The sequence below is a fragment of the Aegilops tauschii genome, chromosome 5 (assembly GCF_002575655.3).
Source record: "Aegilops tauschii subsp. strangulata cultivar AL8/78 chromosome 5, Aet v6.0, whole genome shotgun sequence".
Lineage (NCBI taxonomy): Eukaryota > Viridiplantae > Streptophyta > Magnoliopsida > Poales > Poaceae > Aegilops > Aegilops tauschii.
Window position 1 is genome coordinate 456,754,949 of NC_053039.3, and position 144,179 is coordinate 456,899,127.

The following is a 144,179-nucleotide window of genomic DNA, read 5'->3' on the forward strand; positions in this document are numbered from 1 at the left end:
AGAAAAAAATTTGAAAGCGATAAGAGGCAATGGATATCGTTTCATCCCCAAAGGTGGGACGTTCCCTACCGAAAACCATCATGCTTGTTGTGAGAAGCTCCGGTTTGTGAGAAGCATATACCCAAACCTGCCCCAAATGGGACAAAATTTGTACCACGGCATGTTGATGCCGCTCCATGATAGCATGCCAAGTTTCATGAATTTCAGACGAGTTTTGGATTTACTAGAATTTAAAAACCAGGCATCTCAATGTTTTGCCGGCAATCAACGGTGCCCTGGTGTTTGAAATTCATTCCCATTTCTTGCATGGGACCTAAGCATGCACCCAAGGACACAGATTTGATTTTTCGACCAATTTATATCCAATGGAGCATGTGCATGTAGTTCAAAATTGAATTATGCACATAAATGCATTGAAAACTCAGTTAATGCATAAAAATGTCCAAACGAAACCCGAAAAATCACAAAAATTCACACAACACTCCTGTTGTACTATGTTGACACGAGAAAAAAATTTGAAAGCAATAAGAGGCAATGGATATCGCTTCGTCCCCAAAGGTGGGACGTTCCCTACCGAAAACCATCATGCTTATTGTGAGAAGCTCCGGTTTGTGAGAAGCATATACCCAAACCTGCCCCAAATGGGACAAAATTTGTACCACAGCATGTTGATGCCGCTCCATGATAGCATGCCAAGTTTCATGAATTTCAGGCGAGTTTTTGATTACTAGAATTTAAAAACCAGCATCTCAATGTTTTGCCGGCAATCAACAGTGCCATGGTGTTTGAAATTCATTCTCATTTCTTGCATGGGACCTAAGCATGCACCCAAGGACACAGATTTGATTTTTCAACCAATTTATATCCACTTGAGCATGTGCATGTAGTTCAAATTTGAATTTTGCACATAAATGCATTGAAAACTCAGTTAATGCATAAAAATGTCCAAACGAACCCCAAAAAATCACAAAAATTCACACAACACTCCTGTTGTTCTATGTTGACACGAGAAATTTTTTTGAAAGCAATAAGAGGCAATGGATATCGTTTCGTCCCCAAAGGTGGGACGTTCCCTACCGAAAACCATCATGCTTGTTGTGAGAAGCTCCGGTTTGTGAGAAGCATATACCCAAACCTGCGCCAAATGGGAGAAAATTTATACCACGGCATGTTGATGTCGCTCCATGATAACATGCCCAGTTTCATGAATTTCAGACGAGTTTTGGATTTACTAGAATTTAAAAACCAGGCATCTCAATGTTTTGCCGGCAATCAACGGTACCCTGGTGTTTGAAATTCATTCCCATTTCTTGCATGGGACCTAAGCATGCACCCAAGGGCACAGATTTGATTTTTCGACCAATTTATATGCACTGGAGCATGTGCATGTAGTTCAAATTTGAATTATGCACATAAATGCATTGAAAACTCAGTTAATGCATAAAAATGTCCAAATGAACCCTGAAAAATCATAAAAATTCACACAACACTCCAGTTGTTCTATGTTGACACGAGAAAAATTTGAAAGCAATAAGAGGCAATGGTATCGTTTCGTCCCCAAAGGTGGGACGTTCCCTACCGAAAACCATCATGCTTGTTGTGAGAAGCTCCGGTTTGTGAGAAGCATATACCCAAACCTGTCCCAAATGGGACAAAAAATTTACAACGACATGTTGATGCCGCTCCATGATAGCATGCCAAGTTTCATGAATTTCAGATGAGTTTTTGATTTACTAGAATTTAAAAACCAGGCATCTCAATGTTTTGCCGGCAATCAATGGTGCCCTGGTGTTTGAAATTCATTACCATTTCTTGCATGGGACCTAAGCATGCACCCAAGGACACAGATTTGATTTTTTGACCAATTTATATGCACTGGAGCATGTGCATGTAGTTCAAATTTGAATTATGCACATAAATGCATTGAAAACTCAGTTAATGCATAAAAATGTCCGAACGAACCCCGAAAAATCACAAAAATTCACACAACACTCCTGTTGTTCTACGTTGACACGAGAAAAAATTTGAAAGCAATAAGAGGCAATGGATATCATTTCGTCCCCAAAGGTGGGACGTTCCCTACCGAAAACCATCATGCTTGTTGTGAGAAGCTCCGGTTTGTGGGAAGCATATACCCAAACCTGCCCCAAATGGGAGAAATTTTTTACCACGGCATGTTGATGCCGCTCCATGATAGCATGCCAAGTTTCATGAATTTCAGACGAGTTTTTGATTTACTAGAATTTAAAAACCAGGCATCTCAATGTCTTGCCGGCAATCAACGGTGCTCTGGTGTTTGAAATTCATTCCCATTTCTTGCGTGGGACCTAAGCATGCACCCAAGGACACAGATTTGATTTTTCGACCAATTTATATGCACTGGAGCATGTGCATGTAGTTCAAATTTGAATTATGCACATAAATGCATTGAAAACTCAGTTAATGCATAAAATTGTCCAAACGAACCCCGAAAAAATCACACAACACTCCTGTTGTTCTATATTGACACGAGAGAAAATTTGAAAGCAATAAGAGGCAATGGATCTCGGTTCATCCCCAAAGGTGGGGCGTTCCCTACCGAAAACCATCATGCTTGTTGTGAGAAGCTCCTGTTTGTGAGAAGCATATACCCAAACCTGCCCCAAATGGGACAAAAAATTTACCACGACATGTTGATGCCGCTCCATGATAGCATGCCAAGTTTCATGAATTTCAGACGAGTTTTTGATTTACTAGAATTTAAAAACCAGGCATCTCAATGTTTTGCCGGCAATCAACGGTGCCCTGGTGTTTGAAATTCATTCCCATTTCTTGCATGGGACCTAAGCATGCACCCAGGGACACAGACTTGATTTTTTGACCAATTTATATGCACTGGAGCATGTGCATGTAGTTCAAATTTGAATTATTCACATAAATGCATTGAAAACTCAGTTAATGCATAAAAATGTCCGAACAAACCCCGAAAAATCACAAAAATTCACACAACACTCCTGTTGTTCTATGTTGACACGAGAAAAAAATTTGAAAGCAATAAGATGCAATGGATATCATTTCGTCCCCAAAGGTAGGACGTTCCCTACCGAAAACCATCATGCTTGTTGTGAGAAGCTCCGGTTTGTGAGAAGCATATACCCAAACCTGCCCCAAATGGGAGAAATTTTTTACCACGACATGTTGATGCCGCTCCATGATAGCATGCCAGGTTTCATGAATTTCAGACGAGTTTTTGATTTACTAGAATTTAAAACCAGGCATCTCAATGTTTTGCCGGCAATCAACGGTGCTCTGGTGTTTGAAATTCATTCCCATTTCTTGCATGGGACCTAAGCATGCACCCAAGGACACAGTTTGATTTTTCGACCAATTTATATGCACTGGAGCATGTGCATGTAGTTCAAATTTGAATTATGCACATAAATGCATTGAAAACTCAGTTAATGCATAAAATTGTCCAAACGAACCCCGAAAAATCACAAAAAATCACACAACACTCCTGTTGTTCTATGTTGACACGAGAAAAAATTTGAAAGCAATAAGAGGCAATGGATATTGTTTCGTCACCAAAGGTGGGACGTTCCCTACTGAAAACCATCATGCTTGTTGTGAGAAGCTCCGGTTTGTGAGAAGCATATACCCAAACCTGCCCCAAATGGGAGAAAAATTTTACCACGGCATGTTGATGCCGCTCCATGATAGCATGCCAAGTTTCATGAATTTCAGACGAGTTTTTGATTTACTAGAATTTAAAAACCAAGCATCTCAATGTTTTGCCGGCAATCAACGGTGCCCTGGTGTTTGAAATTCATTCCCATTTATTGCATGGGACCTAAGCATGCACCCAAGGACACAGATTTGATTTTTTGACCAATTTATATGCACTGGAGTATGTGCATGTAGTTCAAATTTGAATTGTTCACCTGAAATGGCTAGAAATCCAATTTAATGTATTAAATGTTCAAATGAACCCTGAATAATTCCAATCCGTTTACGACACACATATAGTTGCATGTTCACTCCAAATAAAAGGTCTAGCAATTCAAACACCGTCCATTGCCGCTGTGACCCTATTATGTAATTCAAATCAAGATGAAAAATCAAGTAGATCGCACACAGTTTATTATCAGCAACCGTGTGAGATGCAGCACAAAATATCCTGGAGCACCATCGGTGTATAGTACGCTTATGGCTTACACGAGAAGGTGCGTCGGCTACAGTCCACAGCCGGCGTCTCAAGCACACTAGCTCGCTCCACAAATATCATTTCACTGTTCAATCGTCGCCGGTGAAAGATGGGCACGTGGACCCGCGTCGTGAGGGCAACTTCGGTGGCCCACTCCGGCGAGAGCGCGGCCGCAGCCGCCATGCGCGTGCTAACAAGGTGCATGAGCGTGGCTGCAATCTGCGACCTATGGAGGCCGCCCACGACCATGTCGAGGCCGCCCACGCCCAGCTCCTGGCGGTCACCGCGCAAATCAAATGAAGATTCTCCGACAACGGTCGGCAACCCACGGCCGAAGAGCTGGCAATCGCCGAGAGCGTTCGAGCAGCTGTCCGTTTCTCCGCCGCATACCTTGCGACGACGGAGCCCGTCCAAGCCCAGATCGCGTCCGCCCACGCCCAGCTCGTGGCGGCCTTTTCCAAAGAGATGGCGGACGCGGATGGCGAGATGCTTGCCGAGTATGGTGCGATGGATGCCATGGAGCCCCTTCCCCAAGAGACCGTCGGGCGCGAGCTGGACATGGAGGCGGCGGCGGAGATCGACGAGCACCAGCCGTAGTAGTACTCTTTGTTTTGTTTAATTAAGAGCGCCGGTCTTTAATTTGTTAGAGTAATGTTTAGGTCAGCTAGCTCTGTTTAATTGCTGAACTTGCTCGATTAAGAAGTGTGGGTGTGTTGTAGTCTCCTTTGTGTACCCAAATTATGCAATGACGTGGATGACCACTGTAACCATGGAATATTCGAACCAAAACTTTTGACGTTCAAACTCATCACACACGGGTTAGCTATCTGAATCGTTTGTGATGTCCACATATCGTACACATTTCTGAATAAGGGACCGTGTCTGATGACACTTTGCATGCCAGTTTTTTCGCTGAAGTAATTCCAAATTTTTGGCTTCCGCGGAAATATCTAACTCCCCACCCCCTCCCCCCTACCAAAAGCCACATTTCCCCTCTTTCTGCCTTCCTTTCCAAGTTCAAACCTTCACTCCTTGCTTGCAGTGCCGCCTCCTCGTCGGCGACCCTCCTTCACGCTGCTCGGCCTCCTCTATCCAGGTAGGTAATCCACACCCGACCCCCATCCTCCTCCTCCTTCCACATCCCACATGCCCCGACTGCCGGCGCGAGCGCGACACCTTCCACCCAAATCACCGACCCCTCCACCAAATAAGCGTCGGCCTAAGCCATGGTGCACGCAGTATAGCCAGGACCTCAAGGAGCATTTGGCAGTGGAGAAGCAAATCACGGCCGCACGCGCGGATGAGGTCGTGATGGCTGCCATTCGTGCCGACCCCCAGATCTTGAAGGAGCACCTTGCCATTTGCTAGCTACGCCAGATAAGCATGCTCGATTTACCCGCTGCGTGTGCTGCTCCTGCCTTTCCTTCACAAATTCTAGTGAATTGTGCTATCTAATTTTACCATGCAATCTGTTGCTCTAGTGTATATGTTCTATATGTCGTGCAGTGTGGTGCTCACTTATTAACTGTTTTGTTAATTAGTTGTCTCTTCAGTTAACTGTTTGGTTCAATTCTGCAAATGTGATGTTCAATTCTTCAGGCTGCAATTTTGTGTTGTCTTCCGTGTGAGAAATAAATCAAATTTATCTTTACAAAATTGTGGGTGCATTCTGTTATTGTATACCATGTGAGGAATAAATTGAATTTGGCTGTAGTAAATACATGAGAAACAAATACAATTGCTACAATTGGCTGTAGTTAACTGTTTGGTTAAGTGTCTGATCTTCTATTAGGAGTATGTTATATTGTGCAATGTGGTGCTCAGTTAATGTTTGGTTCATTTTTTGTGGTGTTTAGTTAACTGCTTGGTTCAATTCTGCAATGCAATGTCCAATTGTCGTGGGTAGAATTTTGTATTGTTGTGCATGTGAGGAATAAATCGAATTTGGCTGCACTTAATACATGAGAAACATATACAAGTGCTATATTTCCTAGTTCTTAATCATGCTTGGTTTGGGTAAATCGGTTTTCCGTGTGTCTTGAATTAATCTGATGAATCTGCAATGTGCTTATTTTTCATCAACATATTTTACTGATAGCATGCGAACCCTTACTTAACCTGATGACTAACTACCTTATATGTGTTGCAGGGAAACAATGGGAAGCATTGAGGTTTACAATCTAGGTTAGCACGTGCATGGTCCGTTGTCTAATAGCACATTATTATGCAATTGCGGGAACCATTCTAATATTTAGGTTTTTAACAATTTGGTCTTGCACATGTAGGTCCTGCTGTCAGAGGTTTTGACCCACTGTTCGACCCTTTTGCATATGGGGAAATGAGTTGTCCATAAATATCAATCAAATCAAGAAACTCAGAAAGATTGTTAGGATAAAGAAATTAGCGACAAAAAACAACAAGATATTTGTCTGCACAATGAAGAAGACATCAGTTCACTACAAGATGGTACTAACTATTATACCTTGCCTTTTTTTATTCCTTTGCTCCATTTTCAATATAGAGAAGATATTTATGCACATCCTTGTTTTCAGGCCTTTCCAAAGCAGTTCACTGATGATTACCTCTCAAACCACCTCTATGGTCAGGAGGCGAGGAAGGTTTTCATACAACACCCACGGTTCAATATTGAAGTGTTCCTGAAGAGGACGAAGGACGGACAGTCAATCATCCACAGGCACTGGCCTAAAGTTGCAAAGACTTTCAACATGAATGAAGGCTCAATATTTGCCTTCCGCTTCAGCAGTTTTCCAGATGAGATGCATCTGTCTATATACCGTCTATGATGCTAATTTCCAAAGGTTCTACATGTTGCATGTGGAACTTGCTGCTGGTGCAGTTGTGTAATGCGGTAGCTGAGTGCTGAAGCTATATCATGTTGTACTCTGATGTATTTCAATTATGAAATTCTGCTTCCTTAATATGGAAATGAAATATATTGTGTGCTTAATATGAAATGTCAATTAGATTAATAAATGGATTATGAATAATCAGATAATTAGCCTGCTAATGGCAAATTTGCCTGCTAATTGGGTTTTGCTATTGCAAACGGTTGTTGAAATAATACCGTGGGCGATGACCTCAGGCAACGCACACAGTTTCTAGGATTAAACCGTGTTGGATCAATGAACAATCACACACGACTTTCTCTTGAAAACTGTTTGCGTTAGGCCACCTTGCGCAAACGTTTACCACGTAAAAACTGTGTGTGATGGACAACCTTTGCCACACTATTTCTTCTACGGACCGTGTGTGATACATTCAATAACACAAACGATTTAACGGGAAAAATTGTGTGTGATGTACCTGTGAACGGAAACGTTTTCCTTGGAGCGACTGTGTGGGATGTGCATACGAACGGAAACGTTTAGCGGGGACTGACTGTGTGGGATGTACTTGCGGCCGGAAACAATTTCACTGTATAATTGTATTTTTAGCTCTATTGTACGTATTTCCGTATTTGAGCGCTTGCCGGTCGCACAAGACCTCATTTTGCCGAACGTGTGTGCCAGGAGGGCATATCCCCGACGGTTTCTGGGTCGTATGGGAAGGACCCCCCTATCGCCCACACTCACTTGGAGACGGTTCCAAATGCCGTCACGGAAAGGGGTTAAAAATCGTTTGTTTAGGACCGACGCGCACCAATGTTCCTTCCAGTAGTCAGCATCTTCAGATGCATAGGCCTCTGAAATAGAACTGGGAGTGTCATCTATGAGATACACAAGAAAATCATCACCAAAGTACTTTGTAGTCCTCTGTCTCTTGCTCCTTGAAGGAACTTCATTGTTGTTCTCCACATAATTTTCAAATTGTTCCATTGAAATGGTAGGTTCAGAACTTGTAACTAAATCCTGACTCAATAAACTAGGCATCTCCTGATTTGATGAGCTCACCATATCCTTCATGGGAAAGATATCTTCAAAGAAAGTCGCATCATTCGACTCCATGATTGTACCAACATGCATGTCAGATACCTCAGATTTTACAACCAAGCATCTATAACCAATGCTATGAAAAGCATATCCTAGGAAAACACAACCCACAGTTTTTGGTCCAAGCTTGCGCTTCCTCGGAATTGGCACATTGACTTTTGCCAAACAACCCCAGGTTCGTAGGTAAGAGAGTTTTAATATTTTCTTCTCCCATTCCTCGAATGGAGTTATCTCTTCTTTGTGGGAACTCGGTTTAGGAAATGACATGCGGTCAATATCGCCTCCCCCCACCATGCCTTGGAGAGACCAGATGTGTCTAACATGGCGTTAACCAAATCAGTTAGAGTACGGTTCTTTCTTTTAGCTACCCCATTTGACTGAGATGAATAGGGAGGCGTTCTCTCATGGATTATACCATGTTTCGCACAAAAAGAATCAAATTCATTTGAGAAATACTCTCCACCACGATCGGACCTAAGCCTCTTGATCTTTCAATCAAGTTGGTTTTCCGCTTCAGCTTTATAGATCTTGAAAAAGTTCAAAGCCCCATCCTTAGATTTCAGAAGATACACATGGCAGTATCTAGTGGAGTCATCAATTAACGTCATGAAATATTTCTTTCCACCTTTTGTCAAAACACCATTCATTTCACATAGATCTGAATGTATGAGCTCTAATGGAGCAAGATTTCTTGTTTCCGCAGTCGTGCGAGACTTACGAGGTTGCTTAGCTTGCACACAAACTTGACACTTAGATCCCTTGACAGTGGTGAAACTAGGGATTAACTTCAACTTAGCTAGTCGCGACATGCAACCAAAGTTAACATGGTAGAGACGTGAACGCACACATTTGATTCACTATTATTGCAAATATGATTAACAACTTTATTGCGAACATCTGACAAGGATAAATGGAACGAACCTCCTGACTCATAGCCTTTACCAACAAAAGTTTCATACTTGGATATTACAAATTTATTCGACTCAAAGACAAGCTTGTAGCCATCTCTGCACAGAAGAGATCCGCTAACAAGATTTTTATTGACAGAGGGGACATAATGCACATTCTTCAGCCGCACGATCTTCCCCGAAGTAAACTTCAGATCGACTGTGCCAACACCACGAACAGAAGCACTTGAACCTTTTCCCATCAGCACGGTGGAAGTCCCTGTGGTCTGATAAGATGAAAACACAGAAATATCACCGCATACATGCACATTAGCACCAGTGTCAACCAACCAATCGGGAGAATGACATACTGAAAGAATAGTGGGAAATATACCATACCCAGCATCCTTCATGTCAATGTCACCAATGACAACATTAGCGGTCTTGCCGTCTTTCCCAAGATGATGCTTGTCATAACGATTAGGGCAACTAGGAGCCCAATGATTAGGATCTCCGCACACATGACAAACACCTTTCTTCTTGTCATTCTTTGTCTTGAAGTTGGTGTGTTGTACAGCCTTGTTCTTCCCATCAAACTTTGCTTTACCATCAAACTTGCCCTTGTTCTTGAACTTGTGGGGCTGGAAGTTTTTATTTTGTACCAAATTGGCACTAGATCCTCCCTCAATACCTCGAGCACGTGTGTCTTTTGCTCTCGCCTTTTCTTCCACATCAAGAGTACCAATGAGATCCGGAACAGAAAACTCCTGTCTCTTATGCTTCAGTAAGGTAGCAAAGTTCCTCCACGAGAGAGGAAGCTTAGTGATGATGCCTCCAGCAACAAAGTTTTCCGGTAACATGCAATTGAAGTGCTCAAGTTCTCTAGCAAATGACAGTATCTCGTGAGCTTGCTCAACCACGGAGCGCTCATTAGTCATCCTGTAGTCATAGAATCGTTCCATGATGTATAGCTCAGTGTCGGCATCGAAGACCCCAAACTTGGCCTCGAGTGCGTCCCACATATCTTTTCCATTATCAATTGACACATAAGCATCAACTATGTTCTCACCAAGAACACTCAAGAGAGCAGCCTTAAACAGGGTATCCATTTTCTGAAAAGCTTGTCCCTGTTGAGGATCAAGATCTCCTTCAGGTTTGCCAATAGTGGAGTCATAGCAACTCATAGTTTGAAACCATAAGATTGCTCTCACGCACCATCTCTTATAGTGCACACCCTCAAACATAGGAGGCCTCATGGATGCAAAAAAACCACTTGTGGTAAATTGCCTATAACAAGGTTTCCGGATTGTTGGAAATATGAGCAATTTATCATGTGATTTTATGAACAAAAATACTAGATAAAACATGACTATTACAACAGAGATGGAACAAGTCATGCAATCTAACAGAGAGAAGGTAAATAGCATCTGCATATATGAACTAGAATAGAACATATCTAGAACAGACACTAGAACAAGAAACTGTGGCAGGAACTCAAACAGAAAGAACACGAAGACGTACTGAGCTGCGCCAGAAGCATTAGCAATGGGGTTAACATCCTCGCTGACCATGTCATCGAAGAGGTGGTCGATGTCAGGGAAGAAGTCGTCGTTGGGGAAGTGATCGTCGACATCCGGGGTGTCCGGGATGAACTAGTCAGTAGTCGCGTAGAGCGCTCCCCAAAAATCTTATCACCCTTCTCCCATACAGGACTCGAAGAGGTGGGGTTTCGGAGGCCTACTTTCCCGACCTGCGGTGCACGCCGCAAGCCAGGATGGGAAGATCATAGCAGTAGCTCAGTGCTCAGGAACTTGGGGGCGAGAAGAAGGCGATGTTTTGATGTATCTCTCTGAAGAGGAGCGACCTCTCTTTTATAGGCATAAGAGAAGGAGGCGAACAAGCTGCGACGAGAGGTGAAGCAAAAGAGGGAGACGAAGCGAATAGTCTGCGGCTGAAGAGGTGCGTCGTTCGGATTCAATCTCCACTACAGAAAAATGTTTCAGCTCCAGCGTGACCATACGTATACCCGTCGTGCGTGGCAAAAATTTAGACATCGGCTCGGCACATTCCCGAAACCCGTGGCGCATTGTGACGAGGCGTGGCATGGCGGGCGGCGGAGGAGGAGCACGTGTGAATGTCCTATCATGGATCTAAGACTGACAGTAGAATGGGGGTAGGTATGTAGAGGCAAGATCCTAGCTATGGCGAAGTTGTACACACGAGTTTTACGAGTTCAGGCCCTTCGCGGAGGAAGTAATAGCCCTACGTCTTGGTGCCCGGAGGCGGTCGATTGGATTATGCGTGTGTGTGTGTGTGTGTTACAGGGGGTGCGAACCCGTGTGCTAGTGGAGGGGTGGCTTATATAGAGTGCGCCAGGACCCCAGCCAGCCCACGTTACAAGGAGTTCAATGTACATAAAGAGAGAGCGTTACAGGTAACGTCCGTAATAAAGTGCTATAGATGATCATTAAGTCTATGAGTAAACGCCCGACCGTTGCTGCATAGAGTGACTTTAGATCTTCTGTATGTCGAGTGGTTTCTGTTACGGTCGAGTGACAGTGATTCTTCCGAGTGGAATGTTTCTGGTCGAGTGGATGATGGTACCCTTCGAATGCTTCTGACTTTAGGGTGATGTCCTTGGGGAGGGCGTCTAGGTCAGGCCTATGACCCTACCCTAGGTACATAGCTTCATCATTAGCCCCCGAATGGTTCAGGGTTTGAGTGGAGAAGGAGTTGAAAATACTTCCGATTCAACTTTCGTGCTTCGGAAGTGTCTTGTTGGGATCGATGAATCAACACGGTGACACCAACTTCTTTTTCAGTCGCCTTGATCCATTCTTGGTTTTGTCAAGTGAACTTTTACTGAAAAGCCTCGAGCGTTGATATGGAGAAAATCTTCCGTCTGACAGGTTGCTCTGTTGCTCGCGGATCTCGCGGGATTCGAATTTTGGGAAGCGCGCGGGTCGGAGGAAGCCATAGTAATCGGGCTGGATTAGGCAGGTCTGCCTCGATTTCTGCGCCACGTATAGCGCGCGCGACTGTTGCGGGATTTGATAAGATCGCCCGGGTCCACAGGTCAGTCAGTCGGAAGCAACCTCATATAAGGCGTCGGACTGGGGTTTTTGAACAGTGTGTTCCCATTCTTCCTCTTCCTTCTACGTTTTCTCCACCGCATCCGCTCCTGCCCCGGTGTCGCTACTCTGTTCGAGCTCCGTCCACTGCGATGGGGAAGGAGAAGACGGTGGCTTTGGAGTGCGCGAAGAAGGCGTCGGCGAAGGCGAAGGGGAAGAAATCCAGCCGGGGCGGATCTTCGTCGAGGTCCGGTCTGCCGCGCGGCTGGATCCAGGGCGATTGGATCCGGTCGACGATTCGCCAGGACGACATCGATGATCTGGCCGAGGAGGGATTGATCCCCCATGGATCCGCGCAGCTTCCGGAGGGTGAGACTGAGCCCCGACCGCAGGAGGGTGAGTGCGTCCTCCTCGCCACTCACGTTGACCGCGGGTTTTCTTTGCCTCCTCATCCTTTTTTCCGAGCTTTCTTGAACTTCTTCGGAGCAAACCTTCACCACTTTTCCCCCAACACCATCGTGTATCTTGCCGCTTTCGTGTCCATGTGCGAGAATTTCTTGGGTTGTCGACTACACTGGGGTCTCTCCAAGCACATTTTCACGTGTCGCTCTCAGTCGGTCAAAAAAGCTAATCTGAGTGAGGAGAGGACAAAAGTGATCCAGATGTGTGGGGGTCTTGGGATTCAGATGAGGGGTAAGAGCTCTTTCCCAGCCATAATCCTTCCCGAGTCAGTCCGAGGGTGGCAGTCGACCTGGTTTTACTGCAAAGACCAGCCGACTCCAGGCCAGTCGACTGGACTTCCCCCCTTTTCCATGGCTCGAGTAGAGAAGCCCTCCGCCTTGAAAGTGACCCCGGGGGAGAAAGCGGAGGTGAAGGTGCTGGTTGAGCGAGTGGTCCAGCTCATCCGTGATGGCGTGACCGGCATGGATCTGTTGGAAGTCTTCCTCAGACGCCGCATTCAGCTGCTTCAAGCCCGTGACCATCCGATGTGGATGTATTCGGGCATTGACGATTCCACTCGGATCCATCCAGAAGACGTTGACGAGGATACGGTGGAGAAGTGGTTGAGGGGTATCACTGGCAACAAAGATAACCCCAGGGGGGCTAGGAGAGTCCCTCCACTCGACAACTCGTACGAAACAGACAAGGTCCAACTCTGAATTGCCGAGTGTTCTCTTGATTCATCATGTAACTGCTTGTAATCAACCAACTGACTTTTGTCTTGCTTGTTTTCTTCTAGGCCCTTACTGAGATGTATTCGATGCCCAACGGAGAGCAGGAGCAGGACCCAGAGGGGGAGGCGAGAGCGGCGAGTGGCATTCTGATGGTGAAGAGGACGAGGATAGCGACGGCCCGAGTGATGAAGAAGAGGTTGACTCACCTCCCCGTAGGGAAAGGCGATCCAAGCTCACTCATGATCAGGCAAGCGTCCGCGACAAAGCGACTGTTCAGACCGGGCAGTCGTCAAAGCGTCCTCGGACATCTTCTCCGGCGCCGACTGAAAAGGCCCCAAAGTAGTCCAAGGTAGTAACGCGGAAGACTCGGAAGGCTCTGCCCAAAATCAAAATCGACATCCCTGTTGCCTCTGCGTGAGTGTTCTGTCTTCATTTTTACCCGAGGTTCTGTGTTGTCTACTTTTTCCTTGGTCTGACCGAATGAATCTTGAGACTAGCAGTGCCGCTACCTCTGGGACTTCTGCTTACAAAAATGAGGATGAGGACATGGAAAATGCGGTCACCTCCAACCCAGGTATAACCTTCGTGATCTTGACTTTGTTTTGTCGATTGGACTGTGATATAACCAACGAGGATGAATTTTTGGTGACTGATCTTTTTACAGCTCCTCCCAACGTCATTGATCTCCTAGACGACGACGAGAACGAACCACTGAGGCCCTTGGGAAGAAGAAGCAGGAAAACGTCCACTGGCAAGACGCCTCAGTCGACGCCGGTGGCGGAACCGGTAATCCAGGAGGCCGGCGATGCCAATCGGACTTCTGTCACCTGATACGTCTCCGTCGTATCTATAATTTTTGATTGTTCCATGCCAATATTATACAACTTTCATATACTTTTGGCAAGTTTTTGTACTATTTTTGGGACTAACATATTGATCCAGTGCCCAGTGCCAGTTCCTGTTTGTTGCATGTTTTATGTTTCGCAGAAACCCCATATAAAACGGAGTCCAAACGGGGTAAAAACGGACGGAGAATATTTTTGGAATATTTGGAGAATATGGGAAGAAGAATCAACGCGAGACGGTGCCCGAGGTGGCCACGAGGCAGGGGGCACACCTGCCCCCCTGGGCGCGCCCCTGACCCTCGTGGGCCACCCGTAAGGCGGTTGCTGCTCTTCTTCGGCTGCAAGAAAGCTAATTTTCGAAGAAAAATCTGGGTGAAGGTTTCAATCCAATCGGAGTTACGGATCTCCATATATATACGAAACGGTGAAAGGGCAGAACACGGGAACGCAGAAACAGAGAGACAGATCCAATCTCGGAGGGGCTCTCGCCCCTCCCACGCCATGGAGATCATGGACCAGAGGGGAAACCCTTCTCCCATCTAGGGAGAAGGTCAAGGAAGAAGAAGGAGGAGGGGGGCTCTCTCCCCCTCGCTTTCGGTGGCGCCGGAACACCGCCGGGGGCCATCATCATCACCGTGATCTTCACCAACACCTCCGCCATCTTCACCAACATCTCCATCACCTTCCCCCCTTTATCTACAGCGGTCCACTCTCCTGCAACCCGTTGTACCCTCTACTTGAACATGGTGCTTTATGCTTCATATTATTATCCAATGATGTGTTGCCATCCTATGATGTCTGAGTAGATTTTCATTGTCCTATTGGTGGTTGATGAATTGCTATGATTGATTTAATTTTCTTGTGGTTATGTTGTTGTCCTTTGGTGCCCATCATATGAGCGCACGCGTGGATCACACCATAGGGTTAGTTGTATGTTAATAGGACTATGTATTGGAGGGCAAGAGTGACAGAAGCTTCAACCTAGCATAGAAATTGATGCATACGGGATTGAGGGGGGACCAATATATATTAATGCTATGGTTGGGTTTTACCTTAATGAACGTTAGTAGTTGCGGACGCTTGCTAATAGTTCCAATCATAAGTGCATAGAATTCCAAGTCAGGGATGACATGCTAGCAGTGGCCTCTCCCACATAAAACTTGCTATCGGTCTAGTAAAGTAGTCAATTGCTTAGGGACAATTTCGCAACTCCTACCACCACTTTTCCACACTTGCTATACTAACTTTATTGCTTCTTTATCTAAACAGCCCCTAGTTTTTACTTACGCGCTCTTTATTATCTTGCAAACCTATCCAAAAACACCCACAAAGTACTTCTAGTTTCATACTTGTTCTAGGTAAAGCGAACGTTAAGCGTGCGTAGAGTTGTATCGGTGGTCGATAGAACTTGAGGGAATACTTGTTCTACCTTTAGCTCCTCGTTGGGTTCGACACTCTTACTTATCGAAGGAGGCTACAATTGATCCCCTATACTTGTGGGTTATCAAGACCTTTTTCTGGCGCTGTTGCCGGGGAGCAATAGCGTGGGGTGAATATTCTCATGTGTGCTTGTTTGCTTTATCACCAAGTAATTTTTATTTGCTGTTCTTAGTTGTTTTCTATCTTTAGTTATGGGTAGGAAATGCAAAATACCAAAAAAAGTAGTTGTACCTACTGAACTAATGGTTGAAGAACCACTCAAAATCTATCACACTCCTGAAGCTTATTACTTAGATCATCTTCGATCCCTATGTGCTCGTGCTGAAACCCCAACTAGCTTAGTTGAGGGCAAATCTTTAGATGAGCATGCTTGTTATGTGCGACACCGCATATTTGAAAATGGGAAACTTTTACTGGGTCAAATTCATCGTTTGCAATGCTATGCTTGGAATTTATGTGAAATATATGATTTTACTTGTTGTTCTGAAAACCCTAAGAAACACCTTCCCTATCAATGTGAGTTTAGTGATAATGGAATCGTATCTTCGTATGCTAAGGGTGTTTATAATTACTATGATGTTCAACAAATTGAAGAATTTGTTGCTTTTAAGGGTGCTTATGAAATTGCTTCTTTGATTGAAAAGTATGATGCTACTCTTTACAAATCTGAAAACTTTGCCATACTTAAATATTGCTATGATAATTATGCTTCTAATGCCTATGTTGAACCATATATTGAGGACTACTCCGCTGTCCAAGAAGAGACTAATATTTTGCAGGAGTCTATGGAAGAAGAAATTGATGACATTGTGAGCTCATTGGATGGAAAAGATGAGGAGGAGAGCGAAGAACAAAAGGAGGAAGAGCGGATTAGCTACCCGTGCCCACCTTCTAATGAGAGTAACTCTTCAACTCATACATTGTTTAATTTCCCTTCGTGCTTACCGAAGGACGATTGCTATGATGACTATTATGATCCTATTGATTCTCTTGAAATATCTCTTTTTGATGATGCTTGCTATGCTTATGGCCAAGATGCCAATATGAATTATGCTTATGGAGATGAACTTGCTATAGTTCCTTATGTTAAACATGAAATTGTTGCTATTGCACCCACGCATGATAGTCCTATTATCTTTTTGAATTCTGCCGACTACACTATATCGGAGAAGTTTGCACTTATTAAGGACTATATTGATGGGTTGCCTTTTACTGCTACACATAATGATTTTGATAGATATAATACTCCCTCCTTTCCGGTTTATAAGGCTCAATTCCAAAATCTCACCAACCAAGGTAGATGGTGAGTGGTGGAAGACTTTTTGTAGTTTGCAAAAGCACCCGATTAATGCTCTTGTTTTCTCAAAAAATTATGTTTACTAATGCATTAATTGCAATGCATGCATAAAGTACATGCATTGGTCAAGTTTCTCTTAATACTTGCATGCAATGATTTAATGCACCTTGGAATCTGAACTTGTGACGGGGAACAACCAAATTGAGCCTTATAAAATGGAAAAACTAAAATTTTGAGATAAGCCCTATAAACCGGAAAGGAGGGAGTATGCATGTGCTTGCTGCTCCTACTTGCAATTATTATGAGAGAGGAACTATATCTCCACCTCTATATGTTTCCAACACAATAAAATTGCAAGAAACTGTTTATACTATGCATTGGCCTTTACTATGTGTGCATGAATTATTCTTTTATGACATGCCGATGCATAGGAAGAGAGTTAGACTTCGTCGTTGCTTGATATATGTTGCTTTGTGCTCACTACTAAATGCCAAATCATTGCTAATTAAAATGGGATATTTAAATTAGTGCCCCTGGTTCCTTAGTTGTGCTCACTTTTCCCCACGCTCCAAACTTTTGCTCACTTTTCCCCTCTTCCTTAGCTGAAACTCTCACAAATGCTCATAGCGGGCGTTTGCCGTCTTGACCGTCCATTGACCGTTAATTGCTGACGAGTGGGGCCGAGTCTTCGTCTGACTGTTGCTTGCTGACGGGTGGGACCGCAAGGAGACACGTATTGCGCAGCTTGTCTGAATCTGAAACAAATCTAGATAGGCCGCACTGCACCGCGCCGCCCCTCCCCCTCCGCCGGCGTCGTGCCGCGTCCACCACAGTTGTTTCCTCTACCCTATGCCCCTATTCAGTTCGTCGGCGACGCCGCGTCTCCGCCAGATATAGCCCACCTCCCCACCTGGGATTACATAGCGATGTTGAGTGAGGATGGCCGAAATGCAGTCGACCGTGGAGAGGATTGGGTGGAATCTGCGGCAAATAATTCATGGATTAAACCTGGGTAAGCATTGTTTCCTCTCGAATTGACGTTCTAAGTCGTATTGTAGGCCGTATTTGACTTCTGTTTGCTTGAATCGTTTGAATTTGTGCTCGATTTTACCCGGCTAACTGAAGCCTTTGTTTCCTTCAACAAAATAGGGTTGATCCCGCGCTGGCTTTCCGGCTGGCGATTAGAATGGAAACTAGTGTGCTGCGTGGTACTAAACCGCATTTGATTTCATCATTTTTCTATCCCAAAGTGGTAGAAACCAGCATATCTTTCAAAGATTTGCGAGCTGAGCTCCGAAACACCTATCCCTGGAGTGATGCCGATGCTGTTGAACTGAATTACTTCAGCAGTGACGAGCAAAGATTTCTCCCACTAACTTGCGACGATCATATGCCGTTGCTTTTTGCTGGGATTGCTGGCTGCCGATTTGGTAAACTCCAAATCGATGTGCTTCAGCCACGCGCAGAACGGGCGAAGGGGAAGGGAGTTCAGACATCATCTGTCTGTGCTAATAGCCAGCACCCCGGCACTCCTTGTAGGTCGACACCAAGTAAAGCAAGTGGTTCATGGAGCCAGAACATGCCTGCTGCCAATTCTGGTTCCGATTCAGCTGCTGCTTCTCGTGTACCTTCTGCAGTTGGTGTAGAAGAAGATGCAGAACCTGACGAGGCAGTGCCTACAAATGATGATGAAGACGAGATGATGTTTCCTGAACTGGTCGATGTAGCCAGTCAGCAAGCAGTGGATGACGAATATATGGAGGAGCCCATCAGCCAAGCTAGGTTTGATGACACTGACGATGAAGAGAAGGTGGAGAACATGGAGAGCTTAATCGAGGATGAATACGATGGTGATGACATGCCAACAATTGAGTGGAACAGGGAAAAACCTGAGCTTAGTGTAGGTACCATTTTCCAATCAATGGTGGACTGTCGGAATGCAGTGACAACATGGTGCATTATATCTGAAAACACCTATAAGATTAAAAGGAGTGAGCCAGCAAGGTTCACAGTATTTTGTCCATATCCTAGGTGTAGGTGGAAGTTGCATGCATCTCGTATGATCAAGAGCAAATATATTCAGGTAATCCAAGTTCAGTTAGTAATTTAGTTTCAGATTGTTGAGTAAGGTTTCTCAACTGTTTTTTACCCTTTTATTTTGTTTCAGATAAAGAAAAACCCACACAAGCACACATGTCCACCTGGAGGGGGAGGGGGGAAGGCCAAAACCAAGCTAGCAAAAACTAGGTGGGTGGCAGATGCTATATTGGATTGGCTGAGAGAAGAACCTGGACTTGGTCCAACAGCACTCCATGGGAAGCTTTTTGAGAAGTACAAGATAGAAATTCCTTACATGAGAATTTTCAATGCTAGGGAAAGGGCTCTTGACAGAATTAATGGTCAATGGAATGACAGTTTTCAGCTGCTTTACACTTTCAAAGCTGAAGTGGAGATGGCAAGTCCAGGGAGTGTTGTAGAGATTGACAAGCATACAGTTCCATTCAAAATAGGGAAAATAAAAGGGAAGTCATTTCAGAAGGAGTGCTTCAGAAGGGCTTTTGTTTGTTTCAAGGCTTGCTGGCAGGGGTTTCTAGATGGTTGCAGGCCCTATTTGGCTGTAGATGCTACACATTTGACTGGAAGATGGAGAGGACAGCTAGTAGCAGCTTCTGCAGTTGATGGACACAACTGGCTATTCCCAGTTGCATTTGGTGTGGTGGAGGCAGAGTCTGAGGAAAGTTGGGTCTGGTTTCTGCAGCAGTTGCGCAACATTATAGGCACACCCCCAGGTTTAGCTATACACACAGATGCTTGCAAGGGTTTAGAGAGTGCAGTGGAAATTGTATTCCCTGGAGTGGAGCATAGGGAATGTATGCGACACCTAGCGCATAATTTAAAAAAGAAGTTCAAAGGTAAAGTTTATGATGAGAACTTATGGCCAGCATCATACACATGCAGCAAAAGCAAGCATGAACACCATTTGAGAGTGTTGTATGCTCAAAATCCTCTTGTGAAGGAGTACATGGATGCACATCATGGTAAGGTGTGGTCAAGAAGCCAATTCAACGAAATCTGCAAAGTAGATTATGTGACCAGTAACCTTGCAGAATGCTTCAATTCAAAGTTCAAGTCAGTGAAAGGGCTCTTGTTGTGGCAAGCATTTGACAAGATGAGGCAAATGATCATGATAAAGATGGCTCTTCGCAAAAGAATTGCAGAAACACAATATGTTGGTCATCAAATGCTCCCATCACTGATTAAGGCATTGCACTTGAAGGCAAGAGGACTGAAGATGAAATGTATTCGATCTGGTACATATGAGGGAGAGGTTACATATACTGACACTAAAAATAGGGTATGGAGGTATCCTGTGAACTAAGTACTAGAGAATGTACTTGTAGGCAATGGCAGATCCGTGGGAAGCCATGCATACATGCCCTACATCTGATGACCGTTATCGGGGATGCAGATGGTGAAGTTGATCAATATTGCTCTGAGTATTTCTCTGTTGCCAAATTTATGTCTGCTTATGCTGACAATGTGCCTGCACTATTGGGGAAAGATCAATGGAACATAGTAGATCCAGGGTTCAAACTCCACGCTCCTGTCATTACTAGACCACCAGGAAGACCAAGGAACCAGAGGATTAGAGCAGGTGAGGAGGGTCGTCTACCAAAGAAGCGTGCTTGCAAAAAATGTGGAGTTCTGGGGCATATTGCTAGGCTTTGTACCAATGCAGTGGATGCATCATTTGGAGAGGAGGAAAGATGGACATCAGCCAATGCTGAGGAGAATGCAGCAGCGATGGAGACTGAAGATGCAGTGGAGAATGCAGCAGCAATTGAAGCAGTGGAGAATGCAGCAGCAAATGAAGCATCTTGGTATGTGTTTGCACCCTTTGTAGAATGCAGCTACCCTTTTGTTTGCATTTGTTGTCTTTTTTGCCTATGGCTTATAATTTTATTTACCAGCTCTAGGGAGAAAAGGCCAAGAGATGAAGAAGCAGAAGATTTTGAAACCATGGCCTTTGATGGTTTTGAAGCTATAAGAGAGGAAGAGGAGGGGGGTAATTTTTCCAACTGTGCCTTTAAAGATTATTGAACCCATAGATGACCGTCAAATGGTCGTCAAGTGCTCGGCGAGTGGAACTACTCCATCAACACCTCCACGGGGAAAACCCCAAGTAAAGCCCAAGATCAAAAGGAACAAGAGTCTGAAAGAAAAGAGCATCTCAACTAGGGAAACCAGGAGCAAGACGGTGAAGCCAGCTGCAAACACAAGGAGCAAGTCGAAAATTTGAATTAAGTTGTTGGGAAATGTTTGTGTTGTCAATTTGAGGGCGAGTCGATCGCTTAAAACTTGGTAGATTTGTATTAAGATGTTGGCATCTTAAAACTTGGTATATTTGAGCTACTGTGAAAACTTATCAGTTGTAATAAGGGATCCCTTGTAATAATGTTGCTTCTACTTTGGTTTCTTATTTGTGTCAGAATTCAAATTTCCATCAAAATTTGAATTTAAATCAATATTTTAATTTGGGCCAAAATTTGGATTCGAGCCAAAGTTGAAGTTGAACATTGGAGGTTCATTGCTCTGTGTGGTGTATTTGATCGAGCATTTGAAGCCCAATATTCGTAGGTGAACAGTCCGAATGAGAAATGTGCTAGAAACAAGCTCGAAAGCTAGGGTAAACAGCCCTATTTGAAATCAAGTTTTTTTTACCTTGGCTAAATGAGGCACATATATTTTTATGAACACTTGTTCCATATATATATGGTAAAAACGAAGTCTCACTATTTATTGATTAATATTCGTATTACTACATTTTTTTGAAAAAATATGCTTTTAATTCAAAACCGTGAAATAACACGTTTTAGATATGAAAATGAAAAAGTAAGTTCAGATCCTTCTTATTCACTCGAAAATGAAGCTATGGAGATTTTTGAATTTTTTGATTTTTTTTCAAACCCTAAACCCTCTCTCCCTATTATACGAACTCTGAACATGTTCATAGGTGATAGCTCATTTGTGTGAAGCCTTTTTTCATGAAAATGACCTACACCAAGTTTATATTTTTTTTCTCATAACCTTGTCACATATGACGGCTATGTGCACAAGAATTACAACATTTTGAGTTTTTTTTTGAATTTTTTAAAAACATTTGAACTTGATTTTGACAGATCACTTCAAAAAATGATTTTTCAAAAAAATGCCCCTATACCGAGTTTATATTTTTTATGGTAACTAGGTCTCATAAACGGACGAACTACGTTTGTTTTATATTTTTGCGATTTTTTCTAATTTAGTTATGGCCATTTGAAATCTGGTCAAACCCTAATAACCCCGTTGACTCGCTCATAACCCCGCAGAAATGCTCCAAACCCTAGCGTCGAACGTCCGTCGTCGGATCCTACCAAGCGCCAAAAACCACCCGTCAGATGTGGGCAGGCATGCGCGATCCGCGTGATGCATCCTGATTGGCTACTGCACTGTCCTTCTCGGGTTTTTACGATCTGCCCCACTTTACATATGAAATTGTATTTTTCGCACATGACCACCACATGTCAGTGTTAAGAGTTGGTTCAAATATTCAAACTACAAAATACAATGTGGCAAATCGTCAATATAGCTTCCCCTTCTCCTCTTCTCCACCTGACAGACAAAGGCATCGAGCAGATAGGGCAATTCCTCTGTTTCTTTCCCCATCTTCTCGTTCTTCTTCCTCTCGAGCAATTCCTCTGTTTCTTCCTCTCGGGCGATATGTCGACCTCCTCGTCAGCCCCCCGTTCCACGTGGCCGGTGTATGGTCCAGTGCCGATGACTCGATGCACTGACTGCCCACGGACTGCGCCACTGAAGCGGTTGACTTCGAAGGAGGAGAAGAATGGGAACTTTGGGCGCGAGTTCGTCAAATGCGAGAGCAAGCCGAAGGGGCAGGTTAGATCTGAGTTTTCCTCGCATCCTTTATCTCTAATTTCTCAAAAATCTATCACATTTCATTTTCAGATCGTGAAGAAATGCCACCATTTCGAGTGGATGGATGATTACATCCAGAGGCTTCAAGGGTTGGGCTTGCTGGATTCGAGGGGGAATGCAATCCGCGAGTTCAATCTGCCCCATGACAGTGCCGCTCCGGCAGCAGCAGCGCGTCCGGAATACCCGACGGTGGTAGATGTCGAACTGAAGACGGAATTGAAGAAGATGAACAAGAACTTCAAGCAGCTGATTGAGTTGAAGAAGCAATCCAATCTGATAGCTTTAGGAATACTTGCTCTAGGAATTTTTTACTTGATGGCCATCTCTCGTTAGAGATGTTTGTCTACGGTTGTTGCCACTGTTTAGCAATCCAAGTCTGTTTATCTCAAATGCAACTCTGTTTAGTGCAACTGTCGATCTCTGAATGTATGCAGTTTACTGTTAAGTTTTGACACTTTCAGTTTCGGCAGAAGACAAGTACCAGTTCAGTGATAGGATTATTTTGTTAGCAAATAACCTTGAGTGTTGGATCATACCCTAGCTCGTCAGATGACAGTAAGCAGTACTTGAGCAGCACAAGGGATATACATCAAGTTCATCTCTTCTCTCTCGCACTTGCCAAACTTTTGTCCTCGAGTTCGTCAGTTCTGCTAGAAACCTAGTTCGCGGGCCCAAAGAGAATCAAGCTGCAATAGGCCCACAAAGGATAAATGAGGCCCAGAAACAAGCGATGTTTCTTTTTTTTGTTTAGGAACGATTGCTTTGTCCTTTTTTGTTTCTGATTGCTTTTTTCATTAATTTGATTGCCCAATCTCTTCTATCTCATTGAGGATTTTTTTTGCTTTCCTTTATGGGTCCCTTCATTTTTTAGAATCAAAGTATTTGCAAACCGCAGTATTATTATGCCTAGAGAACCAATACTTCATGATTGGAAAAAGAGGTCCAACCCTCTTTTTATATACTTCAAACATAGTGTAGTTTTCTACATATTAAAGTATATAAAACTACACTTTTGACTAAAGCCAAACATCTCAAAGTATTTGATACTTCAATATTTCTGAAAACCAAAGTATTCTTGGAATACCTAAAAAATACAGAGCTCTCAAACCAAAGCCGTGTACAAATGTACAATATGTTCTTATTTTTAGAAGGCATCTATGAACACATCATTTTTAGTTAGTTTGGTTAATTTTCCCCACGCCAATTAGCCGTGTCTAAACTTGGGACAAACAAAATACAAAGGGAAATACAAACATAACAAAGCATTAATATAACACACATAAATTAACTTAGATAGTAGGGTTGCTAGGGCAACAAACATAACAAAACATTAATATAACACACATAAATAGATAGGGTTGCTAGGGCAACATAAGTTCCCAAGTTCTTACATAGCTAGGTCGGGCAACACGCACACCAAACTCACACTCACACTACATAGTAGATAGGGATAGGGTAGCTAGGGCAACACGCACACCGCCGGCTTCACCGTCTTCTTCGCCGTCGGCTTCAGTACTCCTCCTCCTCAAGGCCGTTGTCGCCGACGTAGTACGGGAGGCTGTGCATGCGGTTGCGAGCGGGGAAGACGCTCTCGAAGTCCGTGAAGATGTTATGGGTGGTGAATGCGATGAACTCGCACCCACACCAATACACCTTGCCGAGCAAGTAGTAGGCATCGAACCTGTTGGTGAAGTGGACGACGAGCCCTACCACTGGAGCATTGGCGTGGGGACGCTGCTCCACGAGGTTGAACATGGGCGGCGAGCCCAGCGGGAGGTGGTGGAAGCCCGCACGGAGGAACCCCCGTGCAAGCTCAGTGCTACCCCTCCAGCGTGAGATCGCCCACACGCGGAGCGATGCCTCGACGACGACGTTGGCGGGGTACCGCCGTTCCGGCACGGTGGGCGGCGCTTGGAACGTCGGCCCGTTGTACTGCATCTTGAAATGCTTCGCTGAGTGGAACGGCTTTGGCTTTTGGGGGAAGAAGAGAAGTGGGAGGCGCAGATGGATCTGTAGAAGAAGAGGCAATGAAGGGCAGTTTAAATAGCCAGGAGAGACGAAGTGGGTACACGCGCAAACGGCGTAGATCATGACTCAGTGCGTGCGTGAACCGATGCGATCATAAATGTGTGAACGTGAATCCATGTGAACGTGCTTTGCGTGCTCTGCGTTGGCGGCTGCCTGCCTCCCCCTTCTGCGTGCTCTGCGTTGGCGGCTGCCTGCCTCCCCCTTCTGCGTGCTCTGCGTTGGCGGCTGCCTGCCTCCCACAACTGAATCGAGCGGCACTCGTGCAGCGTGAACCGATGCCTCGACATAGACGCGAGCGTGCGTGCAGCCTGCCCCTTCTGCCACCGGCACGTATGCATGCGACGCGTGAAACGACGCTGCGGAGCGACTAAATCCACCGGCAACCGGGCGGCAAGGATCGATGCGTGTGTCTCGGCGTGCATGCATGCATTTAGGTCTAGGTCACTAGATGCGTGCGTGGCGGTGTTCGCATGCATAGCAGGCTAAATCGATGCCAAAGCCGGGCATGCATAGCAGGCTGCATCCATCGATAGAAGGCTTTTTTAATTTATTCCCAACAAACTAACGGGCCCGTCCTATGAACACAAACACGGCCCAACCAGCGAAGCCACAACCACAGTCAACAGAGTCCAACGTGGCCCCACAAGTCAGTTAACGGCCAAGACGGCAAACGTCTGTTATGAACATTTGTGAGAGTTTCAGCTAAGGGAGTGGGGAAAAGTGAGCAAAAGTTTGAAGCGTGGGGAAAACTGAGCACAACTAAGGAATTGGGGGCACAGATGGAATAAGCCCAATTAAAATTGGCTTTGATATACCTTGGGATCCGGGTGGATTCACTACTTGAGCACTATATGCCTAGCTTAATGGCTTTAAAGAAAGCGCTGCCAGGGAGACAACCCGGAAGTTTTAGAGAGTCATTTATTTCTGTTGGGTGCTTTTATATAGTTTAAAAACAAAAAAAATAAAGAGGGGAACCCGAAACTTTTCAAAAAGAAAAGCGAAAGTGAGAAAGACGAGCATTGTTGAAGTGGGAGCTAGCCTTGAACTTTGTTCATGCTCACGGAAACTTTGTGAATCTTGATTACAGAAACTTTTCAATAAAAATAATTATCCCCTTGTACAATTCCATTGTATTATAAAAATAATGTGCCAAGGTTTGCCTTTAGGATGTTTACAATGCTTGTTGGTTTGTACGGTGCAGGACAGAAACTTTGGCTGTAGTGCGCGATTTTACTTTTTTTACTGGAACGTCAAATGGTTCTGATTCTTTTTGCACTGTATTTCTATACAATTTTTTTATTTTTCCTAATTTTGGCAGAATTTTTCAAGTATCAGAAGTATGGTGAATGTTCGGATTATTACAGACTGTTCTGTTTTAGACAGATTCTGTTTTTGATGCATAGTTTGCTTGTTTTGATGAAACTATCAATTCCTATCAGTGGATTAAGCCATGGAAAAGTTATATTACAGTATCTATAATGCAAAAAAAAAATATGAATTGGTTTGCAACAGTACTTAGAGTAGTGATTTGCTTTATTATACTAACGGATCTTACCGAGTTTTCTTTTGAAGTTTTGTGTGGATGAAGTGTTCGATGATCGAGAAGGTCTCGATGTGAGAAGAAGGAAGAGAGGCAAGAGCTCAAGCTTGGGGATGCCCAAGGCACCCCAAGTAAATATTCAAGGAGACTCAAGCGTCTAAGCTTGGGGATGCCCCGGAAGGCATCCCCTCTTTCTTCAACAAGTATCGGTATGTTTTCGGATTCGTTTCATTCATGTGATATGTGCAGATCTTGGAGCGTCTTTTGCATTTAGTTTTCATTTTTATTTTATGCACCATGCTGGTATGAGATAGTCCTTGGTTGATTTATAGAATGCTCTTTGCACTTCACTTAAATCTTTTGAGTATGGCTTTATAGAATACTTCATGTGCTTCACTTATATCATTTGAAGGTTGGATTGCCTGTTTCTCTTCACATAGAAAACCGTCATTTGTAGAATGCTCTTTTGCTTCACTTATATTTGTTAGAGCATGGGCATATCTTTTGTAGAAATAATTAAACTCTCTTGCTTCACTTATATCTATTTAGAGAGTTGACAGGAATTGGTCATTCACATGGTTAGTCATAAAATCCTACATAAAAACTTGTAGATCACCGAATATGATATGTTTGATTCCTTGCAATAGTTTTGCGATATAAAGATGGTGATATTAGAGTCATGCTAGTGGGTAGTTGTGGATTAGTAGAAATACTTGTGTTGAGGTTTGTGATTCCCGTAGCATGCACGTATGGTGAACCGTTATGTGATGAAGTCGGAGCATGATTTCTTTATTGTCTTCCTTATGAGTGGCAGTCGGGGTCGAGCGATGGTCTTTTCCTACCAATCTATCCCCTAGGAGCATGCGCGTAGTACTTTGTTTCGATGACTAATAGATTTTTGCAATAAGTATGTGAGTTCTTTATGACTAATGTTGAGTCCATGGATTATACGCACTCTCACTCTTCCATCATTGCTAGCCTCTTCGGTACCGTGCATTGCCCTTTCTCACCTCGAGAGTTGGTGCAAACTTCGCCGGTGCATCCAAACCCCGTAATACGATACGCTCTATCACACATAAGCCTCCTTATATCTTCCTCAAAACAGCCACCATACCTACCTATTATGGCATTTCCATAGCCATTCCAAGATATATTGCCATGCAACTTCCATCATCATCATATACATAACTTGAGCATTCATTGTCATATTGCTTTGCATGATCGTAAGACAGCTAGCATGATGTTTTCATGGCTTGTCCGTTTTTTGATATCTTTGCTATGCTAGATCATTGCACATCCTGGTACACTGCCAGAGGCATTCATATAGAGTCATATCCTTGTTCTAGTATCGAGTTGTAATATTGAGTTGTAAGTAAATAAAAGTGTGATGATCATCATTATTAGAGCATTGCCCCAGTGAGGAAAGGATGATGGAGACTATGATTCCCCCATAAGTCGGGATGAGACTCCAGAATTTACAAAAAATAAAAGAGGCCAAAGAAGCCCAAAAAAAGAGGCCAAAGAAGCCCACCAAAATAATAATAATAAAATATTAAAAAAGAAAGAAAAAATGAGAGAAAAAGAGAGAAGGGGCAATGCTACTATCCTTTTACCACACTTGCGCTTCAGAGTAGCACCATGTTCTTCATATAGAGAGTCTCTTGGGTTATCACTTTCATATACTAGTGGGAATTTTCATTATAGAACTTGGCTTGTATATTCCGATGATGGGCTTCCTCAAATGCCCGAGGTCTTCATGAGCAAGCAAGTTGGATGCACACCCACTCTGTTTCAGTTTGAGCTTTCATATACTTATAGCTCTAGTGCATCCGTTGCATGGCAATCCCTACTCCTCACATTGACATCAATTGATGGGCATCTCCATAGCCCGTTGATTAGCCGCGTCGATGTGAGACTTTCTCCTTTTTGTCTTCTCCACACAACCTCCACCATCATATTCTATTCCACCTATAGTGCTATGTCCATGGCTCACGCTCATGTATTGCGTGAAAGTTGAAAAGGTTTGAGAACGTGAAAAGTATGAAACAATTGCTTGGCTTGTCATCGGGGTTGTGCATGATTTGAATATTTTATGTGGTGAAGATGGAGCATAGCCAGACTATATGATTTTGTAGGAATAACTTTCTTTGGCCATGTTATTTTGAAAAGACATGATTGCTTTATTAGTAGGCTTGAAGTATTGTTGTTTTCATGTCAAATGATAGACTATTGCCTTGAATCACTCATGTCTTAATATTCATGCCATGATTTGATACATGATCAAGATTATGCTAGGTAGCATTCCACATCAAAAATTATCTTTTTTAACATTTACCTACTCGAGGACGAGCAGGAATTAAGCTTGGGGATGCTGATACGTCTCCGTCGTATCTACAATTTTTTATTGTTCCATGCCAATATTATAAAACTTTCATATACTTTTTGGCAACTTTTTATACTATTTTTGGGACTAACATATTGATCCAGTGCCCAGTGCCAGTTCCTGTTTGTTGCATGTTTTATGTTTCGCAGAAACCCCATATCAAACGGAGTCCAAACGGGATAAAAACGGACGGAGAATATTTTTGGAATATTTGGAGAATATGGGAAGAAGAATCAACGCGAGACGGTGCCCGAGGTGGCCATGAGGCAGGGGCGCGCCTGCCCCCTGGGCACGCCCCTGACCCTCGTGAGCCACCCGTAAGGCGGTTGCTACTCTTCTTCGGCCGCAAGAAAGCTAATTTTGGGAGAAAAAACTGGGCGAAGGTTTCAATCCAATCGGAGTTACGGATCTCCATATATATACGAAACGGTGAAAGGGCAGAACACGAGAACGCGGAAACAGAGAGAGACAGAGAGACAGATCCAATCTCGGAGGGGCTCTCGCCCCTCCCACGCCATGGAGATCATGGACCAGAGGGGAAACCCTTCTCCCATCTAGGGAGAAGGTCAAGGAAGAAGAAGAAGGAGGGGGCCTCTCTCCCCCTCGCTTCTGGTGGCGCCGGAACGCCGCCGGGGGCCATCATCATCACGGCGATCTTCACCAACACCTCCGCCATCTTCACCAACATCTCCATCACCTTCCCCCTCTATCTACAGCGGTCCACTCTCCCGCAACCCGCTGTACCCTCTACTTGAACATGGTGCTTTATGCTTCATATTATTATCCAATGATGTGTTGCCATCCTATGATGTCTGAGTAGATTTTCGTTGTCCTATCGGTGGTTGATGAATTGCTATGATTGATTTAATTTGCTTGTGGTTATGTTGCTGTCCTTTGGTGCCCATCATATGAGCGCGCGTGTGGATCACACCATAGGTTAGTTGTATGTTGATAGGACTATGTATTGGAGGGCAAGAGTGACAGAAGCTTCAACCTAGCATAGAAATTGATGCATACGAGATTGAAGGGGGACCAATATATCTTAATGCTATGGTTGCGTTTTACCTTAATGAACGTTAGTAGTTGCGGACGCTTGCTAATAGTTCCAATCATAAGTGCATAGAATTCCAAGTCAGGGATGACATGCTAGCAGTGGCCTCTCCCACATAAAACTTGCTATCGGTCTAGTAAAGTAGTCAATTGCTTAGGGACAATTTCACAACTCCTACCACCACTTTTCCACACTCGCTATACTAACTTTATTACTTCTTTATCTAAACAGCCCCTAGTTTTTACTTACGCGCTCTTTATTATCTTGCAAACCTATCCAAAAACACCCACAAAGTACTTCTAGTTTCATACTTGTTCTAGGTAAAGCGAATGTTAAGCGTGCGTAGAGTTGTATCGGTGGTCAATAGAACTTGAGGGAATATTTGTTCTACCTTTAGCTCCTCGTTGGGTTCGACACTCTTACTTATCGAAAGAGGCTACAATTGATCCCCTATACTTGTGGGTTATCATCACCTTCGCCATACCACCGTCGAGTGCTCAGCCTTCAGCGTCAGCCGCGCAGACTCCAGCCAATCCACCTTCACGTTTTGCTGCACATCACGTCCTAGAGGACCAGGTGGGTGCTGCCAAAGAGGCTATACGCCAGGCGGGCATTATGATGGAGCAGATGAAGATGGTCCGGGAAGCCATCCAAGCTGCTTATGACGCCAGCTCAGCCCTTCAGAGCAACGTCCAGGTTGGTTGATCACCGACTGTCTCTTTAGCTTGCCACTTGTTCTGTTAGGATATGCTACCTGAAAACTTCCTTTAAAAAATCTTTTCATCTATCTGTGTTTCGCATTTGTACACCCAATGGGTGTTTTGACTTTCCACTGAGCAAATTTGTATCTTGAGTCGACTAGGTTGTGTCGATTGGATCTTTTAACTAGTGGGGGCACGCTGAGTGCACCCACTGGGTGTAGTCCCCGAGACTATAGTTGACTGCGGGCAGTCGACTGTAGTCTTAGAATTAGAATTTTCTCACTCGGCCTGGTCATACCATGTCGAGTGGAACCTGAACCAGTGTGGGCATGCTTAGTGCACCCACTGGGTGTAGTCCCCGAGACCGTGGTCGACTGCGGGCAGTTGGTGACGGTCTGAGAACAACTTGCTTCTTTTTTTTACACTCGGCCTGGACAGACCATGTCGAGTGGAAACTGGACTAGTGGGGGCATGCTAAGTGCACCCACTGGGTGTAGTCCCCGAGACTACTGTTGGATGTTTGATTCGGCAGTAGTCTTAGATCTTGCTGAATTTATCAGACCATTGCTCTAAAGTAACCAGTATTTCCATCTGTCGATTGACTGTCCTTTGATTACAGAAATCTTGTGAACTTGGAGCTCGTTTTGCTGACCTGGAGAAGAAGCAGATTCAACTCAACCTCGATCTGGAGCTGGCCAAGACAAATCTGAAGAAGGCCAAGGATAAAGCTGCTGGTAAGAAAAAACTTGTCGACTGATTTGTCCCTGAACTGGATTTTATTTTGCTTTTTCTGAACCGAGCGTTGTTTGTTTTAGAGAAACTTAACCAAGCTCTGGCGAAAAAGGACCAAGATCTTGCGGCCGCACAGAAAACAGCTGATGAGAAAACTGCACTCGATGAACAGAAGCTAGCTTCAGTCGGCAAACTGGAGGAAGAAAACGCCAAGCTGAAAACTACCCTTGATGAAGCCAATAGGGAAGCGACTCGCCTGAAGAAGGACAAGAACAATCTGAACGAGAAGATGGAAGGCATTGCTCGCAAAAGGGACGATCTGGAGAACTATCTGGGAGATCTTGCTAAGAAGCTGTTCGTCATGCTTGAAGGTATTTTCTTCGACTCGACTGACTTGTTACTGTCGACTCGACGTACAACCACTGACTCATCTTTGAATTGTGCGTGCAGAATTTTGCCAGAACTGCGAGGAAGAGACTGGACGAGTTGAGACAAGCTTGGAACCCATCCACTCTCCAGTGAAGGACGAAGCTTCCATGAACGTGCTCTGACTGGAATCTCGCATTGCTGGTGTTGTCAACTATCTTGCTCGACTGAAAGTCGCAATGTCGCAGATCAACACAGCTCTCTGGCCCAGGGCGACACTCCAAAATGACCTCGAGTCTCTGATGACTCAGCTTAATGAAGTTCCCGGTCGAGTGCAAGAATGGAAGAAGTCTTCTGCCCGGTGCGGCGCTGACGTGGCTCTGTCCTTGGTTCGTGTCCACTGTAAGGAAGCACGAGAAGAGAAGCTGGCAGCGATCAAGGTTGCCAATACCAAGAAGCACGACTTCCAATCTTTCTTGGAGACCTTCATTGCTGCTGCCACTCAGATTGCCGACGGAATCGACCTGGACGAATTCGTCGAGCCTGCTAGCCCTCTTCCTGCGGAGTGAACAAACTTTTATGCCTCACCTTAAATTTGCCTCGGAATGCCGAGTGATTTTGTAGCCGTTAAACTCCTTCGGGCTTGATGCCCACGTACTTTAATCCATGGTCCGGAACCTTATGATTTATCTGAATTTGGTTTATCTCCGAATATGCTTGTGTTTGCTATCGAGTGGAACTTGTCCTTCACTCGGAATAACCTTTGTACTTGAGATGCAGCTCTGAGGAGGAGATTCCAGTCGTCCTGCATCTCGCCGACCTTGCGGATAGGGATGGAGCGTACGTTATACTTGTGGCGTAGCTCTGAGGAGAAGGTTGCAGTCGACCTGCACCTCGTCGTCCTTGTGGATAAGGACGGAGCGTACGTTATACTTGTAGCATAGCTCTGAGGAGAAGGTTGCAATCGACCTGCACCTCATCGTCCTTGCGGATAAGGATGGAGCGTACGTTATACTTGTGGCATAGCTCCGAGGAGAAGGTTGCAGTCGACCTGCACCTCGTCGTCCTTGCGGATAAGGATGGAGTGTACGTTATACTTGTGGCGTAACTCCGAGGAGAAGGTTGCAGTCGACCTGCACCTCGTCGTCCTTGCGGATAGGGATGTGTTTCAAACTTAGGCGAGTACTGGACTGCAGCTAAGCCCCCGAGTGAGAGGGTTGCTCACCACTCGGTAGGATTTTTCAAACTTAGGCGAGTACTGGACTGCAGCTAAGCCTCCGAGTGGGAGGGTTGCTCACCACTCGGTAGGATTTTTCAAACTTAGGCGAGTACTGGACTGCAGCTAAGCCCCCGAGTGGGAGGGTTGCTCACCACTCGGTAGGATTTTTCAAACTTAGGCGAGTATTGTACTGCAGCTAAGCCCCCGAGTGGGAGGGTTGCTCACCACTCGGTAGGATTTTTCAAACTTAGGCGAGTACTGGACTGCAGCTAAGCCCCCGAGTGGGAGATTGCTCACCACTCGGTAGGATTTTTCAAACTTAGGCGGGTACTGGACTGCAGCTAAGCCCCCGAGTGGGAGGGTTGCTCACAACTCGGTAGGATTTTTCAAACTTAGGCGAGTACTGGACTGCAGCTAAGCCCCCGAGTGGGAGGGTTGCTCACCACTCGGTAGGATTTTTCAAACTTAGGCGAGTACTGGACAGCAGCTAAGCCCCCGAGTGGGAGGCTTGCTCACCACTCGGTAGGATTTTTTAAACTTAGGCGAAACGGATTCGCAGCTAAGCCCCTGAGTGAGAGGCTTGCTCACCACTCGGTAGGATTTTTTTAAACTTAGGCGAAACGGGTTCGCAGCTAAGCCACCCACTGGGGGATTTAGAGAATAAAAAAGGAACAACAATCATTTATGAGACTGTAAAACTGTGTCTTTGATAATAGAACTAGAAGGTATTTCTTATTACACCTCAAAAGTGTGAATGCTTAAGTGTAAATGGGGCGAGCAGCTCCACATTCCAAGCGCGTGGCTCGTCTTTCTTGTGCTCGATGTTGTAAAGGTGGTATGCTCCGTTGTGGAGCACTCTGGTGACGATGAAGGGGCCTTCCCAAGAAGGAGCAAGCTTGTGTGGTTTCTGCTGATCCACTCGAAGAACCAAGTCTCCCTCTTGAAATGCTCGACCCCTCACGTTTCTGGCGTGGAATCGACGCAGATCTTGCTGATAGATGGTCGACCGGATCAAGGCCATCTCTCTTTCCTCTTCTAGGAGATCAACTGCATCTTGCCGTGCCTGTTCTGCTTCATCTTCTGAGAAAAGCTTGACTCGGGGTGCATTGTGGAGCAAGTCACTTGGAAGTACAGCCTCAGCTCCATAGACCAGGAAGAATGGAGTTCGGCCAGTCGACCGATTGGGAGTTGTCCTCAATCCCCAAAGCACTGATGGAAGTTCATCGACCCAGGCGCCTACTGCGTGCTTGAGATCACGCATCAGTCGGGGTTTCAGTCCTTTGAGAATCAATCCGTTTGCTCTTTCAGCTTGTCCATTCGACTGGGGGTGGGCGACTGAAGCATAGTCGACTCGAGTACCTTGGGAAGCACAGAAGGCTCTGAACTCATCAGAGTCGAAGTTCGACCCATTGTTAGTGATGATGCTGTGCGGAACACCATATCTGAATGTCAACTCTCTGATGAAGCTGACAGCAGTACTGGCTTCAAGGTTTTTGATAGGCTTGGCTTCAATCCATTTGGTGAACTTGTCGACTGCCACGAGCACATGAGTGAAGCCGCTCCTACCAGTCCTCAGAGGTCCAACCATATCCAATCCCCAAACAGCAAAGGGCCAGACGAGTGGAATGGTCTTCAGGGCTGATGCAGGCTTGTGAGACATGTTGGAGTAAAACTGGCAACCTTCACATTTGTCGACTATTTCTTTTGCCATCTCATTTGCTCGTGGCCAATAAAATCCCACTCGGTATGCTTTGGCCACAATGGTCCGAGAGGATGCATGGTGACCACAGGTCCCCGAGTGGATGTCATTGAGGATCACTCGACCTTCTTCTGGTGTTATGCATTTCTGGCAGACTCCAGTCACACTTTCCCTAAACAACTGTCCTCTTACCACAGTAAAGGCTTTGGATCGACGAACGATCTGCCGAGCCTCTTCTTCGTCCTCTGCGAGTTCCTTTCTAAGAATGTATGCGATATACGGTACTGTCCAGTCGGGAGTAATGACCAAAACCTCCATGATCAAGTCGACCACGGCTGGGACTTCAACTTCAGTCGGATCAGTGGCACTCTTTGGTTGTGGGGGCTCTTCAGTGAAAGGATCTTCTTGAACTGAAGGTGAATGAATATGTTCCAAGAACACATTGCTGGGAATGGCTTCCCTCTTGGAACCTATCTTTGCCAGATCACCAGCTGCTTGATTTTTCAGACGGGGTATGTGATGGAGCTCTAACCCCTCAAACTTCTTTTCTAACTTTCTCACTGCATTACAATAGCCAGTCATAGCTGGGCTTCTGACGTCCCACTCCTTCATCACTTGATTGACCACTAAATTCGAGTCGCCATAGACCATGAGGCGATGGACGCCGAGTGAAATGGCCATACACAACCCGTACAGAAGTGCTTCATATTCAGCTTCATTGTTGGAGGAGTCAAAGTGAATCTAGAGAACATAGTTGAGTTTGTCACCTCGGGGGGATACCAATACCACCCCAGCACCGGAACCATTCAACATCTTGGATCCATCAAAGAACATGGTCCAATGCTCCGAGTGAATCTGAGTCGGAAGTTGCTGTTCGATCCACTCGGCGAGGAAATCTGCTATTGCGTGGGACTTGATAGCTTTCTTTGCCTCAAACTTGATATCCAAGGGAAGGAGTTCAATCGCCCACTTTGCCACCCAACCAGTTGCATCTCTGTTGTTCAGAATCTCTGATAATGGTGCGTTGCTGACGACTATAATGGAGTGATCAGAGAAATAGTGTACAACCTTCTTTGTGGTCATGTAAATCCCATAAACAAGCTTCTGATAATATGGATATCTTTGCTTTGATGGAGTCAGAACTTCAGAAACATAGTATACTGGGCGCTGAACTTTATAAGCTTTTCCTTCTTCTTCCCGCTCGACCGTGAGTACTGTACTGACAACTTGTCCAGTGGCTGCAATATAAAGCAGTAAAGGCTCTTTACTGATTGGGGCAGCAAGCACCGGCTGGGTGGAAAGCAGGGCTTTGAGCTCTGCAAACGCTGCATCAGCTTCAGGAGTCCACTCGAACTTATCATACTTCTTCATCAGTCGGTAAAGAGGCAATGCCTTTTCACCGAGGCGAGAAATGAATCGACTCAAGGCGGCCAAACAACCAGTAAGCTTCTGGACATCATGCACATGCACAGGGCGTTTCATCCGGAGTATAGCACCAACTTTCTCTGGGTTAGCGTCAATCCCTCGTTCGGAAACGAGGAAACCGAGTAACTTTCCGCCAGGAACTCCGAATGTGCACTTTGATGGATTAAGCTTGATATCATACCTTCTGAGGTTGGCAAAAGTTTCAGCAAGGTCAGCCAGCAGATCGGAACCCTTACGTGACTTGACCACAATGTCATCCATGTATGCTTCCACATTCAGACTGATTTGAGTGAGCAAACACTTCTGAATCATCCTCATGAATGTGGCTCCGGCGTTCTTCAAGCCGAATGACATGGTGACATAACAGAAGCATCCGAATGGAGTGATGAAAGCCATTTTTATCTCATCGGGTCCATACAGTCGGATCTGATGATACCCGGAATAGGCGTCCAGAAAAGACAACCGCTCACACCCCGCAGTCGAGTCGACGATTTGGTCGATGCGGGGGAGAGGAAAATGATCTTTCGGGCATGCCTGATTGATATGCTTGAAGTCAATGCACATGCGAAGTGAATCGTCCTTTTTGGGGACCATGACAACATTGGCGAGCCACTCAGAGTGGTAAATCTCTCGGATGAACTCAGCTGCAAGGAGCTGAGCCACTTCCTCACCAATTGCTTTTCTCTTCTGTACGGCGGACCGTCGAAGATGTTCCTTGACTGGTTTTACTTTCGGGTCGACTCGCAAACGATGCTCAGCCAGTCCCCTGGGTACACCCGGCATGTCAGAAGGTTTCCATGCGAAGATGTCCCAGTTCCCACGGAGGAACTGGATGAGCGCTTCTTCCTATTTGCTATCGAGTGAAGTTGAAATATGAGTAGGAGCAGCACTAGGATCGGTCGGGTGAATATGAATCAGCTTGGTTTCACCGGACGACTGAAATGCAGAATCAATGGCAGGCTTCTTGGAGCGCAACAAATCACTCGGATCTGCGTTCTTCCGGTATTCTTGCATTTCGACTGCTGCCATTTGTGCATCAGCGATTTTTGAGCCCTTCTGGAAGCACTCTTCTGCCTTCTGCCGATTGCCAGTGATAGTGATCACTCCTTTGGGACCATGCATTTTCAACTTGAGGTACACGTAACATGGTCGAGCCATGAAACGTGCATAGGCAGGCCTACCCAGAATAGCATGATAAGCACTCTGGAAATCCACTACTTCAAATGTCAACTTTTCTTTGCGGTAATTCTTGGAATCACCGAAAACCACATCAAGGGCAATCTGGCCGAGTGATTCAGCCTCCTTGCCAGGTATGACGCCATGGAAACTCATATTGCTTTCAGTAAGCTTGGACATCGGAATGTCCATTCCCTTCAAGGTCTCGGCATACAGGATATTCAGGCCACTACCACCATCCATCAGCACTTTAGTCAGTCGAGTGCCTTCAACAACTGGGTCGACCACCAGCGCTTGTCTCCCAGGGGTGGCTATATGTGCTGGATGGTCAGACTGGTCGAATGTGATGGCAGTCTGGGACCACTTCAAATAACTTGGTGTTGTCGGAGCAACCATGTTCACCTCTCTGTTGATAACTTTCAGTCGACTTTTGCTTTCAACATCAGCAAAAATCATCAGAGTGGAATTGATGTTGAGAAAACCATCATCATCTTCTTCCCTATCCTCACCCTTGTCCGACTCCTTTTCCTTCTCCTTGGGTTGGTTCTCTCGGAACTGCTGGATCAGGAGCCGACACTGTCGAGTGGTGTGTTTAGGGTAAATGAGATTACCCTCTTCATCTTTTTTGGTGTGAATGTGGCATGGTAAACCCAACACATCATTTCCATCTTGATCTTTCACTTTCTTGGGGTTCCACGGCCCTTTGGGCTTCCCCTTGAACTTCCCTTGAGCCAGAACTAAAGCTTTGCCAGGAGCTGCTGGTTTGGCCTTGCGTTTGTGTTTCTGACTGTAATTCCCTCCTCCGGTTTCTTGGGCGACTGTTTTGTGCTTGCCACTCCGGAGTCAGTCTTCCTCTTCACCATTAGCGTACTTGGTGGCGATCTCCATCATCCGACTCAGGGACATATCCCCTGTCCGACCGAACTTCAGGTTCAATTCTCGATACTTAACACCCTCCTTGAAGGCACAAACTGCTTGGTGATCTGACACATTCTCCACTGTGTGGTGCAATGTGATCCATCTCTGGATATAATCTCTCAAGATCTCATTCGGTTTTTGCACGCAGGACTGCAACTCTGTTAACCCTGCTAGTCGTTTGCATGTACCTTCAAAGGTTCTAACAAACACTCGGGCAAGTTCCTCCCAACTATATATGCTGCCAGGTGCTAACTGATTCAACCATGCTTTGGCCGAGCCTTCCAACATCAGAGGAAGGTGCTTTATGGCCACTTCATCATTGCCGCCACCGATCTGTACCGCCACTCGGTAGTCCTCAAGCCAAGTGTCAGGCTTGGACTCACCAGTGAACTTGCTGACTCCAGTCGCCAACCTGAAGTTGGGAGGAATCACTACAGCCCTGATGGCTTTGCTGAAACACTCTGGACCTGAAACATGCACTCTGCTGCCAGTCGGATAATCTCTGTCATGGCCTTCTCCGTGTGCTCTGTTCCTGTCAACCAGACCTTGAACGAGAATAGATCTCGCATCAAAGCCCGGCTATCTGGGGTCGACTGGAATTCTTCGTCCACCACTGTGAGGGCGTCTGTCATCGTGTTGTCGAGGCACATATGACCCACTCCTCGGGGGAGGCGTGGGCACTCGACGACGGTCATCGTGGTCGAGTCGGTGATCATACTGCTCACAGTTTCTGTATTGATCTCGCCGGTCTCCACGTCCCTCATGCCGCGGGGGCGATCTTGGGCTGTGAGCCGACTGAACGGTGTCTGCCATCACAGATATGCTATGAATCCTATTCTGCGACTGAGATACTGTTGTGTTCTGCTCTCCCACTGCCCGGAGTAAAGCCCGGATCTGCATCAACCCTCTACCAGCTTCCGACTGGGAAGGCTGAATCGACTCTGCTATTCGGGCTGCAGCTATGAGATTCCGAATCGGATTTCGGTATACCTGAGTTGGAGGTGGAAAAAGCTGTCGTCGACTAGACTCAGGAATCCGCTGCCGAGCACGCTCGTCGAGTGCGTGCTGGAGGTTCTCCAGTCGAGTGCGCTCAGCCAAGTTGGCCAGGCGCACCTCCTCCAAGGCCTGGGCCTCGGGGGTTTCTCCAACGATAGGAGTGTGAAGTGCATCCATATTGCAGCGGCGGAGCTCTTCCCTCTGCTGCGAAGAAAGAGGCTCGGGCCGGTACTCCTCGTGAGCACGCGACGGATCGCCACCGCCATCACCACCGTCGTCGCAGGGGAAGCCAGGAGGACTGCGTGGTCCATTGACCATCAAGACTTCCGCCGCGGGATCACTGCTGTCGCACTCAGATGCGGTCTCGACGGAGCCAGTCGACAGGTTGAACAGGCCGTAGAGAGTTTCGTTGGGCTCGATTGCCGCGACTTGTGAGGTGGCCGATTGGCGGGCCACTGCGTGCCTCACCCACAGCTGGAGCCGCGACCGACCGGAACGCTTGCGCCGGCGAACAGCGGGGAGCGAGGACGCCACAGGAGCCGACCGATACTGAGTCGACGGCTGCCAAAGAAGGACACCGCGGACGCACGCGCGAAAGTGTGTCGCCCCACGGATGGGGAGCGCCTTGACGTCTAGTGGAGCCTCTTGAAGCCAGGCGGAGTCGTCGGCGACGAAAACAAGCGCGCCGAGACGGATCTCGCGGCCCTCAGCCATTCCTCCGCCGGAAACCATGACGATGGGAATCGGAAAAAGTCGCAACTTCACCAACAAGTCGCTAAGACACCTGCCCCACGGTGGGCGCCAACTGTCGTGGATCTAAGACTGACAGTAGAATGGGGGGGTAGGTATGTAGAGGCAAGATCCTAGCTATGGCGAAGTTGTACACACGAGTTTTACGAGTTCAGGCCCTTCGCGGAGGAAGTAATAGCCCTACGTCTCGGTGCCCGGAGGCGGTCGACTGGATTATGCGTGTGTGTGTGTTACAGGGGGTGCAAACCCCTGTGCTAGTGGAGGGGGTGGCTTATATAGAGTGCGCCAGGACCCCAGCCAGCCCACGTTGCAAGGAGTTCAATGTACATAAAGAGATAGCGTTACAGGTAACGTCCGTAATAAAGTGCTATAGATGATCATTAAGTCTATGAGTAAACGCCCGACCGTTGCTGTGCAGAGTGACTTTAGATCTTCTGTATGTCGAGTGGTTTTTGTTACGGTCGAGTGACAGTGATTCTTCCGAGTGGAATGTTTCTGGTCGAGTGGATGATGGTACCCTTCGAATGCTTCTGACTTTAGGGTGATGTCCTTGGGGAGGGCGTCTTGGTCAGGCCTATGACCCTACCCTAGTTACATAGCTTCATCATGTCCCTCTTGTTCTCATGCTCATACATGTGGGAAACAACCTCCCTTATAAGGACGTCCAACTCCTATCAAACTAGCAATGCGGGCTAAACTTTAGTGGCACCCCTTGCCTTGCACGAATGGGCTAAGTGAGCCTCTAGGATTTACTAGGAATTTCTAAAATTGCTATTGGGTTGTCCCAAAATAGACAATTCCAGCAGGGAGATGGGCACCTCCACTATGGTGGATCCGAAGGGAGAAATCTCTTGTGTCTTGTGTCCTTAACACACCCAATACAATGGTAAATTGTATACGTGCACTAGTTCGGCGAAGAGATGGTGATACCACTGGTACAACGAGCTGCTATACAAAGGGTTTTTAGCCCCTTTCCGCGACGACATTTTGAACCGTCGCCTAGTGAGTGTGGGCGATAGGGGGATTCTTCCCACACGACCCAGAAATCGTCGGGATAGGCCCTCCGGTCACACACGCCGGGCAAAATGAGCTCATGTGCGACGGGCTAGCGATCAAATACGATTTTACGTACAGGTGTGTTAACAAAAATACAATTATACAGGCCCAATCGTTCATAATATATATTTTGTGTTCGTGGGTCCTTCTGTGTACGTTAACTATTTTGTTTGAGCCAAGCCCAAAGTAGTTAAAGAAAATACCCAACCAAACAACCAACTAAGTGTAAAACTTAACAAACAAAAATGCCCAAAAAGTTAACACCAAAAAAGTTCAAAAATATTTCAAAAAATATGTTCATAATTTTTTTAAACACTTAAAATCCCCCCCCCCCCCCCCAAAATCACTTTTTACTTAAAAAACCATTTCGAAATGTACAACAGAAATACATACTTTTCAAAATATATATTTTATAGAGTATGTTCCAATTTTCATAAAAATGTTAACTATTCCTCAAAGGTGTTACATTTTTAATGAAATATTCAGTTTTATTAAAAAAAAGTAAATTTCCATGTTCAGCATTTATTAAAATTAGATATAAAATGGCAAAAAATGACACATCAAGCATGTTCTACCATTTTTATCGCCCAGTGCAACGCACGGGCATTTGTACTAGTTCTATTAATGAACCCAACTAACAAGTCATATTTGCTATAGCCTAGAAGTTTCTGTGAAGTTGCCCTAATATACACTAGAAACACTATTAAAAAATTGTTATTGTATATATGATTTAGAAATATATACCATGATCCAATAATATTAAAATATATATGAACACACACGCATAGATATGCAAATATATGTGTATATACTATATAGTTTATGCAATATTAGAAAATTAATTCGAAGATTTTTATTAACAAGAGACTTTTTGGTACATTACACAATTTAAATTTTGCAGAATCAAAAATTTCAATGATATACATTACACCTGTATAAAAAGGAATAATTATTATTATTTGGAAACATTGTTATGTGCATAAGTAACAACATTATATTAATTAAAATTGGAATATGGTATACTTAGTTTAAAATAAGTATAGGAGTTTAGTATAAAAACAATTATTTTACATCGCCCCGGGCCAAAAAATGTTTGGACCGGTTCTGTGTGAGCTGACCGGCGTGGACAGCGGCAGGACGTAAATCCGGCTATCTTATATCTCGTTTTGGTTGATGTGAACCTTGGTCTTCTATTGGTTTGATTGACGGATCTTTCTTTTGGTCGATGAGGAATCGAACGATGGTTTGATGATGTCAATTTCCCTTGGTTTAGCGTTTCTGTTTGCACCACAAGCAACATTTGTCCACCGCGGCGGATTTGCTGAATGGGCACTCCGCTACAGCACCACCGGGAGCACCGGCGAGTGGCCTTCATTTATTTGCTTGTTTCCTTTTTGTTTTGGATTTTGCGCCGATACGCTGGGCGGTGTGGGTATGCTTACGGCCAAAGCGGCGGAGATTTGCAGGGGAGCTTGCGCCGACGTGTCATAGGATGGCAGAGAAGCTATGCGGATCTCAAAGCTATAAAAGAGGTAGACATCCATGGGGAACCAACAGAATGGAAAGCTGGTTTGATGGGCTATTTTTCCTGGTTTATCGTTTCCTTTGGCATAGCGAGTAACGTTTGTCCTCGGCAGCCGATCTGTAGGTTGGGCGCTCTACCGCAGCACCACTGGGAGCACCGGCGAGTAGCCTTCATTTTTTGCTTGTTTTCCTTTTGTTTTTGTTCTTGTGCCGGTGCGCTGGGCGGCGTGGATATACTTACGGCTAAGGCAGCCGGGATTTACAGGGGAGCTTGCGCCGGTGTGTCATAGGATGGCGGAGAAGCTCTGCGGGGTGGACGCGCATAGCTTGTTCTCGAAGCTATAAGAGAGGTAGACATCCATGGGGAATTAAAGGGATGGAAAGATGATTTGATGGACTATTTTCCCTGGTTTATCGTTTCCTTTGTCACAACGAGCAACGTTTGTCCTTGGCGGCTAATCTGCAGATTGGGCACTCCACCGTAGCACCACCAGGAGCATCGCTAGGTAGCATATATCTGCTTGTTTTGTTTTAGTTTGGTTCTTGCGCTGGTGCACTAGGTGGCGTGGATACTCTTACGGCCAAGGCGGCGGGGATTTGACGGTAGACATGGTCTAGCGCTTGCGCCGGCGTGTCATAGCGATGACAGAGAAGCTATATGCAGCGTGGACGCGCATAGCTTGATCTCAAAGGTAGACATCCATAGATTTGTTGGTGGTGTTCCGAGATTGATTTGTCTACCAAAGAGACTAGCATTTTAACTCCCGAGGGCAAGGGCACCCTCACCGTTGGCTGTAGATTCTCATTCGCGATTCAAACCCTGCCTACTATACGTTGCGATTTTTACATCTCACACCAACCCAATCAGCTAGCCGACTGTAGATTTTGTACTAGAGGTTTTCTATTTCGATTTTGAACCTTTTAAACTTCACAAACCAATTCCTTTGCACTAAATTTCATGCTTATAGAATACACAATTCGTTTCTTTAGGGAACCGATCTCACTTTATTGAATCACAATGTTGGATGGTCATGACTCATGACTGATAGTAGAGCCGGGTGCAAACAAGAGATAAGGAGTGGAGAAATGAGAAGTGTGCATTGTTCGATCGGGTTCAAGTGGTTTACCATGCATGTCAGCAACACTTGCGCCCACCAGCTTGAACCTAACTTGCTGTCCGGATATGTGTGTTTGGCTGTTAAAATGCACGCCAGTGGCAATCACTGCTATTGGATATGTCAGTTTGGCTATTAAAATGCACTAAATTTCATGTGTTAAGTAGTTTGATTTGAGAAACATAGTTTTGTTAGAATACACCATTCATTTTTAGGGAGCCGAGCTCACTTTATTGAACCAAAATGTTGGATGGTCTCTGCTGATAATAGAGGCGCGTGGGAATGAGAGATAGGAGGAGAGAAATGAGAGCATGCACTGTTTGGCCGGATTCCAGTGGTTTAACATGCTGAACTAGACATGTTCATGGACAACTCGGCCATAAGCATGGATGTCTACCTCTAAGGGTATCTCCAATGCTGGCCCTCAAACCGTCCGGATCCGTCTAGACCAGACGATCCAGATCGGTTTTGCCATCGAACATGGTACTCATCTATCCGTAGACCGGTCTGGACGCCCGTTTCCAGCAAAGCAAAATGTGTGTGTGTTGGGGGGGGGGGGGGGGGTCGTGGGCGTCTAGATCGCTGTCACACACGCGTCGGACAACCCGGTTTGACGCGAAACCCTCTCCCTCGTCTGTGCACTTTCCCGCAAAGCAATTGTCGTGCATTCATGTTGGTCAGCGCCGCTTCAGAGTATCAGCGCCGCATTAATGCCGACCCAGAGCGCACGCGACCTCTCACTGGAGCTGGCATTGAAGTGGTGCGCCGACATAGAGCATGCTTGCCGGGGATGCTCTTTTTCCTTTTTCGGGAAGCACAATTGTTCTTCTCGCAGAAACATAGACCGTGCTTTTCCCTTTTCCAAGAAACACAAGTATTTTTTTCCTTTTCGGGAAGCATAATTGTCCCATGGAAGCGTAGGTTGTACTTTTCCCTTTTGCGGAAACATAGCTGCGCTTCTCGCGAAAAATCACTACTTCCAAAAAAATTCCATCAAAACATAAAAAACCAAGCAAAAGCCGAAAATAAAAATAAAACCGGAAAGCATGTGGAGAAAGAAAAAATCCTGAGGGTGCGCCCATCCTGCGACGTGGCGGCGGTTGGGCGTACCAAGTGGCATGCTCCTAGTCCAGCAAAAGTGACCCGCTGGATTTCCCACGAGAGGGTACACTTTATTATGTTTTTTAGGCTAAAAATGCTCAGTTTTATTCATTTGATAAAATGATCATTCAAATACAACTTAAATCCTGGCCCGGCCCGTTAGCGAACCTTTAAAAGAAATTAAGAGGAAAAAGGTAGCCCAAGCTAGGAATGAAACCCTGGACTTATAAATTGTTGCATTTTAGCGCTGCTAGCCAGTAAGCCTCGACCAAGTTCGTGTTAGACTTATAGGGCGCCACGTACTTAAGGTAATTTCTTCACCATTTTTTTTCTAATTTTTGTTTTCTTTTTGTTTTAACACTAGTTTTTTTCCCTTTTTCCTCTGTTTTCGATGTATTTTCAGTTTTCTCTATTTTTATTTGTTTTTTGTTTATTCTTGGTTTTCATTGACTTTTTTATTTTCTTTATTTATCTTCTATTTTTCTTTCTTTTTTGTTGATCTTATCTGGGTTTTTTTGTTTTTTAATTTTATTCTTCTCCGTTTTTTTTTCAATTTTGTTTTTCATTTTGTTCTTCGTTTTCCATCATTTTATTTTTTATTTTGTTTCCTTTTCTGGTTTACTTCGTTCTTTAGATTATTATTCTACATTTTTGTATATGTTAACAAAAAATTTCTAATACACGTCTAACTTTTTCCACTAGGAATTAAACATTTTTTAATACACGTTGAACAGTTTTTTCTTGACATTTTTTATATTTTGAAATGCTTGGTTAACATTTTTCATGTAAACGATTAACATTTTTTTAACAGATGGTCAACAATTTTTCTATATACATTTAATATTTTTTAAATACTTGTTCAATATTTTTTTGAAATGCTTGGTTACAATTTTTATAGACATGATAAAAAATTCATCATTTACTTAATAAATGGATAACATTTTTATTTTTAGAATTCACCGAACGCTTGATTAACATTTTTCAAATACTTGTTCAATATTTTTCAAATACTTATTCAACATTTTCAAATATTTGTTCAACAAGTTTCAAATACTCATTCAACATTTTCAAATACTTGTTCAATATTTTTCAAATACTCATTCAACAATTTTCAAATGCTTGTTCAACATTTTCAAATACTTGTTTAACATTTTTCAAGTACTCATTAAACATTTTTCAAATACTTGTTCAATATTTTTCAAATACTTATTCAACATTTTCATATTGGTTCAACGTGTTTCAACTACTCATTCAACATTTTCAAATACTTGTTCAACATTTTTCAAATACTCATTCAACAGTTTTCAAATGCTTGTTCAACATTTTCAAATACTTATTCAACTTTTTCCAAATCCTCATTAAACATTTTTCAAATACTTGTTCATATTTTTCAAATACTTATTCGTCATTTTCATATTTGTTCAATGTGTTTGAAATACTCATTCAACATTTTCAAATACTTGTTCAACATTTTTCAAATACTCATTCTACATTTTTCAAATAATTTTCCAACATTTTTAGAATATGTTTTATATAGTGATTTTGCAATATATATTAAAATATTTTAAAGTATAAACAAAAATAAAAAATAAAGCAAAAAAGGAAAACAGAAAATATAAAAAACCAAGAAAAACAGGCTATGGCTTCCCCGGCGCGTGGGCCGGTCCACCTTGCTCGCCCCCTTCATCGAGTCTGGAATAAATCAAATCTCAATCTCCAAAAACTTGGGCCGTTTCTTTAGCAAGTTGGGCCCATTTTGGAGCAACTGCTTGGGCTGTACGGCCTCGAATAAACGGGTGTGTTCAGCCCACAAAAGTCACCCGAAACGGACAGAGCGAAACCCTCTCCTCGCATTCCCCCGAACCCAAACTCCCAACCAATGGCGGCCACGGCGATGGAGCACGACGGCGGCGCCGAGGTGGTGGTCACCCCGGGGGAGCTCCTCGGGCCCTCCTCGTCCCTCGAGGCCGGGCGCGGCGCCTACGCCGACGGCCGCTCCGTGCGCGCGTCGGTCACCGGCCGCCGCCGCTTCGTGGCCCCCGCCCCCGGCTCCTCCGACCAGGTGGGGTTTACCTAGGGTTTCTGGGGCGGTCCGTCCCTTCGCTCCTCGCGCTGCTGCTTCTGATTGATTGGTTGGCTCGTTTTGGTTTGGCTGCAGAGGTCCACGGTGGAGGTGGTCGGGCACAAAGCGCACGGAGCCGTGCCTCAGCCGGGGAGCATCGTCATTGCCCGTGTAAGATCTCTCTCTGTTTCCAGGACAACGTTGATTGGAGTAGATTGATGTGCCGAGGCCGCGTTTTGTTCCATCGAATGTTGTTAGCTTTGCTTGGATGCATTTGTGTACCCGTCGGATGCCGTGGTTGAATTAGGGGCTGGATACTGTTGTTGTCTGTAATCATGCTTCATGTGGATATATCCGGCATATGTGGGTGGCAGTTACTTAAAATTATTTGAACTGTTAGAACACTAGAATGCAACGGCATTGCCTGTGCGAATAGACTCACCCACATAGAAATTACTTTTCCCTGTTAAAGGTTGAACTTGTTAACCTGTATAGCCTCACTGACTTGAAATTCAGGTAATGTTTGTGAACAACCAGCCTATTGTTCGTGTGTTGAGCCTAGCAGTAAACAAGTTCATATATGGCTGCTTGCTCCCAAACAATATCTGGTACATGTATGAAGATTTCTTTGTATCATCTCCTTATTGACCTCCGGAGATGACTTTACGTAACGAATATGGGGAGTTTGGTGTTTCATGGAAAGAGAACCTGGGCTTGCCCTCTGATTCTAAGCAAATAAACAGGGTGAAAATATCTTACATCTATATCTGTTTTTTTAGCAGATACTATCTCTTGTTCATAACTATCTTACCATCATTTTTTCGCATGTGTGGATATTCTGCTATAGGCAGTGGCACTGGTCAACGTCTCTTACTGTAGGTGGTTTAGCTGAAAGAGATTTGCATGCCAACTTCTTTTTAATTGCTGATGAAGTGCTAATTGATTGCTTGTTTCTTTTGCAGGTGACTAAGGTTATGGCTAGGATGGCTTCTGCAGATATAATGTGTGTTGACTCAAAGGCTGTCAAGGAAAAGTTCACTGGCATGATAAGGTATTGGCCCGTAGCTGTTATGCTGCCATTTGGTTCTGATCTTCATAGATTATTTGTATGGCTTTGCTTTTGAGTTGATTGCCAAAGTGTTTAGAGTCAATTGCTTTTGTTCATCATTTTTCTTGTAGATAATAGACAGTGTATTGCAGGGAAGTTAGTTCCTCATGCCAGGCTCTTATGTTTGTAGGCAGCAAGATGTTCGTGCAACTGAGATTGACAAGGTGGATATGTACCAGTCCTATCGACCTGGCGACATTGTCAGAGCTCTGGTTGTATCCTTTAGGGGGGAACGTTGTGTCCTATTTGTTTTCTCTTGGAGTCTTGGTCATGTGTATCTCCATGCTTCAAGTCACTTTATTTCCAGAAATTATTCATTTGATTATTTAGCAACCAGCTTCCAGTCTTGCCAGAGTACTTGATACTTTTCACCAGATTGCAAACCTTACATCACGCTGAAGCTCTCTCTTGGTGATGCAAGGGCATACTACCTTTCGACTGCCAAGAATGAACTTGGAGTTGTTTCTGCCCAAAGTATAGCTGGTAAGCTTTCTATTACTGCCATGCCCAATTACTCACCATTAATTTCAGGATGCAAGTATGCCTCGTGAAGTGAGTGTAGAAATTCGTTACAGTTGTTCCTAATATTGTATGATTCAGGCAGAATTGTGCTAATGCTGCTACCCTTGTTTTTCTCTATATAGGTGGTACGCTGGTCCCAACCAGTTGGACTGAGATGCAATGTGAATTGACTGGCCAAATTGAGCAAAGGAAAGTTGCAAAGGTGGAATAGATCTTGTTTACTTTGCCAGTTAGGAAGGTAAATTTTTTGGTTACAGAGCTGTTTCTCTCCTTCCAGCCTCAGGCCTCGGACTGTTTCAGTTATGTACTAAATGATGTGCCCTTATTTTACTAGTGGAAGCAGCTACTAGCCATATTTCTAGTGTATTGCCTGTAATGTATTGATATTCTGTACAGTGGCTAGTTGGCTACTTCAGCCTAGTCTCTGGTTTACAAGTTCTGCTCCGCACAGTGCACACTGATGCAGCCATTGATTATTGTCTAGCTCACTGTTGATCAGATTGCAAAAGTTCAGTAATCCAGTAAATGTTTCACTGGTCTACCCCTCTATCCACTGTACCATGCTTTCAAATGTTCATCGCCCCTATACCATTCCATTTTTTCTGCCTACCTGTACCTCCACCGGAAGTTTGTGGGTGTACTTGTAATAATCTCCTTATTGTCACTTTACAGGTTTTGGCGGTGTACGATATGTTCGATCGATCAATGGCGCTTGGTCCTCTTGACATGATCACTGCCACTTGATTTAGCACATTAACCTTGCTCATGTGGTACAACTTTGAGTGGGCTTTGATGACATGATCACTGCCACTTGATTTAGCACATTAACCTTGCTCATGTGGTACAACTTTGAGTGGGCTTTGATCGTGTAATACAATTATGCCCGTTGAATGTTATTCAGGCCTTTATGTGAGATTCTGATGCTCCGGTGTTCTTAGGTTTGTAAAAGTTGGAAGTTTTGGTGGAGGCTAGACTGACTATGGAAAACTTGCCATCGAATTTTTTTCTTGCACACACAAAAAATGTCAAATTCTTGCACTGGAGACTTTACAGTGACAATTAAGGACGGTTTTACTGACACAGTGAAATTTGGGATTACCAGATGTCCAGTAGACTAATTGTCGTTTACGGGTCAGAGCAACAGTTTAATGCTGACCTGGAGCCTGGCCGGGCCAGTGCTACTTCAGCTGGTCGATAGCATTGTCGACCTCTCCAACCTACTCCCTCCGATCCAAATTACTCGTCGTGGTTTTAGTTCAAAAATTTGAACTAAAACCATGATGAGTAATTTGGAACGGAGTGAGTACTACCCAAGGTGGCCGGCCTGATCTCCCCCAAAAACTTAATTACTCTCGCTGCAAACTGCATGGTCAAAGCGATCTCGGAGGCCATGTGCATGTCTGAAAATGTTCTGAGAACATTGCCTTCGCCACCGAGCAACAAAGCGATTAATAATTTGCAGAAGGCTTTCAAGTTTCAAGGGTAAAAGATTGTTGTAACATTGTGAATGTGCGAGTAATGAGTGGTAAACCCTGAAGCTAAGTACTCCCTCTGTCTTAAATTAGTTGACTCAGATTTGCCATAGACATGGATGTATGTAGACATGTTTTAATGTTAGGTTCATATCTACTAGACAACTCTAACAGTCGAGGCAACTAATTAGGGAGGAAGCTAAGAGCATCTCCAGCCGTGCCCCCAACAGGCCCTTCCCAGACGATTTTTCCGTGCCGGCGCCCAAAAATCGGCCCAGTCGCGCCTTAGGAGCCCGATTTTTGCTGGTTTGTGCCAAAACTGGAGCCGGCGGACCCAGGCCGAACCTGGCGTGCTGGGGAGCGCCGGGGCGAGCGTTTTTGGCGCGAAAGTGGATGGGCCTGCCGAGTCAGCGAGACGCCACTTGGTCGCCCTCATCGCCTCGGTTCCTGCGGGAATCAATGCGAAGGCTGCCGCGCCGGTTAGCCTCCATTGATGCCTCACGGGTGGCGCAGTGAACGCGCCGCGACGCGCATCCCGCCACGCGTCGCCCGGCATGCAGCCCCGTCGCCGCCCAGCTGCGGCTATAAAAGCCGACCTCCCCGCCGGTGGACGCCACAGCTCTCATTCCCCCCCCCTCTCCGACGCAGAAAACACACTCTCCCCTCTTCCCGCCGACGGAAAAGATGGCCGAGAGGTACCCAGGGGACGGCGCGGCGGCGAACGGCTTCGGCCGCTGCCACCTCCAAGAGCCGGAGGCTCGCCTGCTCTACGAGGCCGAGTACCCGGCGCCCCCGGACATGCGGCTGCCGGGGACGTGGAGGCTCAGCGCCGGTGGCGTCCCGATGTCACCGGTGCCCGAAGGGGCGGCACGGCGGGCCGAGATCGCCCGCATCCGCTCGACCCCGACGAAGGAGCAGCGGAACGAGCCGCGCTACGCCCCTGACAGCCACACCCTCCGGACCATGTACTTCCAACGCCGCCGCGAAGAGCAGATCACCTCCACCAACGGCGTCATCCCGCGGGGCTGCCTCAACGCCGACGGGCGGCACGAGTGGTGGGGCGTGCCAGGCCGCACCCTCGAGGCCGTGCTCGACCACATCGAGACTGGCAACGTGCCGCGCCTCAAGTACCCGCCGCGGCCGTCCTTCTCTCGCCGCCGTGGTAGCTCCTGGACACGGCGGCGGATGGAGCCTTTGTCGTCCTCGTCGTCGGGCTCCGGCTCGCCGACCGCGTTCCACCCCGTCAAGCCCGAGCCGGAGGAGGCGCCGCTCGGGCGCCGCACCCGCAGCAGAGCCCTCGTCATCAACGAGGGTGCCCGGCCCTCCCCACCTGGATCGGCACCGGCGAGGCGCTCCCTGCGCCTGGTCCAGCCGAAACCCGAGCCGGGGCTGCTCCCCGTGAAGCCGGAGCACGTCGACATGGTGGCCCCCCACGACGAGTCCGCCCTCAAGTGGGCGAAGGAGGATTATGTCCGCGAGCAGGTGCGCCGCCAGCGCCGGGCGTACCTGAAGCTCCAGGCCCGTCGCCGCGCCGAGGAAGGCGGCGTCATCGTCCTCGACAGCGATGAGGAGGGCGAGGCCGGGCCGTCCAGCACCTGCCGCGTGTCGGCGACCCCGGCCAGGGCTGCAGCAGGGACGGCGGCGGCAACTACACCCGCTTCTACATGCTTCTCGGCATTTAGACGGCGGCGGCGACGACGGCGGCTAGGCTTTTTTAAGTTTGGCGTAGTTAGGCGTAGTTTGCCTGTTCTTTATGTTTTTGTACAAATTTCATGAAGTATCGCCGAGTTCCTGCAAAAAATCGACGAGTTTGCAAATATTTGAACGGAACATCGCTGAACCCGCGGTGACTGTGGGCCGACGACTGAGAATGAAGTCGCTTTCATAGGCCAATCTAGCACCGGTTCGCCCTCAGGCGGCTATTTTTCGGCGCTCTGAGGACCAAACGGCTGGAGATGCCGTGACGGCGAGGCGAGAGTTGACTTGCGCCAAGTCCTTGGTCACGTCTCTTTCCACCCCCAACATGCCGGCTCGGTCACCGCCGGTGGGAGCTTACGCCACGCCATCGCCTTGGTCACCGATTCCGAAGCGCAACATGATCATTGGAGCAGTTTCTGTCGGCTTACCAAATACCACAGCGACGTCAAGTAAAGAAAGTGCACTTGCAACCTGCTCCTCCAATGCGAGTATATAGAAAAAACTACTCCCTCCGTCCCAAAATTCTTGTCTTAAATTTATCTAGATACGGATGTATCAAATCACGTTTTAGTATTAGATACATCCGTATCTAGACAAATTTAGGATAAGAATTTTGGGACGGAGGGAGTACTACATTATAGGCCATCTCTACAAAAAACTACAACTTTTTTTAATTTTTCAAAAAACTATCATAAAATTGTTTCGCAGTTCAGAAAAACCAAATGATCATGTGATTAAAAATTAATCCAGTTTATGACAGGTCGGGCCCGTCCCTAAATAAACCGTTTGTTGACTGTTTGTTTGATCGCCAACTTACATGTGGGACCCACATGTAAGCCCTCTTCTTCCTCTTGGCTTTCTTCTCTTTTTACCTCTCCCAAGTCCCAAGCCACAGCCGACGCAGCCACGGAGGGCCAGCACCAAGGCCGGCGCGCCCTGCAGCCCAGGGCGGCCGCTGCCCAGCCCAGCCGCCGACTTGCAGCCCACGGCCGCTGCTGGCTGTGGGGAGCCGCCGGCGCGCCCTGCAGCCCATGGCCGCCGCTGCCCCGCCCCGCCGCCGCCCTGCAGCCCACGGCCGCCGCCGGCTGTGGGGAGCTGCCGCCGCGCGCCATGGGCAGCAGCATTCGTCGTGTGCCATGGCCAGGGGATCCCCACCACGGGCACTATGGGCAGCCACCGCCGTCGCGCGCGCCATGGCCATCGGCAGACGCCACCGCACGCCATGGGCTCCCGCCCCGTGCGCCTTGGTTAGCCACCTCCTTTTGTCACCGGACGCATGCAGGAGCTGCCCTCCTCGTCGATGCTCCTCGGCGACGAGCTGGTGCTCCGAGGGATGACGTGGACGAGCTCCTCACGAGCTCACCGGCGGCGGGCGAAGTAGGACCGACGGACCTGATTGCTTTTTTTGAAAAAATACGGGGACCCGATTGCTTTTTTGGAAAAATACAGGGACCGGATTGTTTCTTTGAAAGAAAATAATACAGGGACCGACATGTGGGCTCCACTTGTCATAACGGTCCACATTATAGTCAAAGCTAACGGTGTTACCATATCAGACCTGACGGGTGGGTCACGGGTGGGCCAGTGTTGTCATAATCGCGGTTAAAAGTTAACACTTCAGTCACTAGGGTTTTTTTTGGAACAACGAACCAATTTTGTGGTAGTTTTTTTGAAAGATTAAAAAAAGCGGTAGTTTTCTGTAGAGATAGCCTGTAATGTGTCTAGCACTGGTCTACTATATCACTAAGCTCCCTAGGGGTAAAAGGCCTCACAATTAATTGAGATGTCCAATTAGAATTGGGTTACCCGATTTTGACCAAATCAACAACTTCTAAAATCTCACATTCAATTCTTTTATACTATATATTATGCTTCCTAACTTTTAAGTCCTCACAACTAATTGTGGTTTTCAGTTTAGAACTTGGTCTCCTGATTTTGACTGGTTCAATAATTTCTTAAAGAGCTCTTCCATTTAATTATTTTAATTCACCATATTCCTTAATTTTAAAGCTCTTTTATTCGATTGAGATATTCAATTCTGAATTTAGTTTACGATTTTGATCGGGCCAACAATTTTTCAAATCAATCAACACCAACCGGCTAGAAAAACATATCAACTCCGTGCACCCTCTTACCACCTAGAAAAAAACAAGCGCCACCATGTGATGATACTATAGCACCAATATAGTACATGTACTCACCGACGCAGAAATTTACCCACAAAAGTATGAGTTGACTAGCGCATAACACAGAATCACACCATGAAAGCCCCACAAATAACCGCATTATAAATAAACATAAAACACACTCCATCGTCTCCCCCATCGGTCAAACTAAATATTCCATTAGTTCCAAAATACAAGGGGTATTAGTTCTTTGGAAAGCCAAATTTCTTTAACTTTGACCAAGTTTAGAGCCAAAATATTGACATCCACAATATTAAGCCAAAAAATTATGAAAATTCATTTCATGATGAATCTAATAACACCAATTTGATATTACGAATTTTGATATGTTTCTTCATAAATTTGATCAACTTAAAAAGGTTGGACTTTTCCAAAAAGTAATACACCTTATATTGTAAAATAAAAGGATTTTTTTTTTAGAATCTCAACAACACCAACGGCGCAGCAAAGCGCGCCTAACCCTTCTAGTACATACTAAATGTACTACTAGGAACCGAGAGCTTCCCAGCCATTCCCGGGTGACTCGCGATTGGTTCTTGATGAGGTGTTTGCTAAGATGATTTGGAGGTGTCGTTTTCGTGGGAAATTTGTATATTGCGAAATGTGAAAGAGTTGATGGAGAGTCTCCTCTGTTTATTCCCGGGAGGGAGCGACCAGGTCTGCCGTGTGACTGTACATGTACGTCGCTTGTTCTGACTCCTTCCCTCCCGACCCACCTTCGGCGCCCAGAGCTATTCGTGTATACATACATACATACATACATACGCGCGCAGTGCTAATTAGCTCTTCTTCTTCTTCTTCCAACTATGCTGAGGTAATCTCTAAAGCTTGCTCCCGTGCTCTCCGTGTCTTAGGAGATGCTGATCCATGAGTAGAAAGTGAATCCGCCAAGACAACTCTTCTTCTATTCCAGGAGAACTGACCCCTTTCAGCTCGTTGTCTCAGGTGTGTTTTGTCAACTCCTTTTTTGCCCCTACTTGAAGCTTAACTCGATGCTTCAAAAGCGAGACGAATGCATTAGTTGTTCCCAGGACTCACCCGGGTCTATGATATATAAAAGCCAATACGCAATGATTTTATGCATTTTCCAAAAAGAAACCTGTGCTAATGAATGTATGTGCTGTTTGCATACAATATAGCTTAGACCAGTACATGCATAGAGCTAGTTTTTTCAACACAATACAGATACGGACACTCATACATACGCACCCATGGACGGATTCAAGCCCCAGGCAGCTCGGGCGGGAGCCTGGGGCATGAGGCCCAGTTCCTTTGTCCACTGTAGCGAATACTGTAGTTGTTTGCTACAACAGTACACAAAGGCTGCCTGGGCCTGGCCCATTCCTTGGTCCGTCACTGTATGCACATACACTCACCTCTATGAACACGTACGCACACCATGTTTCATATGAGCATCTCCGAAAGACTAAGCCGAGCTTGCACATTATCTTAAGATTGATGAAGTCGCCACAAATGTCTTTGTCGTCGACGCGAATGCCTCCTACCATTGAAAGCACATCGCCGAAAGGCCTGAAATAAATTCAGAAAAATATGAGCACCAGTTTCAAGTCTAGAACTTGAACTCTGATGGGCTAGGAATGCCGTTGTCCTCCTAACCATCCGACCATAGGTTGGTTCGTATGCATAGAGCTAGTTGAAGTTAACTTTTAATGTGATGTTAGATCCATACTTAACGTGAGGTTACTTAGATACTCACCACAATTACAAAAAGATATATCTTTTTGTGCAAACAATAATTAGGACCACCCCGGGCAATGGCCAATCGACATTTAAAAGGAATATCATACTTGACGAGGGAATGCCCACTGGGTCGGGGAGGCCAACGACGACAATCGACCCAGCTAAAGGCCCAGGCCCATCATCAACAAGGCCCAATTCAGCAGTCAGGTGTCACGGCCTAGCCGGTGGTGAAGAAACCAGATCCAACAGCACCATGACACAAGGCTCGGTCGGTTATGGCACAGGTCAGTTGGATCACCCGAAAGTCAAGGGGTGAGCCATGAAGACAAGCGATTACTACATGCTTCACTAAGCATTAAACCATGTAAGTAAGTAGCAATAGAAACAGTCGGCATTCACGAGCCGTTATTTGTAGCATTAACTCAATCAGCCGTTGTACTCTCCCTCCGGTCTTTCTAAAAAGCACCTTCTAAAAAGCACCAGAGGGACTTTATAAGGCATGATTAGGGCACCTCTCTGCGGGTTCACAACCTTTGTATTCCTATACAAGAAGAAAGCCTAAGCAACATGAGTAGGGTATTATCCCTCATTGGGAGCCCTAACCTATGTAAATCCTCGTGTGTACACCCACCTTATCATCATGTACACTCTACACCTCTTCATATAGGCTCCTATACTTGATGTTAGAGAAATTTCCATGACAGTTGACGCCCAACGAGGGGCAGAGTGTTTGCAGAGCCATGGTCTAGGTGGTTTTGTCTTCGTTCATGGGCGGCGGGCTGATGCCGTGGGAGTCATTCGTTTTGGCTCTCTATACTTATTCCCTGATAATTCGGCATGGCACCCAGCCACCCACTCTCCAAGTGTGCATCGATGACAATTGGGAGTTTGTAGTTCCGCGCCAATGTCATTGCACTTTGTGCCTGCAAGATCTGGTTCTGTAATGGTTGGTCGGGCCTGTGGCGCCTCGGTCCCTGACCCTGAGGCGCTCCGCAAAGCCCCAACCTGGCCATCCTTCTTCACAGCTAGTCGACATGGTCAGCACCAACTCATCGCATCCCATTCTGAAGTCTTGCTCCGATGGGGACAAGAGTTCTGGCAACCGCATTTCTACGGCTGAGGTTTTCATGGCCTCGGCCGACAACGATGACACACACAATGCTGGCGATGCGGCATCGAGCACAGCGAAGGCCATAACAGTTGAAGAGCTCTTGGGCATGCCCATCGGTGATTCTCCGATTGAGAAGGTTTGGAGGCTTTGCGCGTGGCCACCTTGTCCTAGTGTGAGCGTCTGGAGTGCATGAGGCAGGCGGCTGAGGCACGAGAGAGTGAGGTAGCCAAATTGTGTTGTCATTGTCATCGACTCTCTCAATTGACGGCCATGCTGGGTCGCACCATCGACAACACCTGGCAGATCGGGAACTCGAGTGAGGTCCAGGTTTTTCGCACCTAGATGCAAAATCCGATCGCGGTGAATAGGCTGGCGGATAAGATGCCGTCCCATAGGGACCAGGACGAAGGCAGAAAATTAAAGATGGATCGTCACTTTCATGAAGGCTGCTATCAAGCAAAACAACGTGTGTTCTCTATCAAGTGATCGTTTGGCAACCAGCTCTGGCAGGAGTTGGCCCACGGACCCAACGGCAAGCCGTGCTCTGACAGTTGGCTCATCCCAACCCAGTCGGTCCACTAATCGGCATCCACTCCTCCAAGTTCATCGACTACTCGGCGACAGCCAGAATTAGGGACACACTCGGTATCCTCTGTGGCACAGTTTGGTTTCTTGTTTAGATCCAAATACCGAAGTTCCATGGACTCGGTTGTGAGTTAGAAGTTTGAAGGGTGTTCCTCCTAAGGTTAGAGACTGGTGCCAATCGAGCTTATCAGGTTGAAGCTTTTTCACATAAGCATCGTTGCCCCAAACTTTAAGAAACGACAGCTTAGGTTTCTTGCCAAACCATAGTTCATATGATGTCGCCTCAACGGATTTAGATGGTGCCCTATTTAACGTCAATGCAGCTGTCTCTAATGCATAACCCCAAAAACGATAGTGATAAATCGGTAAGAGACATCATAGATCGCACCATATCAAATAAAGTACGGTTATGACGTTCGGACACACCATTACGCTGTGGTGTTCCAGGTGGCATGAGTTGTGAAACTATTTCACATTGTTTTAAATGAAGGCCAAACTCGTAACTCAAATATTCGCCTCCGTGATCAGATCGTAGAAACTTTATTTTCTTGTTACGATGATTCTCCACTTCACTATGAAATTCTTTGAACTTTTTAAATGTTTCAGACTTGTGTTTCATTAAGTAGATATACCCATATATGCTCAAATCATCTGTGAAGGTTAGAAAATAACGATACCCGCCGCGAGCCTCAACACTCATCGGACCGCATACATCGGTATGTATTATTTTCAATAAGTCAGTTGCTCGCTTCATTGTTCCGGAGAACGGAGTCTTAGTCATCTTGCCCATGAGGCATGGTTCGCAAGCATCAAGTGATTCCAAAAGCCCATCATCATGGAGTTTCTTCATGCGCTTTACACCAATATGACCTAAACGGCAGTGCCACAAATAAGTTGCACTATCATTATTAACCTTGCATCTTTTGGCTTCAATATTATGAATATGTGTATCACTACGATCGAGATTCAATAAACCATTCATATTAAGTGTATGACCATAGAAGGTTTTATTCATGTAAATAGAACAACAATTATTCTTTGAATTAAATGAATAACCGTATTGCAATAAACATGATCCAATCATATTCATGCTCAACGCAAACACCAAATAACATTTATTTTAGGTTCAACACTAATCCTGAAGGTAAAAGGAGTGTGCGATTGTGATCTTATCAACCTTGGAATCATTTCCAATACACATCGTCACCTCGTCCTTAACTAGTCTCTGTTTATCTTGCAACTCCTGTTTTCGTGTTACTACTCTTAGCAACTGAACCAGTATCAAATACCGAGGGGTTGCTATAAACACTAGTAAAGTACACATCAATAACATGTATATCAAATATAGCTTTATTCACTTTGCCATCCTTCTTATCCACCAAGTATTTAGGGCAGTTCCACTTCCAGTGACCATTTCCTTTGTAGTAGAAGCACTCAGTTTCAGGCTTGGGTCTAGCTTTGGGTTTCTTCATGGGAGTGGCAACTTGCTTGCCATTCTTCTTGAAGTTCCGTTTCTTTCCCTTCGCCCTTTTACTTAAAACTAGTGGTCTTGTCAACCATCAACACTTGATGCTTTTTCTTGATTTCTATCTTCACCGATTTCAGCATCACGAAGAGCTCGGGAATCGTTTTCGTCATCCCTTGCATAATATAGTTCATCACAAAGTTCTAGTAGCTTGGTGATAGTGACTAGAGAACACTATCAATCATTATATTATATGAAAGATTAACTCCCACTTGATTCAAGCGATTGTAGTACCCAGACAATCTGAGTGCATGCTCCCTGGTTGAGCTATTCTCCTCCATCTTATAGGCAAAGTACCGTCAGAGCTCTCATACCTCTCGACACGGGCATGAGTCTGAAATACTAATTTCAACTCTTGGAACATCTCACATGCTCCATGATGTTCAAAACGTTTTTGAAGTCCCGGTTTTAAGCCGTAAAGCATGGTGCACTAAACTATCAAGTAGTCATCATATCGAGCTTGCCAAACATTCATAACGTTTGCATGTACTCCTGCAATAGGTCTGTCACCTAGCGGTGCATCAAGGACATAATTCTTCTGTGCAGCAATGAGGATAATCCTCAGATCACGGACCTAGTCCGCATCATTGCTACTATCATCTTTCAACTTAGTTTTCTCTAGGAACATATCAAAAATAAAACAGGGGAGCTATACGCGAGCTATTGATCTACAACATAGATATGCAAATACTATCAGGACTAAGTTCATGATAAATTATAGTTCAATTAATCATATTACTTAAGAACTCTCACTTAGATAGACATCCCTCTAGTCATCTAAATGATCACGTGATCCAAATCAACTAAACCATGTCCGATCATCACGTGAGATGGAGTAGCTTTCAATGATGAACATCACTATGTTGATCATATCTACTATATGATTCACGCTCGACCTTTCGGTCTCCAGTGTTCCGAGGCCATATCTGCATATGCTAGGCTCGTCAAGTTTAACCCGAGTATTCTGCGTGTGCAAAACTGGCTTGCACCAGTTGTATGTGAACGTAGAGCTTATCACACCCGATCATCACGTGGTGTCTCGGCATGACGAACTATAGCAATGGTGCATACTCAGGGAGAACACTTATTTCTTGAAATTTAGTGAGGGGTCATCTTATAATGCTACCGCCGTACTAAGCAAAATAAGATGCATAAAGGATAAACATCACATGCAATCAATATAAGTGATATGATATGGCCATCATCATCTTGTGCCTTTGATCTCCATCTCCAAAGCACAGTCATGATCAACATCGTCACCGGCTTGACACCTTGATCTCCATCGAAGCATTGTTGTCGTCTCGCCAACTATTGCTTCTACGACTATCACTACCGCTTAGTGATAAAGTAAAGCAATTACATGGCGATTGCATTTCATACAATAAAGCGACAACCATATGGCTCCTGCCAATTGCCGATAGCTATTACAAAACATGACCATCTCATACAACAATTTATATATCATCACGTCTTGACCATATCACGTCACAACATGCCCTGCAAAAACAAGTTAGACGTCCTCTACTTTGTTGTTGCAAGTTTTACGTGGCTGCTACGGGCTTCTAGCAAGAACCGTTCTTACCTACGCATCAAAACCATAACGATTTTTCGTCAAGTGTGCTGTTTTAACCTTCAACAAGGACCGGGCGTAGTCACACTCAATTCAACTAAAGCTGGAGAAAGAGACACCCACTAGCCACCTGTGTGCAAAGCACGACGGTAGAACCAGTCTCATGAGCGCGGTCATGTAGTGTCAGTCTGGGCCGCTTCATCCAACAATACCGCCGAATCAAAGTATGACATGCTGGTAAGCAGTATGACTATTATCGCCCACAACTCTTTGTGTTCTACTCGTGCATATAACATCTACGCATAGACCTGGCTCGGATGCCACTGTTGGGGAACGTAGTATTTCAAAAAAATTCCTACGATCACGCAAGATCTATCTACGAGAAGCATAGCAACGAGCGGGGAGAGTGTGTCCACGTACCCTCGTAGACCGAAAGCGGAAGCGTTTAGTAACGCGGTTGATGTAGTCGAAAGTCTTCGCGATCCAACCGATCAAGTACTGAACGCACGGCACCTCCGCAATCTGCACACGTTTAGCTCGGTGACGTCCCTTGAACTCTTGATCCAGTTGAGGCCGAGGGAGAGTTTCGTCAGCACGACGGCGTGTTGACGGTGATGATGAAGTTACCGACGCAGGGCTTCGCCTAAGCACTACGACAATATGACCGAGGTGAAAAACTGTGGAGGGGGGCACCGCACACGGCTAAAGATCAACTTATGTGTCTATGGGGTGCCCCCCTCCCCCGTATATAAAGGAGGGAGGGAGGAGGCCGGCCGTCCCTAAGGGGCACGCCCAAGGGGGGGGGGGGAATCCTACTCCAAGTAGGAATCGCCCCCCCTTTCCTAGTCCAAGTAGGAGAAGAAGGAAGGAGAGGGAGAGGGAAAGAGAGGCCGGGCCCCCTCCCCTAGTCCTATTCGGACTCCCCTTGGGGGGGGGGGTACCTCCTGGCTGCTGTCCTCTCTCTCCCCTAAGGCCCACTAGGGCCCATTACTGTTGGGAATCGTAGCATAATTTAAAATTTTCCTACGCTCACCAAGATGCATCTATGGAGTGTACTAGCAACGAGGGGAAGGGAGTGCATCTACATACCCTTGTAGATCGCGAGCAGAAGCGTTCCAATGAACGTGGATGACGGAGTCGTACTCGCCGTGATCCAAATCACCGATGACCGAGTGCCGAACGGACGGCACCTCCGCGTTCAACACACGTACGGTGCAGCGACGTCTCCTCCTTCTTGATCCAGCAAGGGGGAAGGAGAGGTTGATGGAGATCCAACAGCACGACGGCGTGGTGGTGGATGTAGCGGATCTCCGGCAGGGCTTCGCCAAGCTTCTGCGAGAGAGAGAGAGGTGTTGCAGGGGAGGAGGGAGGCGCCCAAGGCTGTAGGTTGCTGCCCTCCCTCCCCCCCTTTATATAGGCCCCCTTGGGAGGGGGGGGGGCCAAAACCCATCTAGGGTTGGGGGGGGGGCGGCGGCCAAGGGGTGGAAAGGGGTGCCTTGCCCCCCAAGGCAAGGGGGAAGCTCCCCCCTAGGGTTCCCAACCCTAGGCGCATGGGGGGAGGCCCAAGGGGGCGCCCCAGCCCACTAAGGGCTGGTTCCCTTCCACTTTCAGCCCACGGGGCCCTCCGGGACAGGTGGCCCCACCCGGTGGACCCCCGGGACCCTTCCGGTGGTCCCGGTACAATACCGGTAACCCCCGAAACTTTCCCGGTGGCCGAAACTTGACTTCCTATATATAATTCTTCACCTCCGGACCATTCCGGAACCTCTCGTGACGTCCGGGATCTCATCCGGGACTCCGAACAACTTTTGGGTTTCCGCATACATATATCTCTACAACCCTAGCGTCACCGGACCTTAAGTGTGTAGACCCTACGGGTTCGGGAGACATGCAGACATGACCGAGACGCCTCTCCGGTCAATAACCAACAGCGGGATCTGGATACCCATGTTGGCTCCCACATGTTCCACGATGATCTCATCGGATGAACCACGGTGTCGAGGATTCAATCAATCCGTATGCAATTCCCTTTGCCAATCGGTATGTTACTTGCCCGAGATTCGATCGTCGGTATCCCAATACCTTGTTCAATCTCGTTACCGGCAAGTCTCTTTACTCGTACCGCAATGCATGATCCCGTGACTAACGCCTTAGTCACATTGAGCTCATTATGATGATGCATTACGGAGTGGGCCCAGAGATACCTCTCCGTCACACGGAGTGACAAATCCCAGTCTCGATCCGTGCCAACCCAACAGACACTTTCGGAGATACCCGTAATGCACCTTTATAGTCACCCAGTTACGTTGTGACGTTTGGCACACCCAAAGCACTCCTACGGTATCCGGGAGTTGCACGATCTCATGGTCTAAGGAAAAGATACTTGACATTGGAAAAGCTCTAGCAAACGAAACTACACGATCTTTTATGCTATGCTTAGGATTGGGTCTTGTCCATCACATCATTCTCCTAATGATGTGATCCCGTTATCAATGACATCCAATGTCCATAGTCAGGAAACCGTGACCATCTATTGATCAACGAGCTAGTCAACTAGAGGCTTACTAGGGACATGGTGTTGTCTATGTATCCACACATGTATCTGAGTTTCCTATCAATACAATTCTAGCATGGATAATAAACGATTATCATGAATAAGGAAATATAATAATAACCAATTTATTATTGCCTCTAGGGCATATTTCCAACAGTCTCCCACTTGCACTAGAGTCAATAATCTAGTTCACATCACCATGTGATTAACACTCACTGGTCACATCACCATGTGACCAACATCTAAAGAGTTTACTAGAGTCAACAATCTAGTTCACATCACTATGTGATTATCACTCAATGTGTTCTGGTTTGGTCATGTTATGCTTGTGAGAGAGGTTATTAGTCAACGGGTCTGAACCTTTCAGAACCGTGTGCTTGACGAATATCTATGTCATCTTGTGGATGCTACCACGCGCTATTTGGAGCCATTTCAAATAATTGCTCTACTATACGAATCCGGTTTACTACTCAGAGTCATCCGGATTAGTGTCAAAGTTCGCATCGACGTAACCCTTTACGATGAACTCCTTTCCACCTCCATAATCGAGAAAATTCCTTAATCCACTAGGTACTAAGGATAAGTTCGACCGCTGTCATGAGATCCTTTCCCGGATCACCATTGTACCCTCTTGACCAACTCATGGCAAGGCACACTACATGTGCGGTACACAGCATAGCATACTATAGAGCCTATGTCTAAAGCATAGGGGACGACCTTCGTCCTTTCTCTATCTTCCGCTGTGGTCAGGTCTTGAGTCTCACTCAATACTCACACCTTGTAACACAGCCAAGAACTCCTTCTTTGCTGATCTATTTTGAACTCTTTCAAAATCATGTCAAGGTGTGCTGTCCTTTGAAAGTATCATCAGGCGTCTTGATCTATCTCTATGGATCTTGATGCCCAATATGTAAGCAGCTTTATCCAGGTCTTCCTTTGAAAAACTCCTTTCAAACAACCCTTTATGCTTTCCAGAAATTTTACATCATTTCGGATCAACAATATGTCATTCACATATACTTATCAGAAATGTTGTAGCGCTCCCACTCACTTTATTGTAAATACAAGTTTCTAACAAACTTTGTATAAACCCAAAAACTTTGATCACCCCATCAAAGCGTATATTCTGACTCCGAGATGCTTGCTCTAATCCATGGAAGGATTGCTGGAGCTAGCATACCTTTTAGCATCCTTAGGATCGACAAAACCTTTCTGATTGTATCACATACAACCTTTCCTCACGAAAAACTGGTAAGGAAACTTGTTTTGACATCCATCTGCCAGATTTCATAAATGTAGCTAATGCTAACAAGATTCCGACGGACCTAAGCATCGCTACGGATGAGAAAAAACTCATTGTAGTCAACTCCTTGAACTTGTGAAAATACTCTTTGCCACAAGTCGAGCTTCATAGACGGTAACATTACCGTCCATGTCCATCTTCTTCTTAAAGATCCATTTATCTCAATGGCTTGCCGATCATCGGGCAAGTTCACCAAAGTCCACGCTTTGTTCTGATACATGGATTCTATCTCGGATTTCATGGCCTCGAGCCATTCGTCGGAATATGGGCCCACCATCACTTCTCCATAGCTCGTAGGTTCATAGTTGTCTAGCAACATGACTTCAAAGGCAGGATCACGCATTACTCTGAAGTAGTGCGCATCCTCGTCGTCCTACGAGGTTTGGTAGTGACTTGATCCGAAGTTTCATGATCACCATCATAAGCTTCCACTTCAATTGGTGTAGGTGCCACAGGAACAACTTCCTGTGCCCTGCTACATACTAGTTGAAGCGACGGTTCAATAACCTTATCAAGTCTCCACCATCCTCCCACTCAATTCTTTCGAGAGAAACTTTTCCTCGAGAAAGGACTCGTTTCTAGAAGCAATTACTTTTGCTTCCAGATCTGAAATAGGAGGTATTCCCAACTGTTTTTGGGTATTCTATGAAGATGCATTTATCCGCTTTGGGTTCGAGCTTATCAGCCTGAAACTTTTTCACATAAGCATCGCAGCCCCAAACTTTTAAGAAACGACAACTTAGGTTTCTATAAACGGTCTCGTCTCAACGGAATTGCGTGGTGCCCCTTTTAAAGTGAATGCGGTTGTCTCTAATGCCTAACCCATAAATGATAGTGGTAATTTGATAAGAAACACCATGGTATGCACCATATCCAATAGGGTGCAGTTATGAAGTTCGGACACACCATCACACTATGGTGTTCCAGGCGGTATTAATTGTGAAACACTTTCCACAATGTCTCAATTGTGTGCCAAACTCGTATCTTAGATACTCATCTCTATGATCATATCACAGACATTTTATCCTCTTGTCACGACGATCTTCAACTTCACTCTGAAATTACTTGAACCTTTCAATAATTCAGACTAGTGTTTCATCAAGTAAACACACTCAGCATCTACTCAAATCATCTGTGAAGTAAGAACATAACGATGTCCACTGCATGCCTCAGCACTCATTAGACTGCGTACATCAAAATGTATTACTTCCAATAAGTTGCTCTCTTGTTCCATCTCACTGAAAACGAGGACTTTCAGTCATTTTGCCCATGTGGTATGATTTGCATGTCTCAAGTGATTCATAATCAAGTGAGTCCAAACGATCCATCTGTATGGAGTTTCTTCATGCATGTATACCAATAGACATGGTTCGCATGTCTCAATCTTTTCAAAAATGAGTGAGTCCAAAGATCCACCTACATGGAGCTTCTTCATGCGTTCTACACCAATATGACTCAAGTGGCAGTGCCACAAGTATGTGGTACTATCATTACTATCTTTTTGGCATGAACATGTGTATCACTACGATCGAGATTCATTTTAGGTGCAAGACCATTGAAGGTATTATTCAAATAAACAGAGTAACCATTATTCTCCTTAAATGAATAACTGTTTTGCGGTAAACATAATCCAATCATGTTCAACGCAAACACCAAATCTCGATGGTAGAGGGAGCATGCGATGCTTGATCACATCAACCTTGGAAACACTTCCAACACATATCGTCATCTCACCTTTAGCTAGTCTCCATTTATTCCGCAGCTTTTATTTCGAGTTACTAACACTTAGCAACCGAACCAGTATCTAATACCCTGGTGCTGCTAGGAGTACTAGTAAAGTACACATTCATATAACGTATATCCAATATACTTCTGTCGACCTTGCCTGCCTTCTCATCTACCAAGTATCTAGGGTAGTACTGCTTCAGTGACCGTTCCTCTCATTACAGAAGCACTTAGTCTCGGGTTTGGGTTCAACCTTGGGATTCTTCACTAGAGCAGCAAACGACTTGCTGTTTCATGAAGTATCCCTTTTGCCCTTGCCCTTCGTAAACTAGTGGTTTTACTAACCATCAACAATTGATGCCCCTTCTTGATTTCTACTCTCGCGGTGTCAAACATCGCGAATAGCTCAAGGATCATCATAATTATCCTTGATATGTTATAGTTCATCACGAAGCTCTACTAGCTTGGTGGCAGTGACTATGGAGAACTATCACTATCTCATCTGGGAGATTAACTCCCACTCGATTCAAGCGATTGTGGCACTCAGACAATCTGAGCACATGCTCAACGATTGAGCTTTTCTCCCTTAGTTTGCAGGCTTAAGAAACTTGTCAGAGGTCTCATACCTCTTGACGTGGGCACTAGTCTGAAATCCCAATTTCAGTCTTCGGAACATCTCACATGTTCTGCGACGTTTCAAAAACGTCTTTGGTGCCACAATTCTAAACCGCACTGAACTATCACGTAGTCATCAAAACGTGTATGTGAGATGTTTCGCAACATCTACAGACGACGCTGAGGTTCAGCACACCGAGCGGTGCATTAAGGACATAAGCCTTCTGTGCAGCAATGAGGACAATCCTCAGTTTACGGACCCAGTCCGCATAATTGCTACTACCAACTTTCAACTAAATTTTCTCTAGGAACATATCTTAACCAGTAGAACTCAAGCGCAAGCTATGACATAATTTGCAAATACCTATTTGACTATGTTCATGATAATGAAGTTCATCTGATTATGAACTCCCACTCAGATAGACATCCCTCTAGTCATCTAAGTGAAACATGATCCGAGTTTAACTAGGCCGTGTCCGATCATCACGTGAGACGGACTAGTCAAGATCGGTGAACATCTCCATGTTGATCGCATCTTCTATACGACTCATGCTCGACCTTTCGGTCCTCCGTGTTCCGAGGCCATGTCTGTACATGCTAGGCTCGTCAAGTCAACCTAAGTGTATTGCGTGTGTTCCGAGGCCATGTCTGTACATGCTAGGCTCGTCAACACCCGTTGTATTCGAACGTTAGAATCTATCACACCCGATCATCACGTGGTGCTTTGAAACAACGAACCTTCGCAACGGTGCACAGTTAGGGTGAACACTTTCTTGAAATTATTATAAGGGATCATCTTACTTACTACCGTCGTTCTAAGCAAATAAGATGCAAAAACATGATAAACATCACATGCAATCAAATAGTGACATGATATGGCCAATATCATCATGCTCCTTTGATCTCCATCTTCGGGGCACCATGATCATCTTTGTCACCGGCATGACACCATGATCTCCATCATTGTGTCTTCATGAAGTCGTCACGCCAACGATTACTTCTACTTCTATGTCTAACCCGTTTAGCAACAAAGTAAAGTAATTTACATGGCGTTATTCAATGACACGCAGGTCATACAAAATAATAAAGACAACTCCTATGGCTCCTGCCGGTTGTCATACTCATCGACATGCAAGTCGTGATTCCTATTACAAGAATATGATCAATCTCATACATCACATATATCATTCATCACATCTTCTGGCCATATCACATCACATAGCACTTGCTGCAAAAACAAGTTAGACGTCCTCTAATTGTTGTTGCAAGTTTTTACGTGGTTTGTAGGTTTCTAGCAAGAACGTTTCTTACCTACGTATGACCACAACGTGATTTGCCAATTTCTATTTACCCTTCATAAGGACCCTTTTCATCGAATCCGTTCCGACTAAAGTAGGAGAGACAGACACCCGCTAGCCACCTTATGCAACTAGTGCATGTCAGTCGGTGGAACCTGTCTCACGTAAGTGTACGTGTAAGGTCGGTTCGGGCCGCTTCATCCTACGATGCCGCCGAAACAAGAAAAGACTAGTAGCGGCAAGAAGAATTGGCAAACTCAACGCCCACAACTTCTTTGTGTTCTACTCGTGCATAGTAACTACGCATAGACCTGGCTCTGATACCACTGTTGGGAATCGTAGCATAATTTAAAATTTTCCTACGCTCACCAAGATGCATCTATGGAGTGTACTAGCAACAAGGGGAAGGGAGTGCATCTACATACCCTTGTAGATCGCGATCGGAAGCGTTCCAATGAACGTGGATGACGGAGTCGTACTCGCCGTGATCCAAATCACCGATGACCGAGTGCCGAACGGACGGCACCTCCGCGTTCAACACACGTACGGTGCAGCAACGTCTCCTCCTTCTTGATCCAGCAAGGGGAAAGGAGAGGTTGATGGAGATCCAACAGCATGACGGCATGGTGGTGGATGTAGCGGATCTCCGGCAGGGCTTCGCCAAGCTTCTGCGAGAAAGAGAGAGGTGTTGCAGGGGAGGAGGGAGGCGCCCAAGGCTGTAGGTTGCTGCCCTCCCTCCCCTCCCTTTATATAGGCCCCCTTGGGAGGGGGGGCGGCCAAAACCCATCTAGGGTTGGGGGGGGCGGCGGCCAAGGGGTGGAAAGGGGTGCCTTGCCCCCCAAGGCAAGGGGGAAGCTCCCCCCCCAGGATTCCCAACCCTAGGCGCATGGGGGGAGGCCCAAGGGGGGCGCCCCAGCCCACTAAGGGCTGGTTCCCTTCCACTTTCAGCCCACGGGGCCCTCCGGGACAGGTGGCCCCACCCGGTGGACCCCCGGGACCCTTCCGGTGGTCCCGGTACAATACCGGTAACCCCCGAAACTTTCCCGGTGGCCAAAACTTGACTTCCTATATATAATTCTTCACCTCCGAACCATTCCGGAACCTCTCGTGATGTTCGGGATCTCATCCGGGACTCCGAACAACTTTCGGGTTTCCGCATACATATATCTCTACAACCCTAGCGTCACCGGACCTTAAGTGTGTAGACCCTACGGGTTTGGGAGACATGCAGACATGACCGAGACGCCTCTCCGGTCAATAACCAACAGCGGGATCTGGATACCCATGTTGGCTCCCACATGTTTCACGATGATCTCATCGGATGAACCACGGTGTCGAGGATTCAATCAATCCGTATGCAATTCCCTTTGCCAATCGGTATGTTACTTGCCCGAGATTCGATCGTCGGTATCCCAATACCTTGTTCAATCTCGTTACCGGCAAGTCTCTTTACTCGTACCGCAATGCATGATCCCGTGACTAACGCCTTAGTCACATTGAGCTCATTATGATGATGCATTACGGAGTGGGCCCAGAGATACCTCTCCGTCACACGGAGTGACAAATTCCAGTCTCGATCCGTGCCAACCCAACAGACACTTTCGGAGATACCCGTAATGCACCTTTATAGTCACCCAGTTACGTTGTGACGTTTGGCACACCCAAAGCACTCCTACGGTATCCGGGAGTTGCACGATCTCATGGTCTAAGGAAAAGATACTTGACATTGGAAAAGCTCTAGCAAACGAAACTACACGATCTTTTATGCTATGCTTAGGATTGGGTCTTGTCCATCACATCATTCTCCTAATGATGTGATCCCGTTATCAATGACATCCAATGTCCATAGTCAGGAAACCGTGACCATCTATTGATCAACGAGCTAGTCAACTAGAGGCTTACTAGGGACATGGTGTTGTCTATGTATCCACACATGTATCTGAGTTTCCTATCAATACAATTCTAGCATGGATAATAAACGATTATCATGAATAAGGAAATATAATAATAACCAATTTATTATTGCCTCTAGGGCATATTTCCAACAGTTACTTCCCCGGGGGTTCCGGTAACCCCTCCGGCACTCCGGTTTTATCCGAAACTATCCGGAACACTTCCGGTGTCCGAATAACATGGTCCAATATATCAATCTTTATGTCTCGACCATTTCGAGACTCCTCGTCATGTCCGTGATCTCATCCGGGACTCCGAACAAACTTCGGTTCATCAAATCACATAACTCATAATATAAATCGTCATCGAACGTTAAGCGTGCGGACCCTACGGGTTCGAGAACTATGTAGACATGACCGAGACACATCTCCGGTCAATAACCAATACCAGAACCTGGATACTCATATTGGCTCCTACATATTCTATGTAGATCTTTATCGGTCAAACCGCATAACAACATACGTCATTCCCTTTGTCATCGGTATGTTACTTGCCCGAGATTCGATCGTCAGTATCATCATACCTAGTTCAATCTCATTACCGGCAAGTCTCTTTACTCGTTCCATAATGCATCATCACGCAACTAACTCATTAGTCACATTGCTTGCAAGGCTTATAGTGATGTGCATTACCGAGTGGGCCCAGAGATACCTCTCCGAAATACGGAGTGACAAATCCTAATCTCGATCTATGCCAACTCAAAAAACACCATCGGAGACACCTGTAGAGCATCTTTATAATCACCCAGTTATGTTGTGACATTTGATAGCACACTAAGTGTTCCTCCGGTATTCGGGAGTTGCATAATCTCATAGTCATAGGAACATGTATAAGTCATTAAGAAAGCAATAGCAATAAACTAAATGATCATAGTGCTAAGCTAACGGATGGGTCTCATTCTCTAATGATGTGATCCCGTTCATCAAATGACAACACATGTCTATGGCTAGGAAACTTAACCATCTTTGATTAACGAGCCAGTCAAGTAGATGCATACTAGGGACACTCTGTTTTTGTCTATGTATTCACACATGTACTAAATTTCCGGTTAATACAATTCTAGCATGAATAATAAACATTTATCATGATATAAGAAAATATAAAATAACAACTTTATTATTGCCTCTAGGGCATATTTCCTTCAAGATCAACCTCTAGCATGTACTAGTAGTTTACATTTGTTAGGTTTGTGTGTTCTTCGCGGGGTAGGATCGATGATCGAGACACTCACTTTAAGGCGTGAAGAAATGTCAAAGTTGCAAAGAACAACATTTTGAGTTTATTTTCCAGTTATTTGAATGGGAAAAGCTTACGGTCATCCGGCGGATCATAGTGGCAGCGTCCGCCACCTCCACTGCATGACACACGTCTAAATGAAAGCTTGCATGTCGTCCTTTGTCGAACGCGCTTCCGAAATAAAGGCTATGTTTCAGAAACATATGCGGTGTTGCCATGGTCTACGACGGGTCTAGTTTTGCAACAAAACATTTGTTGCCGAAATTTTCTGCAACAAAACTTCTGTTGCAGACAAAGTTGCAACAAAACCCTAGTTGCAATTTTTCCCCAACAAAACTGCCGTTGCAAAAAAAACTGCAACAAGACCTATGTTGCAGAAATAATTCTGCAACAAGACCTATGTTCCAGTTCTGGAGGCGCGCTCGTCTCGCTTGATGCGGCAAATCCGACGCTGATCTTTTAAAGATATCAGCCGGCGGACGCGTAGCACGCCCCTATTTGAATTTACTACTTATAACTTTGATGATTCAGTAAAGAAAAATCATTATTTTAAAAATAAACAAAGATATACGTGCAGACTTAAGGGGACGTTTTTTAAGAAATACGTACGGAATAGTTCCTAATATAAATGGATAGATAGATAGACGTGAGTTTCCAAGAAACTCGACAAGCAAATGTAAAATTTCCTTTGGATATTACTATGTGGACGCATGCCTACATATTTTGTACTCGATTAAACTAATTATATAATTAAATCTACCGGTGAAATATGGCCAGGTCCATTCGCAAAAAAATAAAATATGGCCAGGTTGTCAGAATCGTGATTCTGGGGTATGATTTTAGGACCTGGCTACCTGGCGCACGAGCACCCGTTCGGGCCAGCAAGCGCCCTCCCCAAAAGGAAAGTTTTACCGCACGCCGCGTCAGGACAGTCTAGAAAAGAAAAAACCTCCCGCGCCAGCTCCCACCTGCATTTATTAGGGGATCAAAAACTTTAAAAACTTGTAACTTTTGATTAGAATGTCAAAATTCAAATCCCGTTTTCACCGGTGGGTTTCTCGCGACGAGGTCTTCAAAACTATATCCCATATGAGTAGGTTTCGAAGAACTTTTTTTTCCGAGCAACTTTGTGTGCTACAGAGGCAACTTTAGTGTTATAGAAAAGCAACTCCTTTTTCCTAGTATGACGACCTATCAACGGAGGACCCTTTTAAGTCGGTTACCATGACTATCAATTGACTAGTTTCACCTCTAAATCGCCTAACATAAAGACAACTCCAATGTGGATCACCAAAATGCCCCAAATATCGGAATCGACCTCTCTAGACACTTTTAGCCATCCAATGAGTCCAACTACTATCAGGCATGTAAAAAAGGTCTGCTGCCCCATATGAGTTCCTTGCAGTAAAAAATAGCATGCATCCCCTATGCAAAAGTAAAAAACATGCAACAACTTTGCTATGATTGCAGACAACTCTTACAAAATTTGAAACAACTAGTGTCATGCATTAAAAGAGGGGTTGCTGCCCCATAAGCTCCTTGCAGTAACATCATGCAACCCTTGTGCAAAAAAATGAACCACAAAAACAACTAGTAGAGACAACATATATAGGTATGTTCCACCCGCTCCCCTCTACGGTCGCACCAAGGGATCCCACCCGAGGAGGGGAAAATCTTGACTCCCCCTCTATGACCCAAACTTAATTACAGGTATCTAAAACATTTAGATATTTATCAAAAAATGGTCTTGATAAAATATTTCTGTTCGTGAGGATTGGGCAACTGGATACATGGTTTTAGGCAAACTATTTGTTGATTGTGGGCAACTGGATACTTTGTTTTAGGCAATTGTATGGTTGACTGTGGGCAACTGGATACTTTTTTAGGGCAACTTTGGGTGTGAAGGAGGCAACTATCGTGCTATAGAGAAGCAACTTCTTCTCTTTGGCCTAGTAGGACTTCCTATTAGGTTTGTTGGCGTAAAAACAAGAAAAATCAGACAAAATATAATGCCCCTTTAGTGCTACATACAAAACAACTTCACTACACTACGTGTACCTGTGAATTTTACTAACATTATCCCAACTTGCCTATCATGCATGGTTGCTCATTTGCCTATTGTTTGATAGTTAGTTGCCTACAATTGATGTGCAGTTGCCTATAAATATTGTAAATTGCCTACCAATTGATGCCGAGTTTCCTACTATTGGTAATTAGTTGTCTATCATTGCTTCTCGGTTGCCTAACTTTGCAAAAATAGTTGCCTACAATATTGTGAAGTGGTTTACCATTGTTTTTCTAAGTTGCATGCAAACACTCTAAAAGTTGCCAAAATTGAGCACCAAGTTGCCTATCGTAGTTAGCAATAGCAGATACAAGAGTATCAATGGTAGATGACTTCATAGTATTATAGGCAGTTTAGAATCAACAATATGCAACTTAGAAGTACCAGTGAGGAAGCTAGGAGAATATGCAACTTAGAAGTACCTGTGAGGAAGTTAGGAGAATGTTAGAGAAAATTAATTAGGAGAAAATGTAGTGAAGTTGCCTATTTTTTGCACTAAAGTTGTCTCTCGTAGAAAGAAAGTTGCTTATAAAGGTGATATGATGTTGTCTACCTCTGTTCAAGGTTATTCTCTATTCCTAGTTAGTTGCTCATTATTGGTACTTAGTTACTTTAAATTGGAGTGGAGTTGCTTCTGTTTAGCACTAAAGTTGTCTCATCTAGCGTCCAAGTTGCTTTCTGAAAGAAAGAAAAATCATCAAAACGTATTCATGTGGGTATAGTTTTGAAGAGCTCGTCAGGACCTGGCTAGCCAACATCCGTGTGCTTAATAGCGTTGGCGGGCAGACTCCCCTAGAAAAGAAAAATACACAGATCTCATACCACCCATCCCCACATAGTTCAAAATTTGAAATCATGATAGATGACTTAAATCCCACAAAAACTTTTCGATATTGTAGGCAACTTAGGTCCCTTGATGGACAACTTTCATAGTATTGTAAGAAATTGAGGATCACTCGTAGGCAACTTCGTAGTGAAAGGGTAACCTGGTTTCTGCGGTAGACAACTTATAAGCCATGTTAGAGTTTCCACTCTATGGTAAGAAATTTTCACAGTATGATATGCAACTAAACAATCCACAACTTATTTTCCAATGTATACAACTTAGAAATCATGGTGACCCCCCTATTACACTGTTGCACACAACTAACTAGGTGGCTACTAGGCGAAGTTAGTCATACACACGGTGCAATTCATCTAGCAGCAGAGTTGCTCATGTTTAACACTAATGTTGCTTCATCTAGCATCAAAGTTGCTTTCGAAAAAAAATCATCAAAACATATTCATATGAGATCTAGTTTTGAAGAGCTCGTCGCGAGGAACCCTGCAGTGAAAACGGTTCTGCGTTCTGACACTCGGTTCAAAAGTTGTAGCTTTTTAAAAATTTGAAACAGAATAAATAGATGACGTTGGCACATGCATGCGCTTTACACTACCCAGTGGATAACGCGTTTATTACAGACAACAAACTAGTTTTGTCATCTAGTGCGTGCGCTCGCCGCGTCCATCCGACGCAGCTGCACTGTGAAGTATTTAGGATGATTCTATGACTTTATAATCTAAACTAACCCCTTATATTCTACGATTTTAGTTCACGGAATCTACGTCTCTAGGATCCTGATAGTTAAGATTTTATAATTTGCGACCCTAGCATCGAAGCTCCGATCCGATTCAAATCACGATTCTGACAATCTTGAATATGGGCATGGCCGTCAATCCATTCTCTTAAAAAAAAGTTTTTTTATCTGAAGTGAAGGCGTCATGTTTACTTGACAGTGTCATGTCTACTTGTTCTCCAGCCCGAGAATATGCAGGTGTTGTTGCAGCTTGGCCTCAGCCTTGTACTGCTTGCACCACAATATACTACTACAGCCGCGGCACCTAGCTCCCAGTGCCAGAGGCAATGCGGCAACGTTGACATACCATACCCATTCGGCATCGGCGTGAACTGCTCACTCTCGAAACGGTTCACAATCAATTGCACGGTCCAAGATGGCATTCACAAGCCATTCCGGGGCGACTTTGAGGTCCTTGATATTTCCTTGACTCACGCCACGATCCGGATGCTGAATTACATCTTGGGGTTCTGCTATAACACCTCTACCAGAAGCATGGAGTCCGTCGGCCGATACGGTCGGCGTATCCAAATCCGATCCGGACCTTCTTCTCCCCTCCGGCTCTCTGATGCCAGGAACAAGTTCACGGTCATTGGGTGCAACGCCCTTGCCTTCATATCTGACAATGACACAGGCTACCAGGGCCTGGGTGTTGCAACATGTCGTGACCCGTTAGAGTTGGTCGACGGTTCTTGCTCCGGGATGGGTTGCTCTCAGACCACGATACCAAACAAGATTTACAACTATGAAGTAGGCTTCTCGACATTCGCTAACACAAGTAGGATCTGGAGATTCAACCGATGCAGCTATGCGGTGCTGATGGAGGCAGCTGAGTTCAAGTTCGACGTCTCGTACATAAACACCACAAAGTTCAACGACACAAATGCTGGGCGGGCGCCTGTGGTATATGACTGGGCAATAAGGGATGTCGTGCGATGTGATGTCGCCCGACGGAACAAGACGGGCACATATGCATGTCTCAGCAGCAACAGCAAGTGCGTCGATTCAACCAATGATCAAGGGTATATGTGCAATTGCACACATGGGTATGAAGGCAACCCTTATCTTCAAGACGGATGCACAGGTTAATTGCAACGCCAATGTGTATATGCACTTACGCAAATCAAATTGCACCCTACACATGTAGAGTGTCCCCTTCTATTTGAACCTCTAATTTATGTTTGGTTTTGCTGCAGATGTTAACGAATGCAACTACAACCCATGCCCTTCAGACGGCTTTTGCCACAATATTATTGGAGAACACTGGTGTTCTTGCCGAGTAGGAAAAAGATATGTCAAGCAAAGCAACACATGCAACCCTGACACCGGCTTCATAATAGGTAACTAACAACCAAGCTAATGGGATCCCTTGACTAGATCATTACTTTATCACATTCTTGTGCAATGCCATGAAGTAAAATAATAATGTAAAACAAAATAACAAATAGTGTATCCAATGTTGTCCAATGTATAACCAACCACATTTTGCAGGAGTTACAATGGGATTATTTGGTCTAATGGTTTTTATTGTGATTACTATCTTCTGGGGACAACTGATAATTCAAAAGAGAAAATTGAACAAAGTTAAGCAAGAGTATTTTCGTCAACATGGAGGCTTGCTTTTGTTTGATAGGATGAAATCAGATAAAGGTCTTGCTTTCACCGTATATTCACTAGCAGAGCTAATTCATGCCACTGATAACTTTGACAATAGTAGAATACTCGGAAAAGGAGGCCATGGAACAGTCTATAAAGGGATAATAAAGAACATGCCAATTGCAGTTAAAAGATGTGCATTAGTCGATGATAGACAGAAGAAGGAATTTGGCCAAGAGATGCTCATTTTGTCCCAAATCAACCACAAGAACATTGTCAAACTCTTGGGTTGTTGCCTTGAGGTGGAAGTTCCAATTCTAGTGTATGAGTTTGTACCACATGGTACACTATTCGAGCTAATCCATGGCAAGAACCACGCATTGCAAATATCCTTCAACACTCTCTTAAGGATTGCTCATGAAGCAGCTGAAGGACTTTGCTTCCTGCATTCGTACGCGTCTCCTCCAATAATTCATGGTGATGTGAAAACTTCCAACATCCTACTTGATGACAACTACATGGCCAAAGTGTCGGACTTTGGAGCCTCCATACTAGCACCGTCTGACAAAGAGCAGTTTGTCACAATGGTTCAAGGTACTTGTGGATACCTTGATCCTGAATACATGCAAACATGCCAGTTAACAGAGAAAAGTGATGTGTATAGCTTTGGAGTTATCCTTCTAGAGATCCTCACCGGTCAGTTGCCACTAAAGCTCAAAGGATCCGAGACACAAAGGAGTTTGTCATCAATTTTTTTGTCTGCTATGAAAGAAAATAATCTTGATGCAGTGTTAGTGAGCCATGTGAAAGGTGAAGAGAGCATGGAGTTACTGAGAGGACTTGCAGACCTTGCTAAAAAATGCCTAGATATGTGCGGTGACAATAGGCCCTTTATGAAAGAGGTTGCTGATGAGCTCAATAGATTGAGGAAGCTTTCAATGCATCCTTGGGTACGGATTGACTTGGAGATGGATGCTGAAAGCCTTCTTGGTGGAGAATCTACTAGCGGTTATGAAATAGAATTAAATGGGTATCCTATGGGTGAAAGTGAGAACCAACCCATAAACCCACGAAGTTCCTATTATGCAAGGTGATTAAATCATGCATAATAATCTGCTAGAGCGACTACTTGTATATAAAAATGTTTCTTCTAAGCCTTGTTATCATGTGTATTGTATTGTGAGGTTAGCACTATTGCTATTTGATCCAGCTGTGTGTACCTTTGGTAAAACAGAATCCTTGCAACTTGTAAATTACAAATCGTGTTTGTAATTCATTAGATGTGTGTTTTCTATTAAAAAAACATATGTACCGTAGACCTGTCAAATTTCTACTTTGTGTGTACGTGCTACATCCATACTTTGCACATGATAAACTACCTCCAAGACTGATCACATTCTAGTTTTACCCTTATGCTTCCGCACACATGTCATTTTTTTCGAACTGTGCAGGAGAGCTGCATGCATATTTATAGATAGAAAGACCACATCCAAACAACAACAGTACAAGGCAACCATCCGAATCCAAGCACGAACACAAAAATAAAAGAAAGGAAGAGAAATGGAAGGCAATGAGATTAAGTGAGGGTGCTACAACCATACTCTAGACTAATCTGGGTTGTAGGGGATTCGAAATATATATCGAATCGCCACGACCCAGAAGCGAAGCGAGCTTCTGTTTTGATTTGGTCTATGACATGCTGGATGGGCGTGTGAATCACACCAAACACCCTCCTGTTCCTCTCCCTCCAGATGGACCAAACGACCAAGATAACCAAAGAGTTGAGAGCTCTTTTCTTATCTCCTTGCAGCCTCGATCTCGCTTTATCCCACCACTCTTCCAGGCTAAGATTCGTAGAGGGAAATGCCTCATGGAAGTTAGCCCAGATCAACATAGAGCTCCAGATGATGTTCATGACCGGACAACCGACGAACAGGTGCTGCACATTTTCCTGTCCAGATTTGCAGAAGCTACAAAATTGGCTATGAGGGAGGCCTCTTTTAATGAGCCGGTCATCCGCCCAGATTCTACCTCGTGTGGCCAGCCATATGAAAAATTTGCATCTAAGAGGGGCCCAAGATTTCCAAATACTGTCGGGGCTGCAGCAAAAAATGCCCCATAAGCCGACTTAACGGTGAACTGGCCGTTGGGCTCCCATTGCCAAGTCCAGTGTCACAGCTGTTTTGATTCCGCTGCACGCTCGAAATAGCATCGCAAAGGTGCTGTGCTTGAACGTAAACCCCGATGGTAATTGGCTTCCTGATGTCAAGAATCCACTGTCCGTTTACCATTGCATCGGCCACCGGACGTCTTGCTCTAATTATTGGGAATACAAGAGCGAAAATATATGGAGCAATGTCCTCAACCGAGAGACCGCTAAATCCATTTGCATCTCAAAAAAAAAACTGTTCTTCCCATCTCCGACAACGACCTTGGTCGCAGCATTAAACAAGTGTCTCTCTTGATCACTCACTGGTGCCGCGAGCGAACTCCAGTTCCTAGTGCTCGAGGAACGAACAAGCCACTCCCAGCTCATGTTTAGGGGCTGAGTTCATCACCTGTAGATCGAGCAAACCTAGACCTCCTTGGGATTTCGGGTGGCAAACTGCTTCCAACTGACCAAGCAATGACCTCCCTGAACCGTCTCTGTTCCTTTCCAAAGGAAAGCACGTCGGATTTTATCAACTGTTTTGAACACGGTGGATGCAAAGCCCTTAAATGGAAGATCGGTATATGGCAGATTACACTGGCTGAACTAGGATTAGACGACCACCCTGAAACAAGAGTCCAGTCTGCCAAAGTGGCAATCTTGCTCTAATTTTATCTAGGACACTTTGAAGGTCCCCCTTTCTGATCTTTCTGATTTGAGGCGGCAAACCTGATACACTCACTCCATTGTTCTAATTTCTAAAGTTGAGACACTTATTTTGGGACAGAGGAAGTATTTACTACTGAACAGATGCCATTTGATTTCCTTTTTCTCTCGTGAAAAGTAATAGTCCAAAACTGTACATTGGACACTCTACAGAGACAAGTATAGACAGTTTTTTTTTTTGACATGGTGAAATTGGAACTTTGTACAGATGTGAAACAGATTTCTCCTTCAAGATAACCAGATGTTAACAAAATGAATAGGATCAGCAAAGCAACCAGGTAAGAGAAACTACCATATCAACTGAAGCCCATCCAAGTGGCCAAAAAACCCAAAATGTGCAGAGGCATGCCGCTCACCGCAACATACTTGGGACCATATCAAGATCTCACAAACAGCCGGGCGGCGTTAAGGTTGCAAGAAGCTGGGTCCCTGAGGCAGCTGCAGAAGCCATCTTCGTCGGTCGGGAATGATGCCGGCAATGGACGGTCCGGAGTCACACCGACCTTTTTACCAACAAAAAACATTTCAAAGTCAGGCCATCTGGTATCAACATCTGTTGAGTCTTATCGATGCCATGGTGCGGCAAAGCAAAGCAATGCTTACCTTGTCTATGTCAGTACGTGCAGGGGTTTCGTAGCGTGCCACCGTCACGGCCAACCCTGAGCCATCAGACAGTGCAAACACCGACTGGATCTTGCTGGAAGTTGGAAGGTAAGTCGTGTGAGCAGCTAAGCATGCCAAATCAGAACAAACCACATGACAGGAGGGACAGTAAGGCGATACCCTTTTCCATATGTTGGTTCCCCATACACCACTGCCCTCTTGTTGTCTTTCAGTGCTCCTGCAAGGATCTCACTTGCACTTGCGGTTCCTTTGTTTACCTGGTAACGAGTTCAAGTGTTCAAAGGTCACTTCTTGTGATGCATAGTGTCATATCATTGATCAAGAATATCTCTAATTGCGGCATTGTAACAAAAGGTAGCTCGTACCAGGACAACTAAAGGTTCTGATGCAGCAACCGTGCTAGCTCCATCTGCCTCATAAATGTCACGGACACCACGGCTATCACATATATACACTATGACACCCTTGTCCATCCTGAGAAAACAATAGTGTTAAAACTTAAATCAATTTAGCGAGCGATTTAATATGGAAAAATTAGAATCAATATAGTAGTTTTCAGCCCAGAGTTACTACATATTGTGAGAACAGCTTTGGCATAAAGATCAACAAACAAAGCCCCAGTTTTCACGAGTCCAACAGATATAAGCAAGAGTAAAGTATCGAGGTGCACAGCTAGAATTCACCAAGGAATTTTTTTCATATTTCTATCAGTCAGTTTTTCAGGGAACAAATTCCAGTTTAAAATAGAACTAACAAAGTACTTAAGTTCATCGTCAACACATATGCAGACATAGACCAAAACTCAAGTGCTGAAATATGATGATGTAACAGCTTACCAAATCTTCGCAATCTCAATCCCTTCAGGAAAAAGGCCACCGCTGCATCAAACACAACCATGTCAAGATTTCAGTAGAATTAGGTGACAAGGCACCCCAAGTTCTGCAGGTAAAAACCTGTTGTTCCGCAGATCCAACACAAAGGCCTTTACATTGTTCTCCCTTAATTTCTTAATGGCTTCCTTAACGGATCCTGGAATAGGACAGTCAAGTAGCGTGGTCAGCATAGCCTGACATCTTTAAAACAATAAATGCTTCAGAAAGAGAATATAATTTCGAGCCAGAGCCAGCTAAAACCTGCAGCATTTTGGTTAAATGTTGTTAGTTTGATGTAACCGATCTTTGAGCTGTCCTCCGAACCTGGAATCTCACACATCCTTGATCTCACCGGGTTTAAAGTATATCTTTCTCTCCTGGCATACATTAAGTTAAGATGAATCAGCAACAACCACTCTTTAGTCTCGAGTAAAAGTACTGAATCATTTCTTCTGAAGGAACTACAAAAGAATGGTGTGCAGGAGTTTACTTCAAAACAACATGTCTGGTATCAGCTCCACTGAGAATAGTCAAATCTATTGAGCTTCCTTCGGGACCCCTAGCAGGAATCAACACAAGATTATCAGCCACTAAAATATTTAGTACGCAACATTTGCTAAAACTGCATTTTGATCATATAAAGTATTCGTGATAGCCAGGTCTTACTGTAAGCGATCTGCTGCGTCATATATGTCCATGTCTTGCGCGCTTGTATCGTCAATTGCCAAGATAACGTCTCCAGACATGATGCCCGCCTTTTCTGCAGGACCCCCTGGGGCAGCTGACATTACAGAGAGCCCTGCAGGCGATCCATTAAGCGCCAACGGGTAGCCAATCGATAAACCTACACCCGTGAGGGCACCTTGCGTGCCAGACTTACTTCAGGAAAGGCAATGGCATGCATCAGAAAGCAGTTCATACTATGTTATAGGTGGGCAGTAGATGAAGCTTGTGTGAGCATCATACCCGCAAACTCTTGAATTTCTCGGGTTCCAATAACCGAGTGAACGGATCATCCAATGTTGCAAGCATCTTCTTAATCGCCGCATCTGAAATACAGTCCAGGGTAGGCAAATTCAATCACATTGGCGTAAAAAACGCAGCACCTCTCCTATCCGTACAAACCAATGGTCTCTTTAAGTGGTTCATTGTTTTTATAAACGAAATTCAGATTCAACAACGGGGAGGTGGCATAAAATAGGTGCATCTGATCGAACCGTTGAATTTTGTTCTACTCTGTAAAAATGTGAAGTGACATGTGATGACTTGCAGAAGTGCAGGCCGTGTAAACTTATTTTCGCTAGGGAGGCAGTGTTCTAAGTGGATAGCAAGGAGACTTCGCACAGTTAAGAGCCATACATGTCTCCTGCCGCGTGTTCATGGGGTCGTCGCGGAGGGCGCGCTCGCGGTACCTGAACCAGCTCTGCCCGTTGAAGGACTTGTCGTAGTAGGCGCGGTCCACCGCGCGCCACGCCTCCAGGAACAGCAGGTTCTCCTCCGTGAGCGCGGACGCTGCTTGGGGCCAAAACCATGGAAGAGAAAACACTAGTCAGCTAGGAGTAGAATCGAAGCGCAGGACAGCCTGAACCGAAATTTGAATCGAAGCGCTGGATTAGTTACATGGGGGCGGCGCCCTGCAGTAGGCGGGAGCGGACAGGGAGACGGCGAGCGCCATCCCCACGACTGCGCGGCGGCCGAGGCCGGCGGAGGCAGAGGCGTCCGTCGCCGCCGGGCTGGCCCGCGCCACGGTCGAGCCCCGGAGGACCCGGTCGACCTGTCTGGATCGGGGACCGAGGGAGGAGGAGACGTGCCGGGGGGAGGCCGGGCGGGACGGGGCCGCGTGCGGGCGGCGCACCGGGAGGAGCATCGGGGCGCCGGTGCGGTGGTGGTGGGAGGAGCTCGCGGGAGACGGAGGAGAGGAGAGGAGAGGGACAGTGTGTGGAGGAGAAGCACGCGGGGAGAGGGATGCAGCAGAGCACAGGCCCGCCCTTTGGGCTGTGGCCCAGAGATAACGATTGGCTCTGTTCATTAAATAGCGAGTTAGGAAGCTTAACGATCCGAACTACCGAGCGTTCATTAAGCTCGGAGCTTTTGGTCCAGCTCTACATGCGGGAATTGTGTTAGCGAGTGCTAGCTTCCTCTGTAAAGAAATATAAAATCATTTAGATTACTATAATATTCACGCTATTCATCGCTCTCTATAGAAAAATGTCGATTAATCGCACAAAGCGAGTGACTAGGCCTACTCATTTAGCACTTGGGCGTTGTAACGACCGGAGCATTTCTTCCTGATAGTTTTGCGGGTTTTTTTCTAGATTACTAGTTGCCGGTTAGATTTTTCATTTGGATCAAATACTATTTTTCTAAATATGAGCATTTTTATTTATGTGCCCCTCGTTCCTTAGCTCTACTTATTCATCCCCATTCTGTTAACTTTTACTTACTTTTTCCCACTCCCTTGCCCGAAACCCTCAGATTACAATGGAGGTTGCCGTCGGGTCAATGCCTTTGACCGTTAACTCTGATGAGTGGGGCCGCGTAGGGCCGAGTACACCTTTGACCGTTACCCCGTATAGTTGTTCGTATGCTGACCGTAGCCATAGACATGAGTTGTCATTTGATGAACGGGATCACATCATTAGAGAATGATGTGATTGACAAGACCCATCCGTTAGCTTAGCACGATGATCGTTTAGTTTGTTGTTATTGCTTTCTTCATGACTTATACATGTTCCTATGACTATGAGATTATGCAACTCCCGAATACCAAAGAAACACTTAGTGCGCTATCAAACGTCACAACGTAAATGGGTGATTATAAAGATGCTCTACAGGTGTCTCCGATGGTGTTTGTTCAGTTGGCATAGATCGATATTAGGATTTGTCACTCCGATTGTCGGAGAGGTATCTCTGGGCCCTCTCGGTAATGCACATCACTATAAGCCTTGCAAGCAATGTGACTAATGAGTTAGTTGCGGGATGATGCATTATGGAATGAGTAAAGAGACTTGCCGGTAATGAGATTGAACTAGGTATGATGATACTGACGATTGAATCTTGGGCAAGTAACATACAGATGGCAAAGGGAACAACGTATGTTGTTATGCGGTTTGACCGATAAAGATCTTCGTAGAATATGTAGGAACCAATATGAGCATCCAAGTTCCGCTATTGGTTATTGACCGGAGATGAGCCTCGGTCATGTCTACATAGTTTTCGAACCCGTAGGGTCCGCACGCTTAACGTTCGATGACGATCGGTATTATGAGTTTATGTGTTTTGATGTACCGAAGGTAGTTCGGAGTCCCGAATGTGATCACGGACATGACGAGGAGTCTCGAAATGCTTGAGACATGAAGATTGATATATTGGAAGGTTATGTTTGGACACCGGAAAGGTTTCAGATTTGTTCGGGCATTTTCCGGAGTACCGGGGGGAGGGGGGGTTACCGGAACCCCCGGGGGGTTAATGGGCCTTCATGGGCCATAGTGGAAGAGAGGAGGAGGCGCCCAAGCGGAGGGGCGCGCCCCCCAAGCCCAATCCGAATTGGGGAGGGGGGTCGCGCCCCCCCTTTCCTTCTCTCCCTCTTCCCCTTCCTTCCCCCTCCTAGTTAGACTAGGAAAGGGGGGAACCTACTCCTAGTAGGAGTAGGATTCCCCCCTTGGGGCGCGCCCCATGAGGCCGGCCGGCCCCCTCCTCCACTCCTTTATATACGGGGGAGGGGGCACCCCATAGACACACAAATTGATTTTTTAGCCGTGTGCGGTGCCCCCCTCCACAGATTTCAACCTCGGTCATATTGTCGTAATGCTTAGGCGAAGCCCTGCGTCGGTAACTTCATCATCACCATCAACACGCCGTCGTGCTGACGAAACTCTCCCTCGACCTCAGCTGGATCTAGAGTTCGTGGGACGTCACCGAGCTGAACGTGTGCAGATCGCGGAGGTGCCGTGCGTTCGGTACTTGATCGGTTGGATCGCGAAGACGTTCGACTACATCAACCGCGTTACTAAACGCTTCCGCTTACGGTCTACGAGGGTACGTGGACACACTCTCCCCGCTCGTTGCTATGCTTCTCCTAGATAGATCTTGCATGATCGTAGGATTTTTTTTGAAATACTACGTTCCCCAACAGTGGCATCCGAGCCAGGTCTATGCGTAGATGTTATATGCACGAGTAGAACACAAAGTGTTGTGGGCGATAATAGTCATACTGCTTACCAGCATGTCATACTTTGATTCGGCGGTATTGTTGGATGAAGCGGCCCAGACCGACATTACATGACCGCGTTCATGAGACCGGTTCTACCACCATGCTTCACACACAGGTGGCTAGTGGGTGTCTGTTTCTCCAACTTTAGTTGGATCGAGTGTGACTACGCCCGGTCCTTGTTGAAGATTAAAACATCACACTTGACGAAAAATCGTTGTGGTTTTTGATGCGTAGGTAAGAACGGTTCTTGCTAAGCCCGTAGCAGCCACGTAAAATTTGCAACAACAAGTAGAGGACGTCTAACTTGTTTTTGCAGGGCATATTGTGATGTGATATGGTCAAGACACACTAGTAGAAAATGGGCCTAATGTTCAGCTCATTAGTCCCGGCTTGTATTTGAGCCGGCACTAATGTGACCATTAGTGCCGGTTCCAACGGCTAGGCGGGCGACGCTCATTAGTACCGGTTCGTGGCGAACCTTTAGTACCGGTTCGTGCCACGAACCGGTACTAAAGAGGTGGTGGACTTTAGTACGGGTTGGTGGTTCCAACCGGTACTAAAGACCCCCCCTTTAGTATGGGTTTGTGCCACCAACCGGTACTAAAGGGATGTGCTGCCACCCACCGTGCACAATGTTTAGTCCCACCTCGCTAGTTTAGAGGAGCTCGCACACCGGTTTATAAGCCCCGCGGCGGCTACCGTGTCAAGCTCCTCTCTAAGCAGGCCTTTGTGGGCCTATTGCAAGTCTTCTGCCCTGTGGGGCCTACTGGGCCGTACGGGCCTGCATCCTGGCCCAACTAGAGGTTGGGTTTCTAGTCGTATGCCGGCCGTGCCGGCCCAGTAAGTGGGCTGTTTTTTCTTTATTTCAAAAAAAATATTCAAAAAAATCCTTTAGTACCGGTTGGTGTTACCAACCGGTACTAAAGGGCTCCCCTCCCCCGGTGCTGGCTCGTGCCACGTGGTGGCCCTTTAGCGGCGGTTCGTGCAGAACCGGTACTAAAGGGGGGGGGACCTTTAGTCCCCACCCTTTAGTGCCGGTTACAGAACCGGCACTAAAGGGCCTTACGAACCGGTGCTATAGCCCGGTACTGCACTAGTGACGTGACGATATTTAAATTGTTGTATGAGATGATCATGTTTTGTACCAATTATCGGCAACTGGCATGAGCCTTATGGTTGTCGCTTTATTGTATGAAATGCAATCGCCATGTAATTGCTTTACTTTATCACTAAGCGGTAGCGATAGTCGTGATAGCAATAGTTGGCGAGACAACAACGATGCTTCGATGGAGATCAAGGTGTCAAGCCGGTGACGATGGTGATCATGACAGTGCTTTAGAGATGGAGATCAAAGGCACAAGATGATGATGGCCATATCATATCACTTATATTGATTGCATGTGATGTTTATCTTTTATGCATCTTATTTTGCTTAGTTTGACGGTAGCATTATAAGATGATCTCTCACTAAATTTCAAGGTATAAGTGTTCTCCTTGAGTATGCACCGTTGCGATAGTTCGTTGTGCCGAGACACCACATGATGATCGGGTGTGATAAGCTCTACGTTCACATACAACGGGTGCAAGCCAGTTTTGCACACGCAGAATACTCAGGTTAAACTTGACGAGCCTAGCATATGCAGATATGGCCTCGGAACACTAAGACCGAAAGGTCGAGCGTGAATCATATAGTAGATATGATCAACATAGTGATGTTCACCATTGAAAACTACTCCATCTCACGTGATGATCGGACATGGTTTAGTTGATTTGGATCACGTGATCACATACATGATTAGAAGGATGTCTATCTAAGTGGGAGTTCTTAAGTAATATGATTAATTGAACTTTAATTTATCATGAACTTAGTACCTGATAGTATTTTGCATGTCTATGTTATTATAGATCAATGGCCCGTGCTATTGTTCCTTTGAATTTTAATGCGTTCCTAGAGAAAGCTAAGTTGAAAGATGATGGTAGCAACTACACGGACTGGGTCCATAACTTGAGGATTATCCTCATTGCTGCATAGAAGAATTACGTCCTGGAAGCACCGCTAGGTGCAAGACCCGCTGCAGGAGCAACACCAGATGTTGTGAACGCCTGGCAGAGCAAAGCTGATGACTACTCGATAGTTCAGTGTGCCATGCTTTATGGCTTAGAACCGGGACTTCAACGACGTTTTGAACGTCATGGAGCATATGAGATGTTCCAGGAGTTGAAGTTAATATTTCAAGCAAATGCCTGGATTGAGAGATATGAAGTCTCCATCTACAGCTGCAAAATGGAGGAGAATAGCTCTGTCAGTGAACATATGCTCAAAATGTCTGGGTATCATAATCACTTGACTCAGCTGGAAGTTAATCTTCCGGTTGATAGTGTCATTGAGAGAGTTCTTCAATCACTGCCACCAAGCTAGAAAAGCTTCGTGATGAACTATAATATTGAAGGGATGGATAAGACAGTTCCCGAGCTCTTCGTGATGCTAAAGGCTGCGGAGGTAGAAATCAAGAAGGAGCATCAAGTGTTGATGGTCAACAAGACCACTAGTTTCAAGAAAAAGGGTAAAGGGAAGATGGGGAACTTCAAGAAGAACGGCAAGCAAGTTGCTGCTCAAGTGAAGAAGCCCAAGTCTGGACCTAAGCCTGAGACTGAGTGCTTCTACTTCAAAGGGACTGGTCACTGGAAGTGGAACTACCCCAAGTATTTGGCGGATAAGAAGGATGGCAAAGTGAAAGGTATATTTGATATACATGTTATTGATGTGTACCTTACTAATGCTTGCAATAGTGCCTGGGTATTTGATACTGGTTCTGTTGCTCATATTTGCAACTCGAAACAGGGACTACGGATTAAGCGAAGGTTGGCTAAGAACGAGGTGACGATGCGCGTGGGAAATGGTTCCAAAGTCGATGTGATCGCCGTCGGCACGCTACCTCTACATCTACCTTCGGGATTAGTTTTAGACCTGAATAATTATTATTTGGTGCCAGCGTTAAGCATGAACATTATATCTGGATCTTGTTTGATGCGAGACGGTTATTCATTTAAATCAGAGAATAATGGTTGTTCTATTTATGTGAGTAATATCTTTTATGGTCATGCACCCTTGATGAGCGGTCTATTTTTACTAAATCTCGATAGTAGTGACACACATATTCATAGTATGAAGCCAAAAGATATAAGTTTAATAATGATAGTGCAACTTATTTGTGGCACTGCCGTTTAGGTCATATTGGTATAAAGCGCATGAAGAAACTCCATGCTGATGGGCTTTTGGAATCACTTGATTATGAATCACTTGATGCTTGCGAACCATGCCTCATGGACAAGATGACTAAGACTCCGTTCTCCAGAATAATGGAGTGAGCGACAGACTTGTTGGAAATAATACATACTGATGTATGCGGTCCGATGAGTGTTGAGGCTTGCGACGGGTATCGTTATTTTCTTACCTTCACAGATGATTTGAGCAGATATGGGTATATCTACTTGATGAAACATAAGTCTGAAACATTTGACAAGTTCAAAGAATTTCATAGTGAAGTGGAAAATTATCGTAACAAGAAAATAAAGTTTCTACAATCTGATCGTGGAGGAGAGTATTTGAGTTACGAGTTTGGTCTTCATTTGAAACAATGCGGAATAGTTTCGCAACTCACGCCACCCGGAACACCACAACATAATGGTGTGTCCGAACGTCGTAACCGCACTTTATTAGATATGGTGCGATCTATGATGTCTCTTACTGATTTACCGCTATCATTTTGGGGTTATGCTTTAGAGACGTCTGCATTCACGTTAAATAGGGCACCATCTAAATCCGTTGAGACGACACCATATGAAATGTGGTTTCGCAAGAAACCCAAGTTTTCGTTTCTTAAAGTTTGGGGTTGCGATGCTTATGTGAAAAAGCTTCAACCTGATAAGCTCGAACCCAAATCAGAGAAATGTGTCTTCATAGGATACCCAAAGGAGACTGTTGGGTAAACCTTCTATCACAGATCTGAAGGCAAGATATGTGTTCCTAAGAATGGATCCTTTCTAGAGAAGGAGTTTCTCTCGAAAGAAGTGAGTGGGAGGAAAGTAGAACTTGATGAGGTAACTGTACCTGCTCCCTTATTGGAAAGTAGTTCATCACAGAAATCAGTTCCTGTGATTCCTACACTAATTAGTGAGGAAGCTAATGATAATGATCATGAAACTTCTAATCAAGTTACTACCGAACCTCGTAGGTCAACCAGAGTAAGATCCGCACCAGAGTGGTACGGTAATCCTGTTCTGGAGGTCATGTTACTTGACCATGATGAACCTACGAACTATGAGGAAGCGATGATGAGCCCAGATTCCGCGAAATGGCCTGAGGCCATGAAATCTGAGATGGGATCCATGTATGAGATCAAAGTGTGGACTTTGGTTGACTTGCCCAATGATCGGCAGGCCATAGAGAATAAATGGATCTTCAAGAAGAAGACTGACGCTGACGGTAATGTTACTGTCTACAAAGCTCGACTTATTGCGAAAGGTTTTCGACAAGTTCAAGGATTGACTACGATGAGACCTTCTCACTCGTACCGATGCTTAAGTCCGTCCGAATCATGTTAGCAATTGCCACATTTTATGATTATGAAATTTGGCAAATGGATGTCAAAACTGCATTCCTGAATGGATTTCTAGAAGAAGAGTTGTATATGATGCAACCCGAAGGTTTTATCGATCCAAAGGATGCTAACAAAGTGTGCAAGCTCCAGCGATCCATTTATAGACTGGTGCAAGCATCTCGGAGTTGGAATAAACGTTTTGATAGTGTGATCAAAGCATATGGTTTTATACAGACTTTTGGAGAAGCCTGTATTTACAAGAAAGTGGGTGGGAGCTCTGTAGCATTTCTAATATTATATGTGGATGACATATTATTGATTGGAAATGATATAGAATTTCTGGATAGCATAAAAGGATACTTGAATAAGAGTTTTTCAATGAAAGACCTCGGTGAAGCTGCTTATATATTGGGCATCAAGATCTATAGAGATAGATCAAGACGCTTAATTGGACTTTCACAAAGCACATACCTTGATAAAGTTTCGAAGAAGTTCAAAATGGATCAAGCAAAGAAAGGGTTCTTGCCTGTGTTACAAGGTGTGAAGTTGAGTCAGACTCAATGCCCGACCCCTGCAGAAGATAGAGAGAAAATGAAAGTCATTCCCTATGCTTCAGCGATAGGTTCTATCATGTATGCAATGCTGTGTACCAGACCTGATGTGTGCCTTGCTATTAGTTTAGCAGGGAAGTACCAAAGTAATCCAGGAGTGGATCATTGGACAGCGGTCAAGAACATCCTAAAAATACCTGAAATGGACTAAGGATATGTTTCTCGTTTATGGAGGTGACAAAGAGCTCGTCGTAGATGGTTACGTCGATGCAAGCTTTGACACTGAACCGGATGACTCTAAGTCACAAACCGGATACGTATTTATACTAAACGGTGGAGCTGTCAGTTGGTGCAGTTCTAAGCAAAGCGTCGTTGCGGGATCTACGTGTGAAGCGGAGTACATAGCTGCTTCGGAAGCAACAAATGAAGGAGTTTGGATGAAGGAGTTCATATCCGATCTAGGTGTCATACCTAGTGCATCGGGTCCAATGAAAATCTTTTGTGACAATACTGGTGCAATTGCCTTGGCAAAGGAATCCAGATTTCACAAGAGAACCAAGCACATCAAGAGACGCTTCAATTCCATCCGTGATCAAGTCAAGGAGGGAGACATAGAGATTTGCAAGATACATACGGATCTGAATGTTGCAGACCCGTTGACTAAGCTTCTCTCATGAGCAAAACATGATCAGCACCAAGACTCCATGGGTGTTAGAATCATTACTATATAATCTAGATTATTGACACTAGTGCAAGTGGGAGACTGAAGGAAATATGCCCTAGAGGCAATAATAAAGTTGTTATTATATTTCCTTATATCATGATAAATGTTTATTATTCATGCTAGAATTGTATTAACCGGAAACTTAGTACATGTGTGAATACATAGACAAACAGAGTGTCACTAGTATGCCTCTACTTGACTAGCTCGTTAATCAAAGATGGTTAAGTTTCCTAGACATAGACATGAGTTGTCATTTGATGAACGAGATCACGTACATCATTAGAGAATGATGTGATTGACAAGACCCATCTGTTAGCTTAGCACAATGATTGTTTAGTTTATTGCTATTGCTTTCTTCATGACTTATACATGTTCCTATGACTATGAGATTATGCAACTCCTGTATACCAAAGGAACACTTAGTGTGCTATCAAACGTCACAACGTAACTGGGTGATTATAAATATGCTCTACAGGTGTCTCCGATGGTGTTTGTTGAGTTGGCATAGATCGAAATTAGGATTTGTCACTCCGATTGTTGGAGAGGTATCTCTGGGCCCTCTCGGTAATGCACATCACTATAAGCCTTGCAAGCAGTGTGACTAATGAGTTAGTTGCGGGATGATGCATTATGGAACGAGTAAAGAGACTTGCCGGTAACGAGATTGAACTAGGTATGATGATACCGACGATCGAATCTCGGGCAAGTAACATACCATGACAAAGGGAACAATGTATGTTGTTATGCGGTTTGACCGATGAAGATCTTCGTAGAATATGTAGGAACCAATATGAGCATCCAGGTTCCGCTATTGGTTATTGACCGGAGATGAGTCTCGTTCATGTCTACATAGTTTTCGAACCCGTAGGGTCCGCACGCTTAACGTTCGATGACGATCGGTATTATGAGTTTATGTGTTTTGATGTACCGAAGGTAGTTCGGAGTCCCGGATGTGATCACGGACATGACGAGGAGTCTCGAAATGGTCGAGACATGAAGATTTATATATTGGAAGGTTATGTTTGGACACCGGAAAGGTTTCAGATAGGTTGGGGCATTTTCCGGAGTACCGGGGGGTTATCGGAACCCCCCGGGGGGTTAATGGGCCTTCATGGAATATAGTGGAAGAGAGGAGGAGGCGGCCAAGTGGAGGGGCGGGCCCCCCTTTCCTTCTCTCCCTCGTCCCCTTCCTTCCCCATCCTAGTTGGACTAGGAAAGGGGGGAACCTACTCCTAGTAGGAGTAGGATTCACCCCTTGGGGCGCGCCCCATGAGGCCGGCCGGCCCCCTCCTCCACTCCTTTATATACGGGGGAGGGGGGCACCCCATAGACACACAAGTTGATTTCTTAGCCGTGTGCGGTGCCCCCCTCCAAAGATTTCCACCTCGGTCTTATTGTCGTAGTGCTTAGGCGAAGCCCTGCATCGGTAACTTCATCATCACTGTCAACACGCCGTCGTGCTGACGAAACTCTACCTCGACCTCGGCTGGATCTAGAGTTCATGGGACGTCACGGAGCTGAACGTGTGCAGATCGCGGAGGTGCCGTGCGTTCGGTACTTGATTGATTGGATCGCGATGACGTTCGACTACATCAACCAGTCTACGAGGGTACGTGGACACACTCTCCCTGCTCGTTGCTATGCTTCTCCTAGATAGATCTTGCGTGATCATAGGAATTTTTTTGAAATACTACATTCCCCAACAACATGCCCGAAACGTCCCATCATATAAATGAGGGGAAACCACCTCGCGGCGCATCGCCCCTACCATTTCCCCCAGGGTTTTCCCCCAAATCCGCTCGCTGCCGCATCGTCTTTCTCTCCCACACCGGCATCGTCTCTCTCTCCTCAACTGCCTCCATCGCACCGTCTTGCTCTCCCCCACAGTATCCTCTTCCTCACCTTCATCGCCTCCATCTGCCCGGAGATGGCCGAAGCTCGTGGCGACGCCGGCGCAGCGGCCGGAGATGTGGTCGAGCTGCAGGGTGCAGTGACCGCGGATGTCGGCGGCGTCCACAGCGGTGTGGGGAAACTCGTAATCGCTGTGGATGTGGAGAAGGAGGTGGCGGGCTACGCCTCAGTGCTGTAGAAGGTGACAGCGTCGAGCGGCGCAGTCTATCCCGATACCCCCGATGCGCAGCCTGGCGAGGAGCAGGAGGTATTTGCACTTGCTTTGCTTTAGGATATTAGCTTGTAGAGTTAGTTGGATTGGTTAGATTGTGGATTCATACGGTAGTTCAGATGGTTAGAGTAGTTGGTTTGACGGATGGGCTGGGGTTTTCTGTATTGGGGGCTGGGGATTTTTGTACTAGGGTTTGTTGGATAAATTCGTCGCAAAAATGCTAGATAGATCTGTTTATTAGATGTGCTTCAATGCTACACTGATGTATGCTTATTAGATTTGTTTTTAATGCTCACAGATTGGGGTTTTTAATGCTACAGACATGTATGCTTATTAGATAGGGTCCTATTAGACTTTTTTTCAATGCTACTCAGATTGGGGTTTTGAATGTCATATGCCTAAATGGAATCCATTGATTAAGAAGTTATTTGATTCATTAGTATATAAATTTGTCCATAATATGTAGTTATATTAGCTCTGTTGTTCAATGTGTGTGCATGACAATGAAAAATGCAAATAGGATCATAGTATATTGGGAGTATATTAGCCCTATGATCAATGTGTCATGTGTGCATATCTAAATTTTCAATTGGCTACTAGTGATGGATGTAATTGTATATTCAGGAGGATGATGGTTGGGGGGGGAGAGGAAGCTGGCCCAGTACGACCCGTACGATCCAGAGTTTAGTGACGACGAAGAATATGAGGTAAGCCTACTTGAAATTTGGATTTTTCATTTAGTTTCTTTGACATGGTGTATATGAATCTATGATGTATTAATGCAATTCATTCATGTGTGCAGTATGATTCTGGAGATGATGTGTACAAGGGCAACGTTGCGTCCTTCACAACCAAGGAGGTGCAGAAGATCAAGGCCAAGGGAGTTGCTTCCTTCTACAACCGCAAGATCAAGAAGTGGCACTGCCCCTACTGCACCACCAAGCCAAAGCCAAAGCATGGCCGCTTCGATCACCTTCTGTCTCATGCAGAGGATGTAGCGATTCGCGGGGAGAACTACATGATCAGGGGGAAGCATGCTGCGCTCGCGAAGGCCCTGACTCTGGCGTGATGTGATGATGTGATGAACTTTATCTTTTGGGTTACTTTGGGTCCGGTTACTTTTGGTAAACTTATGGTGTGTTGAACTGAATCTCTATTATGCTAGTAATGTATTATGTTATCTATATTTGTCCGTCCTTAAATTTGCCTGTGGTGTATGGTTAGTTCTGTTTAGATGTTGTGAACTATGAGTTTAGGTGCTGCAATGATCAGACATGTTGTTTCAGTGTTGCTTCACTGATCAGACATGTTGTTTCAGTGTTGCTTCATTGATCACACAAGTTGTTTCAGTGTTGCTTCACTGATCACACATGTTCACTACTAGGGAAAACCTTATACACAGGAGCTTACTAGTAGCGCTTTTTAAAAGTCAACGCTGCTACTAATTATTAGTAGCGCTTGGTGGCAGAAAGTGCTACTACTATGCACTTACCAGTAGCGTTGTAGGTATAAAACACGCTACTACTATAATTGCCAAACCGTTGCCAGCAGGCCAGGCATACTAGTAGCGCTCTTGTGAAAAAAGTGCTACTGCTCTTCAACGTAGCAATAGCGCTTTCCTCTGACCAGCGCTACTGCTAAATTTAGCCCCCTCCTATGACCAAAGTTTAGTGCCAACTCGCTCCGTGAACAGAATTTTTACCGCCTTAAATATGGTGCTTCCCAAACTATCACAACCAGTTGGTCTTCATTGAGCTCCCTGTGTAGGATTTGTGCCAATATGAATCTTCTCATGTACCTATACAGGCGAAGATTCATACTGACAATTTAGATTCTACACAAAAAGATCGATGATGACCAATGCATTTTTTAATTTGATGCCTTTTTTACATGCTAACGATCATAACCTTAGTAGTAGCGCTGGTTACGAAAAAACGCTACTGCTATGGATCATAGCAGTAGCGCTTGTTAGAAACAAGCGCTACTGCTATTGATCGTAGCAGTAGTGCTTGTTAGAAACAATCGCTACCACTAAAGCCCTTATCCAAAACCGCCCCGCGCGCGCGTCCCCTCACTTCCCCCCTCACACTCACATCGTACGTCGCCTCGTCGCCGTCCCTCCTCCTCCGTCGTCATCCTCCTCCACCCCCAAGGTGCCTCCCTCCTCCTCCTCCCTCTCCCCCGACGGCGACGGCCTCCTCCTCCTCCCCCTCCTGCTCTCTCCCCCTCCTCTCTCCTCCTCCACCTCCTCCTCCCTCCTCCTCCTTCTCCTCCCACCTCCACCTCCCCCTTTCTATAAATAGAATAGGAAGTTTTCAGAATTTTTAGAATTTTTAAGTAAATGTAGGTTTTTAGTATATTCTGTTTTTAGAAAATCTGAACAAGTAATTTGAATAGAATAAAATATGAAATTGAAAAAAAAAAGTAAATGTAGGTCTTTTGAATAGAATAGGAAATTTTTAGAAATTTTGAATAAGTAATTTTGAATAGAATACAATATGAAATTAAAAAAAGGTAAATGTAGGTCTTTTGAATAGACTAGAAATTTTTTAGAAAATTTGAATAAGTAAATTTGAAAAGAATAGGAAATTATAAGTAAATTTGAATAAGAAAATTTGAAAAGAATAGGAAATTATAAGTAAATTTGAATAGAATAATTCAATGTAGCTTATGGAGTTTCACGAAGTCCTAAGATGACGATAATAATGTTTTTGTTTATATTTTGTTTTTGCAGAGATCAAGGAGCCCCTGCATCATCCCCGCCGCCGTCCCCGTCACCGACCCCCTCCGACCTCGATCGAGGTGAGACCAGCCACCCCATGTTGTTAATTTAATTTAGGTATTTTAGGTGTTTATTAATCTTAGAATAACATAGTATGAACCCTAGTTATGATCGAAGCATGTTTAAAATGTAGGTTTTTAATTAGGTGTAGTTAATAGAATATTGGTGTTTTAGGTGTCACATTCGTTGTTATTTTTTTAGTTAAAACAATTATTCCTGCATCGACGTCGACGATGCCTATCCCGCATCCTCGTCGTCAACTCGGCGGAGGAGGCCAGCTGGATCAGAGGGGCCATGTCCGGGACTAGGCTCCGCCGGGCTGGTACTGGGAGGTGCTACCTTCCGGGGGGCGCAGCTTGGTGAGGAGCCAGCCCGTTGTTGACCCGAACCTTCTTTGGTGGCGGTCGCGTGGGCCCGTGACGGTGCCGAGGCTTTCGGACACCGCGGATGGTACGTTACCGTGTCAGCGAGGAGGACGAGCACGTCTGTCGCTACATGGTTGCGTTGGAGGGCAGGTTCGACAATACCTGGCAGGTTCTTCAGGGATCTCACTGGAGCTATGATCCTGTGATGGTTCCTTCTCTTTGGGTGTCCACCGCCCGCGTCGATACCCGTCGGGCGCTACGGTTCTAGCTGTATTAGCGATGCTATATATATGATACTATTCGAGGTGTATTAGTGATAATATTCGACGATGTACGGACGCAAGAGATGATGTAGTTTTGCTTATTGAATGCATGCTAATTTGAATAATAATTTATTTTACGATTTGGTTTTGCTTATTGAATGCTCATATGATGTATATATAAACATGTATATCTTGTGTTGGTCAAATAGGATATGTGCTTGCCCAAGTGGCCGGGCATGTTTGCAGGTTACACCTCCTATAGTGGCCTATGTTTTGCCGGAGTGTTGATTATTTCCGTTCCGGCAAATTTCAGGCGCTCGATATGTCCTTTTTTAGCAAAGGTCATGCCGGATTTTTCTGTGAATTCTGGCATGAATTGTGCTAGAATATGTAGGAAATATCGAGTGGCATGGGTTTTCTAGAAAAATAATTAAACAACATTTCGGGTTGACTTTAAGTCTTGCGAGGCTCCATCACCGAAGGTCGAAAAATCAGTGAGGGAGTGTATCCACCATATATGAGAGAGGACGAAGAAGCCCGACTGTTGTCGTGGGGGTCGTTTCTCCTTCTTCTCCGGGTGCTAGACCTTTGTTATGCACTAGGGGAAGGAGGAGTAACGACCATCAAAGACGGTCGCAAATCTATGAGGGAGTGTATCCACCATTATGAGAGAGGACGAAGAATCCCGACTGTTGTCGTGGGGGTTGTTTCTCCTTCTTCTCCTTGTGCTAGACCTTTGTTATGCACTAGGGGAAGGAGGAGTAACGACCATCACCGACGGTCGCAAATGTCAGAGAGGAATCAGTGAGGGAGAGTCTCCACCATATAGACTCGGCCGACCGATAGTCAAACCATGATGAATAATAATGATCTAATTTAATGTTTGTAGTACATATATTGAATTGTACAAGTTTAATATTTGAATTATGAACGTAGGAAATGTCGTACTCGGACGACGAAAATCTCCCGGGGGAGTGCGACTGGTGCCACGACGACCGAGGTTTGTGTGACAGGCCTCACCTGGACGAAGATCGACGCTTCAGCATTAAGCTCGAGGAGACCTTCGATGTTGAAACGGTACGCAATGACGACAAGTGTTTTTTTCGTAATTAAGCACGACTTCAACTATTTCAACGTGTAATTTTCATCTTTTACAATTCGACTAGCTTATCCCATGCCATGCAAGACGCTATGTCTTGGAGAGGATGGGTTTTGAAGACCATGAAAGTATGGAAACAAAGAAAATTCACCTAAGGACCCATCATTATATGGATTTTGAAGTAAATCTGTATAATTCTGAGAGCGTAACCCATTTTGGTTGCAAAAATTGGGAAGCACTTTGCAAGATGTATGATTTTTATGAGGGTATGCTTGCCACCATGGATCTTGGTGATCCTGACATCGACCAAGACAATATGGACATTTGGGTCCTTGTTGATACGCTTCTAATTCTACCGCTATGTGAGTTTCTCAAACATAGTTATTAACTAATTTATATTGTTCATTTCAAAATAATTGACAGCTTATTTTCATTCTTCAAACAATGTGTGGAACATGGTAGACATAACCTACTACACCGATGGCTCTGAGTTAACTTATCAGGAGAAAAATCATCTGGTCACATTTTGTACTGATCTTGAGAATTACAATATCTATTGTAAAACTCCTTCCCATTATGGTCAATACGTGCCACTAGTGCACGTGTTGAACTACGGTAACATCCATGGAGATGCCATGGTAAGATTTTTTAGTATTACGACATCCATGCATCTTTTGCATAAATTCTTTTAAAACTTAACTACATTGCTAACTACGAAGTTATTACTATGTTTTTCAACAGAAAATCCCGAATGATTGTGTGCCTCATCTGATGTATTAGAATGGTCGCCTTGATGTTTTGAACATATGGCCAGGTCATCCTACGAATCTCACCTATCCATATCGGATTTGTAAAAGAAGTGGAGACATGAAAATCAAAGAATGGAAAAAATGTATGGACAGTCGTAAGGAGGTACTTGGAAGCAACATTGTGCGAAAGGCAAGAATTGAAGACAGGATAATCTCCATTCTCCATAATGGAGAGTCAGGGCCTATCTTGTTTTATGCTATTTTACCTAAGAGGAGGTAGTAGGTCCTAGTTAATAATACTCATGATCATGTGCTAAGAACAACTAAGTAGGGTTGGTTAGATGACTATGATGATGATGTGGTATCGAGTAGAAGTTGTATGATCAATGATGATGAGTATGACTTGTTATTATGATACCAATGATCAGTTATTTATTATTATGATTGATGATGCTAAGTTGTTATATGAGCATGATTACTTATTATATATAACAATGGGTGAAATGAACCTGGATTAGATTCAAGTGGAGCCAACATGTGGTGCACATCGAAAGTACTACTAATCCAAACTAGATCAAGTTTGGATTAGAGTAGTACTTTTGACATGCACCACATGTTGCCTCCACTTGAATCTAATCCAGGTTCATTTCACCCACTGTTATATATAATAAGTAATCATGGTCATAAAATCATATGATGAAAGTACTGTATATAAAACCACACAACGAAAATAAGTTGTATTTTAAAAAATACAGGAAAATGTAGCAGCAATGCTTTTTAGAACGAGCGCTACTGCTACTTACAAGTAGCAGTAGCGCTGTCCAAAGGAAAGCGCTACTGCTAACTAGGCATAGCAGTAGCGCTGCCTTTCCAGCGCCACTGCTACTAGTTAGCTGTAGCGCCTTAGTGGTAGCGCTGGACCCAGCGCTACTGCTCTTCATATTTCAAGCGCTACTACTAGGGTTTTCCCTAGTAGTGGTTGTTTCAGTGTTGCTTCACTGATCACACATGTTATTTGTCTCATGTTTATTAATCAAAGAAAAAAAAGTCCATTTTACTACCCTGAACAAAGTTGGTGGTTCACATTACCCTGATCTTTATTTCGGTTCCCTTTACCCCCTGAACAATCGAAAACCGGACAAAAGACCCCCTTGGGTGGTTTGTCTCAACATGCAGCTGATGTGGCGCTGGTCAATGGTGGTTTTGACCTCGGGTGGGGCCATGCGGATTAACTTAACTGAAACAGGAAATTAGCCCATGGTTAATTAGGAAATGGGACCCGCTTGGCCGTGACTCAGGGGGCGCTCGGTGAGGAAATTAGCCCTTGCTACCTCTTGAGCATGCGTTGGTTTTCCCTTGAAGAGGAAAGGGTGATGCAGCAAAGTAGCGTAAGTATTTCCCTCAGTTTTTGAGAACCAAGGTATCAATCCAGTAGGAGACTACACGCTGGTCCCTCGTACCTGCACAAACAATCAAGAACCTTGCAACCAACGCGATAAAGGGGTTGTCAATCCCTTCACGGCCACTTGCAAAAGTGAGATCTGATAAAGATAATAAGATAAATATTTTTGGTATTTGTTTTGTATAGATTGGAAAATAAAGATTGCAAAATAAATGGCGGCAGAAGTAGCAAATAGATAGGAAAATAATATGATGGAAGATAGACCCGGGGGCCATAGGTTTCACTAGTGGCTTCTCTCAAGATAGCAAATTTTATGGGGGGTGAACAAATTACTGTCGAGCAATTGATAGAAAAGCACATAGTTATGAGAATATCTAGGCATGATCATGTATATAGGCATCACGTCCGTGACAAGTAGACCGAAACGATTCTGCATCTACTACTATTACTCCACACATCGACCGCTATCCAGCATGCATCTAGAGTATTAAGTTCATAAGAACAGAGTAACGCATTAGGCAAGATGTCATGATGTAGAGGGATAAACTCAAGAAATATGACATAAGCCCCATCTTTTTATCCTCGATGGCAACAATACAATACGTGCCTTGCTGCCCCTGCTGTCACTGGGAAACGACACCGCAAGATTGAACCCAAAGCTAAGCACTTCTCCCATTGCAACAAAGATCAATCTAGTAGGCCAAACCAAACTGATAATTCGAAGAGACTTGCAAAGATATTAAATCATGCATATAAGAATTCAGAGAAGAATCAAATATTGTTCATAGATAATCTTGATCATAAACCCACAATTCATCGGGTCTCGACAAACACACCGCAAAAATAATTACATCGAATAGATCTCCAAGAAGATCGAGGAGAACTTTGTATTGAGATCCAAAGAGAGAGAAGAAGCCATCTAGCTAATAACTATGAACCCGAAGGTCTGTGGTAAACTACTCACACATCATCGGAGAGGCTATGGTGTTGATGTAGAAGCCCTCCGTGATCGATTCCCCCTCCGGCGGAGCGTCGGAAAAGGCCCGAAGATGGGATCTCACGGGTACAGAAGGTTGCGGCGGTGGAAATAGGGTTTCGTGGTGCTCCTGGATGTTTTCAGGGTATATGAGTATATATAGGCGAAAGAAGTAGGTCGGTGGAGCCACAAGGGGCCCACGAGGGTGGGGGCGCGCCTACCCCCCTGGGCGCGCCTCCCTACCTTGTGGCCGCCTCGTTGCTTCCTTGACGTCCACTCCAAGTCTCCTGGATTGCGTTTGTTCCAAAAATGATCCTCGCGAAGGTTTCATTCCGTTTGGATTCTGTTTGATATTCGTTTTCTGCGAAACACTGAAATAGGCAAAAAAAATAGCAATTTGCATTGGGCCTTCGGTTAATAGGTTAGTCCCAAAAATAATATAAAAGTGTATAATGAAGCCCATTAAACATCCAAAACATATAATATAATAGCATGGAACAATCAATAATTATAGATACGTTGAAGACGTATCAAGCATCCCCAAGCTTAATTCCTGCTCGTCCTCGAGTAGGTAAATGATAAAAACAGAATTTTTGATGTGGAATGCTACCTAGCATAATTCTCAATGTAATTTTCTTTATTGTGGCATGAATGTTCAGATCCGAAAGATTCAAGACAAAAGTTTAATATTGACATAAAAATAATAATACTTCAAGCATACTAACAAAGCAATCATGTCTTCTCAAAATAACATGGCCAAAGAAAGTTATCCCTACAAAATCATATAGTCTGGCTATGCTCTATCTTCATCACACAAAATATTTAAATCATGCACTACCCCGATGACAAGCCAAGCAACTGTTTCATACTTTTGATGTTCTCAAACTTTTTCAATTTTCACGCAATACATGAGCGTGAGCCATGGACATAGCACTATATGTGGAATAGAATGGTGGTTGTGGAGAAGACAAAAAGGAGAAGATTGTCTCACATCGACTAGGCGTATCAACGGGCTATGGAGATGCCCATCAATAGATATCAATGTGAGTGAGTAGGGATTGCCATGCAACGGATGCACTAGAGCTATAAGTGTATGAAAGCTCAACAAAAGAAACTAAGTGGGTGTGCATCCAGCTCGCTTGCTCACGAAGACCTAGGGCATTTTGAGGAAGCCCATCACTGGAATATACAAGCCAAGTTTTATAATGTAAAATTCCCACTAGTAAATGAAAGTGACAACATAGGAGACCTCTATCATGAAGATCACGGTGCTACTTTGAAGCACAAGTGTGTCCCTTCTCTCTTTTTCTCTCATTTTTTTATTTGTGCCTTTTCCCCTTTTTTTGTGGCCTCTTTTTTTTCCGTCCGGAGTCTCATCCCGACTTGTGGGGGAATCATAGTCTCCATCATCCTTTCCTCACTTGGGACAATGCTCTAATAATGATAATCATCACACTTTTATTTACTTACAACTCAATACTTAGAACAAAATATGACTCTATGTAAATGCCTCCGGCGGTGTACCAGGATATGCAATGAATCAAGAGTGACATGTATGAAAGAACTATGAAGGTGGCTTTGCCACAAATACGATGTCAACTACATGATCATGCAAAGCAATATGACAATGATGGAGCGTGTCATAACAAACGGAACGGTGAAAAGTTGCATGGCAATATATCTCGGAATGGCTATGGAAATGCCATAGTAGGTAGGTATGGTGGCTGTTTTGAGGAAGGTATATGGTGGGTGTATGATACCGGCGAAAGGTGCACGGTATTAGAGAGGCTAGCAATGGTGGAAGGATGAGAGTGCGTATAATCCATGAACTCAACATTAGTCATTAAGAACTCACATACTTATTGCAAAAATCTATTAGTTATCAAAACGAAGTACTCCGCGCATGCTCCTAGGGGGATAGATTGGTAGGAAAAGACCATCGCTCGTCCCCGACCGCCACTCATAAGGAAGACAATCAATAAATAAATCATGCTCTGACTTCATCACATAACGGTTCACCATACGTGCATGCTACGGGAATCACAAACTTTAGAACAAGTATTTATCAAATTCACAACTACTCTACTAGCATGACTCTAATATCACCATCTTCATATCTCAGAACAATCATCAAGTATCAAACTTCTCATAGTATTCAATGCACTTTATATGATAGTTTTTATTATACCCATCTTGGATGCTCATCATATTAGGACTAATTTTATAGCCAAATCAAATTACCATGCTGTTTTATAAGACTCTCAAAATAATATAAGTGAAGCATGAGAGATAAATAATTTCTATAAAATAAAACCACCACCGTGCTCTAAAAAGATATAAGTGAAGCACTAGAGCAAAATTATCTAGCTCAAAAGATATAAGTGAAGCACATAGAGTATTCTAATAAATTCCGATTCATGTGTGTCTCTCCAAAAGGTGTGTACAGCAAGGATGATTGTGGTAAACTAAAAATCAAAGACTCAAATCATAACAAGACGCTCCAAGCAAAACACATATCATGTGGTGAATAAAAATATAGCCTCAAGTAAAGTTACCGATAGACGAAGACGAAAGAGGGGATGCCTTCCGGGGCATCCCCAAGCTTAGGCTTTTGGTTGTCCTTGAATTTTACCTTGGGGTGCCTTGGGCATCCCCAAGCTTAGGCTTTTGCCACTCCTTATTCTGAAATCCATCAAATCTTTACCCAAAACTTGAAAACTTCACAACACAAAACTCAACAGAAAATCTCATGAGCTCCGTTAGTATAAGAAAACAAATCACCACTTTAAGGTAATGTAATGAACTCATTATTTATTTATATTTGTGTTAAACCTACTGTATTCGAACTTCTCTATGGTTCATACCCCCCGATACTAGCCATAGATTTATCAAAATAAGCAAATAACACACGAAAAACAGAATCTGTCAAAAACAAAATAGTATGTAGCAATCTGTATCAAACATATACTTATGTAACTCCAAAAATTCTGAAATAAATTGGTGGACGTGAGGAATTTGTCTATTAATCATCTTCAAAAAGAATCAAACTAAAAGCACTCTCCAGTAAAACATGGTAGCTAATCTCGTGAGCGCTAAAGTTTCTGTTTTTTACATCAAGATCATAAAGACTTCACCCAAGTCTTCCCAAAGGTTCTATTTGGCACAAACACTAATTAAAACATAAAAACACATCTAAACAGAAGCTAGATGAATTATTTATTAGTAAACATAAACAAAAAGCAATAAACAAAAATAAAATTGGGTTGCCTCCCAACAAGCGCTATCGTTTAACGCCCTAGCTAGGCATAAACGCAATAATAGATCTAGGTATTATCATCTTTGGTATGCAATCCATAAGTGGCTCTCATAATTGATTCATAAGGTAATTTAATTTTCTACCTAGGAAAGTGTTCCATGCCTTTCCTTAATAGAAATTGGAATCTAATATTTCCTTCTTTCATATCAATAATTGCACCAATCGTTCTAAGGAAAGGTCTGCCAAGAATAATAGGACATGTAGGATTGCAATCTATATCAAGAACAATGAAATCTACGGGCACATAATTCCTATTTGCAACAATAATAACATCATTAATTCTTCCCGTAGGTTTCTTAATGGTGGAATCCGCAAGATGCAAATTTAAAGAAAAATCATCAAATTCACGAAAACCTAACACATCACACAAAGTTTTTGGAATCGTGGAAACACTAGCACCCAAATCACACAAAGCATAGCATTCATGATCTTTAATTTTAATTTTAATAGTAGGTTCCCAGACATCATAAAGTTTTCTAGGGATAGAAACTTCTAATTCAAGTTTCTCTTCATAAGATTGCATTAAAGCATCAACAATATGTTTGGTAAAAGCTTTATTTTGACTATAAGCATGAGGAGAATTTAACACGGATTGTAACAAGGAAATACAATCTATTAAAGAACAATTATCATAATTAAATTCCTTGAAATCCAAAATAGTGGGTTCATTGCTATCTAAAGTTTTGACCTCTTCAATCCCACTTTTACCAAATTTTGCATCAAGATCTAAAAACTCCGAATCATTGGGACGCCTTTTAACTAAAGTTGACTCATCTCCAGTCCCATCTTTATCAAGATTCATATTGGAAAACAAAGATTTAATAGGGGACACATCAATCACTTTTAGATCTTCATCATTATTACCATAAAAACTAGAAGAACACGCTTTTACAAAGCAATCTTTTTTAGCACGCATCCTAGTGGTTCTTTCTTTGCACTCATCAATGGAAATTCTCATGGCTTTGAGAGACTCATTGATATCATGCTTAGGAGGAATAGATGTAAGTTTCAAAGAATCAACATCAAGAGAAATTCTATCCATGTTCCTAGCCAACTCATCAATCTTAGGCAATTTTTCTTCAAGCAAGGCATTGAAATTCTTTTGCGAAATCATGAATTCTTTAACACTAGTCTCAAAATCAGAGGGCATCTTATTAAAATTTCCATAAGAGTTGTTGTAGGAATTACCATACATATTAGAGGAATTACTAGGGAGCGACCTAGCATTAAAGTTTCCTCTGTACGCGTTGTTACCAAAATTGTTCCCGCCAACAAAATTCACATCCATAGATTCATTATTATTCTCAATCAAAGTAGACAAAGGCATATCATTAGGATCAGAAGAAACACTCTTATTAGCAAACAATTTCATAAGTTCATCCATCTTTCCACTCAAAACATTGATCTCTTCTATCGCATGAACCTTTTTACTAGTAGATCTTTTGGTGAGCCATTGAGAATAATTAACCATAATATTATCTAGGAGTTTAGTAGCTTCTCCTAAAGTGATTTCCATAAAAGTGCCTCCCGCGGCCGAATCCAAAAGATTTCTAGAAGAAAAATTCAATCCGGCATAATTTTTTTGTATAATCATCCATAAATTCAAACCATGTGTAGGGCAATTACGTATCATTAATTTCATCCTCTCCCAAGATTGTGCAACATGCTCATGATCAAGTTGCTTAAAATTCATCATATCGTTTCTAGGAGAGATGATCTTAGCGGGAGGAAAATACTTAGAGATAAAAGCATCTTTGCACTTATTCCATGAATCAATACTATTTTTAGGCAAAGAGGAAAACCAAGTTTTAGCACGATCCTAAGTGAAAACGGAAATATCTTCAACTTAACAATATAATTATCCACGTCTTTCTTCTTTTGCACATCACGCAAATCAACAAAGTTGTTTAGATGGGTAGCGGCATCTTCACTAGGAATGCCGGAAAATTGATCTTTCATGACAAGATTCAACAAAGCAGCATTAATTTCACAAGATTCAGCATCGGTAATAGGAGAAATCGGAGTGCTAATAAAATCATTGTTGTTGGTATTGGAAAAGTCACACAATTTAGTATTGTCTTGAGCCATCGTGACAAACAATCCAACACACAAGCACACAAGAAGCAAGCGAAAAGAGACGGACGGAAAAAGAAGGCGAATAAAACGGAAAGGGTGAAGTGGGGGAGAGGAAAACGAGAGGCAAATGGCAAATAATGTAATGTGAGGGAGAAGAGTTTGTGATGGGTACTTGGTATGTCTTGACTTGTGCGTAGATCTCCCCAGCAACAGCGCCAGAAATCGGCACGTTGACGGGAGATCAAATCTTGACTTGACTTGGCGTAAACCTCCCCGGCAACGGCGCCAGAAATCCTTCTTCCTACCTCTTGAGTATGCGTTGGTTTTCCCTTGAAGAGGAAAGGGTGATCCAGCAAAGTAGCATAAGTATTTCCCTCCGTTTTTGAGAACCAAGGTATCAATCCAGTAGGAGACTACACGCAAGTCCCTCGTACCTGCACAAACAATCAAGAAGCTTGCAACCAACGCGATAAAGGGGTTGTCAATCCCTTCATGGCCACTTGCAAAAGTGATATCTGATAAAGATAATAAGATAAATATTTTTGGTATTTTTGTTGTATAGATTGGAAGATAAAGATTGCAAAATAAACGGCGGCAGAAGTAGCAAATAGATAGGAAAATAATATGATGGAAGATAGACCTGGGGGCCATAGGTTTCACTAGTGGCTTATCTCAAGATAGCAAATTTTACGGTGGGTGAACAAATTACTGTCGAGCAATTGATAGAAAAGCGCATCGTTATGAGAATATCTAGGCATGATCATGTACATAGGCATCACGTCCGTGACAAGTAGACTGAAACGATTCTGCATCTACTACTATTACTCCACACATCGACCGCTATCCAGCATGCATCTAGAGTATTAAGTTCATAAGAACAGAGTAACGCATTAGGCAAGATGACATGATGTAGAGGGATAAACTCAAGCAATATGACATAAACCCCATCTTTTTATCCTCGATGGCAACAATACAATACGTGCCTTGCTGCCCCTGCTGTCACTGGAAAGAACACCGCAAGATTGAACCCAAAGCTAAGCACTTCTCCCATTGCAAGAAAGATCAATCTAGTAGGCCAAACCAAACTGATAATTCGAAGAGACTTACAAAGATATTAAATCATGCATATAAGAATTCAAAGAAGAATCAAATATTTTTCATAGATAATCTTGATCATAAACCCACAATTCATCGGATCTTGACAAACACACCGCAAAATCGAATAGATCTCCAAGAAGATCGAGGAGAACTTTGTATTGAGATCCAAAGATAGAGAAGAAGCCATCTAGCTAATAACTATGGACCCGAAGGTCTGTGGTAAACTACTCACACATCATCGGAGAGGCTATGGTGTTGATATAGAAGCCCTCCGTGATCGATTCCCCCTCCAGCGGAGCACCGGAAAAGGCCCCAAGATGGGATCTCACAGGTACAGAAGGTTGCGGCGGTGGAAATAGGGTTTCGTGGTGCTCCTGGATGTTTTCAGGGTATATGAGTATATATAGGCGAAAGAAGTAGGTCAGTGGAGCCACGAGGGGCCCACGAGGGTGGGGGGCGCGCCTCCCAACCTCGTGGCCGCCTCATTGCTTCATTGACGTCCACTCCAAGTCTCCTGGATTGCGTTTGTTCCAAAAATGATCCTCGGGAAGGTTTCATTCTGTTTGGATTCTGTTTGATATTCCTTTTCTGCGAAACACTGAAATATGCAAAAAAAAATAGCAATTTGCACTGGGGCTTCGGTTAATAGGTTAGTCCCCAAAAAATTATAAAAGTGTATAATAAAGCCCATTAAACATCCAAAACAGATAATATAATAGCATGGAACAATCAAAAATTATAGATACGTTGGAGACGTATCAGCCCTCGAGGCGGCGCTTGATGTCAAGCAGGTCGCTGCGGAGGTTGTCGTCGGTGGGGAACCATGCGTCGATGGCCGCGAGGTCGTTGGCCGCCAGGGCGCGGTGCGCGACGTCGAGCGCGCGGGAACGGTCGAGCGCGGCCTTGGCGCGGGCCAGGGCGGACTCGGCGCGTGAGTGCGCCGCGTCAAGGTGGCGGACACGAGAGGAGAGTGCCTCGGCGAGCGCGGCAGTGGAGGAGGATGACGCCCTGAGCGCGGTGGCGTCGGAGGCAGCGAGCGAGAGGAGCGGCAGGGCGGAGAGGAGCAGGGAGGCCGCAGCGCGGTCGAGGTCGGGGCGGCGGGCGAGGAGCGCGTCGAGGCGGGCGTCGAGGGTGTTGGGGAACGTAGTAATTTCAAAAAAATTCCTATGCACACACAAGATCATGGTGATGCATAGCAACAAGAGGGGAGAGTGTTGTCCACGTACCCTCGTAGATCGAAAGTGGAAGCGTTATGACAATGCAGTTGATGTAGTCGTACGTCTTTACGATCGACCGATCCTAGTACTAAACGTACGGCACCTCCGCGATCTGCACACATTCAACTCGGTGACGTCCCACGAACTCACGATCGAGTAGAGCTTGGAGGGAGAGTTCCGTCAGCACGACGGCGTGATGATGGTATTGATGAAGCTACCGACGCAGGGCTTCGCCTAAGCACCGCTACGATATGACCGAGGTGGATTATGGTGGAGGGGGGCACCGCACACGGCTAAAAGATCAATGATCAACTTGTGTGTATATGGGGTGCCCCCCCGTATATAAAGGAGTGGAGGAGGGGGAAGGGCCGGCCCTCTATGGCGCGCCCTGGTGGAGTCCTACTCCCACCGGGAGTAGGATCCCCCCCTTCCCTAGTTGGACTAGGAGAGAAGGAAGGGGAAGAGAGGGAGGAAGGAAGGGGGGCGCCGCCCCTCCTCCTAGTCCAATTCGAACCAGAGGGAGAGGGGGGCGCAGCCTGCCCTGGTTTCCTCTCTCTCCCTCCACTATGGCCCAATAAGGCCCATACACTTACCGGGGGGTTCCGGTAATCTCCTGGTACTCCGGTAAAATCCCGATTTCACCCGGAACTATTCCGATGTCCAAATATAGGCTTCCAATATATCGATCTTTATGTCTCGACCATTTCGAGACTCCTCGTCATGTCCGTGATCATATCCGGGACTCGGAACTACCTTCGGTACATCAAAACACATAAACTCATAAAACCGATCGTCGCCGAATGTTAAGCGTGCGGACCCTACGGGTTCGAGAACTATGTAGACATGACCGAGACACGTCTCCGGTCAATAACCAATAGCAGAACCTGGATGCTCATATTGGTTCCTACATATTCTACGAATATCTTTATCGGTCAAACCGCATAACAACATACGTTGTTCCCTTTGTCATCGGTATGTTATTTGCCCGAGATTCGATGGTCGGTATCTCAATACCTAGTTCAATCTCGTTACCGGCAAGTCTCTTTACTCGTTCCGTAATACATCATCCCACAACTAACTCATTAGTTGCATTGCTTGCAAGGCTTATAGTGATGTGCATTACCGAGAGGGCCCAGAGACACCTCTCCGACAATCGGAGTGACATATCCTAATCTTGATCTATGCCAACTCAACAAGTACCATCGGAGACACCTGTAGAGCACCTTTATAATCACCCAGTTACGTTGTGACGTTTGGTAGCACACAAAGTGTTCCTCCGGTATTCGGGAGTTGCATAATCTCATAGTCATAGGAACATGTATAAGTCATGAATAAAGCAATAGTAATATACTAAACGATCAAATGCTAAGCTAACGGAATGGGTCAAGTCAATCACATCATTCTCTAATGATGTGATCCCGTTAATCAAATGACAACTCATGTCTATGGTTAGGAAACTTAACCATCTTTGATTCAACGAGCTAGTCAAGTAGAGGCATACTGGTGACACTTTGTTTGTCTATGTATTCACACATGTACTAAGTTTCCGGTTAATACAATTCTAGCATGAATAATAAACATTTATCATGATATAGGGAAATGTAAAGAACAACTTTATTATTGCCTCTAGGGCATATTTCCTGCAGTCTCCCACTTGCACTAGAGTCAATAATCTAGATTACATAGTAATGATTCTAACACCCATGGAGTGTTGGTGCTGATCATGTTTTGCTCGTGAGAGAGGCTTAGTCAACGGGTCTGCAACATTCAGATCCGTATGTATCTTGCAAATCTCTATGTCTCGCTCCTTGACTTGATCGCGGATGGAATTGAAGCGTCTTTTGATGTGCTTGGTTCTCTTGTGAAATCTGGATTCCTTTGCCAAGGCAATTGCACCAGTATTTTCACAAAAGATTTTCATTGGACCCGATGCACTAGGTATGACACCTAGATCGGATATGAACTCCTTCATCCAGACTCCTTCATTTGCTGCTTTCGAAGTAGCTATCTACTCCGCTTCGCACGTAGATCCCGCCACGACGCTTTGCTTAGAATTGCACCAACTGACAGCTCCATCGTTCAATATAAACACGTATCCGGTTTGTGACTTAGAGTCATCCGGATCAGCGTCAAAGCTTGCATCGACGTAACCATTTACGACGAGCTCTTTGTCACCTCCATAAATGAGAAACATATCCTTAGTCCTTTTCAGGTATTTCAGGATGTTCTTGACCGCTGTCCAGTGATCCACTCCTGGATTACTTTGGTACCTCCCTGCTGAACTAATAGCAAGGCCCACATCAGGTCTGGTACACAACATTGCATACATGATAGAGCCTATGGCTGAAGCATAGGGAACACCTTTCATTTTCTCTCTATCTTCTGCAGTGGTAGGGCATTGAGTCTGACTCAACTTCACACCTTGTAACACAGGCAAGAACCCTTTCTTTGCTTGCTCCATTTTGAACTTTTTCAAAACTTTATCAAGGTATGTGCTTTGTGAAAGTCCAATTAAGCGTCTTGATCTAACTCTATAGATCTTGATGCCCAATATATAAGCAGCTTCACCGAGGTCTTTCATTGAAAAACTCTTATTCAAGTATCCTTTTATGCTATCCAGAAATTCTATATCATTTCCAATCAACAATATGTCATCCACATATAATATTAGAAATGCTACAGAGTTCCCACTCACTTTCTTGTAAATACAGGCTTCTCCAAAAGTCTGTATAAAACCATATGCTTTGATCACACTATCAAAACATTTATTCCAACTTCGAGATGCTTGCACCAGTCCATAGATGGATCGCTGGAGCTTGCACACTTTGTTAGCATCCTTTGGGTCGATAAAACCTTCAGGTTGCATCATATACAACTCTTCTTCCAGAAATCCATTCAAGAATGCAGTCTTTACATCCATTTGCCAAATTTCATAATCATAAAATGCGGCAATTGCTAACATGATTCGGACGGACTTAAGCATCGCTACGGGTGAGAATGTCTCATCATAGTCAACTCCTTGAACTTGTCGAAAACCTTTCGCAACAAGTCGAGCTTTGTAGACAGTAACATTACCCTCAGCGCCAGTCTTCTTCTTGAAGATCCATTTATTCTCGATGGCTTGCCGATCGGGCAAGTCAACCAAAGTCCACACTTTGTTCTCATACATGGATCCCATCTCAGATTTCATGTCCTCAAGCCATTTTGCGGAATCTGGGCTCATCATCGCTTCCTCATAGTTCGTAGGTTCATCGTGGTTAAGTAACATGACCTCCAGAACAGGATTACCGTACCACTTTGGTGCGGATCTTACTCTGGTTGACCTACGAGGTTCGGTAGTAACTTGATCTGAAGTTACATGATCATCATCATTAGCTTCCTCACTAATTGGTGTAGGAGTCACATGAACAGATTTCTGTGATGAACTACTTTCCAATAAGGGAGCAGGTACAGTTACCTCATCAAGTTCTACTTTCCTCCCACTCACTTCTTTCAAGAGAAGCTCCTTCTCTAGAAAGGATCCATTCTTAGCAACGAATGTCTTGCCAAACCACAACTTTAAGAAACGACAACTTTGGTTTCTTGCCAAACCACAGTTCATAAGGCGTCGTCTCAATGGATTTAGATGGTGCCCTATTTAACGTGAATGCAGCCGTCTCTAAAGCATAACCCCAAAATGATAGCGGTAAATCAGTAAGAGACATGATAGATCGAACCATATCTAGTAAAGTACGATTACGACGTTCGGACACACCATTACGTTGTGGTGTTCCAGGTGGCGTGAGTTGCGAAACTATTCCGCATTTTTTCAAATGAAGACCAAACTCGTAACTCAAATATTCTCCTCCATGATCAGATCGTAGAAACTTTATTTTCTTGTTACGATGATTTTCCACTTCACTCTGAAATTCTTTGAACTTTTCAAATGTTTCAGACTAATGCTTCATCAAGTAGATATACCCATATTTGCTTAAATCATCTGTGAAGGTGAGAAAATAACGATACCCGCCGCGAGCCTCAACATTCATCGGACCACATACATCAGTATGTATGGTTTCCAACAAATCTGTTGCTTGCCCCATTGTTCCAGAGAACGGCGTTTTAGTCATCTTGCCCATGAGGCATGGTTCGAAAGTACAAAGTGATTCATAATCAAGTGATTCCAAAAGTCCATCAGAATGGAGTTTCTTCATGCACTTTACACCAATATGACCTAAACGGTAGTGTCACAAATAAAATGCACTATCATTATCAACTCTGCATCTTTTGGCTTCAATATTATGAATATGTGTATCACTACTATCGAGATTCAATATAAATAGACCACTCTTCAAGGGTGCATGACCATAAAAGATATTACTCATATAAATAGAACAACCATTATTCTCCGATTTAAATGAATAACTGTCTCGCATCAAACAAGATCCAGATATAATGTTCATGCTCAACGCTAGTACCAAATAACAATTATTTAGGTCTAAATCTAATCCCGAAGGTAGATGTAGAGGTAGCGTGTCAACCGCGATCACATCGACTTTGGAACCATTTCCCACGCGCATCGTCACCTCATCCTTAGCCAATCTTCGCTTAATCCATAGTCCCTGTTTTGAGTTGCAAATATTAGCAACAGAACCAGTATCAAATATCCCAGGTGCTACTGCGAGCATTAGTAAGGTACACATGAATAACATGTATATCACATATACCTTTGTTCACCTTGCCATCCTTCTTATCCGCCAAATACTTGGGCAGTTCCGCTTTCAGTGACCAGCCCCTTTGCAGTAGAAGCACTCAGTCTCAGGCTTAGGTCCAGACTTGGGCTTCTTCACTTGAGCAGCAAATTGCTTGCCGTTCTTCTTGAAGTTACCCTTCTTCCCTTTACCCTTTTTCTTGAAACTGGTGGTCTTGTTGACCATCAACACTTGATGCTGCTTCTTGATTTCTACCTCCGCAGCCTTTAGCATCGCGAAGAGCTCGGGAATTGTCTTATCCATCCCTTGCATATTATAGTTCATCACGAAGCTCTTGTAGCTTGGTGGCAGTGATTGAAGAATTCTATCAATGACACTATCATCCGGAAGATTAACTCCCAGTTTGAATCAAGTGATTGTTATACCCAGACATTTTGAGTATATGCTCACTGACAGAACTATTCTCCTCCATCTTGCAGCTATAGAACTTATTGGAGACTTCATATCTCTCAATCCGGGCATTTGCTTGAAATATTAACTTCAACTCCTGGAACATCTCATATGCTCCATGACGTTCAAAACTTCGTTGAAGTCCCGGTTCTAAGCTGTAAAGCATGGCACCCTGAACTATCGAGTAGTCATCAGCTTTGCTCTGCCAGACGTTCATAACATCTGGCGTTGCTCCTGCAGCAGGTTTGGCACCTAGCGGTGCTCCCAGGACGTAATTCTTCTGTGCAGCAATGAGGATAATCCTCAAGTTACGAACCCAGTCCGTGTAATTGCTACCATCATCTTTCAACTTTGCTTTCTCAAGGAACGCATTAAAATTCAACGGAACAACAGCACGGGCCATCTATCTACAACAACATAGACATGCGAAATACTATCAGGTACTAAGTTCATGATATATTAAAGTTCAATTAATCAAATTACTCAAGAACTCTAATCATCTAAGTGATCACGTGATCCATATCAACTAAACCATGTCCGATCATCACGTGAGATGGAGTAGTTTTCAATGGTGAACATCACTATGTTGATCATATCTACTATATGATTAACGCTCGACCTTTCGGTCTCAGTGTTCCGAGGCCATATCTGCATATGCTAGGCTCGTCAAGTTTAACCCGAGTATTCTGTGTGTGCAAAACTGGTTTGCACCCATTGGATGTGAACATAGAGCTTATCACACCCGATCATCACGTGGTGTCTCGGCACGACGAACTTTCGCAATGGTGCATACTCAGGGAGAACAACTTATACCTTGAAATTAGTGAGAGATCATCTTATAATGTAACCGTCAATCTAAGCAAAATAGGATAAAAGATAAACATCACATGCAATCAATATAAGTGATATGATATGGCCATCATCATCTTGTGCCTTTGATCTCCATCTCCAAAGCACCGTCATGATCACCATCATTACCGGCGCGACACCTTGATCTCCACCGTTGCATCATTGTCGTCTCACCAACTATTGCTTCTACGACTATCACTACTGCTTAGTAATAAAGTAAAGCAAATACATGGCGATTGCATTTCATACAATAAAGCGACAACCATATGGCTCCTGCCAGTTGCCGATAACTCTGTTACAAAACATGATCATCTCATACAATAAAATTTAGCATCATGTCTTGACCATATTGAAGGAAATATGCCCTAGAGGAAATAATAAAGTTGTTATTTATATTTCCTTATATCATGATAAATGTTTATTATTCATGCTAGAATTGTATTAACCGAAAAGTTACTGCATGTGTGAATACATAGACAAACAGAGTGTCACTAGTATGCCTCTACTTGACTAGCTCATTGAATCAAAGATGGTTAAGTTTCCTAGCCATAGACATGAGTTGTCATTTGATTAAAGGGATCACATCATTTGAGAATGATGTGATTGACTTGACCCATTCCGTTAGCTTAGCATTTGATCGTTTAGTATATTGCTATTGCTTTCTTCATGACTTATACATGTTCCTATGACTATGAGATTATGCAACTCCCTTATACCGGAGGAACACTTTGTGTGCTACCAAACATCACAACGTAATTGGGTGATTATAAAGGTGCTCTACAGGTGTCTCCGAAGGTACTTGTTGGGTTGGCATAGATCGGGATTAAGATTTGTCACTCCGATTGTTGGAGAGGTATCTCTGGGCCCTCTCGGTAATGCACATCACTATAAGCCTTGCAAGCAATGCAACTAATGAGTTAGTTGCGGGATGATGTATTACAGAACGAGTAAAGAGACTTGCCGGTAACGAGATTGAACTAGGTATTGAGATACCGACGATCGAATCTCGGGCAAGTAACATATCGATGACAAAAGGAACAACGTATGTTGTTATGCGGTTTGACCGATAAAGATCTTCGTAGAATATGTAGGAGCTAATATGAGCATCCAGGTTCCGCTATTGGTTATTGACCGGAGACGTGTCTCGGTCATGTCTACATAGTTCTCGAACCCGTAGGGTCCGCACGCTTAACATTCGGTGACGATCGGTATTATGAGTTTATGTGTTTTGATGTACCGAAGGTTGGTCGGAGTCCCGGATGAGATCAGGGACATGGTGAGGAGTCTCGAAATGTTCGAGACATAAAGATCGATATATTGGAAGGCTATATTCGGACATCGGAAAGGTTCTGAGTGGTTCGGGTATTTATTGGAGTACCGGAGAGTTATGGGAATTCCCCGGAGAGTATATGGGCCTTATTGGGCTTTTGGGCAGAGAGAGAGGGGGTGCCTAGGGCAGTCCGGGTGCCCCCAAGGCCTAGTCTGAATTGGACTAGGGGGAGGGGCGGTGCCCCCTCCTTCCTTCTCTTCTCTCTTCCCCTTCCTTCTCTCCTACTCCTACTACTTGGAAGGGGGAATCCTACTCCCGGTGGGAGTAGGACTCCCCAGGGCGCGCCATAGTAGAGGGCCGACCCTCCCCCTCGTCCACTCCTTTATATACGGGGGAGGGGGGCACCCCAGACACACAAGTTGACCAGTTGATGTTTTAGCCGTGTGCGGTGCCCCCCTCCACCATAATCCACCTCGGTCATATCGTAGCGGTGCTTAGGCGAAGCCCTGCGTCGGTAGCATCATCATCACCGTCATCACGCCGTCGTGCTGATCCTCAAAGCTCTGCTGGATCGTGAGTTCGTAGGACGTCATTGAGCTGAACGTGTGCTGAAGTCGGAGGTGTCGTGCGTTCGGTACTTGGATCGGTCAGATCATGAAGACGTACGAGTACATCAACTGCGTTCTCATAACGCTTCCGCTTATGGTCTACGAGGGTACGTGGACGACACTCTTCCCTTTCGTTGCTATGCATCACCATGATCTTGCGTATGCGTAGGACATTTTTGAAATTACTACGTTCTCCAATAGTGGCATCCGAGCCAGGTTTATGCGTAGATGTTATATGCACGAGTAGAACACAAGTGAGTTGTGGGCGATACTAGTCATACTACTTACCAGCATGGCATACTTTGATTCGGCGGTATTGTTGGATGAAAACTATAATTTTTGATTTCAGCATCACGAAATTATCACGAAACTATATCAAGAAAGTGAGTTGTGGGAGCTCTTAAGTAATATGATTAAGTGAACTTTAATTTATCATGAACTTAGTCCTGGTAGTATTAGCATATCTATGTTGTAGATCAATAGCTCGCGTTTAGCTCCCCTATTTTATTTTTGATATGTTCCTAGAGAAAACTAAGTTGAAAGATGTTAGTAGCAATTATGTGGATTGGATCCGCGATCTGAGGATTATCCTCATTGCTGCACAGAAGAATTATGTCCTTGATGCCACAACTAGGAAAATGCTAATTAGTGGCACACCTGTTTTGGCCATTAATGGTGCATTACAGGTGTGCCACTATCATCACGCCACTAGTAACTAATACTAATGGCGCACCCCTGGTGCGCCATTAGTATACCAGACAATAGTGGCGCACCATGGAGTGCGCCATTACTATGCCTCCCAGGGGGCCATATTTACCTTGTGCTCTGGGTTACTAATGGCGCACCTCTAGATAATGCGCCACTAGTGTGTTTATTGCAGTGCGCCACTAAAGTGCAGTGTGGTGCGCCACTAGTATGAATATTATGAATTTTTTATTTTATGATATTTGCACAGGTTACAAAATATATTACTGCACAGAATATAGACAGCACAACATATAAACAGCAGATTTATCGAATACAATAGAAGATTAGTCTCCGAATACAATTGATCATATTAGTCTCCGAATTCAAAAGACCGAACAAAGTTAGAACATTACAAGTCTCGAGACCGCGAGTAGCGAGTTTGTCTTCACATTACAAGTCGATATCGATCATCTAAACTACCATCACATAGAAGAGAGCTGCGGTCATCACGATTAGCATCGTCGCGATGAAACTGGTCTTCATCCGGTTCCTCCTCCGCTCCCTCCTCTCTCCCGCTAGATAGCGCGTGTATCTAGCTTCCGCCTCCACCCTAGTGGTGTACCCTTTGTAACTGTTACCGCTGAAACGGTGAACCTGTCTCCAACACTCCTCCCAGTCGTCGTAGACTCCGGGAACCTTACCCTTGTACAAGACATACGACGGCACCTCTATGCACTAGCCAAACAAAACGTTAGTAGCAATTCACAGACAATACATAAGCAATATATAAGTATGCAACAAAAGGATCAGAAGAGAAAAGCAACACATTAATAGTACGATTCATGGTCCTACTAATAAATAGCATCGATTACATATAAGTTGAACGACTGTCCAAACCAAAGAGATGTACAAGTTCATTAAAATTTAATTACAACATGAGCTAATTGATATTTCAGAACTACATAGCATCACTACTTTCGACTCGACTCAGGGACCGGAGCGTGGATGAAGCCGCCGTCTTTCGTGATGGTCATGAAATCGCGTTCGTTGTCAGCCTGCATTTGTAGCGTTGTTTCTATCTCACTGTTGGACGGTTGATATCTGAGGTAGAACTGCCCTGAGGTACGAAGGACATCTTGATGGATGATTTCTGCAAACTCCGACTGGATGCGAAAGAATTCTTGTCTGATGTCCGCGTCCTAGATTGCCGACAAGCGTGCAGCCCAATCTTTGAGATTATTTGGTAGCAGAAGGTGATTATGGTCCCGTACGATCGCCCACATGTGATGGAGGGCGTAGTAGGCATCCTTCTGACCGCCAGGCGGCTGCTTGACGCAGGGGAACGTCGTATTGTGGGTGAACACGTGCTTGCCGTACCTACGAATTGGCCTGCTGAAGGTGCCTCCAGATCTGGCGTAGCCGGGGAGAACATCATCAAGAACTTTCTTGATATTTGTGTAGTCTTCCTTCGACTGACGGTCCGAGTCGAAATACGTGGCCATGGAATATTTCGGGCTTAAGAGGATGAGTTTGCAATGTGTGTCAGTGCACAAAACATGGAATGTTAGAAAAAAAGAACGATCAAAATCTAAGAAATCATATGTTACGGGGCGGTGAGGGGATGACTTACTCGGGAAAGTAAGGCACGAGGAAGTTATCCTTACCTGGGTTTGCTAGAATGACGCCTTCGAGGTATGAACTCACGACTTGCTGGTCCCCAGCGCTGCCCAAGATCTTGGCACACATGTAGAAGGGGTCGACTATCACGATGTCCGGGGTCTTGTCTCTAATGATTGGCATCTCCATACTCAGCGAAAATAGCTGAACGAAGGTGTAGTGCAGCGGATGAAGGTTAAACATAGCGAAGATGTCATCAAACCGCGGGACGATGATACCCCCGATGGCGCTATCCACAAAGCCCTTGCCCTCTGGCACCTTGGCCACGAAAACCGGGTATGCCACATCATTCTCGGAGAGACGCCGCTTCTCCAAAGAAAGAACACTGTCATGCAGACTCCGCATAGCACCGGTTGCAGCATTGAGCAGATTAGTCGGTAGCATCGGCCTACCCGCCACATGCACCCTCCTCGAGATATCCTTAGGTGAAGGTGGCCCGTCCTGAGCACGGATCATACTCGGTGCTGGCTGGCTCGCACCCTTGTTACTCTTTCTTTTCCGTCCCTTCTTCTTCTGCTGTAATGGGATCGGGTTCAGCTCAGAGACCACCTTCTTGAGTGTGTTGGGGCTGATAATATTTCGCACCTCGGCTATCTGAGGCTCGATGAAGGCGGCAGCTGGAGGTGTCTCCTGAGAACTGAACGCCAGACGACGCCTGTTGCAATTGGGTTTCTCCGCGTTACCAGCTAGATCGCGATCGTCTTTTGCAGGGTTGGGTTCTTGAGAAGGAGGCCCCAAGAATTCGTCACCGTACCCATGTTCGTTGAAGTACTTATCAACGTTGGTAAATGTACCATCGTCGTCGTCATCGTCCGGATCCTGTGCCATATGCATGTCCGGATCCTGTGCCATATGCATGTCCGGCATGTCCGGTAGCGTTGCGGCGGTCTTGCCATGGCTTGGCGCCGGCACGACTGGTGGTGTTGTCTGTGGGGTGGTGTCCCCCGCCCCCAAACGAATCTTGCTCTTCGGCCAAAGCAGGGGCCAGCTTAAGCAGGCGCTGATGGTCATCACATCATCTTCGTCAGCCCCAGGGGGTCGAAACGGAGGTAAGAAGTCATCGCAGCCCCGCAGCACCCGAACCAGTTGAACCCTATACACGTTGGGTGGCATCGGATTACCGTGGAACAGGCGGTTGTCCGGTTGAATGATTCTGGCCTTAGCGACATCTATCAACTCGCCGTCCACGAAGTGCAGGAGACTGCATGGAACGTCGGCGGCGCCCTGCGAAAACATGTAAGGCGTCAGGGATGCCCAGTCAAAGGCAAGGAGATGAAGTCATCGGCCGAGAGGCTTAATTAGTTACCGCGATGGCGTCGAGCTCGGCTAATGTCGAGGCACCGCCAATGCCGGGCGTGCAAGTGACGGAGGGGCCGCTTGCTGCCGAGGTGCCGGCCGGCGTATTCTTCCCACACCCGGGTGCATTAAGCTGCAATGCCGGCGCCGCCGCGGGAGACACCAATGCCGCCTCCGCTGGAGACACCAATGGCGCCGCCGGTGCGTTGCGCAAGTTACTGCCCGTGAAGCTGGGAATCGGGGGCGGCCCCTGTTGGCCGCCCGCCATCCACGCCTGCAGCCCAGAAACCAAGGTAGGTATAATGGCGGTGATCGTCGCTCCCAGTTGGTCTCGCACTTGCTCTTCGACCATCTCCGGAATCCGCGCCACTTGTGCCTTGAGTTGTTGAACCTCGCGCTCCTGGCTTTCCAAGCTGGTCTTTCTCTCCTTTCACCCAGCGGTATAGTATTCCGACCATTTCGTGGAAAAGCCTTTGCCGGCCACACGACCAGCTGACGATGGCTTACTGAGCTTATCCTTGTTTTTCATTACGTTCAACGCCCTATTTAAAGGGGTGTCGAAAGGGGAGCTCTTAGACAACCCCGCGCTACTGCTTTCAGTCTCCTGCGGAAGGAATGTGAACCATTTAGAAATTTGGCTTCATTAATTAGAATGCAACCATATGGAGCTAATTACGCGGGGGTGTATTCCTTACCAGAACAAGCTCAAGCGCCTTGGTCTTCGGATCCATGGTAAGCTCCTTGGTTACCGGGTCAATCTTGTACCAGGCCCTGATATAGTTCCTGGTCTGCTTGTCACGGTATTTCTCGAAGAGGGGCAGTAGGCCTTGCTCGGCACGCTCCGCGTCCTCCTTATCCCATATAGGTTCCGCCACTCTGTAACCGCCGGGACTGAGTTTTTGGACCCCTAAGTTCAAGTCCCGCATCTCTTTCCCCCACTGACTTGATTCCACGGTTGCGCCGCTCTCGCACTTGATCTTGAACTCCAGGTAGTCAGCTTCGCTGATCGAAGGATTTTTCTCCTTGATCTTCTCATAACTATCACCTTTTTCAATCATTCTCTTCACCGCGGCTCTCCAAGTAGCCAGGGCCGTGCTCATCTTCGTGAGGGCGGCACTGTTCACTTTATTCCCTGAGAGGCATGTGTTTGCGAAGTCACCGGGGAACTTGTATTGTTCGTGCAGCTTCGTGAAGAGGAGGTTGCGCAAATTCCCTCGGTCATGATGCCTTAGGTTCTCGGTGTTGATCGAGACGGTGCTCCGGAGAATGCACCCGAGCTGTCCCGCGTACCCCTTGACTACTTCTTTGGGCGCCGTTGGATGCCCCTCGGAGGACACTTCAGTAAATTCCTCCTTGACGGTGCCGAGCACGTTCAGGCGCCGGTCCTTCCGTTGCCTCTTCGGTTGGCTGCCATCTGTGCGTGCGCTGCCATCATCAGTGGTGGCATCCTCGGAGGCACCATCAGTGGTGTCATCCCTGACGCCACTAGGGGTTGTGTAGTCAGGATTGGTGTCTTCCGCGGCATCCTCATAGCGTTGAGGTTCTTCCTCCATCTCCTGGGACAGCTCCCAGAATGCCTTGCCGCCCGAACCGCCGCCTCATCGTTGTGGGCCATGTTCGCTCTAAATAGGAAAAAAGTTTGGTCAAAAAGTTGGTTATTGTCAAGGAACAAGCTAAGGGCTGCAAATGCCCGCAAGGCTTCAAGGGTGACGACATAATGGCTCAGTGTTATTTAAGGGTTGGTTTGTGAGGAATTATCATGGTCTCATCATTTAGGGTTTGTCGACACCGAGGCATCCTAAAAGCTAAGCTTTGATCATTTAGGGTTTATCGATGCTGAGGCACCCTAGGTTCACTAATATATATGGGTATCTTCTAATAATATACCCTATCAAGTATGGCGCAATAGTTAAAAAAAATAGCCAACAATGACATGCAAGTGCTGACAGAAAAGGGAAGGAGAATTCTAAGTTGGGCCTAATCACTTGGCTCTATTGCCACCTATGGCAGTTGCATATTAGTTGTGCAAAAAAAATTAAGAGCGGGCAGTAATGAATATTATTTAATGGGATACCTCAAAAAGCTAATCTAGTATCTCCATTTAATAGTTTTCAACTCGAAAGTGCACAAAGTGCAACAAACAGATTATTTCAACCCCCCAAACAATAATGATAACATTCTTTTCCTGAACTATAAACGACTCATGGTTTCGTCTGTCCACACATGAATTCAGCATATGTGTGCATATATAACCAGACTTATGATGCATTCTACTTTCTACCTGTCCAAACTGTATTTGTCAGACTTAACTAAGTTAACTGTTATCTGCACACCCTAATCTTTTTATCTGATTAACACAAAATAGACATCTCAACACTTGCATTTGCAAATATAACACCATGAGACACTTCAACTAGGTACTTCACGAAGGACAAACACCAAGAGACAGTAAACATATCAGCCGTTGATAGAAGCTATTCAGAACTAGTCCTACTTAATTCTTGATCCTACTTAATTAAGGACAAACACCAAGAGACGGTAAACATATCACACTTCTATATGTATAACACAAGAGGCAGTTGATCCTACTTAATTAAGTACTAAGATACCCCGGCCCATGCATTAGTCGCAAGTACCCCATATGTCCTATTTTTAGCAAAGTCATGCTAAAATTCACAGAAAATTTCAGCATGACCTTTGCTGAAAATAGGACATATGGAGTACCCGAATTTGCCGGAACGGAAGTTAATCGACATTCCGGCAAACTCAAGGGCCTCTCGGGGTACCTGCAAAATCATCACGACACGATGGTCGGAGACAAAACCCAGCAATATATCTTCTTGGGTGAAGACACCAGCACCACTAGAAGGTGTCAGGACTCAAAGATGCTCCTGCAGAAAAGATGAACAAACACATGCCACATATATTACACCACATTCATGGAAACAATAATGATGGTATCTTTTCATATGGACAGCCCTTTCTTTCTCCTCTTGGCTTAAGCCCTAAACCCTAAAGCTGGTCTTGTGGCCTCATCCACTAACTAATGCAGGTCTTGCATTGCACATAGCCTTACAGCTGGTAAAAAGAGCTTTTGCATCTTTCCCTCCTGCCCCTGCACTGGGGCAATGAAAATGCCCCCATGGCCATGGGCAATGGAGTGACTTTCTGAGCCACCACCATCCTGCCCCTACATGCATCCCCTCTCTCCTTCATTGCTTGGTTTTCTTTCTTTAATCTTGTTAGTTATAAAAAGGAAAAGGGGCTCTTCTGCATCGAAGCATGGACACAAATGTTGATATTCTTAGTCAGTGTTTTTTTGTCTTTCGCCATTGATAGGCTAGTGCATGGAAGATAGAACTCCAAGTACTTGTTTTGTGTGAAAAATATATAGTCAATGTCAAAGTGTTCATAAACATGGTGTTTTCATTTAGAGAAGCATATTAGACCTTACATGATCCTTGGGAACAACTAGCTTGTTCATGGTTTGGGGTATGGCAGTAACCAGTAGCTTACCAATTCATGGTGTTTGGGGTATGGCGAAAGAACATGTCTACAACTATCAGACCATCACAAGTATCAACAGAACATGTCTACAACTATGTAACAAATCATGTCTAGTTGATCTGATGTAACAAATCTGACCATCACAAAAATCAAAAGAACATCTCTACACCATCATTCAGGCCATCACAAGCATAACAGAGCAATGGTGTTTTCTTCAGTTACCTTTGATCTGGCTGCTCGGAATCCATTGACCTTCAGATCCGCTGACCAATCCACTAACCTGCTGTTCATCAAAAGGAAAAATAAATGAGCACACGTGGTTCAGAGCAGCGAGATAACAGCGGCAGTGTCAAAATTCAGAACGATGACTGAATTTAACTGAATTCAGTTTGCCCAGGAGTAGATGGAGTTAGATGGAGCTGTATGAAGCACTGTCAAAATTCAGAATGGTGATAGAATTTTTCAGTAAAGTCAATATAACTGAATTTTCCTCACATATACAGATGAATTTTATACAACATGACCATTTTAACACTAAGAAATACTCCTGGGCACTGAACAATGTTACTTCCAGCAAGCTTACTGCAAAAATTACCCCAACAAGGAGTAATGCAAAAATTTGGAGTGAATTTTGAGTATGGAGTAAATGACAGTACTTCAGAAAATATGGAGTAATGCATAAATTTGTGCTCCAGCAAGTTTACTGCACACTCAGTTTAAAATTCAGTTTACTGTTAAATGACAGTACTCCAGCAAGGAGTATTTCAGTACTTGGATTAGCTTGGACTGACACTGATCATGCAAACATCAGCACCCATTGTTGAAAACAACAATTGGTCTTTTTCCTCCAGTAAGCAAGTATAGGCCCTGAACCCAGTTGCACTTGGTGTTATCTAGCTGAGAGAGGTTGAGGGAATGAGAAGGTGCAGCAAGAGAGAGGAGCAGCGGCAGTTCAATAGAGAGGTTGAGGGAAGGAGCAGCAGCAGTTGCGGTTCAGAGCAGCAGCAGCAGCGTGGAGGGTTGAGAGAAAAGCTTCAGTCGAGGCCAAGCAGGGTCGTGAGAGGAGAAACAGAGGAGGAGAAACAGCGAGATGGGCGGCGCGCATGCCTGAGGTGGAGGCGGGGCGAGGCAACAGCGGCGGTGGCCAACGACGGCAAGTAGCAGCAGCAGTAGAGCAGCATCGGCATGCAGGAGCAACCGCTAGAGGCAAGGCAGATTGCGTGTGTGCGTGGGCGAGTTCCGGCCATGGTGAGCGGCGGCGCGCATGGGACGACATCTACGGTGATGGATTCAAAGGGGAAACAGTGGGAGCTGGGAGAGGAGCTCACCGCGGAGCCGTAGGCGTGCTCGGGGAAGGCCGGAGTGATCGGAGCAGAGTAGTTGGGCGATGGTGCACCGGCGACCGAAGAGGAAGGAGCGCTCGATCCCGGCGATGTAGACGAGGCTGCTGCTCCTCGGCGAGGTGGCAGCGCTGCTGCTTCTCCTTGTTGGCAGGGGGTCGTCGGCGGCGGTGGAGAGCGGGCGCGGGGGGCGAGGGAGGGGGAGGGAGGGGGATCGATCTGGGCGAGGGAGGGGGATCGATCTAGCGAGAGGGAGGGGGATCGATCTGGCGAGGGAGGGTTAGCGAGGGGGGAAGGTTAGCAATGGCGCACCATCTAGAGGTGCTCCATAAAGACAGTGATAGCAATGGAGCACCCTCCCCCGGTGTGCCATTACTAACTTTTTTTTGGATTTTTAGTTGCATCTAATATTTGTTTAGAAAATGACGATCAAATTTGAAAACATTTATGAATGTGAAAAAATATCAACAACTTTGTTATTTGAAAATATTTATGAATATGAAAAAATATCATCAAATTTGTTATTTGAAAATATCATCAAATTTGTTATTTGAAAATATTTGAAAAAATATCATAAAAATTTGATAGCAATGGCACACCTCCTAGTGGTGCGCCATAAGTACCTTGATAGCAATGGCGTACCTACGCCTGGTGCGCCATTACTATCTTTTTTTTTTGGATTTTTAGTTGCATCTAATATTTTTTTTTAGAAAATGACTATCAAATTTGAAAACATTTATGAATGTGAAAAAAATATCAAGAAATTTGTTATTTGAAAACATTTATGAATGTGAAAAAATATCATCAAATTTGTTATTCGAAAATATTTATGAATATGAAAAAATATCATCAAATTTGTTATTTGAAAATATCATCAATTTTTTTTTGGATTTTTAGTTGCACTCATTTGTGAATTGGTAAAACATTTATGAATATGAAAAAATATCATCAAATTTGAAAAAATATTCATGAATTCCAAAAGTGCCCATGAAATTTAAAAATATTCATGAGTTCAAAAAATATTAACAAATTCAATACTTTTTGTGAGTTAGAAATTCAATACCAGAATAAACATAAATAAATATTCATGAGGACTAGAACAGAAGAAATGTCATTTCCATATGTCGAAATACAATCGAGAAATGAAGACTACAAATTAAATACAATCGGTCTTAGCTAGCTAGCTATCTTTTCACAGTCTTCTTGCCCTTCTTTTTTGCAAATGGAGTTCTTCTGTTGAACGGACGTCCTTTAGGTAGGGTGGTCCTGCTTCTTCTTGTGGTGTATGGCACTTCATCGTCGTCGTCATGTTCCATCTTCGGGTCGCCGTACTTGTCGAAGTCTTGCTCATTGGCGACTCCATCCATTCCGATGATCTTCCTTTTGCCTCTCCTTACGACAACACGACTGGGCTTTGACGGGTCGGTAATGAAGAAGCATTGGTCCACTTGGGAAGCCAGTACCCATGGCTCATTTTTCGCGGTGACGTTTGCGCCCGCGGTCTTGGATTTGGCTTCGGGTATAACCATGGTGGTGAAATACCGGTCTTCTTTTAGGACGCTCTTGGCCCATCTGACACGGAACATCAGGACCTTCTCTCCAGCGTAGCTCAGCTCCCAGATCTCCTCGATCCTTCCGTAGTATCTGTCCTTGTCGTTACCGGTGTAGGATTCCATCGTTACCCCGGAGTTCTGATAACCATCGCTCTTCATGTCCTTTCCCTCGGTGTAGAATGTGTAGCCGTTGATATCGTACGCCTCATAGGTCATCAAGTTGTGCTCGGCGCCCTGTGACAAGGCGAATATGAGTTTTTCTTCTGCGGAAGAATCCTCATGTAAAGGGTACGACAGAAGCTTCTCCTTGAACCAACGTGAAACATGAGTTGTGCTGTTTGATTATATCTCCGTCCGTCCTCTATTGGCCTCGGTCATTGTACGTCTTCTCAATAAAGGTTTTGTGCTCTACCACCCAAGGATCGACCATGTCTATGTGTTGTAGCGCGACTAGGTTTCTCTTTCAAAGTCGGCGAGTCGACCCTCGAAGTCGACATGCATTTCGCGGCAACCATCACGGTGACCCCATCCAGTGAGCCTGCCGAGGTGCCTGTTGACGGGCAGACCAACGGGGTTCTCGATGCCTAGATAATTCGTGCAGTAGGAGATGCACTCTTCGGTCAGAAAGCCCCTGGCTATGCTTCCCTCTGGACGTGACATGTTGCGAACGTATCTTTGGATGACACCATTCATCCTTTCGAACGGCATCATGATGTGCAGGGACGTCAGCCCGAGTTGGATGATATCCTCCACGATATGGACCAGCAGATGCACCATAACATCGAAGAATGCGGGCGGGAAGTACATCTCAAGCTCGCATAGTATCACCATGATCTCTTCCTGTAGCCTTCTGAATTGCCTCACGCCAACCTTCTTCCGAGAGATGATGTCGAAAAAGTTGCATAGGCCAAATAGCGTTTCACGGACATGCGCGTCCATGATCCCACAGATTGCAACTGGAAGTATCTGCGTCATCAGCACGTGACAGTCGTGAGACTTCATCCCGCTGAACTTCTGCTTCGCTGAGTCTAGGTATCTGCTTATCTTCCCCGCGTAACCGTAAGGAAGTTTTACTCCTACGTGGCAGGTGAAAAACTGCTCGATCTCCTCCTGACTTAGAGTGAAGCACGCGGGAGGGTAGTCATTTCCGATCTTCCTGGCCTTTTTGCCTTTGCGATGACTTTCCGTGTCCTGCTTCGCCTCATCATCATCACCATTAGCGTGAAGCTCCTCCCTGATGCCCATTGATTTCCAGTCTGCCCTTGCTTTCGGCCCATCTTTGGTCCTCTCTGGCATGTTGAGCAGGGTACCAAGCAGACTCTCGCACACGTTCTTCGTGATATGCATGACATCAAGGCTGTGAGGCACACGGAGGATCTTCTAGTACAACAAGTCCCAGAAAACAGACCTCGTTTTCCATACCTTCAGCAGTGGCTCTGGCGCCTTTCGCTTCTTTCCCAGCTCTGGCGCCTTTTGCTTCTTTCCCGGCAGTGGGCAATCTTTCCAATTTTTCAACAGCTCGTCTATTTCCTCGCCGCTCCTCGTACGCGGGCGTCTTCGGGGTTCGGTTTCACCATCGAACAGATCCTTGCGTTTTCTGCATGAGTCATCGTCGCGAAGCCACCTTCGATGTCCCATGAACACGGTTTTCGAAGACCCGGGATCTCTATCTAGCTGGCGATACATTGTGTCATCCATGCACCTGACGCATCCAGAAAATCCGTGGACCACCTGCCCCGCCACATATCCGTAACCGAGATAATCGTGCACCGTCGTGAGCAGTGCGGCTCTCATAGGGAAATATTCTTTCTCAGCGGCGTCCCACGTAATTGCTGGCATTTTCCACAGCGTGTCTAGCTCCTCTTTCTGCAGCCCCAGATACAGATTGATGTCGTTCCCTGGTTGTTTCGGCCCTTCAATTAGCATACTCATGTGAATGTACTTCCTCTTCATGCACAACCAGGGGGAAGGTTGTACATCCACACAAACACAGGCCAGGTGCTATGTGTGCTTCTCTGGCTGCCAAACGGATTGACTCCATCGGTGCTCGCGCCCAGCACGATGTTCCTTGGATCGTCCCCAAATTCTGGGTGTTCGAAGTTCAACGCTTGCCACTGGCTCGCATCCTTAGGGTGACTCAGCATCTTGTCTTTTTTATTTATCTCCGGATCATTTCCGTCATCTTCTCGCTTCTTCTCCTCCCTATACGCATGCCAACACAGGATCTTTGCTAGCTTAGGGTCCGCGAAATACCGCTGCAGACGAGGAGTGATCGGAAAGTACCACACCACTTTTCGAGGAGCTTTCTTCCTCTTCTTGTATCGAGTGATGGCGCACACCGGACATATGGTAGACTCCGTGTGCTCGTCCCGATAAATGATGCAATTGTTCATGCACACATGGTATTTCACATGAGGTAAATCCAGAGGACACACGATTTTCTTCGCCTCCTCGAATTTGGTCGGGCACTTGTTCCCCTTGGGAAGACGTTCGTGCCAGAATGACATGTTCTCGTCGAAGCATGCGTCGGTCATTTTGTGTTTTACCTTCATCTCCAGAGCCATGAGCGTTACTTTTAGGCGGGTATCCTCGGGCCTGCATCCTTCATACAATGGAGTAACCGCGTCTATCTCCAGTTGATCCAGCTTGGCTTTCTCTCGGGCGGCAGCTCTTGCGTTATCCGTCTCCTTGAGAAGTAGCTCTTGAATTTGAGGGTCCTGCACCCAGCCCATCGATGGTCCATCATCGTCTGCTCCGGCATCTTCATCTTCATGATCATGCCCTTCGTCTGCTCCGGCATCTTCCTCATCATCATGTCCGGCATCTTCTACATGATGACTGTGTACTGCATCTACTTCGTGATCATGTCCTGGAGATTCTTCGTCTTCTCGCCTGCCCTCGCTGCGGTTGTTTTCCTGCCCTTCCTCATTTCTTGCCCGGCCCCCATGGTCGTAACCATCTTCATCACCTTGCCACCGATAGCCATCCATGAAACCACGCAAGAGCAGGTGGTCCCGCACCTGTACGGAATCCGGGTCCATAAGGCTCCTCAGCTTGCATCTTCGACATGGACATCTTATCTCCGTCTCGTTCTTTTGAAGCATCTCGGCCTTCGCGGAGCTCAAAAACCTATTCACGATGCCTTCGGTCATCGTGCGGACCATGGTCGCCTACGGGGTACAGCAAAATGATATTTTAGAACCAAGAAAAAATTTGGCATGACTTTGCCTAAAAATAGGACCAAAAAGAATGCATAGTGCCAAATTCTCGCCGAAACGGAAATGAATCAACATTCCGGCAAAATATTGGCAACTATCGCATTTCAAATACCGGTACCTGCAAACACAAACATATGCAACACCACAAACATACGTAGATCTAGGCCATAAAAAGTGCATGTGCACGTTGTTGGAGGGAGAAAAAAGTAGATCTACAACATAAAGAAGCTTTCCCCTTACTTACCTATCAAAAAAAGGAAATTTAACCACTTAATTTGGGTGAATCTATGGTGCAAATGAGGTGAGGAGGAGGAGGCAGCCGAGGCAAGCTTGGAGGAGGAGGTGGAGAGAATGAAGTGGGGAAGGTGAGTGTGGTAGGTGGCTGTCCAAAATATCTAGCTGCTCTCAGGTTACCAATGGCGCACCACCTAACAATGCGCCATTAGTAACCCTGGTTACTAATGGCGCACCTGTTACGTGGTGCGCCATTATTAGTTTTGCAAAAAAAATTGTTAGTAGTGGCGCACCGTGGCTGTGGTTCGCCATTACTAGTTTGAACTAGTAATGGCGCACTGTACCCTGGTGCGCCATTACTAGTTTTGAAAAAAAAGTAAAAAAAATGTTAGTAGTGGCGCACAGAGTGTGTGGTGCGCCATTACTAGTTAAAACTAGTAATGGCGCACTGTGCCTTGGTGCGCCATTAATAGTTTTGGAAAAAAATTGTTAGTAATGGCGCACCTTATGTGTGGTGCGCCATTAGTGATGAGGACACTAATGGCACACCTGTATCTGGTGCGCCACAACTATATAGTAGTGGCGCACGACATACATGGTGCGCCATTAATGTCCATATTAGCTATAGCCCTTTTCCTAGTAGTGTGCACCGCTAGGTGACAGACCGGTTGCAGGAGCAGATACAGACGTTATGAACGTTTGGCAAGGTCGATATGATGACTACTTGATAGTTTAGTGCACCATGCTTTACGGCTTAGAATCGGTGCTTCAAAGATGTTTTGAACGCCACAGAGCATATGAGATGTTCCAAGAGTTGAAATTAGTATTTCAGACTCATGCCCACGTCGAAAGGTATGAGACCTTTGACAAGTGCTTTGCCTACAAGATGGAGGAGAATAGCTCAGCTAGTGAGCATGTGCTCAGAATGTCTGAGTACTACAATCACTTGAATCAAGTGGGATTTAATCTTCCAGATAAGATAGTGATTGTTAGAGTTCTCTAGTCAAAATCACCAAGTTACTAGAACTTCGTGATGAACTATAATATGCAAGGGATAACGGAAACGATTCCCAAGCTCTTCGTGATGCTGAAATCGATGAAGGTAGAAATCAAGAAAAGAATCAAGTGTTGATGGTTGAAAAGACCACTAGTTTCAAGAAAAGGGCAAAGGGAAGAAGGGGAACTTCAAAAGGAACGGCAAGCAAGTTGCTGCTCAAGTGAAGAAGCCCAAGTCTGGACCTAAGCCTGAGACTAAGTGCTTCTACTGCAAAGGGACTGGTCACTGGAAGCGGAACTGCCCCAAGTATTTGGCGGATAAGAAGGATGGCAAAGTGAACAAAGGTATATTTGATATACTTCTTATTGATGTGTACTTTACTAGTGTTTATAGCAACCCCTCAGTATTTGATACTAGTTTAGTTGCTAAGATTAGTAACTCGAAACTGGAGTTGCAGAATGAACAGAGACTAGTTAAGGGTGAAGTGACGATGTGTGTTGGAAGTGGTTCCAAGATTGATATGATCATCATCACACACTCCCTATACTTTCGGGATTAGTGTTGAACCTAAATAAATGCTATTTGGTGTTTGCGTTGAGCATGAATATGATTTGATCATATTTGTTGCAATACGGTTATTCATTTAAAATCAGAGAATAATTGTTGTTCTGTTTACATGAATAAAACCTTCGATGGTCATACACCCAATGAAAATAGTTTGTTGGATGTTGATCGTAGTGATACACATATTCATAATATCAAAGCCAAAAGATGCAAAGTTAATAATGATAGTGCAACTTATTTGTGGCATTGCCGTTTAGGTCATATTGGTGTAAAGCGCATGAAGAAACTCTATGCTGATGGGCTTCTGGAATCACTTGATGCTTGCGAACCATGCCTCATGGGCAAGATGACTAAGACTCCGTTCTCCGGAACAATGGAGCAAGCAACTGACTTATTGGAAATAATACATACTGATGTATGCGGTCCGATGAGTGTTGAGGCTCGCGGCAGGTATCGTTATTTTCTGACCTTCACAGATGATTTGAGCAGATATGGGTATATCTACTTGACGAAACATAAGTCTAAAACATTTGAAAAGTTCAAAGAATTTCAGAGTGAAGTGGAAAAGCATCGTAACAAGAAAATAAAGTTTCTACGATCTGATCGCAGAGACGAATATTTGAGTTACGAGTTTGGTCTTCAATTAAAACAATGTGGAATAGTTTCACAAATTCATGCCACCTGGAACACCACAGCATAATGGTGTGTCCGAACGTCACAACCGTACTTTATTGGATATAGTGCAATCTATGATGTCTCTTACCGATTTACCACTATCGTTTTGGGGTTATGCATTAGAGACAACTGCATTCACGTTAAATAGGGCACCATCTAAATCCGTTGAGACGACACCATATGAACTGTGGTTTGGCAAGAAACCTAAGTTGTTGTTTCTTAAAGTTTGGGGTTGCGATGCTTATGTGAAATAGTTTCAACCTGATAAGCTCGAACCCAAATCGAAGAAATGCGTCTTCATAGGATACCCAAAGGAAACTGTTGGGTACACCTTCTCTCACAGATCCGAAGGCAAGATATTCGTTGCTAAGAATGGATCCTTTCTAGAGAAGAAGTTTCTCTCGAAAGAAGTGAGTGGGAGGAACGTAGAACTTGATAAGGTAATTGTACCTTCTCCCAAATTGGAAAGTAGTTCATCACAGAAATCAGTTCCAGTGATGCCTACACCAATTAGTGAGGAAGTTAATGATGATGATCATGAAACTTCAGATCAAGTTACTACCAAACCTCGTAGGTCAAACAGAATATGTTCCGCACCAGAATGGTATGGTAATCCTATTCTAGGAGTCATGTTACTAGACCATGACGAACCTACGAACTATGAGGAAGCGACGATGAGCCCAGATTCCGCGAAATGGCTTGAGGCCATGAAATCTGAGATGGGATCCATGTATGAGAACAAAGTATGATCGGCTAGACATAGAAAATAAATGGGTCTTCAAGAGGAAGACAGACGCTGATAGTAGTGTTACTATCTACAAAGCTAGACTTATCGAAAAAGGCTTTTGACAAAGTTCAAGGTGTTGACTACGATGAGATTTTCTCACTCGTAGCGATGCTTAAGTCTGTCCGAATCATGTTAGCAAATTGCCACAGTTTATGAAATCTGGCAAATGGATGTCAAAAACACATTCCTTAATGGAATTCTTAAAGAAGAGTTGTATATGATGCAACCAGAAGGTTTTGTCGATCCTAAAGGTGCTAACAAAATGTGCAAGCTCCAGCAATCCATCTATGGACTGGTGCAAGCATCTCGGAGTTGGAATATATGCGTTGATGAGTTGATCAAAGCATATAGTTTTATACAGACTTGCGGTGAAGCCTGTATTTACAAGAAAGTGAGTGGGAGCACTACAACATTTCTGATAAATATATGTGAATGGCATATTGTTGGTCGGAAATAATGTAGAATTTCTGGAAAGCACAAAGGAGTATTTGAAAGGAGTTTATCAAAGAAAGACCTCGGTGAAGCTGCTTACATATTGAGCATCAAGATCTATAGAGATAGATCAAGACGCTTGATAAGTTTTTTCAATGAGTACATACCTTTACAAGATTTTGAAGTAGTTCAAAATGGAACAGTCAAAGAAATAGTTCTTGCCTGTGTTACAAGGTGTGAAATTGAGTAAGACTCAAAGCCCGACCACGGCAGAAGATAGAAAGAGAATGAAAGTCATTCCCTATGTCTCAGCCATAGGTTCTATAAAGTATGCCATGCTATGTACCAGATCTATTGTATACCCTACACTGAGTTTGGCAAGGGAGTACAATAGTGATCTAGGAGTAGATCACTGAACAACGGTCAAAATTATCCATAGTGGAATAAGGATATGTTTCTCGATTATGGAGGTGACAAAAGGTTCATGGTAAAGGGTTACATCGATGCAAGTTTTGACACTGATCCAGATGACTCTAAGTCTCAATCTGGATACATATTGAAAGTGGGAGCAATTAGCTAAAGTAGCTCCGTGCAGAGCATTGTAGACATACAAATTTGCAAAATACATATGGATCTGAATTTGGCAGACCCATTGACTAAACTTCTCTCACAAGCAAAACATGATCACACCTTAGTACTCTTTGAGTGTTAATCACATGGCGATGTGAACTAGATTACTGACTCTAGTAAACCCTTTGAGTGTTTGCCACATGGCGATGTGAACTATGGATATTAATCACATGGTGATGTGAACTATTGGTGTTAAATCACATGGCGATTGGAAGCATATATTTCGATGTCCAAATATATGCTTCCAATATATTTATCTTTATTTCTTGACCATTTTGAGACTCCTCGTCATGTCTGTGATCATATCCGGGACTCCGAACTACCTTCGGTACATCAAAACACATAAACTCATAATACCGATCGTCACCGAATGTTAACCGTGCGGATCCTACGGGTTCGAGAACTATGTAGACATGACCGAGACACGTCTCCGGTCAATAACCAATAGCGGAACCTGGATGCTCATATTGGTTCCTACATATTCTACGAAGATCTTTATCGGTCAAACTGCATAACAACATACGTTGTTCCCTTTGTTATCGGTATGTTACTTGCCCGAGATTCGATCGTCGGTATCTCAATACCTAGTTCAATCTCGTTACCAGCAAGTCTCTTTACTCGTTCGGTAATACATCATCCCGCAACTAACTCATTAGTTGCATTACTTGCAAGGCTTATAGTGATGTGCATTACCGAGAGGGCCCAGAGATACCTCTCCGACAATCGGAGTGACAAATCCTAATCTTGATCTATGCCAACTCAACAAGTACCATCGGAGACACCTGTAGAGCACCTTTATAATCACCCAGTTACATTGTGACGTTTGGTAGCACCCAAAGTGTTCCTCCGGCATTCGGGAGTTGCATAATCTCATAGTCATAGGAACATGTATAAGTCATGAAGAAAGCAATAGCAATATACTAAACGATCAAATGCTAAGCTAATGGAATGGGTCAAGTCAATCACATCATTCTCTAATGATGTGATCCCGGTAATCAAATGGCAACTCATGTCTATGGTTAGGAAACTTAACCATCTTTGGTTCAACGAGCTAGCCAAGTAGAGGCATACTAGTGACACTTTGTTTGTCTATGTATTCACACATGTACTAAGTTTCCGGTTAATACAATTCTAGCATGAATAATAAACATTTATCATGATATAGGGAAATATAAATAACAACTTTATTATTGCCTCCAGGGCATATTTCCTTCAGAGGGCGCGCTGGTAGGCAACATACTCGTGGAGCAGGCGGGTGGCGGCGCCGGTGTCGGTGAGGCCGCGGAGGGCGGCGAGGGAGGCTGGGTCGCCGAAGTCCAGGGATAGGGCGGCGTCGGCGGACGCGTCAGCGGCCGCGGATGAGTCCGGGCGAGGGGAGCGCGGGGTGGGCGCGGCGGACAACACAACCATGGCTGCCAGGGGGCAGGGTGGATCTCAGTGAGTTCAGATGTGCGGGAAGGGAGAGGAAAGAGAAGGGAGAAAGGAGAAGCAGGATGTCAGGGCAGCAGCTTGGAACTCCGGCGGTCGCCGGCGTCATCCAGAGGCGGCGGGGTCGCGCGCGGTGCTCCGGAGGGAGGCGGCTGCCAGGGGAGGTTCGGGAGGAGCTCCTCTGTCTCAACCCAGCGTGACGAGGGAGACTCACCCGCAGGTCAAAACCGCCCATTGACCATTGCCACGTCAGCAATCAGTCAAGTCAAACCACCCAGGGACTGATTTTGTCCGGTATGAGATTGTTCAGGGGGTAAAAAGAACCGAAATAAAGATCAGGGGTTTATGTGAACCACCAACTTTGTTCAGGGTAGTAAAATGGACTTTTTTCTTAATCAAATCACATGCATGCTTTTTTTCCCACCAGCATGTTTCATTATCCGATGTTTTGAACTGACATTCGAGAGGACAGTATAAATTCAAGAAAATGCAAAAAAAAAAACCTTGGCAAACTATCTATGTTTTTGTAGGAGATCATGTGTGCAAAATTTAAGGTGATTTAGAGGAGGTTAAAGAAATTTGAATTTGAGAAATGTGCTCCAAAAGAGCTCTCAGGCTAGGGTAAACATCCCATTTGTAATCAAGTTTTTTTGGACCTACTCTAAATGAGCCAAATGTTTTTTATTAACACCTATTCAATCTATATAGTGTCGAGGTCTCACTATTTTTTGAATTAATCTTCATATTTTTACATTTCCTTTTGAAAAAATATGCTTTAATATAAAAACTATTAAAAAACACAGTTAAAATATGAAAATGGAAAACTAAGTTCAGATCCTTCTTATTCACTTTGAAATAAAGCTTTGGTGATTTTTTTTGATTTTTTTTTTTAAATTTTCAAAAACAGAAGGTAACCCTACCTCATCTACTTGAACTCTAAGAAATCTTGTAGGTGATAGCTCATATGTGTGAATGTTTTATCATGAAAATGATCATAGACCAAGTTTATGATTTTTGGTTGGTAAGATGTCACATAAGACAACATTGTGCGCAGGCTTTATATTTTTTTGTTTTTTAATTAATGGTCCTCATTTGACCTCGATCGTGCCAGCTAGGGTTTTCTCATGAAAATGACCATAGACCAAGTTTAGTATTTTTCCTCGTTAGTGTTTTCTATAAAACGACGAACGGCGAAGGTTTCATATTTTTTTGATTTTTTAAATTAGTTATGCTCAGTCAAAGCTTTCGAAACCCCGTTGACCAGCTCAAAACCCTTCTAAACCCCGCGGGGTTTCGCCTAACCCTAGCTCCGAACGTCAGCCGTCCGATCATACCCTGGCGCCAAGCGACAGCCCTCAGATGTGGTCTTCTAGAAGGAATTCGGTGGGCAGCCTACATGCAGGCTCCGGGCCATTGGATCACAAGGACGGCTCCGCATCGTTGGATCGTGGGGCGATCCACGAGAGGCGATCCTGTTGGTTGTGCTCGCCTACTCGCCCACCACTGAGTCCGCGAAAAAATCGTTGTTATTGGGCCCAAAAGGAAACCAAGCTCTGGTTGGGCCGTCGAATTACGTCGTTTTATTTGTGAACGTGCTGGCTCTGTTTTTTGTGAACGTGTTGGCTCTGTTTTTTTGCAGCGTTTGAAATTACACAACAATTGACATGGCGTAGAAAATTTTGTTCTTCTTGTTCTATACAAATGCAAAATGACCAAATTTATAAGGGCCAAATTTATTTTTATCATGCAAAATTATTCAAAAATGGGTCATTTTGCATTTGTATAATGGCCACAAGCCCTCTATCTTTTTTTTATCAGGCAAAATGACCAAATTTATAAGGACCAAAATTATTTTTATCATGCAAAATGGCCACAAGCCCTTCAAAAATTATTTCTTTTTGTTCATATAATATATATGACCACGGATTCCCACGCATGCAATTAGCTTCTTTTTCTTCTTCTTTTCAAACCACCGTTTCCCACGCGTGTACACTCCTGATGCTGCGGTGGGTTTGAAAACGGGCTACTTCACATTTGACTCCATTATTGCCACTACCAAATAACACGTAGCACTACGGCTATTTGAGCCACCCTCTGCCTCTGCCATCCCTCATCCATCTCCCATCCTCTGCCATCTGCCCTTCTTGCTCTTCGACCCAGCCATGCAGTACACCGGACCAACCTACCGCTTCCCGCCCACCGTGCCGGAGAGGCTCTACCCTACCGGCATGTACGTTGATCGCACACTACGTGTGTGGACGATATCAAGGTTGAGGACTGCAAGGAACTTCACCAAGTTCTTCCTCGCGCCTGGCTACCACCACCTCCCGCGGAGACCTCCAACGATGTTCCGCATCGAGGAGGTCATCCAAAACCGGGTGGTGGTTGCTCTCCTTGCCCACTTCACCAACACATTCGACGCCTTCTACCTCCTCGGCTGGGTGTTTTGGTGTGGCTCCGAGTTCATCGCTTTCACCACCCACAACAGGTTCACGGAGTACACCAACAATTTCCCCACCGCGATGCGCATGCACACTCTTCCGTACCCCATCGACAACGCCCCGGATGAGCAGTGAAAAGGGTGCCCGTAGGAGGAGCGAGGTGGAGAAGGCGGCGGCTAGGGTTCTAAACCCTCTATCTTTTTTTAATCTATGTTAGTTAAGTTGTAATTGAACTATGTTGGAGTTGCTATGGGCTTGTTGGCCCTTTTCTTAAGTTCTATTATTAAGTTTTCTATCTATTCTATTATTAAGTTCTTCCTAGTTTGAACAATGTGATCGTGCTATGGGCTTGTTGGCCCTATCTACATATTGGGACTACATATTTGTTGATTGTTTTCTTAGAGAGCTCGGTTTATTACACTAGTAGAAAACAGGGCTTTGGTCACAGCTCAATATACACATGAGTCCCGGTTGCATTACGAACCGGGACTAATCTGAGCATTAGTCCCGGTTCGAGTGGCTAAAGGCATTAGTCCCGGTTCAAATGGGACCTTTAGTCCCAGTTTGAGACACGAACCGGGACTAGAGGGCATCACACCCTTTAGTCCCGGTTTGAGATACGAACCGGGGCTAAATGGTGCGATGCCCTTTAGTCCTGGTTCGTGTCTCAAACCGGGACTAAAGAGCCCATTTCTCAAACTCTACCCCCCTGTATCGCCATTTTAGTTTTGAAAAAAACAAAAGAAAATGATAAAAACTTCAAAAAATAAAATCCTTCGAGATGTAGTTATATTACTACATTTACTAGTTAGGAAAATTAAAAAACTTAAATTTGGACATGTTTTGCAAAAAAGTGTTATGAAAAAGTAAAAAAGCTATAACTTTTGCATACGATGTCGGAAAAAAAGTATAATATATCAAAATATTCAGCACAAAAATCCACATCCGATTTTGACTGCCTACGGCCTGTTTGCAATTTTTTAGAATCCTGAAATTCTAAAAGGAAAAAAAGTTATGCTCAAATTTTAGTTTTTTTTTGAATTTTAGTTAAGTCTGGTCAAACTATGGTCAAACTACTTATTCAAGAAGTATTAGTGTTACTAAATAATTATTCAAGAATATAGTGTTACTAAATAATTATTTCAGTTTTTTTGAATTTTGGTCAAATCTGGTCAAACTATGGTCAAACTACTTATTCAAGAAATATTAGTTTTACTACATAATTATTGTTTTTTAGAATAATAGTTTCAAATTCAAACAGTGAAATGGGTGACTTCATGCTCAAGCTAAACTCCTGAGGGTTAAAAGGATTGACATCTTACTATTGTCAGGAAAACAACAAGTGCGGACTTGGAAACGAGGGGGAATAGAACCCGAAAGTTAAACGTGCTCAGGCTTGAGTAGTGAGAGGATGGGTGACCGGCCGGGAAGTTAGATGATTTGGAATGATGAGGGTGATTAGAGATTAGAGGTTAGATTGAGCAGTGATGAGGGGTGGGTGATTAGAGATTAAATTGTAAAATAATTCAGAAATTTGAAAATCGGGAATTTTTTTAATAAAAATTTAGAAAAAAATTCATAAAATTACCTTTAGTCCCAACCGGGACTAAAGGTGGAGCTCTAGCCAGCGGCCACGTGGAGGGACTTTAGTCCCGGTTTGTATAAGAACCGAGACTAAAGGGGGGGCCTTTAGTACCGACCCGTTAGTCCCGGTTCCAGAATTGGGACTAAAGGCCCTATTGAACCGGGACAAATGGCTCATTTTCTACTAGTGTTAGTAGGGCTCCCTTGTTAGTAACCACCTAGTGCATGCAAGCAAGCTTTGTTAGTACGGATGATTGAGTAGAGCTAAGCAAGGGAGTGGCTCTTTTTTTTACACAAGCTTTTTTAGGCAAGCTTTGTTAGTAGGGATGAATATGTAGCCACCTAGCTAGAAGAGAGGAACCAGCAGTAGTGACCATCGTTGCATCCGTGGCGGCTGGTGTGCAAGAAAGCTGCTCGGTCAGTGCATCGTGGCGGACGCATCGGCGCATGCAGGCTCGGTCGGCGCATCGTGGCACCGGCGCATGCAGGCTCGATCGACGCATGCAGGCTCGGTCGGCGCATCGTGGCACCGGCGCATGCATAGCAAGCTTCTGTCCTGGCGGCACGCGCAGACCCTTTGATGGAAGGGACGGCCCAACAAAACCACGGCCCAACGGTCGAGTGCTAGCTTCCTCTGTAAAGAAATATAAAATCATTTAGATCACTATATTATTCATGCTATTCATCGCTCTCTATGAAAAAATGTCGATTAATCGCACAAAGCGAGTGACTAGGCCTACTCATTTAGCACTTGGGCGCTGTAACGACCGGAGCGTTTCTTCCTGATAGTTTTGAGGGTTTTTTTCTAGATTACTAGTTGCCTGTTAGATTTTTCATTTGGATCAAATACTATTTTTTTAAATGTGAGCATTTTTTACTTGAGAAAAATTTATTAAAATAATAATCATTGTTTAAAAAAAAACACAAACATTTATTGAACGTTTTGTGCCTGCGCCTACTCCATGGTCATGCCGGCATGCATAGGCGCTGGTCCATCGTGGTGTCATCATCAGAGCCCGTCTCCATCGTAGTGTCATCGTCGGAGACCTCGAGCGATCGAGCTAGCCGGCATGAGCATGGCGCGGTGGCTTTGCTAGGTGGCTGCAAGGTCGGCTATATCGTGTTACTGCTCCGACGACAGGCTTTCCCACATAGCTTAAGAGCTTGCAGACATGGTGGATGTGGTGCAAGGAAGGACGATGAGGAGCGGATGTGTTGTGCTATGGACTTCAGGTCGGGTGTGGCCGCCTTTAAATAGAGGATTCCAGTGAGGCCAAACATTCGGGTGCGTCAATGCGCGGTGCCGGAGTTGGTTTCTCGGCCGGTGAGCCTACTTAATGGTGGCATACGGACAAGCGGTCATTGAACGAGTGCCGTAGACATCCGTCCCGCCCCATACAGTAGACGTCTCTTCGGCATTGAACAGGCGTGGACACTGGGGATGCGGCGTGGGCGGCACTCTCGGCCGGCGCACCGCTTCAATGCCGGCGCTAGTGAAAGGTCACGTCCGCTCAAGGCCGACGCCATTGCAGAGCGGCCGCTCTACAGCGGCATGAATGCGGGCAGCTAGCGCCGGGCGGGAAGGCACGCGGCGAGGGGGGGGGGGGGTTAGGTAGGCCAGGGTAGTTAGGATAGGGCGTGGCAGCGGTCCGAACGCCCGCAAAGCTCCTCCCCCCTCCCCACTTTGTCTCTAGTTTACGGAAAAGCGTGTTCGGATCCGCTTGCGGAGCGATACAGGACCACGTTGGATGGCAAAACACGTCCGGACCACGCGATCCGAACGGTTTCGGGGGGTTTAAGAGTTAGCGTTGGAGGTGCCCTTGCATAGTTTTTCATATGTGATCCCTCTCTCTAAATGGAACAACCTGTATGCCTATAGCCTTTATTGTAGTTGCCAATCTACCGCCCAACAGATATACAAATGAACAAATATACGATCATGCAATGATGTAAACAAGTTGAGGCATGCAATAGACAATTTGCAGGCTTCCGATAGGTTACGATAGGTTAAGGAGGCGTCTGGTTACTCGCATTCACTTGCATGAGATTTGTGTATGAACTCAGCATGACCTCGCTCAGCCTGGTCAAGTCAATGACACAATCAAACGCTGGGAAAACTAAGAGCTTGTATGAAAGTAGGTGGGGGTTGATAGATTTTTTTTCTGCAGGGTAAAGGGAGTTTTTATTGCAATGTAATAGTATTACAATCAAGAGACCACCAATTCTCAATACAAGATGGAACCAAGTTTGACCACACAGTTGTAGTTCTCTCGGGGTGGCCATATTTGGCCAACTCATCTGCAACTCTATTCTGACTATGATTAATTTTCCGAGGTAAAAACCCCGTACTACTCATTAACTCCTTGATCTCTAGAACTAACTGGCCCATAAGCTGATTTTACCAGGCCATTGTTTGACAAAACTGAATGTGCTTCAGAAAAATCCGATTAAACGACCACCGGTAGCGATGTATGTTGGATAGTCAAAGCCATACCTTGCATGAGGGCATGGATCTCCGCCTCGAGTGGGTCGTTGTAGTGAAGATATATCGAACGGAACATACAAGATTTTGCCAGTGGCATCTCTGAGCACCATACCAGCAGCAACTGAACCATCGGAGTCCTGGAAGGAACCATCAACGAAGAGGGCAACGGTGCCCGGCCAAGATAATTCCTCTTTTCAGCAAATCAAGGCCGTATAGATTTGCATGTGCTGCGTTTGATTGTGGCGGCGTGGTGTATGTGGTGTGAGAGAGCCATGCAAGTAACAAAGAATCTTTCCCATCTCGTGTTGTGCGTGCCTGCATAAGGAGAAACGGCCGATTTGGGCATTCCTCTTAGCCAGTTTTGAGGCGCTTTATGCATCGTGTTTGCCAAAACTTAGAGCTGTAGATTACCAAACAACTGAAAAGATGAAAGATTTTTTTCTACCAACTTTCATACAAGCCCACTCAGAAGTATATTTTACCAAGCAACCAAACGCATCATAAGTTATTCATACGTTCCATCTCGTTAGATCAATTCACGAAAAACTTTCTTATATTATAGGACGAAGGAGTAGTATGCTTTCCCTCCGTCCTTTTCCTGTCAAGACAGGGATGAACGAACGGCCACTCCACTCCACTACTACTGCACTGTCTTCACCGGCCGGAACTCTCGAGACCAATGATGTGGTCACTAGCTAGCGAAAGATGCTCTGCGCCGCAGCAAACTGTTCTGGCCGCAGGTATGAAAAAAGGGGTCCTGCAGAGTAATTGAGAGAGTCAAGAAGAAGAAGAGGTAATTAACTAACTAATCTCGTCTCTTGGTTTGGATGTGCGGCTCATGGGTTAGCGAATCTCCTCTTCCATCGATCAATCCACAGGAGAGTAAGGAGCACCCGATTTTTTGTCGAAAGAGACCACCTGAGCGAACGAATTAACAAAAAGGACCACATGCAGATGAATTTGACAAAAAAGACCGCGTGGGCCATGGCGGCAGGTGCGGCAGGCGACACGTGACACCTGCCGCCACGCCAGGAGGCGGCGGGCCCTGCTGCCACGGCTGGATGCGGCCGCGCGGGGTATAACGTATTTACCACAGTTCCTCTCGCCGGGACGGAACGAGGCGGGCCTGGTGGGCCAAGCCGCCACAAGAAGAGGCGGCATGCGCTGCTCCTGCTGGGCCGCAGGCCGACAGATTCTGCTGCTCGCGGGCCCAGCCGGTGGACCACGCCGCCACTACGCGAGGTGGCATCTCTGCTACACGCGCGACAACGCACGCTGACGGCGCTGATTCCCAGGCGCGACAGCGACGCTGACGGCGGTGATTCCCACGCGCGGCAATATGTACGCTGATGCCCTAGTTTTGGTTCTTTCGCCCGGGAATCAGTCCTACTTTTGCTACTTTTGCCTCAGCGGATGCGACGGCACTGCGAGAATCGCTCTGGCTATTGCTTGAGCGGATGCGACGGCACTGCGAGAATCGCTCTGGCTATTGCTTGAGCGGATGCGACATCATTGTGGGAATCAGTCACTCGCTGCGGGAATCCGATGTTGTGGGAACCTGTTGTGCCGACACTACAGGGATCTAAAATTTCCCGCCTAATTTCGTCCGTTCGCGCTTATTTTCTCGCCATCATTTGTCGTCTGAGCCTATAAAAGGAGACACCGAGGCTCTCGTCCAGCCATCCTCGAAATTGCCACCATGCAAAGTGTGTAACACATTCTTTTAGTCGGTATGAGTTTGCCTTGCTCGGATCAAAGCATTAGGCCGAGGAAAATGAAGAATGCAAGTTTACCTCCAGGGGTGGCAGTTCTGCGATGTTGGTGTGGCGATCTTTGCAAGGTGAAGGAGGTGACGAATTTTTCAGATTGGTTGGGCATGAAGTTTTTCATGTGCGCCAATTATGAGGAAGATCCACCCGTAGCTATTTCAGAGTACGACAAGCCTTCGGTATGCTTTAACCATGACGAATAGATATTGTTGGTATTTTGATTGATTCTTTAATAACATTCTTGTTTCTTGTTGTAGTCTCCTCCACCTCTGTGCATGTACTATCGTTGGATTGACACGGAGATGCCGGCTTGGGCAGTGACTGAGATTCGTGAAAGAAGTCACCGTGCGTGGAATAGTTTCTATGCGGAAGAGCGACGCGAGAAGGCGAAAGCTGAGGAGAAAGCAGAGCAAGAGAGAGAGTTAAAAGCATACTATGCGGAGCAACACCGTTTTTCAGGATTTACGAAAGAAAAACAGGGAAGAGGCTCGTCGCATGGAGGAGTAGGAACGACAACAAAAGGAGGCTCGTCAGGCGGAGAGACAGAGAAAGAAAGAAAGGGCTCGTCAGGCCAAGGCAGCAAAAGAAGCTGGCGATGGAAAAGGAAAATATCCACACTGGACTCAGTAGATTCCTGTGGTAGTATTTTAAATTTCACAATCATTTGTATCTTAATTTCTGCAGTTTAATGTAGCTTTATTTCAGTAGTTAAATGTAGCTTTATTTCAATAGTACGATGTATCTTATTTTCAGTTGTACGGTGTCATTATGAAAAAAAATTATAGTTTTAGAATAAATTAGTGGCATTTTCTTTCCCTCCACTAATTATCGAACATCGTGCAACAACTACAAAATGAAATTAAGATAGGACATAATGCCGTACAATAAGAGAGTACAAACTAATAATGCAAAGACATCTGAATTAAACGGTAGAACTGGAATACAACTTAAAAACTACATGAAGGCATCATCGTCAT

At 44.8% G+C, this 144,179-nt stretch overlaps 3 protein-coding genes across 4 annotated transcripts; 2 read left to right on the forward strand and 1 right to left on the reverse strand.

Moving 5' to 3' along the window:
• The first annotated feature begins 46,435 nt into the window (after window positions 1–46,435).
• LOC109774601 (uncharacterized) lies at window positions 46,436–49,209 on the forward strand. Its single transcript, XM_020333347.4, has 7 exons — window positions 46,436–46,666; window positions 46,763–46,837; window positions 47,629–47,717; window positions 47,905–47,989; window positions 48,176–48,257; window positions 48,419–48,534; window positions 48,969–49,209. The coding sequence occupies exons 1-6, from the start codon at window positions 46,484–46,486 to the stop codon at window positions 48,505–48,507; spliced, it is 603 nt and encodes a 200-aa protein (XP_020188936.1). The 5' UTR covers window positions 46,436–46,483; the 3' UTR covers window positions 48,508–48,534; window positions 48,969–49,209.
• Window positions 49,210–54,489: 5,280 nt separating this feature from the next.
• Window positions 54,490–77,609, forward strand: LOC109774608 (wall-associated receptor kinase 5-like). Its single transcript, XM_020333355.4, has 4 exons — window positions 54,490–54,597; window positions 74,693–75,593; window positions 75,706–75,849; window positions 76,001–77,609. The coding sequence occupies exons 2-4, from the start codon at window positions 74,702–74,704 to the stop codon at window positions 77,197–77,199; spliced, it is 2,235 nt and encodes a 744-aa protein (XP_020188944.1). The 5' UTR covers window positions 54,490–54,597; window positions 74,693–74,701; the 3' UTR covers window positions 77,200–77,609.
• A 1,440-nt stretch (window positions 77,610–79,049) lies between these two features.
• LOC109774602 (carboxyl-terminal-processing peptidase 2, chloroplastic) lies at window positions 79,050–82,494 on the reverse strand. 2 transcript variants are annotated; one of them, XM_020333350.4, is made up of 12 exons: window positions 82,097–82,494; window positions 81,836–81,988; window positions 81,443–81,525; window positions 81,143–81,351; window positions 80,967–81,035; window positions 80,738–80,853; window positions 80,558–80,633; window positions 80,441–80,482; window positions 79,970–80,078; window positions 79,764–79,861; window positions 79,584–79,677; window positions 79,050–79,483 (listed from the first exon to the last, which is right to left on the reverse strand). In XM_020333350.4, exons 1-12 carry the CDS (start codon window positions 82,341–82,343, stop codon window positions 79,358–79,360), a joined length of 1,422 nt encoding a protein of 473 aa, XP_020188939.1. In that variant the 5' UTR covers window positions 82,344–82,494; the 3' UTR covers window positions 79,050–79,357. The 2 variants fall into 2 exon arrangements, with proteins under 2 accessions (XP_020188939.1, XP_020188937.1); XM_020333348.4 differs by having other exon boundaries at window positions 81,836–81,991; window positions 82,097–82,475.
• Between the last annotated feature and the right edge of the window lie 61,685 nt (window positions 82,495–144,179).

Excerpts from the sequence above, each read along its gene's own strand:
- LOC109774601 (XM_020333347.4), top strand. The coding sequence starts at position 46,484 with ATGGCGGCCACGGCGATGGAGCACGACGGCGGCGCCGAGGTGGTGGTC. Across the intron at positions 46,667-46,762 it reads CCCCCGGCTCCTCCGACCAG|AGGTCCACGGTGGAGGTGGT; the intron begins GTGGGGTTTACC and ends GTTTGGCTGCAG. Across the intron at positions 48,258-48,418 it reads TTCTGCCCAAAGTATAGCTG|GTGGTACGCTGGTCCCAACC; the intron begins GTAAGCTTTCTA and ends TTCTCTATATAG.
- LOC109774608 (XM_020333355.4), top strand. The coding sequence starts at position 74,702 with ATGCAGGTGTTGTTGCAGCTTGGCCTCAGCCTTGTACTGCTTGCACCA. Across the intron at positions 75,594-75,705 it reads TCTTCAAGACGGATGCACAG|ATGTTAACGAATGCAACTAC; the intron begins GTTAATTGCAAC and ends GTTTTGCTGCAG. Across the intron at positions 75,850-76,000 it reads TGACACCGGCTTCATAATAG|GAGTTACAATGGGATTATTT; the intron begins GTAACTAACAAC and ends CACATTTTGCAG.
- LOC109774602 (XM_020333348.4), bottom strand. The coding sequence starts at position 82,343 with ATGCTCCTCCCGGTGCGCCGCCCGCACGCGGCCCCGTCCCGCCCGGCC. Across the intron at positions 81,352-81,442 it reads AGAAATTCAAGAGTTTGCGG|TCTGGCACGCAAGGTGCCCT; the intron begins GTATGATGCTCA and ends TCCTGAAGTAAG. Across the intron at positions 80,854-80,966 it reads ACCAGACATGTTGTTTTGAA|GAGAGAAAGATATACTTTAA; the intron begins GTAAACTCCTGC and ends AATGTATGCCAG.